The following is a 121896-nucleotide window of genomic DNA, read 5'->3' on the forward strand; positions in this document are numbered from 1 at the left end:
GGGTCATGTGGCCAGCATGACTAAGCCACTTCTGGCAAACCAGAGCAGCGCACAGAAACGCCGTTTACCTTCCCGCTGGAGTGGTACCTATTTATCTACTTGCACTTTGACGTGCTTTCGAACTGCTAGGTGGGCAGGAGCAGGGACCGAGCAATGGGAGCTCACCCCATCGAGGGAATTTGTACCACCGACCTTCTGATCAGCAGGTCCTAGGCTCTGTGGTTTAACCCACAGTGCCACCTATGTTCCATAAATTAATTGGCAAATCTGAAAATTTCCCATTCAGAACAATGGAGGAAGCAGTTCCAGGTGTGCTTTCCTTTGCTCTCTCAAGTGGCTGCCGCTATCCAAAACACACTCATATTTCAACATGCACAGATCTCTGAATCATGGCAACAGGGGTTTGACCATCAGTGACAAATCCTCCTATTCCTGGCTCGCCCACCCATGTCCTTTGGTTAAGGAACTGTGCATACCTGGTCCACCCGATCAGCACATTTGCAGGAGCGATTCTTCTGTAATCCCATTGCATTCCACCGTTTTGATAAAGGAACAGTGTGTATGTTCTGTATCCATCAGTGGTTAGGATGGCTTGGTAAGTGTTGGTCTGGAAGATACATAAGTAAGAGGTGAGACAGTTTTCCCACCATACTATCCAGGTGCACATTCAAGGCTCAGGAAGCACTTTTCTTAAAGTGGCGTTTCTTATTCTACCTTCACAAATAAAAAAGGAACAGGGAACTCTATGCATATTAAGCAGCCACCACAAGTCAAATGCAAATTGCTGCTTTAAAAAAAGTTCTCTCCATCTCCTTTCGACATATGGAGGTTACCATGTTGGCTAATCCTGCTCAAGAATGACTCTTTTTTTTGTGAAATCTCAAAAGAAAAGAAAAAAAAAGAAAAAGAAAAATGAATGAGGTTTTGAGCTATTTTTAAGGAAATTTGCCAAAGAATCAACACTGGCTGCCATACGACCAGGTTTTCCCAGGCATTTTAACCAATTTTTGAAATTTCCGCCCAGATGCTATTTTCAACAGACGAATCTGTGATATGTCCAGAAAATCCCAGACGTATGGCAGCCCCATGAAATATAAGAGGTGATATGTCCCATAGAAGAGGGAGCAAGCTTGTTTTCTGCTGCTCCAGAGGGCAGGATCTGAAGCAAAGGATTCAAGTTACAGGAAGGGAGATTGAAACTCAACATCACGCAGAATGGTCTGACTGTAAGAGCTGTTGGACATTGGAACAGTCAGTGGAATGGAGTCCCTTTGATATAGGGTCTAAGGTCCCTTTGCACCCCCCCAATAAAATATTTGAGGAGGCTGCTCCCCCAAGTTGATGGGCATCAGCATGGAGTAGTAGTAGAATCCTAGAATCATAGAATCATAGAGTTGGAAGAGACCACAAGGGCCATCGAGTCCAACCCCCTGCCAAGCAGGAAACACCATCAGAGCACTCCTGACATATGGTTGTCAAGCCTCTGCTTAAAGACCTCCAAAGTAGGAGACTCCACCACACTCCTTGGCAGCAAATTCCACTGTCGAACAGCTCTTACTGTCAGGAAGTTCTTCCTAATGTTTAGGTGGAATCTTCTTTCTTGTAGTTTGGATCCATTGCTCCGTGTCCGCTTCTCTGGAGCAGCAGAAAACAACCTTTCTCCCTCCTCTATGTGACATCCTTTTATATATTTGAACATGGCTATCATATCACCCCTTAACCTCCTCTTCTCCAGGCTAAACATGCCCAGCTCCCTTAGGCACTTAGGCACTTAGTAGTAGTAGTAGTATTGTTATTGTTATTGGTTTTTATTGATTTATTGGTTTGTTTGTTGCTTGTACAGGATACCTTGTTTTTTAATGTTTGGTGTTTTGTTGTGTTTTATTTGTTGTAAGCCGCCCAGAGTGTCTTGGGGAAACCCAGCCAAATGGGTGGGATGTAAATTAAAAATTATTATTAATTATTATTATTCAAATGGCATACACACCCACCCCCCAATATTTTATTCAAATTGGCACCCTTGCTCCTTCCTTGGAGATTTTAAAGCAGAGGCTGGAGGGATGCTTTAGATGAGATTCCTGGACTGGATGACCCTTGGGGTCCCTTCCAACTCTGTAATTCTAGGATTCTACCAAATAATAAAACAAGATGCCACGGAATATATTTGCAAGGCTCCTTAAAATAAGGCACTTCATTAAAAAGCGTTACTTGGGTCTTTCTTAGAATACCAAAGTACAGTGATCGCAGTGTTCTGTTGCTGGAGGCAACTCACTCTGCCGTTCTGTCCCTGTGCTGGGTAAGGTTGCGCTTTCACCCAGGTGATCTTGAGTGTCCAGGTGGCTGAATAGGAACACTTCAAATATTGCTGAATCTTTGCTTCCACATCACGGACAACGGGGTGTTTTGCAGAGGTCTGGGTAACATATTCCTGCATGCAACAGAGGAGTGTATTACAAATGGGAATCTCACACACACATTTAAACTTATGCCATGGAAATAACACACAAGGACACATGTAGCTCCAGAACCACATCTGAAGTTACAAAGTTTCCACCTATGAACACTTATGAGTATCTTAGTACAGTGGTACCTTGGTTTAAGAATAGCTTCGTTTATGAACAACTTGGATTAAGGACACTGCAAATCCGGAAGTAGGTGTTTTGGTTTGTGAACTTTGCCTTGGATTAAGAACACGTTCCGCTTCCTGTTGAGTGTGTTCCTTTTGTAAATTGAGTTCCCCGCTGCTATGGGAAAGCATGCCTTGGTTTAAGAACGCTTTGGTTTAAGCACCGACTTCCGGAATGGATTAAGTTCGTAAACCAAGGTACCACTGTATAGATATAATAAACCACCCCAAATGCTCACCTGGTAAAAGATGGTTCCTTGGCCTCTGGAGAAATCAGCATTGTCCCAAAACACGGCTATCATTGGTACTTTCTCACGGCCATTAAATCCTTTCGGAGGTGGGTTAGGATAGCTGGAAATATCTTTATCAGAAGCTGGGAAAATTATTTGTCCGTTGTCTGTGAACTAAATGAAGGAGAGGTGCAAATGAAGACCGGCAAGATGCAGCAAAGTCGATGAAGTTCTGCTTTCAGAACTGGGTTTTTCTGACAAATTCTAATTGTAAATGTGTCACTAATGTAAGCTTCTGCTTTCGTTCTGATTGTTGCTTACATTTTCCCTGTGAAGCACCGTGGGCATTCGTGAAAGTTGCCTATTTGATCCAAATTGTGTGGATGTATCAAAAGTATTCCATCAACCAGAGCTTGGACCACAGGAAATGCTGCTTATATAAGTTTGCGCTACTGAGACCAGGGATGCACACAGGCAGTTGCAATGCTGACAAGGTAAGCAATCTACCACACACACCCTTAAAATATTCTGGCAGTCCTTCCAGGTTCCAAGTGCCAGACTAGCAAATTTGCCAGAGCGCCAAGGAGTGTGGCGTCATCCTGCTTCCCGTCTGCCCATCCAGACCCTCTGCCTCTTTGAAAGACATGGCAGAGATAAATGGGGAGGGTGGGTGTTATGTACTGAGTTGAATAGGATCCAAAATGCAGCAGTCTGATTGGTCCTAGAACAATAGGATTCAGAATGCAGCAGTCTGATTGGTCCACAGGAGCCACCCAATCCAGCTCCAGGTGGAAGTGAATCTGCAACCTGATTGGCCTACAGGTGAATCCTGGAATTAGCCAATCAAGTGGGGCCCATTGTGTAAATGATGTTTATAAAGCAGACATTCTGGCAGAACTTCCATTCCTCCTCACCACTATGAGCTGAATAAAGAGCATGAAATCCACTCTCGACTCCCAGTATATTTCATAAAGACTCACATAGAGGGAGCTGCGCAGCGTTTTCCCCAGTGGGATTCCAATCTCGGGCCTGAACAGAGGCGAATTGAAATCCACTTTCCTTTGGACGTATTCTTTGTCATTCGCACTTGCTCCGTATGGGAAGAGGGACGCCGCTGCACATCAAAACACAAGAACATTACAAGGTGGATCTTTCGACGAGTCCTTCCCATCCCTCCAGAGTCTACCTGCCTCCTGTATTCCGGCCCTCACCTGCGACTACAACCATGTCTATCTCTCTGAGACTGAACAAGACAACTGGTAATATCATCCAGACTCTGTGAGCAGCCTGCTCCCCCCTGCAAGAGAGGGGGCCCCCAAGATTTGGGGGAGCAGCAGGAGGGACTGTAAAGTGGGGAGAGGACCCGGGTCTTGTTGGCAGTATATTGTGGTGTTTTTCTATTTTGTTGGACGCCGCTCAGAGTGGCTAGTGCAACCCGGTCAGATGGGCGGGATGCAAATAATAAAATCATTATCATTATAAGTAACAGGATGCCACCCATTGTAAGAAGCATGGAACTACCACCAGTGGGAGGGTCTTTCCTGTCACCTCTGCTATAAAACAATGCATGTTGGTGACACCATTGCACTGGGTATCCCCCCAATTCTGTGAACTGCATTCAACTAAAGTCACACAAGGACTTCTGCTAATAATAATAATAAACAAACAAACAAATAAACACCCCCCACTTTATTAAAATATGGGTTAAAATACAATTTAAAATGCAGACTCATTTTAATAGTAATGGGGCTTTTCACCCTTCTTCTTCTTCTCCCCCACACATGCCCCCCCAAATTGACTTGGGAGGGGGTATCAGGAGATCTCCTGGAACAGCATACAGGGGGAGGAGAGGGCAGATCGTCCCATCAGGAAAGTAAATGCTTATACTGTACTGGCAAAGTGATCTGCTTAGTGCTCCATTGAATCCCCCCTAGCAGGCTGTTTATCAAATACTACTCCTGCTCAGAGTAAATCCATTGAAAATGACAGGTGTGACTTGGGCCCATTAATTTTAATGGATGTACTCTGGGTATAACTCGGTTGACTACAACCCTATGCCTTCTGGAATTCTCCAGCTGTTGGGTTGAGATGCGCAGCTGGATCACGCAGCCTTGACCTAATGCTACCACTGTGCACATGTACAGTAAAAAATAAATAAATACATGGCATTAAGAAGTGAGTCCCCAAATTTATGGTTGGGCTAAAGACAGGTCCCTGGTCTTGTAAAGGCTGAAGACAACTGTCTTAGCTCATCACAGAGACAAGTGTTTGCAGCAGGTTGGACTAAATGACTATTGGGCTCCCTTCCAACTCCTCCGTTCTATGATTTTATGATTCCAGTTTATCACAAGGAGATATTAAATGCCCTCACCTGGTGATGATACAGGAGCTGGAACTGCAGAGATGCGGACTGACTTTCCTGAGTTTCCATTGGCAGTTCCTGCTTTCCCATCCTTGGAATTCTGGGGCCTTGAATTGGGCTTCTTTGTCTTCCCTTCTGAAGATTTAGTATCTCCTGCGGTGGCAAGGGGGACCTCTGGTTTTCCTTTGCTGTTGCCAGATGTGTCTTTGCCCACACCAACAGCTGGCTTACTCTGGGTGGAGGAAGGAGGCAGGGATGAGATGCCGGAACCAGCGGGAGATGATGGCTTCATGGGTGGTTTTGCTAAAAGTATGGGCTTAACACTTCCTGGGTCTTCAGACTTGGAGGACAGAGGAGACGTCCCTCCTTTGATCTCAGGTCCTGATTCTGCCCCAGAAGGCAGTTTCAGGGTATTCGATGGACTCAGTTGTGTGCTAGACAGTGAAGAACTTGTTCCACCAGCAGAGGATGTGGTGGCTGGACCCTTGTCAGCTGCCAAAACCGAGCTGTCTGCATCGCCTCTCCCTTCGGACGCCGAGGAAGAGCTCAAAAGCCCATTGGGTGAGGGTCTGGATTCTTGGGTCTCTGAATCAGAGGGGAAAGAGTCTGTTTTGCCTGCTTCTACGCCAGCTGGTGCCTCCTCTACCTTCTGAGAAGATGAACCATCAGCAATGACATTTCCTGTGCCTTTGACATATGAGTTGGCGGGTCCAGAGGGCAGTGTGTTACTGGGGGGTGATAAGGCAGATGGAGATTCCTCTCTATTCAAGGACCCAGGACCAGTCCCCAAATCTCCTCTTGGAATCTCTGCGCTGACTTCTGCCCCTGGCGAGGAAGAATCTGACCCAGCCAGGACATCACTGTTAGAAGGAGCAGGCTGTCCACTTACAGACTTTTCCGAACTCCCTGTGTTATCAAGACCTGCCATGTTGTCACTAACATCTCCACTCCCTGGAGGTGGCTGTGAAGACTCTGTGATGCCAGAGACTTGGTTTGCCCCTACATTGGTGGCCAAGCTCTCATCAGAATATGCAGAAGCAGAAGGCAAGGTTCCTCCTGAAGCTTTGTCGATCACAGAAGAGGGTTGAGGGAAAGATTCTGCCCCAGTTATTGACCCAGATTTCTCTTCTAGCTGCTCTGCTACGTTTTCTGGGCTCAGGACTGTCTCTGTGGAAGAGGTGGATCCCTTGGTGGCTGTAGATCCCAAACTGGCAGTTTCCACCCCTCCAGTGGGAAGGGAAGACTCACCATCACCAAGTCCTCCAGAAACATCTTCACTTGTCAATGTTCCCGGGGATTGTGATTCTGTGGACAATGGATTAAATGATGCTTCCTTCCCACTCATGCTCTCCTCAGAAGCTCCTGCTGTAGCCGCATTGTCCACAGATGGTTGAGATCCTGCATCTGTTGCTGTCCCCATGCTGGGCGTTTCCAACCCTTCAGTAGGGAGGGAGGAATCTCCATCGCCAAGTCCTTCAGAAACCTCATTGCTTGCAGATGTCCCAGAAGATTGTGATGCTGTGGACAATGCATCCAAAGATGGCTTCTTCCCGTTCACAGTGGAAGTGTCTTCCGATTCTCCTGCTTCCTCAGAAGCTAAATCCCCGGCTGTATCTGCATTGTCCACAGATGGTTGAGATCCTGCATTTGTTGCTGTCCCCAAGCTGGGCGTTTCTACCTCTTCAGTTGACAGAGAGTCTGATGGTGACTCTGCAGCCAATGGAGCTGATGATGGTTCCTTCTCACTGGACACTATTGTTGCTGCATCATCTAGTGGTGGTTGGGATGCCTTGCTTGCTGCTGACTCTGAGCCAGCTGTTTCCACCCCTTCAATGGTGAGGGAGGAATCTCCATCACCAAGTCCTTCAGAAGCCTCATTGCTTGCAGATGTTCCAGAAGATTGTGAGGCTGTGGGCAATGCATGCAAAGATGGCTCTTTCCCACTCACAGGAGAAACGTCTTCTGACACTGCTCCCTCCTCAGAAGCTACATCCTCTGCTGCTCCATCTGGTGATGATTGAGATCCTGTGTTAGCTGCTGACTCCAAAATAGGTGTTTCCACATCTTCAGGGAGGGTGGAAGATTCTCCAAGCCCTCCAGAAACATCTTCACTTGTAGGTGTTCCAGAGGATTGTGACTCTGGTGCCAATGGGGCCAAAGAGGATTTCTTTTCACTTATTACGGATTCTCCTCCCTCCTCAGAAGCTACAGCCCCTGTTTCCACACCTTCAGGGAGGGTGGAAGATTCTCCACTGCTAAGCCCTCCAGAAACTTCTTCACTTGTTCCAGGGGGTTGTATTTCTGTTGATGTTGGGGCCAAAGAGGATTCTTCTCCCTCCTCAGAAGCTGCAGCCCCTGCTGTTGCTCCACTATCTACAGATGGTTGAGATCCTGTGTCAGTTGCAGGCCCCAAGCTGGGCATTTCCACCCTTTCAGGCGACAGAGAGTCTGACTCTGCAGCCGATGGAGTCGATAATGGTTCCTTCCCATTGGACACTCCTGCATTAACTAGTAGTGGTTGAGATCCTTCCCCTGCTGCCTTCTCAAAGCTGGCAGGATCCACCCACTCAGTGGAGAGGGAAGGGCTTCCTTCAACAAGTCCTTCAGAAACCTCTTCACCTGCAGATGTTTTTGGTGGTTCTCCAACCGATGAACCCAAAGGCGTTTCCTGCTCACTTGCAGCAGAAGAGTTTTCCCACTGTTCTATGCCTTCAGAAGCTCCAGGTCTGGCAGCATCTTGAGATGTTTGAGATCCTGCACTGGCTTCTGATTCAGAGATGGCAGTTTCCACGCCTTCGGTGGAGGCAGTTGCTGATTGTAACTCTGTGGCCAATGGAGACAACGGTGGTTCCTTTCCACTTTCAGCGGAGGTGTCTTCTGATTCTTCTCCCTCCTCATAAGTGACAGGTCCTGCTCTCACTGCATCATCTGGAGACAGAGTAGGCTCCTCGCTATCGACTGATGGTGATCCATCCATTTGCACCTCTTCAGCGGAAGAAGAGGAAACTGGTGGCTTTGAGGCTGACGGAGCCAAGTATGTTTCCTTGCTGCCGACACTGGAAGAGCCTTCAGATGGTTCTGCTCCCTCATCTGTTGCTGTTGCAGCATCTTCTGGAGAGAGTTGAGACTCCTTACTACCTTCCAAGTCTGAGTCAGTAGCCACTATCCCATCATTGGAGGGGGAGGCCGATGGTGACCCCATGTCTATTGGAACCAAATCCAATCCTTTCTTACTAAAAGTATCTTCCAATCCCTGGGCCTCCTCAGAAGTTGCAGAGCCTGGATTTAATGCAACATCTGGAGACAGCTGATAGGAGGCTGGAGAGCTAGTGGACCCACTAGGCTCAGCTCCTAATGGCTCAAAAACAACGGCAGGGGGGGATTTTTCACTTGGGGTGACTAAGGGAGATTCTTCTCCTGAGGCTGTGTTTCCTACTAATGTCTCGCCATCCTCTACAGGTGGTTGACTTGGGGTTTCTCCATCAGCCACAGCTCCTGGTGGTCCTGCAGGCAGCTCTGATTTTTCAGTGGGGCCAATTTCTGCACCTGAAAGTGGGAGATCCGTTCCAGCTTGGCCCCCGCTGTTGGTTGTCCCAGCTGCTTCATTTTCAACCAATCCAGTGCTGCCCTCACCATCCCTGCTTCCTTCTAAAACATCAGTGCCTTGGGGGGAAGGACCAAGGTTGTCAGAAGCTGGGCTTGAGGAAGCTTCGCCTTCTTCGTCTTCCACACTGAAGGACCCAGAAGAAGATGCAGAAGAGGGGGTATTTTCTGATGACTCTTGAGCTTCCTTTGATTCTCCACCACTCTCAGGAAGGGGTGTAAGATCTCCATATTCTGCATCTGTCAACTCTGCAGAGCTTGGTGGACTGTTCTCTTCTGCACTTCCTGGACCTAGCTGTGGCTCTGGGGGCTGAGTGTTGACTTCGTCCAGAAAGCTGCTGCTATCTGAAGGGGATTCCTCATCAACTGCTGTCTCTGAGGTGGCTCCTACTGTCTCTTCTCTGGAGGGTAAGGCTGATACCTTGCCTAGGTCTTCAGAAACATTTCCATCCTCAGCAGCCTCTGTTTCTGCAGGAGCCAGTTCAGGCTCTGTGGTGGACACTGGGGAAAGAGATGCTTCCTCCCTGTTCACAGCAGCAGGATGTCCTAGTTCCTCTGGCCCCGTGGTGACCTCTGAGCCTGCCCCCATGTCATTTTCTGGGGGTAGGTGGGAGGACGGTGGAGAGCCAGGTGGTCCATTTGATAGAGCTTCCATTGCATCTGTAGCAGAGGGACCAGAAGGTGACTCATCAGGAGATGTGGAGGGGAAGGTGGTTTGTCCTCCCGATGGATCTGTTACCACCATGTCCTCTGCAGGTGACAGATCTGAAGATTCTTCAGTGTCCAAAATCTCTGATCTTCCCACAGGTGGGATAAGCTCCATGCTGGAGAGTGGGGAGTCTGTATCGCTCTGGCCTTCGCTGCTCGTCTGTGTGACAGCATCAATTGTGGCTGATCCTGATATAACATCTGGTCCTGTGGCTGCCTCACTGCCTTCAGGAGAAGAACCAACCTTTCCAGGTGTTTCGCTGGGGGAGATCTCTCCCTCCTCCTTCTGAGAAGGTGTAACACTAAGAGACATAGGAGAGGGTGTTTCTTCAGATGACCCCTGAACTTCAGATGCTGTTTCATCCTCTAGGAGAGAAGGAGGGGATGTTTTGGTGTCGGGCAAAGTCCCTGGTACCTTCTCTGCTACCCCAGCTGAATTTATGGTGGTCATATCTGAAGAGGGCTCGCTCTGGGTTGATACTTTCGGCTGCTCATTCTCTGCCACCTCTGAACTATCTGTTTCCACACCAGGATTCAAGGGGGAGGCTGCCCCACTGGCAAGGTCTGTAGAAACTTCTTCTCCAGCAGGGACATCTGTTCCTGAAGAAGCTGGTCCTTGCTCTGGAGACACTGAAGCAAAAGATGCTTCCTTGTTGCTGTCTGGGCTTCCAGAACCTTCCTCTGCCTCTTCGTTAGTTGTGGAAGATGCCTGGTTCTCACCATCCTCAGGGAACTGTGAAGCAGAACCCGACCCCAATGGGAGTCCAGCAGGAGAAGACACTTCCATCCTCAGTGAAGGTTCAGAGGGAGCATCACTGGGAGATAAAATGCCGGGTGGACTGTCTATCGTGGACTCATCTACTGGAAGGGAACTGGACGATTCTGCACTCAGCAGGTCTTCTGGTTCTCCAGCGGGCACATCGGCCGTGTTTTCAGGGCCAACTTCTGGGCCTGCAGAGGAAGGAACTGCAGTTGCCTCTGTATCACTTTCAGGCTCTCCTGCAGACAGAGAGCTATCTGCATCGCCCCTTCCTTCTCCAGGAGCAGATTCTACATCCAGAGCAGCTTCATCAGCAGAAGGCAGCTGAGTGGAAACTGCAACAAGCTCACCGGGTTCTGATGACTCCGCAGTTGTGTCATCAGACGGCAACGAACCAGATGGGGGCAATTCTGGCGGTGGCGTCACAGCATCTCCGCTTCCATCAGCAGGAGCAGCTTCTTCTTCTTCCACAGGCAGCTCTTCTGTGTGGCTGGAAGGGTCTGCTTCTGGGCTCAAGGACGGGGCTGCAGCCTCACTGCCAGCATCTTGAGAAAACTCTGGAGTCTCCTCATCTGCTTCTGATATGACGTTTGGTGTTTCCTTCCATGAAGCTACAGTGGGGTTGAGCTGGAAACCCATGTCGCTTCCCCTGGTGTCCACATCCATTGCCTCCTCGTCTCCAGCAGCTGGTGGTAGAAAATTCATTTCGCTGTTTGCCCCTTCCTCGGAGGGAGATGCCCGTATCCCTTCACCGCCGGTTGCGCTGAGAAGAGATGTGCTCATTGTGCTGGGCTCCAACTCCATGAGAAGCTCTGTTCCTCCAGGCTGCTCAGAGGGAGAAGCAGGAAGCAAGATGGGTGCTGTGGATGTTTCTTCAGTCCTCTCTGCGGGGGAATCAGCGTCCTCTTCTTCCTTAGAAAGCAAGGTGACTGGTGTGGCTGCTTCCTTAGACACCACTGCAGCTGTTTTAGCTGTCCCTTCTTCCAAAGAAGAGTTTGTCCTGGCCGGGAAGACGGCCTTTTCTTCGGCATGGACTTCTGTCGTTTCCTTGGCGTTCCCTCCTGCAGGTGTGATTCCTGGTTTCTTGGGACCATCGGTGGAAGAGGCCACGTTTCCTGCAAGAGTGGAGGCCAACGGAGAACCTGACCTTTCTTCCTCCACGGAACTGGAAGAGTTCGCTGAGCTAATAGAACTCAGGTTTCCTTCTGGGTTCCCAAGGAGAGGACTAGAAGTATAGAATTCTGTGGCTTGGATTTCCTCCGTGAAGACAGGCGCCTCTGTGGTCGTAAGCATGGTGGGCTCGAAATAGTCACTGTCTGTGCCCCAGGAAAGGCCATCACCGGTGGTGGTGAAGTCGTCCAGATCTCCTTCTTCCCATCCTGTGGGAACTGGGACGGCAACTGTTTTCCCAGGCGCTGCAAGGAGTTGACAAAAGTAAGATGGAAAGTTACACGTTTGCATCAACAAAGGACTTGTCTGTCATTCAAGATTGCTTTGTAAAACAGTCAGAGGTGCCAGACCCTACAAGTGTCCCTATTTTCCGGGGACCGTCCGGGATTTACAGAAGCCGTTCCGGTTTCTGATTTAATCCTGGAATGTCCCGCTTTTCCTTAGGACATCCCTATTTTCATCAGAGAAATGTTGGAGGGTATGGAGTTATGTGACCCCTGAGTCAAGGAGATAAAGAACTATACAACCTTTAGAAGACACCTGAAGGCAGCCCTGTATATGGAATTTTTTTAATGATCTATTATGTGTGTGTTTTGATAATATTTATTGATTTTTCAATTATAATCCAATGGTAGCCTCATTATAACAATGCCAATTTACAATTACTAATATCAATCATTCAAATACCAAATTATATGGTTTAGATCAGGTGGTTCCCCCATGTCCTAGAATTGATGATTTGATGATTTTCTTTATTTCTTCATAACAAAATCTTATTGATTTCAATGGCATTCCAGTCGTAATAATAAGCCCTTATACAACAGCTGCAATATTTATAACTTCTATTCATGTTGATACATTAAATGATTTATAAGACTACAAGTGAGGATCTCACACTGTATCATTGTTCTTCCTGTGTATGACATTTATTCTGTCCATGATGTTGCTTCCTGTCCTTGTAAAACGTTATGTCTAACTTTTCCTGGTTGTTGCTGTTGTCCGTCATGCCTTGAGCGGGGCTGATATCCATTTATTATGTTTTTATCTATGTTGGAAGCTGTGCAGTGTGGCTGTAGCAACCAATTCAGATGGGTGGGGTATAATAATAATAATAATAATAATAATAATAATAATAATAACAACAACAATAATAATAATAGAATAGGACGTCCCTATTTTCATCAGAGAAATACTGGAGGATATGTGGTTTTTATTTTCAGATTCAATTTAAATGCAGCTTCCATTTAGCTCAGAGGTTTCCGAGGATGAAACTGCTATGAAACTAATGAAGTTTTAGCTTCAGGGCCCTTAATCCCAAAGAGGCCTAATAATAATAATAATAATAATAATAATAATAATAATAATAATTTATACCCCGCCCCCCAACCAATCTCGCTGGGTTTCCCCAGCCACTCTGGGCGGCTTCCAACAAAATATTAAAATACAGTAGTCCATCAAACATTAAAAGCTTCCCTAAACAGAAGCAACTATAGTCCACACCGCTTAAAATTTTTGGGTCTAGCGTACCCAATTTGAGTTGCAACTGTTTGAATCAAATTGATTACCGTATTTTTCGTCCCATAGGACGCACCGGCCCATAGGACACACCTAGTTTTTTGGGGCGGAAATAAAGGGAAATTTTTTTCCCTTTATTTCCCCCCCAAAACCAGGTCGGGGAATCCAAACCAGGTCGGGAAACAGTGGGATGGCGGCGCTGCGCCTCCCCGCTGTCCCCCGAGCTTGTGGGGCTGCCCGATGTCTGCCCGGCGGCGAGGCGCTCTGCTTCAGGGTGCCCCACGCGCCGGGCAGCAGGCTGCTATCCGGAGCCTAGGGAGCCCAACCCCTCTCGCTCTCCAAGCTTCAGCGAAAGCCTGCATTCGCCCCATAGGACACACATAGATTTCCCCTTCATTTTTGGAGGGGGAAAAGTGCGTCCTATAGGGCGAAAAATACGGTAATTTCTTGGTTGTATATATTTCGACAATCCCAAAATCTGAGAGTCATTAGCATAGATGATGCAAAGGTGTGGCGATTCTGTCGTGGGACGACCCCACTGAGGAAGATAACAGCGATAACCCCGACTCCATTTCTGGTTGCGAAGGGGCCCCCATGACTATCCAAGCTTCAGGGTCCCCCAAATGTAGGTGCGTCACTGGCGGTTCCCAGATTTTTGTCAGGTAAACACCCCCTGGGTTCCATACTCAACCCCAATGTCCCCTACCCCATGAAAATAGCATTATTCCAAACAGCAGTTCGCATGTCCTGTTGATATAGCAGAGTCCATTTGCACAACGGAATGATGAATAGTACGTGCCACATGCTTTTTGTTGCTTTATTTTCAGTTCATTGTAGAGAATTTACAAACATGCATCTTGCCTCTGCGGGAGCAGAGAAGCAACCCGTCCTTCTCCTCGGACAGAAGAAATACCAAGAGAACAAAGTGAAAAACAGGAAACCAGTGTACGTCACATCCAGCTTCCCATTCCCGTGGGAAAACCCAACAGTGCTCTGACTGTGGAATGTAAACATTGTCTTGTGACAAGCACTTTGCTGCACAGTGAAGAGAGCAGAAACCAACATCCTCCCCCTTTCTGTGAACATCACTGGGCAGCGTGTTCGTACAATATCAGTACAAACCCAACTTCTGTACATAGGTACAGTGTTGATCCCTTGATACAATCTTGGACAATACATCAGCAGGAATTTCATTACCTGGCATATAGGACACCGTTACGAGTCCCTTCTGAATATGTTCCCTAGCATGTTGCAACTTCAATTGCAAGTGCTTCGTGCTTTGCTTACAACCTTCCGAATTCAGCAAAGCCAAACATGCTTTGTTGTCCTGGTAAACCTGGATTGGACATTTGACAGGAATTTTCATGTCTTTGCACAATTGTAACAACCATTCACAATCCTTAAGTGAATAAGACAGTGCATTCAGTTCAGCTTCACAAGTACTTAAGCTAATTGTTGTTTGCTTCTTGCATGACCAATCAAATAGACCCTGATTGTACATGTAGCAAACTCCAGACGTACTTTTCCTGTCTGTAGTGTCACTTCCAAAACTTGCATCTGCAAAAATCTCAAGACCACCAGACTTCTGATTGTTAAATCTCAGTCTGTAATGCATAGTGCCTTTCAAATAGCGTGCTATGCGTTTCAGAGCTTTCCAATCCTTAACAGTAGGATTGTTAACTTGTCTGCTTAGCAAATTACAGCTAACAGCAATGTCAGGTCTTGAACATCTGGCAATGAAGTTTAGCTTGCCTAGCACACTTCTGTACAGTGTAGTGTCAGAAAATGCTTCTTCAGTGTCTTCTACCTGATAACCTGTTGTCATCGGTGTGTCTACAGGGTTAGCATCCATCAGGTTTAGTTTGCTTAACACATCAGCAATTTTCCGTGACTGGTGTACTAGAATGTTACCACTTTGATCTTTTTCTATTTCCAGAGATAGGTAATTGTTTACCTCACCAAGATCTTTCATGTCAAAGTGCTCTTTCAGTTGAGCTAGGGCATTATTGTACATTGTGACATCTTTCCAAAAGAATAAAATATCATCAACATAAAACAAACAATACAGCTTCTTTTGCCCCTCCTCTTTGACAAACACACATGGATCAGCTTTTCCTTGCTGAAAACCTAGTGAAAACAATGCTTCAGTGAGTTTTGTGTGCCAACACCGTGCACTTTGTTTGAGACCATAAAGGGACTTCTTCAGAGCACAAACAAATCCCTGTTTTACCTGTACGCCATCAGGTGGAAGCATATAAAGTGATTCACCTAGAGATCCGTACAAAAACGCTGTATTTACATCGTGGTGACTAATGTGTAGATTCTCCTCTGCAGCTAGCTTGAGCATAAGCCTAATGCTCTCATATCTCACCGTGGGTGAGTAGGTCTCGTGATAGTCTTCACCTGGTACCTGTGCAAAACCTCTGGCTACCAATCTGGCTTTGTGTCTGACTATCTTGCCATTTTGATCAGTCTTCGCTTTGAAGACCCATTTGCTTCCAAGCAGTTTCATTCCTGGAACTACTGGAACTAGCTCCCAAGTTTTGTTCCTTTCTAAGGAATCAAGCTCAGCCTTCATTGCATTTAACCAAGGCTCAGCTTCCTTAGAATCCAAATCCTGGATTTCTTGGAAACTTGAAGGTTCAAATACCTTCTTGGAGCTTTTAACAGCTGCTACTGCTGTCTTAGCAAATTCATCAGCAAATCTCTTTGGAGGTCTGCCTTTTGTGGCTCTTTGTGACCTGCGAATCAGCCTTTGGTCTTCAACACTCTCCTCTTCCTTCTTAGGAGAAAATTGACCTATTGTGAACAATGGTTCCTCCAATTCCTGATCAGAGCTTTCAGAGGGTCGCATAGAGGCTTTCGCACTCTTGAAATCCTCTGAATCACCCGATTCAGTTTCAGACTCAGAATCAGAACCTTCATCAGTGGGTGTGGGTTATTGTTGCTTATCCTCAGTCTCATCACTGTCATCAGGATAACATTGGAAAATTCCCACATTCTCCCCCCACTTGGCATTGTACTCAACACTTCTTGTGAGCTTAATTGTCTTAAAGTCAGTCATCATTATTCTGTAAGAACCTTTCTGATAACCTAGAAAGATACCATGCAATCCACGTTTGCCTAATTTGGAGCTTTGTGGTGAGTGAATCCACATATCAGAACCAAAAATTCTCATGTGTTTGATGTATGGTTTCTTACCAAACATCTTCTCATAGGGGGTACAACCAATCACTGAAGATAACCTGCGATTGTAACTGTAAACAAAACATGAGAGAGCTTCGGCCCAATAACTCTCTGGAAGATTTGCATCATGCAGCAAGGTCTTTAACCCTTGAAGCAATGTTTGATTTGCCCTTTCGCAAAGCCCATTCTGCCATGGCGAGCGAGGACTGGACAAATCGTGTTGAATTCCTTTCTCAGTCAGAAAAGCTTCAAACTGCTGAGAAGTGAATTCTCCCCCGCGATCTGTGAAAAGAATTTTTATCTTCTTACCATGCACATTTTCTAACCAAGCACAGAATTCCTTGAACCTTGGAAAAGCCTCTGATTTCTGCTTGAGATTGTACACGTAAATATACCTGGAAAATGCATCAATGAGAACCATGAAGAACCTATTGTCACCTAAAGAGGGCGATAGTGGACCAACTAAATCAGCATGAACAACCTGGTATGGTTCTGTAGCTTGCCTACTAGACACCTTACCTTTCGCAGCCATTTTCACCTTGTTTGCTGCGCATGCCTTGCACTTCATGTGGTACCTGCAGGGTTTAATAGTCATACCTTCAACCAAGGTAGGCATTTTAGAAACCGCCTCAAAATGCAAATGACCAAATTTTCGGTGAAAATCATGAATACATCCTGCATGCAAACTTTTGTTAGAACCTGCAATGCAACAAGTCTCATTCTGCACAACATCATCATAATACAAAACAAACAAACGATCAACACATTCAGCATGCAATACATAATCGTCTTTCTTTGTGATGGTGCATTTCTTGTTCTTGAAGGAAACGTCAATGTTCCGTTCATTCAGCTGCATCACACTGAGAAGATTGTGTGTGGCATCTGGAACGTAAAGTACATCATGTATCTCTAAGTCCAAACTGTGAAGTACAACAGTTCCGTAGCCTTGACTGGGGATCGTATGGTCATCCGCCTGGTGAATGGCACCTTCCTGCGGTGTAAAAGACACGAACAGTCTCTTATCGTTGCACATGTGGTGTGTAGCTGCTGAATCAACAACGAAGAAAGATCTAGACGTCTTCTGGACCTTTGCAACCTTTGGAGTGAAGCGTGAGACCATTGCCTTGTGCTGCGTTGTCCTGGACACCGGACCTTTGCCTTTTCTTTGGCCTTTTCCACGCGATGAGCTTCCGCTGCGCTGCTCTGTCTTGGCCCTGGGATATCTGCATTCCCTCTTCATATGGCCTAGACGTCCACACGAGTAGCATTTCACTGCCTTCAAAGCTTTGGCGCCCTCTGGTGGTTCCACTGCACTCTGGGATGACGTCTGTGAAGACTCCCCCATACCCATGCAGCTAGCACCCCGGCGATCTGCTTCATTCTGGATCACGGCAGTAACATAGGCTACTGTGAGCTGAGCAGTTGGTTGAACAGCAATCTGAGTGGCAACTGACTCCCAACTTGGTCCCAAAGAATGTAGTATCATGAAGGAATACACAGCCTCTGGAAAGTTGAGTCCTCTCTGTTGCAACTCATGTCTTAGATTCTGCATCTCCATCAGGTGTTTACGCACATCTCCACCTTCAGCAAGAGCCATATCATGCAGCTTGGCATAGTAGTACATTGAGGAACCAGCTTCTGTCCTCAAGTGAGCCTCTCTTAAAGAGTTCCAAATTTCTTTGGCTGTGGTCTTTCCACGCAACAGACAGAGCTCTTCTGGGGATACTATCAACGTAAGCGTTCCCCGTGCTTTGGAATCCTTAGCATTCCATTCAGTTGTAACTGGAGCTGGGGGGTTGTCTGTAATAACATTAAACAGACCTTCTTTCCGCAGAATTGCCTCTGCATACTGCACCCACTCTGTGTAGTTATTCTTATTGAGCTTAGGAATCCCAAAAGCATCAACCAGCTTTGCGTTTGCCATTTCTGCTGCTTAAAACGAGCTGCGTCACAGTCCTGCAGCTTTAGCCAAAAGCACTTTTAAAAGTACTTTCGTTTTCCCAGCCATCCAAGCCTGTGAGCTTGTGCCTTTTGAGCCTTGCCTGTAACACGGCAAAACGGCTTTAAAAGTTCAAAGTCCAGCCATAAAGCATAAACAAGGAGCTGGCAGGCTGCTCCGGGAGCATGAGCACATACCTTCATCAATCAAACTTGACGCGCAGAGCAGATAACGCCGATCCGTTCCTCCGTTCCTCTGCCGGCATTTCTCAGTTTGATTTACGTCTTTCTGGGCCCGGAACCAAAATGTTGATATAGCAGAGTCCATTTGCACAACGGAATGATGAATAGTACGTGCCACATGCTTTTTGTTGCTTTATTTTCAGTTCATTGTAGAGAATTTACAAACATGCATCTTGCCTCTGCGGGAGCAGAGAAGCAACCCGTCCTTCTCCTCGGACAGAAGAAATACCAAGAGAACAAAGTGAAAAACAGGAAACCAGTGTACGTCACATCCAGCTTCCCATTCCCGTGGGAAAACCCAACAGTGCTCTGACTGTGGAATGTAAACATTGTCTTGTGACAAGCACTTTGCTGCACAGTGAAGAGAGCAGAAACCAACATGTCCCACTGACGAAGACAATAACACAATCAAATTAAACAATTAATTGCGTGGCTATTTAAAATACAGTCCAAACCACTGAGTGCAATTAATTCAACAAAACAGATGAACTTGATCCAGAGACACCAGCTTTTCAAATTCTGGTAGGCATTTACACCCCTAGGTAATCCGACTTCCCCCTTTGGGAACCACTTGTTGTTAAAGTCATTCAATGTTACATAAAATGGTGTATAATTGTAATTGCATTTAAGTTACTGTGAAAAACATGATCATATGATGAAGGCTTGTGTTTTTCCATAGCAACGGTGGGATGGGCTAGATTTTATGACTGAGTCATGGGTTTTTGGATAGGATTCCCAAGGACACAAAACTGTTTTTTTCCAAGGACACACAGATCTCCCTGGGCACTGGCCAAAATTCAAGCAAGCTGTGAATAATAATAATAATAATAATAATAATAATAATAATTATTATTATTATTATTATTATTATTATTATTATTATTATTATTATACTGCTCTTTCTCTGAAAATCTCAGGGTGGTGGTTCACAAGATAAAAATACAGGATAAAAAGAGGACTCAGATTTCTTTTGGTTTTTAGCGGGAATACTGGTTTTGGGCAAAGATATGTTACTGAGGCTCATACTGGGATCAATCTATGTAAGAATGGAAATAAACAACCGAGACGATATATCGTTCATTGTTTTTGCAATGCTTAAACCAAGTATCTGCAAGCAAAGCTGTAAAACTCTTTTCTTTTGTTATGAGAATTTATTTTTGCACAGAAGGTGATGATCCTTAGTGGGTTGTGCAAAGTGCTTTTATGAATAATTTTTGCTAGAGGTTAGGTGGCACAAGGGATGTGTTTATGGCAGTGGCTTGAAAATATTTGGGGACTGCTGGCTTATACTGAATCAGACCCACAGCCTTGCTGGCCCAAATAGGACTAATTTAGCCAGCTACCCCTGGTGATCATCCAATGTTTATTGGATGGATTTTCCCCCTAAATTGATTTTTGAATTCTGAATTTATTGTTATTCACATTTTAGACTGTATTTTATGCTGTTTTTTGTTGCATCAATTAAGTGTTTTAAATTTGTTGTTAGCCACCCTGAACCCGGTTTTCTGAACCAGGAAGGGCGGGGTATAAATAAAAAATTATTATTATTTATTATGGACCAACCAGCTCAGTAGTGTATACCGAGTGTATGATTCGTACTTTGCAGGGGGTTGGACTAGATGACCCTCGGGGGTCCCTTCCAACTCTGCAATTCTATGAAATCACAAATTATGAAAACTAAAACAACAACACACAAACACCCACAATGAGCACCTGAAGCAACACCAGCACCAGAATCACAATCTTGTTCAGAAAGGAAAGTTTCCAATTGCCGGCAAAACGCAGATACAGAGGAAGATTGCCTCCTATTCTTATTACCTTAATATGGTGGGACATGGTATAACTTGACTTCATTTTATCTTTGCAATAATCTTAGCTTCCCTTCTGACAGTGTATCATCGCAAGAGCTGCTTCCCTGAACAAAGTTGGCCATACACATTCATTTTCAGTTAAAACATTAATCGTCAATTAGACTCTTCCGAACCCTGGAATACGGATGGATGAGACCTGCCAATCTCAGCTTCTCATTTTTCCAATCTTGAATTCCGTTTTCCAGATTTCCACAGCAGTTTGTGATTTAAACCTCATGAAAACTCATCAGTGCAGTTTGCCCTGAGAGATAGGTTATATGCATTTCTATGTGCGCTTTCCTCTGATATATATGTACTTTTGTGCACATCACGTGGTTGGAGGACGGCACTGCGGATATCGGAGAAGTGTGCATTCTGCAAGATAATTGTGTTCCACTTCGCGTCTTGGTTCGAGAAGTGAAGTTTAGGTGCTTTCTTGTTAAAATGCAAACGGAATCAAGTTTCTTCCTCCACCCCTCCCTCGGGCAGCAGTCCCTTACCTGACTTTCTCCCCAATCCAAGTCCATTTTCTCCACCTATTTCTATATCAAGTTCCCTAAGTAACTCATAAGGGTTACTTGGGGGAAGGAGGAGAAGAGAGTGTCGTGCTGTTGCTCTTAGGCATCTTCTGTTTACTACACAGCCACTGGGTTGAACAACTTCCACCCAAACCAGTGCTTTTCCACAGTGATGCAGAACACTGAAGCTGTCAAGAGGAACTTGGCAAAAGAATACAAATTTAGCAGGAATTAATGAAAATAATTCTGAGGTCGTAGTACACCCCCAAACCGCAGCTATGTATTTTTAATGAAAGGTGGATTCAGAATGCCACTGCTTTGTAGCAGGGATTCAAGCGCAAAGCAAATATGACTTTTTTAAAAAAAAAGCAACAGACTGTTTGCTGGTAGGAAAGTGACAGTGAATGCAACAGAAAGTGTGGGATGGAGAAACGCAAGCAAACCAGGATGAATGCTCATTGCATTCCTGTATAAAAAGGTAAAGAGACCCCTGACCATTAGGTCCAGTCATGACCGACTCTGGGGTTGCGGCACTCATCTTGCTATATCGGCTGAGGGAGCCGGTATAGAGCTTCTGGGTCATGTGGCCAGCATGACTAAGCCGCTTCTGGCGAACCAGAGCAGCACATGGAAACGCTGTTTACCTTCCTGCCGGAGCGGTACCTATTTATCTACTTGCACTTTGACGTGCTTTTAAACTGCTAGGTTGGCAGGAGCAGGGACCGAGCAACGGGAGCTCACCCCATTGCGGGGATTCGAACCGCTGACCTTCTGATCTGCAAGTCCTAGGCTCTGTGGTTTAACCCACAGCACCACCCGTGTCCCTTGCATTCCTGTATAATCACCCCATAAACAAACCAGAATGAATGTGCAGTAAAGATCGGACATAGTCTAGACACTATCCTCTGCATAGGCTTTGTGCAAGTGAATCCAGTGGATGTCGACTAAACAGGAGTCCAAAGAAATTTGGGAGCAAAAGTGGGGAAAGGCAGCACCAGTACAGCAGAACCTGTGGCCTGTTATTGCTGGTGTGTGGATGCAATCAGAAAGCTCTCCTCTTCGTCCAGAGGAAAATGTTTCACTCTGCATCACCAGCTTAATATCTTAGGCTGGCTGAGCTTGCCTCCACCTCTTGATCCTAATTGGAGTAGATTCACAGAGAGCAGCCAAAAAAAGAATAAACTTACCGCACAGAAGCCATGCCCAGAAACCTGCCAGGGCCCAAAGCATCCCTCTCTGTCTCCCCATTTGCCCAGCAAATCGAATTTGTTAAAGGGGGCTAAGTCCTTTGGCAGGACTTGCGTGGACTGCCTCTCAGGAGATTCCAGTCATTTATAGGATATGCGTGCGTGGGCTGGAAGCCCTTGACCACTCCCATTCTCTCCCCCCCCTTTTGCAGGAAGGCTGGAAGGGGCTGAATTTAATAAGCCAACCTCCTCCCCCTCAAACCCCACCACCACCTGCAAGACCTTCACTTCCCAGTCATATGCAATGCATATCAACCAAATGACACTGTGCCACAAACAAAGAGCTGGAACAAGCCAGGTGCGCCTTGCTAAAGGTGCCTGCAAGAGACGGAATATGTAATATGAAGTCAGACGGCTGAAACGCAATTGCTCTTAACAACAAGCCCCTGGGAAATGGGGGAGCGGGAGCACCTCTTGAATTTGGCGAGATGTCTGAGTAATGCCCAAATAGTGTCTTCAGCTAGCATCTTGTTTTTTTAAGAAAAACACAACATTATTTTATTATTTTCTCACACGTTGATTAGTCGTTTAGTCGTGTCCGCCTCTTCGTGACCCCATGGACCAGAGCACGCCAGGCCCTCCTGTCTTCCACTGCCTCCCTCATGCTGGGAGCTTCGAGAACACTGTCCAACCATCTCATCCTCTGTCGCCCCCTTCTCCTTGTGCCCTCCGTCTTTCCCAACATCAGGGTCTTTTCCAGGGAGTCTTCTCTCCTCATGAGGCGGCCAAAGTATTGGAGCCTCAGCTTCAGGATCTGTCCTTCCAGTGAGCACTCAGGGCTGGTTTCCTTCAGAATGGAGAGGTTTGATCTTCTTGCAGTCCACGGGACTCTCCAGAGTCTCCTCCAGCACCAGAATTCAAAAGCATCCATTCTTCGGCGATCAGCCTTCTTTATGGCCCAGCTCTTTCTCACACGTAATGAACATGATTTAAACTACAATAAACAACAGTAGCACACCTAGTCCGTTTCTTGGGGAAACGCATAACAGCAGCTGAAAGTTAGACCCACATCAAAGACTCTAATCGTGTAAGTTTCTGCAGAAGTTTCTGTGGCTCTGGGGAGTCTGCCTCGGTTGATTGTCGTGTCTCATACGGGAGATGAATGGATGGCAGGTGTTGTAGAAGGATCGAGGCCTCGTCCTGACCTGGCAGGTCAGTTTCTCGGTCAGAGCAATGGGCCACATCTGAGCACACATGAGTCTATTGACAAGCCTGTGGCAGAGCTGGCATCTTGGGAGTTGGCACAGCACATTTCCTTCTCTCCACATGGATTTCCAAGTGCCTCAACATGTGTGGGTTAATGCCTGCTGATATAACATCAACTTGCCTCTCGAGAAGGACTTGAAATGCCCATTGCTGCAGACCATGAGAAGGAAAAAGTTCTTGTGCCCGGATTGGCCACTGTGAGAACAGGGCGCTGGACTAGGTGGGCCTAGATGGGGGACACCTGGCTTGAGAGCAGTACATGTGAAAAGGATCTAGGAGTCTTGGTTGACCACAAACTTGACATGAGCCAACAGTGTGACGCGGCAGCTAAAAAAGCCAATGCAATTCTGGGCTGCATCAATAGGAGTATAGCATCTAGATCAAGGGAAGTAATAGTGCCACTGTATTCTGCTCTGGTCAGACCTCACCTGGAGTACTGTGTCCAGTTCTGGGCACCACAGTTCAAGAAGGACACTGACAAACTGGAACGTGTCCAGAGGAGGGCAACCAAAATGGTCAAAGGCCTGGAAACGATGCCTTATGAGGAACGGCTAAGGGAGCTGGGCATGTTTAGCCTGGAGAAGAGGAGGTTAAGGGGTGATGTGATAGCCATGTTCAACTATATAAAAGGATGTCACATAGAGGAGGGAGAAAGGTTGTTTTCTGCTGCTCCAGAGAAGCGGACACGGAGCAATGGATCCAAACTACAAGAAAGAAGATTCCACCTAAACATTAGGAAGAACTTCCTGACAGTAAGAGCTGTTCGACAGTGGAATTTGCTGCCAAGGAGTGTGGTGGAGTCTCCTACTTTGGAGTCTTTAAGCAGAGGCTTGACAACCATATGTCAGGAGTGCTCTGATGGTGTTTCCTGCTTGGCAGGGGGTTGGACTCGATGGCCCTTGTGGTCTCTTCCAACTCTAGGATTCCATGATTCTATGATCCTGCAGGATTGTGCCAGAAAAGTCAGTCTGTTCATGGTCCATAAGCACCTAGAAGTGGCAAACACATCCCTCGTTGGTTCTGGAGCTTTCCATCACAGACAGGCGTCACTTTGGGACTCTTTCTGCTGGCTTGTGTGTCAAGCATCACAAAAACAAAGGAAGCTGCCTTATATGCAAGCCATAGAATCACAGAATGGTAGACCTGGAAGGAACCCTGAGGATCATCTAGCGCAACCCTCTCCAATGCGATAATATGCAGCTGCCCAGTACAGGGATCGAACCTGCAACCTTGGCGTTATCAGCACCACACTCTAACCAATTGAGCTATCCAGGAAGGAGATAGTCCGGATGCAGCAATAATCTCACCTGATGTAAAGGTGGAGAAGAAAAAAGGCTTGCAATAGTTGCAACCCAGCCAGATGGCTGGCATAGAAATAATAAATTATTATATTATTATAATGGACAGCTTTTGTAATTCCGGGATGTCCCAGTTGAAACGGGACAGCTGAGATGGGCTTTTGGTTTCATCCAGCAGCTGGGCTGTTCTTCGCTTCTTTTGCCCCACTTGTGGGGGCCTTCCCAGAGACGTGGGGTTGGCCATGGTGCGAAATGGGGTGTTGGATCATAGAATCATAGAATCATAGAATCATAGAGTTGGAAGAGACCACAAGGGCCATCGAGTCCAACCCCCTGCCAAGCAGGAAACACCATCAGAGCACTCCTGACATATGGTTGTCAAGCCTCTGCTTAAAGACCTCCAAAGTAGGAGACTCCACCACACTCCTTGGCAGCAAATTCCACTGTCGAACAGCTCTTACTGTCAGGAAGTTCTTCCTAATGTTTAGGTGGAATCTTCTTTCTTGTAGTTTGGATCCATTGCTCCGGGTCCGCTTCTCCGGAGCAGCAGAAAACAACCTTTCTCCCTCCTCTATGTGACATCCTTTTATATATTTGAACATGGCTATCATATCACCCCTTAACCTCCTCTTCTCCAGGCTAAACATGCCCAGCTCCCTTAGCCGTTCCTCATAAGGCATCGTTTCCAGGCCTTTGACCATTTTGGTTGCCCTCCTCTGGACACGTTCCAGTTTGTCAGTGTCCTTCTTGAATTGTGGTGCCCAGAACTGGACACAGTACTCCAGGTGAGGTCAGACCAGAGCAGAATACAGTGGCACTATTACTTCCCTTGATCTAGATGCTATACTCCTATTGATGAGGCCCAGAATTGCCTTGGCTTTTTTAGCTGCCGCGTCACACTGTTGGCTCATGTCAAGTTTGTGGTCAACCAAGACTCCTAGATCCTTTTCACATGTACTGCTCTCAAGCCAGGTGTCACCCATCTTGTATTTGTGCCTCTCATTTTTTTTGCCCAAGTGCAATACTTTACATTTCTCCCTGTTAAAGTTCATCTTGTTTGTTTTGGCCCAGTTCTGTAATCTGTCAAGGTTGTTTTGAAGTGTGATCCTGTCCTCTGGGGTGTTAGCCACCCCTCCCAGTTTGGTGTCATCTGCAAATTTGATCAGGATGCCCTTGAGTCCATCATCCAAGTCGTTGATAAAGATGTTGAATAAGACCGGGCCCAAGACAGAACCCTGTGGCCCCCCACTAGTCACTCATTCCGGAACACCCCTTGGCCTTGATCCAGCAGGGACTCTTCCTGCATTCTTAGGGAACCCGTGAGCAGGGGCAGACTTTGGTAACATGGAGCCCTGAGCGAGGACCAAATCGGGTGCTCCCCCTAAATATTTCTTATTCCCCAGTTTACTCGGAGAGACAAGGCCCCTGTGATTCTGGACAAACAGAAACAATAGAGCATGTGCTTCTCCAGTGCCTATATTATAGAGACATCCGTATTCGCCTCATCTCCCCACTACTCCATCAGTACCCAGGACACATGGGACAATTCTATACCTCCTTGCTGCTTTGAGGTACCAACCCTGCCACAATGTACAGTGTTGCCAGGTTCTGCTCAGCAATGTTCAAAACTCGTTGGCTGATGACCTGCACCACAAACTGGATTTAATGAACAGTCATATTGGAGTGCTTTGTAAATTTATAGCTATAGACTTTTATGTACTAACCTTTTATGCTCTTCCACATCCGTTTAATGCTCCTAACCCTTCTCTTCACTTCTTTTCTGTTCTAACAGTCTTTTATATATACCTTCTGTTTTAATAATCTTAGCTTTCCAAAACGGTTTACAGATTTTAAATGATTGTACCCCAACCTACTTATGCTGGTCTATGACCATAAAAAAGATTTGATTGATTGCTTATTCCCACAATAACTCGGGTTTTTTTATTTCTTTAATATTTTGCGCCCCCTGAGCCCTGCCCTAAATCCGTCGCTGCCACGAGATGCTTCCAAGGAATCCAGTAGCCAAAGGTCTCCTAAGGTAAAGGTAAAGGGACCCCTGACCGTTAGGTCCAGTCGTGGCCGACTCTGGGGTTGCGGCGCTCATCTCGCTTTATTGGCCAAGGGAGTCGGCGTACAGCTTCCGGGTCATGTGGCCAGCATGACTAAGCCGCTTCTGGCAAACTGGAGCAGCGCACGGAAACACCGTTTACCTTCCCGCTTGAGCGGTACCTATTTATCTACTTGCACTTTGACGTGCTTTCAGACAGCTAGGTTGGCAGGAGCAGGGACCGAGCAACGGGAGCTCACCCCGTCGCGGGGATTCAAACCGCCGACCTTCTGATCGGCAAGCTAGGGGTTGGCAAAACCAGTGCCCCAGTCAGGGGCACTAAAATCACCTATCAGACTCTGGGTTGTATGACGCATATGTGTACCCCACTATTATGGAAAGGTCAAATGCAGAAGCTTCTCATCCTTCTTACACCACATCACAAAGGTGTGCAATTTTTCCTTCCTTCCTCCTCACCTTACCCTAATTCAGGACGCTTCAAGTACTTGGGTCTTGTAAAATGTAATAATTTCTAATTTGGCTAGTGGGGTAAAGTGATTTTCTGTGTGTGCACGCGCCAAGGGACCCTCGGCGCACCTCTGCCAATAACGCCCCAGGATGTGGTTTCCAAACAACTAGAACAGGCATCGCATTTTGCTGCGGGACCCTCGAGAATCCCCAAAACGCAGAAGGGGGTCCGGGAAGACCAGATTGGCATGCATGCCAGCCGCTCCTGCTTGCAAGCATCGCCCACTCCAAGAGGGCCAGGAATGTTCAATGGGCCTCTGGTCACACTTGAGGAGCCTCGGAGATATAAACATGCTAATTCCGCCAGTGCCCACACGGCCCATTAACTCTGCTGATGAGGTCACAGACCGTGGGTCATTAAGGGCTCTCCACTCAGCTGGAACAAACGCCTTGGCCGCGTCTTGCGAAGGGAAAGAGAGGGCATTATGTCACCAGCCAGGAAAAGGCAGCATCACTGATAACAGGCACACCTTGTGAGCGGGGCAAACGTCACAGCAGCGCCTCGTTGCTATCAAAAGAATTTTGCAAGGTTTAGATCGATGGAAATTTACACTGATGTACTGAGCTGTATCCTAGATCAATAGGATCCAGAATGCAGCAGTCTGATTGGTCCGCAGGAGCCACCCAATCCAGCTCCAGTTGGGAGTGAATCAGCGACCTGATTGGCCTGCAGGAGCAACCAATCAGGCTCCTGGATGAAGTGAATCAGCAACCTGATTGGCCTGCAGGAGCAGCCAAACAGGCTTCTGGAGGAGGTGAATCCCTGCAAGAAGCCAAGTTACAGGAAACCAGGAAACCAGGCAGAGGGCCTTCTCAGTGGTGGCACCCGCCCTGTGGAACGCCCTCCCACCAGATGTCAAAGAGAAAAACAACTACCAGACTTTTAGAAGACATCTGAAGGCAGCCCTGTTTAGGGAAGTGTTTAATGTTTAATAGACTATTGTATTTTAATATTATGTTGGAAGCCGCCCAGAGTGGCTGGGGAAACCCAGCCAGATGGGCGGGGTATGTATGTATGTATGTATGAATAAATAAATAAATAAATAAATAAATATTATTTGTACCCCGCACTTCTGGCCGGGTTTGCCCAGTCACTCTGTGTGGCCCCCAACAGAATATTAAAAACATGATAAAACATCAAACTTAAAAGACTTCGCTAAACAGGGCTGCCTTCAGATGTCTTCTAAGAGTCAGATAGTTGTTTATTTCCTTGACATTTAATGGGAGGGCGTTCTACAGGGCGGGCGCCACCACCAAGAAGGCCCTCTGCTTGGTTCCCTGTAACCTCACTTCTCGCGGTGCGGTTAACGCCAGAAGACCCTCGGAGATAGACCTGAGTGTCCAGGCTGAGCAAGGGGGGTGGAGATGCTCCTTCGGGTATACTCTGAACATCATCATCATCATGCGATAAAACATCAAACATTAAAAGCTTCCCTGTACAGGGCTGCCTTCAGATGTCTTCTAAGAGTCAGATAGTTATTTATTTCCTTGACATCTGATGGGAGGGCGTTCCACAGGGCGGGCGCCACCACTGAAAAGGCCCTCTGCCTGGTTCCCTGTAACTTCACTTCTTGCAGGGAGGGAACCGCCAGAAGGCCTTCAGAGCTTGACCTCAGTGTGCATGTTTTGGAGCCAGACCAGAAGGCTGGGAGAATTCTCCTGAAGGATGGCAGAGAAGATTCTTACTACGGGGCACCTTCATTGGTTAAATGCAAGTCTCCAGTTTATTTTCACCTAGTGCCAGATTGGTTTATTTGTTTGTCATATTCTATGGGGGCGGGGGAGCGATTCATAACAACTTACAACAGGAAAATGCACCTGAATGCAATTCATAACCAATATGCCATTTAAAAACAGCAATAAAATGTGCCTCTTTTGCTCTCTTTGATAGAATTTGGCTTTTCAAAACTGGTTCATGAAAGAACTGAATTAATAATAATAATAATAATAATTTTATTATTTGTACCTTGCCCATCTGACTAGGTTTCCCTAGCTACTCTGGGCAGCTTCCAGCATATATAAAAACATAATAAAACAGCAAATCTTAAAAACGGCTGCCTTCAGATGTTTCCTAAATGTGATATAATTTCTCATCTTCTTGGCATCTGATGGGAGGGTGCCACTACCAAGAAGGCCCTCTGCCTGGTTCACTGTAGCTTCACATCTTGCAGTGAGGTTAACACCAGAAGGCCCTCGGTGCTGGATCTCAGTGTCCGGGCTGGATGATGGGGGTGGAGACGCTCCTTCAGGTATACAAGGCCCAGGCTGTTTAGGGCTTTAAAGGTCAGCACCAACACTTTCAATTGTGCTTGGAAACGTATGAGAAGGAAAAGACCCCATAGCTGTTGATTGAGACAATGAATCTAGGTCCACAGCCCGCAAGCATGTGAGTTTCCCTAGGGAAAATATATCCCATGCAGATATTCCCCTGCCTCTTCCCCATGGAAAACCGTGGGCATCCCATGAGTTGAGGACCTTCTGTGATGACCCTCATCGATTCAGTTTGGGAAGCCTCTCTCAGATATCTTCCCCGAACTTCTTTTCGAAATCTGGAGCTACCACCGCAAAGCATTTGACTTTCCTCCAAGGTGACATTTAACCAAATTCAGCTGCACAAAGGTCTATTAGGCTGATTTTACCAAGCTGATTAAAGAGTTAATAGGTGACTAAGCTGTTATGCAACCTGGCATTTGGCGAGGGGGGGCACAGGAGCGGAGGATTGCCTTCAAGCCCTCCAAACAGCTTTCCAAATTAATGAACTGGATACTTGTGGTGGCGTCACAGAGTTAGCAAACTCCTGAAGCGTTGAGCAGGACACTAATGGCCTGAGGTGTTAGAAGGATTTCTAATAAGGAAGAAATTACAAGATGGGACACTGAGCTCTTTGCAGTCCTCCTGAGGCAACTCTTAATGGGTCAGCTGCTCCACACCTGCAATTGTCACAAAAGCGTCTCCCCTTGATGGCTTCTACGGTTGAGGGACGAGTTCGATTCAGTTTGAATTTCCATGCAAAACTACCTAATTTGCAGTCCCTGAAATGCAGCTGCCTTTCAAAATCTGCACTGCTCCTAAATTCTCAAACAAAAAAAGTGCACTTTTTATTTTTATTTTTTTTATTAAAAGTAAGATTCTGGCGTCTGACATGTGAGGCAACACGTGCAGGTGCTATTTTCCTCATTAGTTTTGCCAGAAACTACCGTATTTTTTGCTCTATAACACTCACTTTTTCCCTCCTAAAAAGTAAGGGGAAATGTGTGTGCGTCTTATGGAGCGAATGCAGGCTGCGCAGCTATCCCAGAAGCCAGAACAGCAAGAGGGATTGTTGCTTTCACTGCGCAGCGATCCCTCTTGCTGTTCTGGCTTCCGAGATTCAGAATATTTTTTTTTCTTGTTTTCCTCCTCCAAAAACTAGGTGCATCTTGTGGTCTGGTGCGTCTTATAGAGCGGGAAATATGGTAGCTTTCCCTCACATTTCAGCGTTTTGGCCAATGGAAAGAGTCGCAGCAGTGACTGACATTTAAGAGAAGGGATCTAGTCAATTCGAGATCTTGCTATTTAGGAAAAAGGATCTAGCCAATTCGAGGCAAGGGTGTGGTTGTTTCTGAAGGACCAGTACAACATAGCACCCAAAACAACCAGTACAGTACATTAAAGATAAGGGGCTTGCCTCAGGACCCCTGGTGAATTCATGGTAGGAGTGAAATTTGAGCCAACGACCTTCCGGGTACGTAGCTCAGTCTCTTCACCGCAGTGCTATGCCAACCCTGTGGCCCATTTGCAGATAAGCATAAGGAATAAACTTTGCAAGCAAGGGGTCTGCACTTAGAGATATCCATTTGCATGTGATGGAAAAACAGAATCAGTTCACACTCTGGTATCAGAACTGGAGCTCAGCTGCTACAGAATCTCTCCTTCTCCTTTAGTGGGGCTCATTCTGCCTTCATTTCTGATCAGCCAGCAGCTGCCGTGAGTCTTTTAGAGCTTTACTTCATCTGCTCTATCCATTTTACACTGAAGGCAGCGCAGGGGAAGTTGGCGTTCAGGTCGTGACTCAGCTGGAGAGGAAAAGACAATCACAGGGGTGGGGGTGGGGAAATGAATAAGATATATGAATTCATGTTAAGGATACAGTCATACCTCATGTTACGTTTGCTTCATGTTACGTTCTTTCAGGTTACGTCCCGCGGTGAACCGGAAGTACCGGAAAGGGTTACTTCCGGGTTTCCCCGCTCACGCATTCGCAGATGCACAAAATAACGTCATGCGCATGCGCAGAAGCACTGAATCATGACCCGCACGTGCACAGACGTGCTGCTGCGGGTTGCGCTCTTTTCATGTTGCGAACTGGCCTCTTGAACAGATCCCATTCGCAACCAGAGGTACTACTGTACAGTGGTACCTCAGGTTACATATGCTTCTGGTTACATATGCTTCAGGTTACAGACTCCGCCAACCCAGAAATAGTGCTTCAGGTTAAGAACTTTGCTTCAGGATGAGAACAGAAATCATGCTCCGGCGGCGCGGCGGCAGCAGGAGGCCCCTTTAGCTAAAGTGGTGCTTCAGGTTAAGAACAGTTTCAGGTTAAGAACGGACCTCCAAAACGTATTAAGTACTTAACCCGAGGTACCACTGTATCAGCATTTAAAGATGACGTGGTGAGTTCAGGGTGAGGTGGGGTTCAGTCTGGATGAGGCCCTGAATTCTTCCCAGTTACTGGGATCCTATAACCAGGCAGGTTACAATCTAACAGAGGAGTTTACTGAATGGGTCAGACAAATTTCTTTGTAAGACAACGAACTTAACTGGCCACTTACGAGTCCTCATCAGCATCCCAAAAGAATTAGCTAAATTGAGAGAGCTTCAACTAAGGGCTGATCATCATGCAGGAAAAAAAAATGCTATAAATAAGTCAGAAATTAAATCATTGCAACAAAAGGGGGGGAAACGCTATGTAAAAAACACATAGAAAATTTATTTGCTCTCTGGTGCCATCTAGTTTTGCGTGTTTATAACACATCCAAAATGTTTTTTTGACTCATGTAACTGAGTCCTATGGTTTTCCCAGTAGTGATGTATGGAAGTGAAAGCTGGACCATAAAGAAGGCTGATCGCCGAAGAATTGATGCTTTTGAATTATGGTGCTGGAGGAGACTCTTGAGAGTCCCATTGACTACCAGAAGATCCAACCTCTCCATTCTGAAGGAAATCAGCCCTGAGTGCTCACTGGAAGGACAGATCCTGAAGCTGAGGCTCCAATACTTTGGCCATCTCATGAGAAGAGAAGACTCCCTGGAAAAGACCCTGATGTTGGGAAAGATGGAGGGCACAAGGAGAAGGGGACGACAGAGGACGAGATGGTTGGACAGTGTTCTTGAAGCTACCAGCATGAGTTTGACCAAAGTGCGGGAGGCAGTGGAAGACAGGAGTGCCTGGCGTGCTCTGGTCCAGGGGGTCATGAAGAGTCGGACACGACTTAACGACTAAACAACAACAACTGAGTCCTAAGTGATGGCTTCTGCCAGGCTATCGAGTGGTCCTTTTCTCCACCCTGCTCAGCCAACTGCTAGGTAAGAGGGCAATAGCCAGAGTGGTATGCAAACGGAGCTGGAAGCAGCCTGGAAGCTGGAGAAACAGCAACCTGCTCTGTGATGGATCCAAAACTTTCACTAATGGCAAAGCAAACTCTGTTGGGGTGTTAATACTGCGAGCCCCTCTCTCTGGTCACCAGTGTCGAAGCAATGGTTCTTCAACATCAACTTTGTTGGACCGGTCACGTTGTTCGGTTGCCTGATTATTGTTTTCCAAAGCAACTGCTCTATTCCAAACTTAAAAACGGAAAGCGTAATGCTGGTGGTCAACAAAAGAGGTTTAAAGACTCTCGCAGGACAAATCTAAAAAACTGTAGTATAAACACCAATAACTGGGAAACACTGGCCTGCGAGTGTTCCAGTTGGAGAACAGCCTTGACCAAAGGTGTCATGGGCTTTGAAGACCCTCAAACTCAGGACGAAAGGGAGAAACGCACTAAGAGGAAGGCACGCTTGGCAAATCCACACCATGATCAATTCCCACCTGGAAACCTATGTCCCCACTATGGAAGGACGTGTGGATCCAGAATTGGCCTCCACAGTCACTTACGGACTCACTATTAAGACCGTGTTCATGGAAGACAATCTTACTCGGCTACGAGTGAACACCAAAGAAAGAAGAATACATCCTGTAATCTTTAATAATAATAATAATAATAATAATAATAATAATAATAATAATAAATTTTTATTTATATCCCGCCCTCCCCAGCCGAAGCCGGGCTCAGGGCGGCTAACAACACTAAAAAAGTGCAACAATATAAAAACATCATAAGAATTAATTAAAATCAAAATTAATGGCAACCATAAACTAAAGTATTGTAAAGATTGCTGAAGGAGGGAGTCAGGCTGTGCCCTAACCAAAGGCCTGGTGGAACAGCTCTGTCTTGCAGGCCCTGCGGAAAGATGTCAAGTCCTGCAGGGCCCTTGTCTCTTGTGACAGAGCGTTCCACCAGGTTGGAGCCGCAGCCGAAAAAGCCCTGGCTCTAGTTGAGGCCAGCCTAACCTCTCTGTGGCCTGGGACCTTCAAGATGTTTTTATTAGAGGACCGTAAGTTCCTCTGTGGGGCATACCAGGAGAGGCGGTCCCGTAGATACGAGGGTCCTAGGCCGTATAGGGCTTTAAAGGTTAAAACCAGCACCTTAAACCTGATCCTGTACTCCACTGGGAGCCAGTGCAGCTGGTATAGCACCGGATGAATGTGATCCCGCAGCGAAGACCCCGTAAGGAGTCTCGCTGCGGCATTCTGCACCCGCTGGAGTTTCTGGGTCAGTCTCAAGGGCAGCCCCACATAGAGCGAGTTACAATAATCCAGTCTGGAGGTGACCGTCGCGTGGATCACAGTGGCTAGGTCAGGGCGAGAGAGGTAAGGGGCCAACTGCTTAGCTTGGCGGAGATGAAAAAATGCCGCCTTTCTTATAGCTGCAATCTGCGCCTCCATAGAGAGGGAGGTATCGAAGATTACACCCAAACTCTTAACGGACGGTGCTGGCACTAATTGCACCCCCGCAAGAGACGGGAGTTGCCCCCTCAATCCCATATCGTCCCGTCCCAGCCAGAGGACCTCTGTCTTCGAAGGATTTAGCTTCAACCGGCTCCCACGTAACCATCCAGCCACAGCTTCCAAGCATCTGATCAGTGTGTCTGGGGCCGAGTCAGGATGGCCATCCATCAACAGATAGAGTTGGGTGTCATCGGCATACTGATGGCAACCCAGCCCAAAACTCCGGACAAGCTGGGCGAGGGGGCGCATACAGATGTTAAAAAGCATCGGGGAGAGAATCGCACCCTGAGGCACTCCACACACCAAGGAGTGGCGGGATGACAGTTCCCCCCCAAGCGCCACCCTCTGTCCCCGACCAGAGAGAAACGAGCGCAGCCATTGAAGGACTGCGCCCTGGATCCCCACGTCGGCGAGGCGGTGGTCCAAAAGTTCGTGATCGACCATGTCGAAAGCTGCTGACAGATCTAGAAGAATCAGCAGCCCCGACCCGCCTCGATCCAGCTGTCTACGGAGATCATCTGTTAGGGCGACCAGAGCCGTCTCGGTCCCATGACCAGCGCGGAAGCCGGACTGGAATGGATCCAGAGCCGATGTTTCATCCAGAAACCTACCAAGCTGTTCAGCAACCGCTCTCTCAATCACCTTGCCCAGGAATGGAAGATTCGAAACTGGGCGGTAATTGGATAGATCTAAGGGATCTAATGATGTTTTCTTTAAGAGCGGACGCACCACTGCCTCCTTCAGTTCCCCTGGGAATGTCCCCGTGCCAAGGGACAAATTGATGATATCCCCCAGGAGGGCCCGCACCTCGTCTGGACATGCTCTAATCAGCCAAGACGGGCACGGGTCGAGAGGACAGGTGGTGGGCTTTCCAGCTCGGAGGAGTCTGTCCACATCGGCTGGGGATGTGATCCCTTACTTCAAAATTGCTTACATCCCACAGATATTTTGAGACTGTTTAATAATAATAATAATGGCAATAAAAAGCCCTACAAAGTCAGTGGCCATTGGCCACTCAGATTCAGACTAAATCTTTCAGAAAACATTATCACATTATTACTAAGAGAAGGAATGCTGACTGATCCAAACAGAGCTGATATTATGGTTACCAAGCCCTTAAAATCGCTCCATGTTAAATCAGAAGTTGCCTGGAGGACTCCGTACGATAACAATGAACCCTCACCTTGTTCAAAACCATCTCTTGGGTTGTGGGGTCAGAGATATTCAGGGAAGTGGTCAAGCCCATTGACAAGATGACCTGGGTCCCACCTGCCAGAGGAGAAAATCACACACAAACCACATTTGTTCCTTTTCTGCATAAGTTCAGCCACAAGTCCCAGAATTAACAGACAGGAAGAAAAACCTTTTCTCCACATCATGTGTCTTTGTATAAATGCCTGTCATTTAATTACAGTGGTGCCTCACAAGACGAAATTAATCCGTTCCGCGAGTCTCTTCGTCTTGCGGTTTTTTCGTCTTGCGAAGCACGGCTATTAGCGGCTTAGTGGCTATTAACGGCTTAGCGGCTTTAAGAAAAAGGGAACAAAGTCGCAAGAACTCGCAAGACGTTTCGTCTTGCGAAGCAAGCCCATAGGGAAATTTGTCTTGCGGAACAACTCAAAAAACGGAAAACCCTTTTGTCTAGCGAGTTTTTCGTCTTGCGAGGCATTCGTCTTGCGGGGCTCCACTGTACTTTATTTATTTATGACATTTATATCCTGCTTTTCACGACGGGAGGCATTCAACTACCCCACGTCCCGTCAGGGCAAGGAAGCAGGAAGAGAAATTGCAAAGTCAGGTGAGATTTAGGAAGAGCGACACAGGATGCTTCAGTCCCTGGATGACAAGAGCTTACCTGTATCTGGAGGTAGAGAAGGGCAGGAAGGCCTTGGCGGGGGCCTCTTGGTTCCACCTGGAGCTGCGGAAGGAGCTAAAGGAGCCACAAGAAGACAAGTCAGCTCTTTCCTTGCAAAGGATCCAGCCCCTCCCACATCAGTTGGCCCCATCACCCAGCCCAGGCCCTGAGACTAGGGAGAGGGGCTGCTTGTGGGGAACATGAATAGACCCTTTTCTGGGGTACTGCCCCAGTTGTGAGACTCCCTCCCATGCAGAAGTAATAATAATAATAATGATGATGATGATGATGTATGTGTTTGTTAATATATTATAAGTTGCTTTGAGTTACTTACCTTGGTAAAAAAGATTAACAACAACAACAACAACAACAATTTTGATAAAAACCAGATGTAGTCTGACCCCTGTTTATGTTCTGCGCAAGGTGAATGTTCAATAAACCCACTTCTTAGGGTTAGGATAATGCGAGCCTTATTTGTCTGTTTGTTAAATTTATATACCGCAGAGTATATATGATCCCAGGGCAGTTATCTCAGCCTACAGATACTTGCATTCCTTCCAGCTCTGCCACCTAGCTCAAAATGCATACGCTTCAGGTTACAGACGCTTCAGGTTACAGACTCCGCTAACCCAGAAATTGTACTTCAGGTTAAGAACTTTGCTTCAGGATGAGAACAGAAATCAGTGGCAGCGGGAGGCCCCATTAGCTAAAGTGGTACCTCAGGTTAAGAACAGCTTCAGGTAAAGAACGGACCTCCAGAACGAATTAAGTTCTTAACCTGAGGCACCACTGTACTTGTGTGCCTAGGAGCCAACTCCCAGGGGCCGAAGTCCCTTCACACACACCCGAAATGTTTGAGGGGGCTTCCCCTCCCAAGGGTTGACGGTCACCGCCATTCAAATGGTGGGTGTGAGCCACATCATGTGATCAATTCTGTTGGGCAGAACTTAACTGCCCCCCAATATTGTATTCAAGTCGGCACCCCTGCTTGTGTGAGTCTTCCCTGTTCAGATGAATGTCAAAGTCAGTATGCTTACCTGGCGCTGAAATTGGACGCTGAATAATTTTGGTCACCTTTGTTGACGATGTGGTGACGCCAGTTGTCCTTGTGACATTTGTGGTTAGTGTGGTAGCTTGCCGTGAGGCGGTGGGTTTCGCTCTGGAATGTGTCTTTGGTGCTGTAGTGGTTTTGAGCAGTGAAATGGTGGAAGAAGCAACTGTTGAAGTAACCCTGGCAGTTTTACTGGTGGTAGATGAAGCTTCACCTCTGGAGGTGGTTGCAAAGGTCATCTGTGGTCCTGAGGTGAGGGCAGGGGAGCTTCCAGTTGTGGCTGTGAGCTCAGTTGTGGTTGATGTGGTCTGTTTTGGCGATGTGACAACAGGGATCCCACCTTCACCCTTGGTTGCAGCTAGCGATGGGGAGAGGAGTGCTGTCGAAGTGGCTTGGTAACTTTGGCTAAAAGTTGTGAGCTCAGAGGTGGTTTCACCAGGATGGGAAGAAGAAGCTGTTTTTGGGATGGAGGTTCCTTCTGCAGATGTGGCTTTTTCTGGACTGTGGGATGCCAGCAGTGTTGACCTATTGTCTTCTACTGCAGTGCTGATAAACATAGTTGGTTGTTGGCTGAGTGTTACGTCTGGAACAGTGCTCCTGGACCTCGCTGTTTGACCTGTGATTTCAGTTGATGGGGTGGTGGAAGAGAGGCCTGTTGACGTGGTCTCTTCTGGCGGTGTACCAGCAGTGGTGGTACTTTCATCCGTGGTCTTAGCTAGTGATTCTGTTGGAGTGACTGCACTTCTTTGGATAAAAGATGTAGGCTCAACGCTCGTTTCACCAGGATAAGAAGAAGGATGAACTGTTTTGGGGATGGTGGTTCCTTCTGCAAATGTGGCTTCTTCTGTGCCGTAGGATACTGGCAGCGTTGAGCTATTGTCTTCTACTGCACTGCTAATGGAGGTGGTGATCTCTTCTGTCGTGCTGAAAGTCACAACTGCTGGAGTGCCGGTTTCAGATGTCGTTTCAGTTGGTGAGAGAGAACTGTGTGCTGCAACAGTTGTGAGCTGAGCTGTGGATTTACCTGGAGAGGAAGACGGACTGGAGACTGACAAAGTGTTGAGCCTTGTGGCAGTCACAGCAGTTTCGGATGTGGAGGGCTCAGCTGCCGTGGCTGGCAATGTGCTTAGCAATGAGGTGGTGGGTTGGGCTGCAGAGCTTGCCTTTGGTGCTGTAGTAGTGAGACTGGGGCTGCTTGTTGTGGTTTGGAGCAGTGAAATAGTGGAAGAAGCAACTGTTGACGTGACCTTGGCAGTTTTACTGGTGGTAGATAAAGCTTCACCTCTGGAGGTAGTTGTGAAGGTCATCTGTGGTCCTGAGGTGAGGGCAGGGGAGCTTCCAGTTGTGGCTGTGAGCTCAGTTGTGGTTGATGTGGTCTGTTTTGGCGATGTGACAACAGGGATACTACCTTCACCCTTGGTTGCAGCTAGTGATGGGGACAGGAGTGCTGTCGAAGTGGCTTGATAACTTTGGATAAAAGTTGTGAGCTCAGAGGTGGTTTCACCAGGATGGGAAGACGGAACTGTTGTTGGGGTGGTGGTTCCTTCTGCAGATGTGGCTTTTTCTGGACTGTGGGATGCCAGCTGTGTTGGCCTATTGTCTTCTACTGCAATGCTGATGAACATTGGTTGGTTTTTGGCTGGTTTTTGGCTGAGTGTTACTTCTGGAGCAGTACTACTGGACCTCACTGTTTGACCTGTGATTTCAGTTGATGGGGTGGTGGAAGAGAGGCCTGTTGACGTGGTCTCTTCTGGCGGTGTGCCAGCAGTGGTGGTACTTTCATCCGTGGTCTTAGCTAGTGATTCTGTTGGAGTGGCTGCACTTCTTTGGATAAAAGATGTAGGATCAATGCTCGTTTCACCAGGATAGGATGGATGAACTGTTGTTGGGGTGGCAGTTTTTTCTGCAGGGCTGATGGTCACTTCTGAAAAAGCAGTGGTGGTCTCCTCCACTGAAGTCAGTTTCCTATGCTTTGTGGTTTTGAATGTGGTTATGTCTTGAGGAGCTAGTGATTGGGATCTTGAGCTAGTTTCTACTATCATAGTACTGGTGGCTTCTGGGATTTCGGGTGTAGGGCTGCTAGCCACATCACCTAAAGCACCAGGGCTGGTGGTCATTCCAGATGTTGAACTGCCAGCGGCAACTGTCCGAGGTAAGTTGGTGTGGGACTGCAGGGCTGCAGAAGGGAATGTGGATGGAGGGGGAACAGTTGAGAGTGTGGCTGCAAGGGCTGTGGAGGTGACTTCTACAGTGGTGCTGAAGATTTGTGGATGTTCTGTGGAAGAGACAGATGCCTGCATGGATCTTTCTGCTCCAGTGCTGGGGGTGGCAATGCTTTTGGCTGTGGTTATGGTATGCAAAGTAGCAACAGATTCTGTGATGGGCATGGCTTTGTCTTGAGAGGCTGAAGATAGGACTGTAGGGCTTGTTTCTTCTTCCAAAGTAGTAGAATCCGTGATTCCAGCTTCTGAAGTGCCAGTGAGAGCTGTCGAATAATGCAGTGAAGAGAAGAGGAATGTTGTTGGTTGTTGGCTGAGTGTTGGCCCAGTGCTCCCGGACCTCGCTGTTTGACCTGTGATTTCAGTTGATGGGGTGGTGGAAGAGAGGCCTGTTGACTTGGTCTTTTCTGGCGGTGTATCAGTAGTGGTGGTACTTTCATCCGTGGTCTTAGCTAGTGATGGGGAAATGAACTCTGTTGAAGCGGCTGCACTTCTTTGGATAAAAGGTGTAGGCTCAATGCTCATTTCACCAGGATAGGATGAAGGATGAACTGTTGTTGTGGTGGCAGTTTTTTCTGCAGGGCTGATGGTCACTTCTGAAAAAGCAGTGGTGGTCTCCTCCGCTGAAGTCATTTCTCTACGCTTTGTGGTTTCGAATGTGGTTATGTCTTGAGGAGCTAGCGATTGGGATCTTGAGCTAGTTTCTACTATCATAGTGCTGGTGGCTTCTGGGATTTCAGGTGTAGGGCTGCTAGCCACATCACCTAAAGCACCAGGGCTGGTGGCCATTCCAGATGTTGAACTGCCAGCGGCAACTGTCCGAGGTGAGTTGGTGTGGGACTGCAGGGGTGCAGAAGGGAATGTGGATGGAGGGGGAACAGTTGAGAGTGTGGATGCAAGGGATGTGGAGGTGACATCTACAGTGGAGCTGAAGATCGGTGGATGTTCTGTGGAAGAGACAGATGCCTGCATGGATCTTTCTGCTCCAGTGCTGGGGGTGGCAATGCTTTTGGCTGTGGTTATGGTATGCAAAGTAGCAACAGAGTCTGTGATGGGCGTGGCTTTGTCTTGAGAGGCTGAAGATAGGACTGTAGGGCTTGTTTCTTCTTCCAAAGTAGTAGAATCCGTGATTCCAGCTTCTGAAGTGCCAGTGAGAGCTGTTGAATCACGCAGTGAAGAGAAGAGGAATGTTGGTTGTTGGCTGAGTGTTGGCTCATTGCTACTGGACCTCGCTGGGGTGGTGGAAGAGAGGCCTGTCGACGTGGTCTTTTCTGGCGGTGTGCCAGTAGTGGTGGGACTTTCATCCGTGGTCTTAGCTAGTGATGGGGAAATGAACTCTGTTGAAGCGGCTGCACTTCTTTGGATAAAAGGTGTGGGCTCAGTGCTCGTTCCACCAGGATAGGATGAAGGATGAACTGTTGCTGGGGTGGCGGTTTCTTCTGCAGATGTGGCTTCTTCTGAACTGTAGGATACTGCCAGCGTTGAGCTACTGTCTTCTACTGCAGTGCTGATGGAGGTGGAGGAGTCAGCTACTGTGGTGACATCCGTGGTTGGTAGTGTGCTTAGCAATGGGACAGTGGTGGATTGAGTTGCTGAGCTTGCCTTTGGTGCTGTAGTAGTGAGACTGGGGCTGGTTGTGGTTTGTGAAATGGTGGGAGCAACAGAATTGGAAGTGACTTTGGCCGTAGTGCTGATGGTAGGAGAGCCTTCACCTGCGAAGGTGGAATGAGAAGTTACCAGGGTGAACCTGGATGGCCTAGTATTGGTAGAATAGCTTCCAGGTGTGGGTACAGCTGGTGAGGGGACTGGTAATCCTTCTGTGGACATTTTTGCTTGGGAAGGGGTGGTTTCTCCTGCAGGGCTGACAGTCCCTTCTGAAATAGCAGTGGTGGTCTCCTCAGCTGTGATCTGAACAGCGCTTTTACCTGAAGAGGGTGGTGGGTCAGGACTTGGGGCAGTCCCTGCTGTTGAGGGGTGTGTGGTGGAACTGCTTAGCAATGGAACAGTGGATTTCTCTGTTGCATTTGTCTGTGGTGTGGAGGTGAGACTGGAGCTCGTTGTGAAGGCAGAGTGAACTGTGGCTGCACCTGGGGAGGAAGAGAAGTGAGATCGAGTTCTGCACTGTGGCACAGAAAGAGCTCACCTTCTCCAGAAACTGAACATTTCTTTTAGAATTCCATACTTGGCTAGACAGACAAAAATTCTGACATGGGATATGGCAACATCCTTCACACAGTTTGCACCCCAGCTCAGCAACCTTTTTTAAAAAGATTGTTTTCTTCTGAAAATATTTATGGATTATAAGCATCCCTTTGTGTCTCTCACTGGGCTCCCCTGTAGTTTAGCACCTCTCTCCCTTCCTTCAAAACTCCCCTTAAAACCCACATTTCCCTGCATGGCCTTTGGCTTACCCTCAGAATCATCAATCCCTCAGTTTCTCCCCGTTTGTCTGCCTTAAACTGTGAGCTGCTTCTGAGTAGACAGCTGTTTGTGTACTTCCTATGAAACGCTCATGGTTGCATACTGACTTGTTTAATGCGAATAATAAAGATTTCTGCTAGCATAGCTTGGGAACGAGTGCACCTCAGGGTTAGAGCATCCGCTTTGCATTCAGGAGATCCCAGGTTCAATCCCTGGTGTCCCCAGGAAGATCTCCAAGCGATCCCAATCTGCAACCTGGAGAGCCACTGCCAGCCAGTGTAGGCAGTATTGAGTCTCATGGATCAATTGCTCTCTTAATATAAAGAAGCCCCCTATCTTTTTAGTTGTGCTACAGCTACTATTGTTCTTAGGCCATTTGCTGAATCCCAAGGTCATCAACCATGGACGCGGGTGGTGCTGTGGGTTAAACCATAGAGCCTAGGACTTGCCGATCAGAAGGTTGGTAGTTTGAATCCCTGTGACAGGGTGAGCTCCCGTTGCTCGGTCCCTGCTCCTGCCAACCTAGCAGTTTGAAAGCATGTCAAGTGCAAGTAGATAAATAGGTACCGCTCCGGTGGGAAGATAAACGGCATTTCCGTGCGCTGCTCTGGTTCGCCAGAAGCAGCTTAGTCCTGCTGGCCACATGACCCGGAAGCTGTACGCTGGCTCCCTTGGCCAATAAAGCGAGATGAGCGCTGCAACCCCAGAGTCAGCCATGACTGGAACTAATTGGTCAGGGGTCCTTTACCTTTAAGGTCAGCAACCAGCTGAATGTGAGGGACGCTATTAGGAAGGGATGATAGAGAGCGCCCGGGCTACACCTGGGTTATCCTGCTTGGATTTCAGCTACTGCTCCATCCGCACACCACACTTGTCTCTACACTGGCAACTGTGCAACAGGTGGACAAGTGGACACCTCAGGTGGGGGCAGATTTGGCCCCGGGCTTCCAATGGCTTACCCTCAATTTGCATGCCTTCCCTCCTCGCCAGAGAACAACTAGAGAAGAAACCGATATGAAATTGACATGCACCCAACTGTTCAAAAGAGATTCCTGAAGCAAGCCTTAGAGGCAAGCCTTAGAATCCATGCCAAAAATAGAAAGCAGCAGTTTCTACACTGCGCAGGGTCCAAAATACCCTGGGGCTTTGCCTGTTACAACACTCCAGCGTATTTCAACAGCTCCCAGGAAAGGAAAGGAAAATACAACCGTGGTGCTATTCAGTTCCCAAAGTGGCTAAAATCCCTAGGGAGCTTGGCATAGTGGAAGTAAAATATGCCACAGACAGAACTGAGCCAGGAAGATGGTTCTGTTGTGAACTGGTTTCTTCTCTGCCTATTTTAGCTGCATTGCTGTCCCTGCATTTCATGCCCCTTCTAGCTGAAAGTTATGAGCTACTCCTCGTGGTACAAGGGACAAGCTGCCTAGTTTTTCGCTGATCTTGAGTAATTCTGCGCCCATGTTTTTACACGAGCCACAAAAACACACGTTTCCATTCCTACGGTTTTTGCTTTCTTTGGCCAAGGCTTATTAACAGCTGGTTCGTGTATGAAGCAACGCAAGGATTTGGCTGGTTCTGGAACTCCAGCTTCCCTCCAAAGCCACCTTTCTCCCCCCCCCCTCCCAACACGTTGCTATGCATTAGTCAGTGAGACTTGGCAGCAGTCACTCACCATGGGTCCAGGTGCAGCAGGGAAGACACAGTAATAAAAGGGGCACCACAGGGAAATGATAGCAGCCCATTCCGGCAGTGCTACTGGCTTGCCCTTCCAATCTGGGACCAGCAGCCCGGTCCGCTCTGTGTGTTGTAAGTCCACAAGTGGTGCTTCGAGAAATCCTTGCTGTCGGTTTACTTCCTTGCCATGGTTTCCTGGTTTGAAAGACAGTTGGAGGGTGGAGTGCCCAAAACCTGCTCCTTTTTTTTTGCTCCAAAGCCTTTGAATAGCTCTCTTACTGTAAGAGCTGTTTGACAGCGGAACGGACTCCCGTGGAGAGTGGGGGACTTTCCTTCATTGGAGGTTTTTAAGCAGGGGGCTGGACTGGATGATCCTTAGGGGTCCCTGTCCAACTCTACAATTCTACGATTATATCGTAGGGAATTGTCATTTTTAATAATAATAATAATAATAATAATAATAATAATAATAATAATAGTAGTAAATTTTATTTATACCCCGCCCTCCCCGGCCAGAGCCGGGCTCAGGGCAGCTAACACCAGTAAAATTACAGTAAAAACATAATAGGAAAGAAAACCCCAATTTAAAATACAGGTTAAAATGCAATTTAAAATGCAGCCTCGTTTTAAAAGTAGCCCATGGATCAAAAGCATAAGGGGAAGGAAACATAAGGGTCAGACTGAGTCCAAACCAAAGGGCAGGCGGAACAGCTCCATCTTGAAGGCCCTGCGGAAAGATGTCAAGTCCCGCAGGGCCCTAGTCTCTTGTGACAGAGCGTTCCACCAAGTCAGGGCCAGTACTGAAAAGGCCCTGGCCCTAGTTGAGATCAATCTAACCTCCTTGAGGCTTGGGACCTCCAAAGTATTGTTATTTGTGGACTTTAAGGTCCTCTGTGGGGCATACCAGGAGAGGCAGTCCCGTAGGTATGTGGGTCCTAGGCCACATAGGGCTTTAAAGGTCAAAATCAGCACCTTAAACCTGACCCTATACTCCACCGGAAGCCAGTGCAGTTGGTAAAACACTGGATGAATGTGATCCCGCAGCGAGGACCCCGTAAGGAGCCTCGCCATGGCATTCTGCACCTGCTGTAGTTTCTGGGTCAGTCTCAAGGGCAGCCCCGCGTAGAGCGAGTTACAATAATCAAGCCTGGAGGTGACCGTCGCATGGATCACAGTGGCCAGATCAGGGCGAGAAAGGTAAGGGACCAACTGCTTAATACGGCGCAGATGGAATCCAATTTGAAGATCAAGCACAGCAAATGCCTAACATGGCCAGGAAGCAGCTGGTCGCTGAAAATTAGAGACACCAGTGTTTGTGTCTGTCTAAATGCCATATCATCTCTCTGGAAGCCTGTCCCCTAAATCCAGATCTGTATGGAGGGGCATTGTTATGTACTGAAGTTCTCACCCTGGGCCAGCAGGGGGATATTGTAGATAGTTTTCACTCAGGTCCACATATGCAAATAAGGGATTGAAAGTGATATTCAGTGATTGGATAGTTACGGAAAGTGGTTACAGTTGCGTTGTAGTGGAGCTCTATATAAGCAGGCTGGCTGAACCCTTCAGTTCAGTTCTGTTCTGGCCTGTGAATAAACAAGAGCTGTTTGAAGAATCGCTGTGTCATCTGATATGTTCACCCACAACTTAACAGGCATTAGCAGCAGTGGTTGCTCGTTGCTGAGAGGAAATCATTGAAAAACACGCTTAGAAGCCACTTTGCATTGTTTTTCCCATTTAAGGGCAAAATCTTATAGAACTGCTCACACAAGCAGTGGTGGTGTTTATTGTTTTATTAAGATTTTTTTTCTTCATTGAATGCACACTCCGTTTCAGAACCACTGTATTAGGGTAAATCATACTGCAAAAAAATATGTATTAGGCAAAAGCGCATTCAAAAATGTGTATATGAGAAAATAGCACTCAAATGCTGATTAATTTGCATGAGGATTTTTTATTTTAATGCAAACTGATGTCAAAATGTGGAGAACTGAAGATTGGAAAAATGAGAAATCATAAATGCTATAAGACGTATTGTCAACATCTTCCCATATTGCTGAATTCCAAATCCAGAGCCCAGACTTGTGTCTTCAGCCGACAGATACGTCAGCCCTGTCTCTGCTGGGACCTCTTTGCCATTTAGCAGGCTCAGCTGATCGTAAGCTCCGAGTTTCAGGAGATTAATTCTTCACATTAATTCTGTCACTCAAAAACGGAACCCAAGTCCTATTTGATTAGAGCAGAGAGATTAGCAGTGATGAATCTCCTGAGCTGGCCTGACAGGAGACAAATCTCTTGAAATCTAACCAGGTCTCCAGGGACAAAATTCCTCACTAAGTTGTCGGCGGAACTGGAGTTTTGGTTCAGAAGGGGGGGGGGTGGATTGTGGTGTGCATAGAAGGAAAAGCCCCAGTACTGGATTAGACCCAGGCCATGCAAATCCTCATCCCCACCCTCTTTTGTCAAATTGGCAGGTAAAAGCATGCCAAAAGCCTGTGGAAAAGAGAGGCTGTTTTGTCGGAAGTCTTTCTAGCTATTGGCTGAGAGAGTGCCAGGTTTAGTTGGTTGCTGCCATTGACTCAGATGGTGGGGAGATGTGTTCATGGACATGCTAAATTCTCAGAAGTTTAAGGGGAGAATTGTCAATACAGATGGGACAGATGGGGCTGGTGCCAGGAAGGAGAGGAGATAACAGGATCAGTAGTCATCTTCTTCTGCGATCCCGTTTGCTGTTGTTATTGTTTAGTCATCTCCGACCATAGGCGCCGACTCCATGGGGCCTGAGGGGGCCCGAGCCCCCTCAAAAAATCATTTGGGGGGCTCCGCCCCCCCAATAATCTCAGGCGCCCCTCCAGCAGAGCGCCGCCGCCGCCCCTCCCCCAGTCCAAAATGCACAGGGTCGGGCTGCATGCCTCCTGCCCTCCCTCCCGAGCAAAAGCTCCACCCAATTTCCTTTGGAGCTGATTAATAGGCGCAGCACGCTCTCCCCTATTTGCTCACGAGGAGGCGGCGCCACTTTATTTGCATATTCATGAGCTTATTTATTATTTATGAGCTTTCGCGGGCTCCCCCAATATTTTTTATAAGTCGGCGCCCCTGTCTCCAACTCTTCATGACCCCCTGGACCAGAGCACGCCAGGCACTCCTGTCTTCCACTGCCTCCCGCAGATTGGTCAGACTCATGCTAGTAACTTCGAGAACACTGTCCCACCATCTCATCCTCTGTCGTCCCCTTCTCCTTGTGCCTTCCATCTTTCCCAACACCAGGGTCTTTTCCAGGGAGTCTTCTCTTCTCATGAGGTGGCCAAAGTCTTGGAGCCTCAGCTTCAGGATCTGTCCTTCCAGTGAGCACTCAGGGCTGATTTCCTTCAGAATGGAGAGGTTTGATCTTCTTGCAGTCCATGGGACTCTCAAGAGTTTTCTCCAGCACCATAATTCAAAAGCATCAATTCTTTGGCGATCAGCCTTGTCTTCCATAAACACAGTTTTACAATGAGTCCGTAAGTGACTGTGGAGGCCAGTTCTGGATCCACACGTCCTTCCACAGTGGGGACATAGGTTTCCAGGCAGGAGTTGATCACGGTGTGGATTTGCCAAGCATGCCTTCCTCTTAGCACATTTCTCCCTTGTGTTCTGAGTTCGAGTGTCTTCGAAGCCCATGACACCTTTGGTAAAGGCTGTTCTCCAATTGGATGGGCTTTGTGGCTTTAATGAAACTCTGTGCATCATGAGTGTCGGCTATGCTTAGCAGAGGATCAGTAGTCAGGTATTAGCGATATGAAAGGGTGTATGTTACAATACTAGGTCTAGATGATGTTTAAGTAAGGTGCTAATAGCCAAGAGATACAACTATGCACTACTCAGAGCCGAGCCATTGAAATGAATGGGCCCAACTTAGTCATATTTATTAATTTACATGGGACTACTCTGAGTAAAGGGACGCGGGTGGCGCTGTGGGTTCAACCTCAGAGCCTAGGACTTGCCGATCAGAAGGTTGGCAATTTGAATCCCCACAACGGGGTGAGCTCCCATTGCTCGGTCCCAGTTCGAAAGCACGTCAAAGTGCAAGTAGATAAATAGGTACCGCTCCGGCGGGAAGGTAAACGGCGTTTCTGTGCGCTGCTCTGGTTGCCAGAAGTGACTTAGTCCTGCTGGCCACATGACCCGGAAGCTGTACGCCGGCTCCCTCGGCCAATAAAGCGAGATGAGCACCACAACCCCAGAGTCGGTCATGACTGGACCTAATGGTCAGGGGTCCCTTTACCTCTACCTTTACTCTGAGTAAAACCCAGTTACATACTATCCTGTGAATTTCTGCAGGTCCTTATTCGGTTTATTATTTATGGTTTACATGCAGAACAAAACTGACTGAAACACCAAAGTAAAACAAGCAGATATTACAAGCCACAACGTCCCAAGTGGATTTGCTCATCTTTGGGAAAATGGCTTCCCCAAAAAACACTTTCCCAAGCAGACCCAAACAGGAAGGCCCTTTCCATGCAAGGGTGCCACCTTGAATAAAATATGGGGGGCAGGGGGGACCTCCATGATCTGTCACAAGATGTGGTGCAAGCACACCCTTTGAATGGCAACGCCCATCAACTTGGGGGGACCGACCCCTTCAAAGATTTTATGGGAGGCCCCAAAGGGACCTCAGCCCCAGACGTTGGCTCCTGTTGTCTATGTGTGTGTCTGTGCGCATGTACCAGTTCCCAATTTCAAAATGGCCTTCCTGGTTACACTGTGTTTTCAGCAAGGCCTCGGCTGTTAGACTAATGAGCAAAACCTGCACGGCTGGGACTTCCCCTCTTTGGAGTTTGTTTTTAGAGACCTCACTTCCTCCCCCCCCCTCCTGCTCCGTTCCAGTTCATGCACAAAAGGCCAACTTTTACTGTAAATCGTGCCCCTGTGCCAGGTTCCTCATTCCAGAGATGGGAGGCATTACGGGCAAGGGTGAATATCCATCTCCTGTTTACAATACTTATTTATCACAGCGGATCAGCAGATCTGTAGAATAATCAACTGATACAATGTCCAATGCCACAGCACCTTCGAACTCACGCCATCGTATGCCATGTGGTGGCTGTTTAATTGTTTGTCTTAGCATGGTTAGCCTCTGACTACACTGTGTGTGTGTGTGTGTGTGTGTGTGTGTGTGCCCATGGTTGCCACTCTCCCACAAACACCAATATTTCAGATAATGGGATATGGGGTGGCAACTTGGTTGAAATAAAAAAATTAAGATCTTATATATATATATAATAAATGTTCATGGATTTGCCAGGCAAACACGTACATAAATGTATGGGCCACATGTCTGAGGCAGCACAGAACGGCAGTCCTTGAACCATTTTGGCTCCCAAACTGACCAAATGTTTTCTCTGCAAGGTCAAAGGAAAATGGAAAAGCCTCCCCATTGTCTTTTCATTCACAAATCCTGTCTTAAGGGTATGTCTGTGTATGAATAGGGTGAGCCTGTGACCTGGCTCAGGAACTAAGTATTTGTCACTACAAAAGACTGGCCAGGCTCCCCAGGGTATCCAATCAAGTAAGCATTAACAGGTAACCTGACAGACAGGAGATAAACAACGCACTCAGATTTCTGCTGTAGACTGCCCTTTCTGTGATGTAGGTATGATGTGTCTGGGGTGGTGGTCTTGAGCTACACTCCTTCTGTGATGTATGATATTTCTGGGGGTGGTCTTGGACTCCAGGGCGGGCAATTTAAAATGTCTATATAAGGGCGGGCATACTTTTGTTTGGGGTCCTCCTGCTTGTGAAGGGGGCACCCTGTTGCAACAGTTCAATAAAGATGAGGCTTACTAGCTGCTTTGCTTCTCAATATTCTCTGGTTGGCCTCAGTTATTTTCTCCAACCGATGGAGAACCTACAACGGACTCTCTAAGGGCTTTTGTGTCCCGCATAAGGGAATAAGGGCAGATTTTTGTTTATTACACGGCCCACAAATTCATAGAATCATAGAATCCTAGAGTTGGAAGAGACCACAAGGGCCATCGAGTCCAACCCCCTGCCAAGCAGGAAACACCATCAGAGCACTCCTGACATATGGTTGTCAAGCCTCTGCTTAAAGACCTCCAAAGTAGGAGACTCCACCACACTCCTTGGCAGCAAATTCCACTGTCAAACAGCTCTTACTGTCAGGAAGTTCCTCCTAATGTTTCGGTGGAATCTTCTTTCTTGTAGTTTGGATCCATTGCTCCGTGTCTGCTTCTCTGGAGCAGCAGAAAACAACCTTTCTCCCTCCTCTATGTGACATCCTTTTCTATATTTGAACATGGCTATCATATCACCCCTTAACCTCCTCTTCTCCAGGCTAAACATGCCCAGCTCCCTTAGCCGTTCCTCATAAGGCATCGTTTCCAGGCCTTTGACCTTTTTGGTTGCCCTCCTCTGGACACGTTCCAGTTTGTCAGTGTCCTTCTTGAATTGTTGAATTCCTTCCACTTCCTCTTGTTGTAAACATTGTAGTGGTGCGGATCCTCCAGATGTTTTGGGATTCCAGCTCCCAGCAGCGCCAGCAGCCCTGAAGTGTCCTCCCTGGGACACAAGCCTGGGCAGTCCACAACAAAGGCAGTCCGCGTCCAAAGGAAAGCAGAGCAAGATGTTTGGCACCAGCTTGGCTGCAGAAGTTGCAGGAAGGAGGCGAACAAGGCGCCCCCCCACCATCTTAGGGCCTCCATTCTGGATTTGTGTAACCCCGTTTTTTCTCAACCTTTTCCCGACCATGGCCCCCTTCTGACCTTGTTTCCTTCTTGTGCCCCCCGCCCCGTCCTTCCAGTAGAAAGGTAGCTATTTTGTTTGCAAACAGAACATGTTTTATTCATAATTTCTATAATTATATTGAGATAAAAAAATTAAGGTCATATATATATACAGTGGTGCCCTGCAAGACGAATGCCTCGCAAGACGGAAAACTCGCTAGACGAAAGAGTTTTCCGTTTTGGAGGTGCTTCGCAAAACGAATTTCCTATGGGCTTGCTTCGCAAGACGACAATGTCTTGCGAGTTCCTGCTGGTTTTTTTCCTTTCCCCCCCTTTTTCTAAGCTGCTAAGCCGCTTATCAGCTGATCTAATCAGCAGATAAGGCGCTAAAAGCAGCTAAAAGCCGCCAATAGCGCTAATCCTTCAATGGGCTTGCTTCGCAAGACGAAAAAACTGCTAGACGAAGAGAATAACAGAACGGATTCTTTTCGTCTTGCGAGGCACCACTGTGTGTGTGTGTGTGTGTGTGTGTGTGTGTGTATATATATATATTTGCTTTCGTAGATTTTCACGGGTACAGGAATGCAGGTTTTGGTGTCTTCGGGTGTCTTCCCGTGTAAGAGTCGGGGTGTCTGTGCGACGTTTCGACGAGGTCTCACTCGTCATCTTCAGGCTGGTGCTTTCGGCTTCTTGTTACTGGAACAGAGCAGAATCTGGTGTTTGAGTTCCTATAAATACTGTTGAGGGGTGTGGTGTATAGCCTCCAACGTTCTGGGCAGAGAGGAAGTTCCTAGATTAGTGTGCCTCTTCTTCTTTTATTCCTTAATTACTTGAGGGATATCTTGAGTGATTTCATGAGTGATATTCTGAATACCACTGGGTGGGTCATTAAGTGTAGATTAGTTGCTAAAGCTTTTGTGTCTTGACCTCTTGAGCTTGTGAAGAGTTTTTCTGAGAAGATGGCTGTGCTGCATTTAGTTGTGCTCTGGCTTGGCTTCGTGTATAGGGGCGAGCTGTGGTTTTGTGCCTTGTGCCAGCCAGATCTGTGTAGGGATTGCAGGGGGGTGCAGCATCCGGAGGTGCCACTATAGTTTGGCTACTGGATGGAGTCTGTAATATGTCTGTGGAGAGGGTCTGGGTTTGGGTCTGGTGTGGTTGATTGGTGACGGCGTTCTGTGTGCCTCTGGTTCTGGTGTCGGTTTTTGTGGGGAGGGCTAATTTCCAGATGTCTGGCAGGCGGGACGTGTCGTCACGCTTGTTCATGTTGTGAGGGTGTTTCTCTATCTCGATGGCTTCCATGATTATTCTCTTGTGGTGATGTTCCATGTTAAAGAGCAATTTGGAATCTGCAAAATTAATTTCGTGTCCTGTTTCTTTCATGTGTTGGAAAAGAGAGGAAGTTTTTTCTTCTTTTTTGACGGCATTCTTGTGTTCTGCGATACGTGCATTTATTCGTCTGTTTGTTTGTCCAATGTACGTGGCTGGGCAGACTTTGCAGGGTATTTCATAGACCCCTTGGTTTTCCAGCTGGATTTTGTCTTTTGGGTTTCTGAGGATATTGGCTATTTTTTGGTTGGTGCAGAAGGCTGTTTTGATATTGTGTTTATGGAGGATTTTGCTGATTTTGTCTGTAGTGCCCTTGATATAAGGAAGGAGGGCCATGCCATTGTTTTCTTCTGTGTCTTGGTTTTTGGGGGGTGTTCCTTTTTGGATTAGCTTCGTAACCCTGTTTTTCTGGTATCCATTGGCGATGGATACAGTTGTTCCAGTAACAAGAAGCCGAAAGCACCAGCCTGAAGATGACGAGTGAGACCTCGTCGAAACGTCGCACAGACACCCCGACTCTTACACGGGAAGACACCCGAAGACACCAAAACCTGCATATATATATATATATATATATATATGCAGGTTTTGGTGTCTTCGGGTGAAGATGACGAGTGAGACCTCGTCGAAACGTCGCACAGACACCCCGACTCTTACACGGGAAGACACCCGAAGACACCAAAACCTGCATTCCTGTACCCGTGAAAATCTACGAAAGCATATATATATATATATATATATATATATATATAATAAATGTTCATAAATGTACCAACCAAGCACATACATAGATGTGTGGACCACATGCCTGGAGCAGCACAGGAGGACTGCCCTGAAACCATTTTGACTCCCAAACTGACCAAATGTTTTCTCTGCAAGGAGGGAGGGGGTGAGGGAACCTTCCCATTGTCTCGGGAATTGGGTAATCACCATCTCAAACGAATGGCCAGACTACGAGGAAAGGCAATCAGATAAGGCATTTTCAGATAACTTGGCAGGCAGGAAAAACAACAACATTCAAATTTCTGTTGTAGACCACCTTTTCTTTGATGTAGGTATGATGTTTGTGGGGGGTGGTCTTGGGTTACATCCCTTCTATGATGTATGTATGATATATGGAGGGGTGGTCTGGAGCTCCAGGGCAGGGAATTTAAAATGTCTATATAAGGCCGGTCACGCCTTGGTTCTGGGTCCTCCTCTTTTCCTGCGTGTGAGGGGAGCACCCTGTTGCAACAGATCAATAAAGATCAGGCTTATGAGCTGCTTTGCTTCTCAATATTCTCTGGTTGGCCTCTGTTCTTTTCTCCGACCAATGGAGAACCTACAAAGGACTCTAAGGGAATAAGGGCAGATTTTGTTTATTACAATATAAATTATATAATTTTATCTGTGGCCCCCTTGGAATATCTGGGGGAGCAGGGGGCCACATGGCCCCCGGTAGAGAAGCACTGGTGTAGAATCTACCCCTTAGCCTTTTCTTCCTGAAGATGCCCTGCGAGTTTTCCTTCTTCTATCTGGGCTACCTTCCCAGGTGGACAAGCCCCATTTGCCCCTCACCAGTAGCCCCATTTGCCCCTCACCGGTAGCCCCATTTGCCCCTCACCGATAGCCACAGGCCTACTGCCCGGGGGCATGGGCGATTTATGTTCGGGGGGGGGGTTGGCAGGACACCCACCTGACGCCATCCTCTGTCTTGCTCTGTGCAGCAGATTCAGAATGAAATTTCTCAACAACAGCGGTTTTAAATTACTTTCTTTTGACCCCAAGTGCTCAGAAAAACCTGTCAAAAACTTTCTACCATTTTTAATTTTACTTAAGTATTTTTATTTATTTACTTGGTTGGGGGGACAGCTGCCCCCCTGCCCCCACCCATGCCGGGGGAGGGGATGAATGGAGGGTGGTGGTGTTGTAAACAAAAGTTGCCCTTTTCCCTTATGGGGTATCCAAGAGCCCATATAGAGTCCTTACATAGGTTCCCTATTGGTAGGAGAGGCCAACCAGAGAATATTGAGAAGCAAAGCAGCTAGTAAGCTTGATCTTTATTGATCTGTTGCAACAGGGTGCTCCCCTCACCCGCAGGAGAGGAGGAGGAACCCAGAACAATGGCGCGCAAGGCCTTATAAAGACCACCCCTCAGATACATCATACCTACATCACAGAAAAGGTGGTCTACAACAGAAATTTGAATGTTTTTCTCCTGTCCTTGTTTATCTCCTGTCTGGCAGGTTACGTGACTGGATTTCCTGGGGAGCCTGGCTACTCTTTTGTAATGATAAATACTTAGTTCCTGGGCCAAGTCACAGGCTCACACCCTATTCATATCTTAAATGTGCCCTTAAGACAGGATTTGTGAGGAAAGAGACAATGGGAGGTTTCCCACTTTGACCTTGCAGAGAAAACATTGGCTCAGTTTAGGAATCAAAATGGTTCCAGGTCGGTCTTCCTGTGTATGTGCTTGGTTGGCACGCTTATGAACATTACCACATATCTAAGACCATAAGATTCCTATTGTAGCCTTTCCTATTGTAACCTGTTCCTTCCCTATCACAGTGGCGACAAGCCCCGGCGGCCAAGGACCATCAACCTGCTGCAGACTAACTATAAGGACACCCTCTTTCTTTTTTTTTTTGGGGGGGGAGCTGGAGTGGCGCCCCCCCCCTCCTGCGAGATGCCCCCATCGCGAGATTCTGGCGCCCTCCCGCCCCGCCACGTGCTTCAGGCAACAGCGCGTGACGTCAGAGGCCCGCGAGCGTAAACATGTTGCAACGTTCCATCCGCCGGGCGATTCATTCACAAAAAGCGAGTCTGCCGCCCCGAGCCGGGAAAGCGAGGATGCGGCGGCCACTGGCGGGGTTCCGCTTCCCCGATGCTGGGAGGAGGAGGAGGAGAAGCGGCCGCGGGAGGGGCTTCCCGGAGCCCAGCCCGCCTCTGTCCCCGCCCAGCCTCCTCCGCCGCCGCCGCCGCGTTGTGTAAGCGGGGCCTGGCGCGCCAGCGGAGGAAGCCCACGCGGAGAGCTCGGCGCCCGGTGAGTGCGGGCGAAGGGGGGCCGCTCGCAGCCCCTGACCGTGCCCCCTTCCAGGGCGGGTCTTGCCGCCGCAGGGCCCCCCCCCCCGTTCCGTGGCTGCACAGCATAACTTGTCCTGTTGTGACACTACTTTGCAGGGCAGTTGTGCGAATGAAGGGGGCAAGGAAGGCATGTTCTGTTACACCCCCCCAAAAAAAAAGTGTGGCCAGGATAATAGGGCCTTAGCATTCTCCCCTTTCTCCCCCAGCCTCAAATCCAGGGAACTCCCCCCACCCCCGTCAAATCTTACAGGTAATAATAATAATAATAATAATAATAATAATAAATTGAGGGAAAATAACAGAGCAAAGGAGGAATTGAAGCATAGCTGTCAACTTTCAGAATTGAAAATAAGGGATCAGCAGCCTTGAAAATAAGGGACCAGCAGCCTCACCTGTCCCGGGGACAGTCTACGGGATATCTAACAATCCGGGATAGCAGCGGGAAGCAGCTGGAAACGGCGCTGGAATAAGGGAATTTCCCACAAAAAAGGGGAAGGTTGACAACTATGAATTGAAGGGAAAAGAGGCAGGGATCAGGAGAGAGAAAAAGACAGGAGGAAAACGGAGGCGCCTTGCAAAGGATGGGATGATACAAAGCTTATCCATCCGTTGTTTCTTCTCCTTTTTCAGAAGCAGTTCCTTAGTCTGGTCCATGGGCCGGACTGCACAAATCATTCGGGTTGCCCTGCAGGCTCCTTGGCTTCAGCGATAGCAACGTGAAGCCTCCGAAGCGCAGAGGGAGCGCTCCCCCCACGCTCCGGAGGCTACGCGTTGCTTTCGCTGAAGCCTGGAGAGCGAGAGGGGTTGGTGCGCACTGACCCCTCTTGCTCTCCAGGCTTCAGGGACAGCCGCCTGAAGCCTTTGGAGCGCAGCGGGAACTCGCGCTGCGCTCCGCAGGCTTCGGGTTCCTTTTGCTGAAGCCGGGAGAGCCAGACTCTCCCGGCTTCAGCAGAGAGGGAGAGCTGAGCAGCGCCCCTTCAGCCAAGCGGGAGGAGAAATGGAAGGGGCTCCGTTTCTCCTGTCGCTTCGCTGAAGGGGCGCTGAGCAGAGAGGGGGAGGATTTTTTTCTCTCCCCCTCTAAAACAAGGTGCGTCCTACAGTGGCGTAGCGTGGGTTGTCAGCACCCGGGGCAAGGCAAGTAATTTGCGCCCCCTAACCCTAACCCCCAGATGTTGCGCCCGGTGCGGCCGGCCCCCCTGCACCCCCCACACTACACCACTGGCGTCCTATGGTCAGGTGCGTCCTATGGAGCGAAAAATACAGTACCTGAAGGGTCAGGTATTTATTTATTTTATTGCTGCATTTCTATCCCACATTTTCTCCCTAGGAGCTCCAGGTGCTACACGGGGTTCTGAGTTTTCTTTTTCGAATCTCTGTGAGGTGGGTCAGGCTGAGAGGAAACGATCTCTGTGGCCGAGTGGGGATTTGAACCCTGTTCTCTCCCAGATCGTAGTCGGCACTCTAACCGCCACACCAACATGGGCCCTAGTCGGAGACGGCTGGAATGGAGGCCCCCATAGCCTGATCCACCAATGATCTTCTTATGTGCTTGCTTGCAGGCTGCTTCTTCCTTCCAACCTGCTCCCCGGAAGGGTCATCGCTTGCGTCTCTCCCCATTCCGGCCCTGCCTGGGTCTCGTGGTTGGTGCGCAACCTCTCTGCGGTCCCCGGGGCGCGACCAGCCATGTCCCAGAAGAGGAGAAAGCGGAAGCCAGCCAAGTCTATGCAGGAAGGGGCAGAAGAGGGAGCGTTATTCCCTGATGGGTTGGAGAGCAACGGGAGGTTGGCATCCGGGGCACCGCCTGCTGCTAAGAAGGCGGCTGGGGAAGGGGATGTGGGAAGCAGAGGCTTTGCTGCCCTGGCCGAGGCCGTCAAGCAAGCCCGCCTGGACGCGGCACCCTCCGTCGCAGAGTTCAAGTACAACAAGAAGCGCGTCCGTCTCATCTCGCAAGATCCCGATCTCAAGGAAGATGCCCGGGGTATCCTCTACTGGATGTCGCGAGATCAGAGAGTGCAAGGTGAGAGCTTGGTCAGGGCCTGGGATCTGCAATCTGCCCTGGCTTATTTTTGGGTGGGTGGGTCTTCGAGGGCTTTCTGGCGGTTCCCTCCCTGCAAGAAGCAAAGTTACAGTGAACCAGGCAGAGGGCCTTCTTGGTGGTGGCGCCTGCCCTGTGAAACGCCCTCCCATCAGATGTCAAGGAAATAAACAACTGTCTGACTTTTAGAAGGCATCCGAAGACAGCCCTGTTTAGGGAAGTTTTTAATGTTTGATGCTTTAGTGTATTTTTAATATTTTGTTGGAAGCCACCCAGAATGGCTGGGGAAGCCCAGCCAGATGGGCGGGGTACAAATAACAAATTATTTATTATTATTATTATTATTATTATTATTATTATTATTATTATTATTATTATTTTATTATTATGCAGAGCCTAGGACTTGCCGATCAGAAGGTCGGTGGTTCTAATCCCCACAACGGGGTGAGCTCCCGTTGCTCAGTCCCTGCTCCTGCCAACCTAGCAGTTAGAAAACACGTCAAAGTGCAAGTAGTTTCCCGCTCCGGCGGGAAGGTAAACGGCGGTTCCGTGCGCTGCTCTGGTTCGCCAGAGTCCTGCTGGCCACATGACCCGGAAGCTGTACGCCGGTTCCCTCAGCCAATAAAGCGAGATGAGCGCCACAACTAGTCAGTCACTACTGGATCTAATGGTCAGGGGTCCCTTTACCTTTACCCCAGCCCGAGCCCCAGCCTCCTCTTCCCCTCTGTGTATTTGGTGGGATGGAGTGCCTGGGGGTGAAGGCTGGCAAAACACTGGGGAAAAGCATCCTTGCCATGTATAAAGCAATTGCATTGTGGCAAATTCAGAAATGCCGTCTCCCTTCCTGATACAGCCACGCCCCTTCTAAGATTATACAACCTTCCCAAGTTACACAATAATTTTATACTTATGCAATTATACAGTAATAACAACTATAGGGGTGCATTGCAATAATTAATGCAGGTCTTTCTGTGTTGACTTTCGGCTAGATCTAATATTTTTTTGTGCAAACAGGGTCTTTTTGGGTAAAGTTTATTTATTTATTTATTTCATTTTATAATGTGTATGAATCATAACAGAACAACAGACTCTCCTTCCCTGGAGGTTTTTCAGCAGAGTTTGGATGGCCATCTGTCATGGATGCTTTAGCTGAGATTCCTGATTTGCCAGGGGTTGGACTAGATGACTCTAGGGGTCCCTTCCAACTCTGCAATTCTATGATTCTAACACTGGATGAAAATAAAAAAAATTAGGACTATAAAATAGGCATGTGGGTTAAAAGGACCAAGTCGCAAGTATCAGAGTATCAGGGGCAGCTGATTCAAGGGAGCTCTGCAGTATTTGCTTTCTGGGTGACTTTCCTGTGAAGTTCCCTTGTATGGAGCGGACGTTGCACACAATTCCCTTGAAGCTGAAGCACCTTTCACTTTCAGTGTTTAGATTGGGAGCATAACTTATGGTCTGTGTGTGTGGTTTGGGAGCTGCACGGTCAGGGGGAAAAACAATGGTGTCCAGGGTTGTAAAGACTGCAGAGAGAATAATTGGGTGCACTCTTCCCACCTTGGATCAAATCTACGCTTCCAGGTGTCACAAGAAAGCTGCAGAGATAGCGCAGGATAGTGCACACCCCGGAAATGATCTCTTTCAGCTTCTGCCTTCTGGAAGAAGGGACAGGGTTATAAAGACCAGGACTAGCCGCCTGAGAAACAGTTTCTATCCAAAAGCGACTTTGGTTTTAAGCACAGTGTAAGGTAGTCTCTATGGGAGTATATTGTATTTAATTATGGGGTGTCAGAGTTTTTAGGGGGCTGACCAGGCTGGGATAGCTGGGATAGCAGGCTTGTTGGTTTTTGAATGTCCGATGTAGATTTTTTCAATTTCGTTGTTCTGTATGGGACAATGACAATAAAGACATCGTATTGTATGGGGACTAAAAGTATCCCCCATTCATGCTGATTGGGAAGCCCTAAGATGCTGGAGATAGGGACCCTCTGAGACCCTGCTGCAGAAATAGCAACAGGTCTCCAGCCCCCTGGGGAGGAAGAGAATCTCTATTTTTATTTATTTATTGGTTGAATTTATATACCGCCCTATACCTGGAGATCTCAGGGCAGTTCACAAAAAAGATCACAGTACATAAAATAAAAATAAAAACAATAACCCAATAATAACCCCTCAAAGAGCCACATTTTAAAAGGGTATAGCGTGTTGATCAGGTCTGCCACAGGCCTGGTGAAACAGAACGTTTTTGCCTGGCACCTAAAGATGTATAATGAAGGCGCCAGGCGAACGTCCCTGGGGAGAGCATTCCACAGACAGGGAGCCACTGCAGAGAAGGCCCCGTTCTCGTGTTGCCACCCTCCGGACCTCTTGAGGAGGAGGCACATGAAGGAGGGCCTCAGAAGATGTTCTCAGGGTTCATATGGAAAGAGGCGCTCCTTGAGGTATTGCGGTCCTGAGCCACACTGTATGCCACCAGGTATGCCCTGCCTTGCCTTCAGAACCGGGGCACTTGCTCCCATCAAGCTGGCACAGAGGTTTGGAGAAGCCCAAACGCCGCATGTCTATTGCACTCCCTACACTCCCAGCCGCTGACCATCTGTTGCAGAGCCGTTCCTTTAAGTTTTCCCCTGCTCTTTCTCTCTCCAGATAACTGGGCCTTTCTCTATGCCCAGCGACTGGCCCTGAAACAGAAGTTGCCGCTGCATGTCTGCTTCTGCCTGGTGCCCAAGTTCCTGGAGGCTACCATCCGCCATTTCGGTTTCCTGATCAGAGGCCTCAAGGAAGTGGCCGAGGTACCGCCATTGTGTCGGGAAGGTGTTGCATCGGTGTCAGAAGTGGTTGTGCACTGGGGAGAGGTTCTGGTGGGCAAGCCGCCTGCAGCATGAATTTGGGCACAGCAGCCTTGCCGTATCAGCTTCTTCCCAAATGCCCATCAACTGCAGACAGCATGCCCTGTGGGCAAGGTTGATGGGAGTCTTTGTCCAAATCACCTGAGGGCACTAGGCTGTGGCCAGCTGTCATACTGCGCGTCGGAAGCTGTAAATAGTAACCAAACAATTAAACCCCTGTGTTGCAAACAATTATCAGTAATATCCAAGGCAACACGATGACCAAGTACAACAATGCAATATCATAACTTTATGACCACTGCTCCATAGATATTGTTGTTACAGTGGTACCTCGGGTTACATACGCTTCAGGTTACAGACTCCGCTAACCCATAAATAGTGCTTCAGGTTAAGAACCTTGCTTCAGGATGAGAACAGAAATCGTGCTCCGGCGGCGTGGCAGCAGCAGGAGGTCCCATTAGCTAAAGTGGTCTTCAGGTTAAGAACAGTTTCAGGTTAAGAACAGACCTCCGGAACAAATTAAGTACTTAACCCGAGGTACCACTGTATACAATTCCATTCACCATATTGTTGTTTAGTCATTTAGTTGTGTCCAACTCTTCGTGACCCCGTGTCTTCCACTGCCTCCCGCAATTTGGTTGAACTCATGCTGGTAGCTTCGAGAACACTGTCCAACCATCTCGTCCTCTGTCGTCCCCTTCTCCTTGTGCCCTCCATCTTTCCCAACTTTCCAGTTGGGGAGACTTTCCAGGGAGTCTTCTCTTCTCATGAGGTGGCCAAAGTATTGGAGGCTCAGCTTCAGGATCTGTCCTTCCAGTGAGCACTCAGGGCTGATTTCCTTAAGAATGGAGAGGTTTGATCTTCTTGCAGTCCATGGGATTCTCAAGTGTCTCCTCCAGCACCATAATTCAAAAGCATCAGTTCTTCGGCGATCAGCCTTCTTTATGGTCCAGCTCTCACTTCCATACATCACTACTGGGAAAACCAGAGCTTTACATTCACCATATAGATGGGTTTATGAAGCATTTCTGTATCCTTCTGCTGCGCTGAAGAAGAATTGTATGAAACAGTGGGTACATCACTGTTCACTACGTCTGTTTGCGGACCGCTCTGGCAGCATTGGACGTCATAAAACAAAGCTTTACGGCTTGTTTTCAGCAGATAAAAATCTGACCCATTGCTTCTTTCAGAGACTTGCATAGTCTACAAAGACTTCCAGAGACTTATAAGACTTACGTTTATTTGGTTCTATGTTTTCAGGAGAATCCATCAAGAGTGCACATTTTGTGACTTTCAGAGATTTATAAGATTTCTGTTTATTTGGTTTTTCATATAGTTCAATGTTCCGTATAGATTATATAACGAGTTTATATTGATATTGCATTGTTGTACTTGGTCATCGTGTTGCCTTGGATATTACTGGAAGCTGTAAATAGCCTGCGAGCCCAAAGCAGCTGTAGGCAGAGGAGTCTCCCACAGCAGCTCTGCCTGATTAACTGCTCTGGCCTTTTCTCTTGGGTCTCTGCGTCAAGTGTGGCTGGATCGTTCACTTACCCGGCAGAGCAACCCATTCTCCAAAGAAAATTGATTTTTGGGTCAATGAAAGAGGCAGTGCTCTGGGCTTTCCTCTTTCCGGTCAAGGGGAGTGCTCAGAACAGAGACTTGTGCAGAAGCACAACGGTGGGACTCCTCTCACAGCAGAAATATTTCTGTGCTCTTATTCTTTTGCACGCTAAGTCAGCCTTTTGGTGGGTGTTGGTGAAGTGTGCCAACTTCACTTTTTGATGGGGCAGGGGGGATGACTTACCCGTATTTTTCGCTCCATAACACGCACCCGACCATAACACGCACATAGTTTTTAGAAGAGGAAAATCCGTAGGCATGCCACCCGTAGGCATTTCCTCCATAACACGTACAGACATTTCCCCTTACTTTCTAGTAGGAAAAAAGTGAGTGTTATGGTGCAAAAAATATGGTACACTTTCTGTCTGGGAAACCTAGGAGAGCTTTGGAAAAGCAGGGATTTTATTCGGGGGACGTGGGTAGCGCTCGGGGGACGTGGGTTAAACCACAGAGCCTAGGACTTGCCGATCAGAAGGTTGGCGGTTCGAATCCCTGTGACGGGGTGAGCTCCCGTTCCTCAGTCCCGGCTCCTGCCAACCTAGCACTTCGAAAGCATGTCAAAGTGCAAGTAGATAAATAGGTACCACTCTGGCAGGAAGGTAAACGGCATTTCTGTGCGCTGCTCTGGTTCGCCAAAAGCAGATTAGTCCTGCTGGCCACATGACCTGTAAGCTGTACACCGGCTCCCTCGGCCAATAAAGCAAGATGAGCGCTGCAACCTCAGAGTCGGCCACGACTGGACCTAATGGTCAGGGGTCCCTTTTCCTTTACCTTTACTTGCATTGCCGGGCCAGTGCATGACTGCGGCAGTGCGACAGACTTAAAACAATTGGTCCCTGAATAGTTGCACTCGTAGCCAAGATAGTCATGACACAGGCTTGTATTTATGCATGCAACTAAAAATCTGTACCTGTGAGAGCTTTGTTCCTTTTTGATGGACACCATAGCTCAGTGGAAGAGCATGTGCTTGGGATGCAGAAGGTCCCAGATTCAAACCCTGGTGTCTCCAGGTAGGGTTGGGAATGACCCCTGTTTGAAAACCTGGAGAGTCACTGCCAGTCAGTGTTGACAATAATCGATGAGAGAGACCACTGGTCTAGTATAAGGCAGCTTATAATGTAACCGGCTTCCTATTCAAATTCACCCTTCGTTCAAAACAATGAGGACTGGAAACTTGTATCTTTTAGATACTCAGTGGGGGAGCACATGCGTTGCATGCAGAAGGTTCCAGATTCAGCCCCTGGCCTCTCCAGGTAGGCCCAGGAGGTGTCCCCTGCCTGAAACCTTGGAGAGCTGCTGCCAGCCAGTGTGGTAAATACTGAGTTAGACTAACTGGTAGTCTATGAGTCGATATCACGAGCTTCCTGTGTGACCAAATATTCTCTGCTTCCTTTTCCCGTCTCCTAGGAGTGCAAGGAACTAAGCATCCCGTTCCACCTGCTCATTGGCTTCGCAAAGGACGTGCTGCCCCCCTTTGTGACGACCCACGGCATTGGCGGGGTGGTGACGGACTTCTCCCCCCTCCGCGTCCCCATGCAGTGGGTGCAAGATGTCCAGGCGAGGCTGCCACCTGATGTGCCCTTTGTCCAGGTAGGGAGGCCTGGAGTCTGGCCGCTGGGGTGTGATCTGGGCAGAGCTGCGGGGCAGTGGGGGGGGGGTGTCTCCATGGTGACACAGATGTTGTGATTCCAAGGAGCATTTCACCACCTTGCCTGGATTCCTGAGTTCATAACCTCCATCACGTTCACTGAATCTGACAAAGGAAGCTTAATACAGTCATACCTTGGGTTACAGACGCTTCAGATTGCATTTCTTCGGGTTATCAACTGTCAAAACCCAGGAGTATCAGAACGGGTTACTTCTGGGTTTCAGCGGTTGCGCATGCGCAGAAGCACTACATCACTCTTTGCACATGCGCAGAAACGCCGAATCGCGACCCATGCGTATGCAGATGCGCCACTGCAGTTTGCGAACGCTGTGGGTGGCAAATGTGCATCCCGCATGGATTACGTTCGCAACCTGAGCATCGACTGTAATAAGAATACCTTTATTGTCAATGTACAACCTGTGTACAATGAAATTAACCGAGCCTAACCAAGCCTGCCTCCCAGCCCACCCAAACATTCAATTTCATTGCACTCTGTGTGCTTATCGCACAGCACACCACCTCACAAGTCAGTTGCGCTATGTTATTTTCCATTCAACAGCCTAACAGCCCACGGATAGAAGCTATTTTTTAGCCTGTTGGTACGGCTGATTATACTTCTGTATCTCCTGCCCGAGGGTAGAAGATTAAAAAGGTGATGGCCGGGGTGTGAGTCATCCCTGAGAATTTTTCTTGCTCTCCTAAGGCAACGATCCCTTGCGATGTCATCTAGCGGACTCAAGGGACAGCCCATGATATCATGTGCTGTATTCACCACCCTCTGTAGAGACTTTCTGTCCGTGGCTGTCAGGTCAGCATGCCACACTGTGATACAATATGAAAGGACACTTTCTATTGTGGACCCGTCAAAGGAGTTCATCAGTTGTTGTTTAACATTATTCTTTTATAAGACCCTGAGGAAATGGAGTCTCTGTTGGGCCTTTCTGATCACCTGAGTTTTGTTGATTTTCCAAGTGAGGTCCTCACTAAGGTAAACACCCAGGAATTTAAAGGAGGAGACTCTCCACACAGCCCCCCCCCCCGATATATAACAGGGCAGGTTCCCCTCTCTTCCTCTGGAAGTCCAACACCATCTCCTTTGTCTTACTAATATTTAGGTGCAAGTTATTCTCTAAGCACCATGTAGATACTTTTTGAACCTCCCCCCTGTACACTGCTTCATCTCCACCTGCAATTAGACCCATTATGGTAGTATCATCTGCAAACTTAATAATTACTGTGGATGGATCAGATGATATACAGTCATATGTGTACAATGAGTACAGGTAGGGACTTAGCACACACCCCTGTGGGGTGCCAGTACTAAGCTTCAGGAAGGTAGATGTAACAGTCCCAATCCTCACTGTTTGTGTCTGATCCCTCAAAAAGTCTTTAATCCAGTCACAGATGGTAGAAGAAGCAGCAGTTTCATCCCAGAAAAGCTGATGCCACAATTAATTGGTGGCTGTTAAGAGAAGTTATGGACCAACAGCATCTAGAGGGCACCAGATGGGCAAGGGCTGCTGTAGAAGTTCCTAGGATCCTTCTTTCCTCTACACGTTGACACAAAGGTCCCGCTATTCAAATACAATGCATTCTCAGGAAACCATGTGTTAGACAAATGTTTGCATAACGAGTCAATGCTTCCCATTGATTCCTATGGGGAAATTTCTAATGCGTTCCCAACCACGGAATTTTACCCCCAAATGACGAGAAAACCCAGGGAAACCCTCTGAAACCTTGCAAAAGGCAAATAAAGAAGGAAAACGCTATCTTATTTGTCAGATCTCTCCAGCTCCCTCCCTCCCATCATGGTTTTTGGCAAAATGGCTGCCATGAAGCAGGAAAACACAAAAAGTAAGGTTTGTTCAAGGCTGCTGATTCGTTTACAGCACTACACGCAGGTCTGGCTGTTGGGATATCTGAATTTGCGGTGTACATAGCAATTCTAGGAGGCTTGGGTATTAATTCCTTGGGTTTGGATAAGTGAATTTTTGTATAGCGAGTGTTAGGATAGTGGGAGCTGTGTGCAATTGCCGTTTCTCTTGCTTTGCTTCTCCAGGTCGATGCTCACAACATTGTGCCCTGCTGGGTGGCCTCCGACAAGCAGGAGTATGGGGCCAGAACTATCCGCCGGAAAATCCACGACCGGCTGGCTGAGTTTCTCACCGAATTCCCACCTGTCGTCAGGCACCCTTATCCCGCGGAGGTCCAGGCAGAGGTAGCAGTCGATATTGGGAGCAGGGATCTGGGTTGTTTTTTGTGTTTTGTTTTTTTGACATTTGTAATTATTGGCAAACTGCTGCAGACATTCCAGCAGGTCTCCCTTAGCCCTTCACTGCAGCTGGGACAGAAAAGCTGTGGAAAGTCTGTAGCCTAGCAGTAGAGCATCTGTTTTGCATGCAGAGGGTGCCAGGTTCAAATCCAGACATCTCCAGGAAGCACTGAGAGAGACACCCTGTCTGAAACCCTGGAGAGCTGCTGGCAGTCAGTGTGGACAGTAGTGAGCTATATGGACCAATGGTCTGACTCGGGGTAAGGGAGCATCCTATGGTGTAAGGGAGCCAGTGTGGTGTAGTGGTTCAGAGCGGTGGGCTCGTAATCTGGTGAACCGGGTTCGCTTCCCTGCTCCTCCACATGCAGCTGCTGGGTGACCTTGGGCCAGTCACACTTCTCTGAAGTCTCTCAGCCCCACTCACCTCACAGAGTGTTTGTTGTGGGGGAGGAAGGGAAAGGAGAATGTTAGCCGCTTTGAGACTCCTGAAGGGGAGTGAAAGGCAGGATATCAAATCCAAACTCCTCCTCCTCCTCTTCTTCTTCTTCTTCTTCTATGCTCCTTTGACATTTACAGAAGGCCACAGGTATGCAATACTCACCCCACAAATGCGCATTTATTTTTTACCATTTGTATTTTAATAGATTTGCTTTTATCTTGTTTTAACCCTGTTGAAGTTTAATCGCGTACTAACTATTGCCTTGTATATATGTTTAGCTTTCTTGCATTTTTGTAAGCTGTCTCGAGTCCTGGGGGAAAAGACGTGCCAGAACTCATCAATGGACTTCTCCCTTGTTCTCTTACAATAGCAAAAAAAGCCCTGAATAATAGTATGTATTATTTTTATTCCATAAAATTTACGCGCTGCTTGATTGTTAAAAATCAGTCAATCAATCCTCAAAGCAGTTTACAAAAGAACAGTAAAATTATAGGGAACAACAGTTAAAAACTATTTAAAACAATCAAAGGATTAAAATCAGCAGTAAACTCTATGTGTCTGGGTAAGCCTGTCTGGTCATTCTTATTACTTTATTCTTTGTAGACTGCTTCGAGGTCTATGAAATTAAAGCGGTGCATGAATTTAAGAAATGAAATAAAAATAAGATAAATGAAAAGTCGAATGATGCCCACGCTCCCATGAGCTCTGGGATGTTAAGGATTGCTGGAACGTCCTTGGCCTGGATTGCTGCTCCTTGCTGCCGGCTTTTACCCCTGCTCCTTTTCTGACTCTGCAGCCTGTTGACTGGGACGCCTGCTATGCCAGCCTGCAGGTCGACCGCTCTGTGAAGGAGGTGAGCTGGGCACAGCCAGGGACAGCTGCGGGCCTGGCGGTGCTGGAAGAGTTCATCAAGGACCGCCTGAAGTTCTTCGGCACAGACAGGAACAATCCCAACCGGGCGGCTCTGAGCAACCTCTCGCCCTGGTTCCACTTTGGTGAGTGGGGCGCTGGTCCTCTGCAAGGCCTGGGTCAAACCCTTGCGGGGGGGGGGGGGGTTCAGGGGTGGCCAAACCCTGTCTGGGTTGGAGATCAGCTGTCCGCTCTGCCCAAAAACGTTTAGGGTTGGTAGCAGCCAACCCTAAACAGGGCTGCCTTCAGATGTCTTCTAAAAGTCAGATAGTTGTTTATTTCCTTGGCATCTGATGGGAGGGCGTTCCACAGGGCGGGTGCCACTACCAAGAAGGCCCTCTGCCTGGTTTTGTGTAACTTCGCTTCTCACAGGGAGGGAGCCCCCAGAAGATTGTTGTGGCCTGAAAGAGAATCTCCCTTGCAAGTTCCAAAGATCTCAGAAGCCCACTGAACAGTAACTGCCCTCCCACAGGTCAGATCTCTGTCCAGAGAGCAATCCTGGAGGTTCGCAAGCTCCGTAGCCGGTATAAGGAATCGGCGGAAGCCTTCATTGAAGAGGCCGTGGTGCGGAGGGAGCTGGCGGACAATTTCTGCTACTACAACCCAAATTATGACAAGGTGGAAGGTAAATGGGCTCACCTGTTTTGCCTTTCTCTGCTCCGCAAGGACACCTCTTCTGCGACGCTTGCCTTTACATGTGATACGATAATGCAGGGACACAGGTGGTGCTGTGGTCTAAACCACTGAGCCTCTTGGGCTTGCCGATCAGAAGGTCGGCGGTTTGAATCCCCGCAACGAGGTGAGCTCCTGTTGCTCTGTCCCAGCTTCTGCCAACCTGCCAGTTCGAAAGCACGTCAGTGCAAGTAGATAAATAGGTACCACTGCAGTGGGAAGGTAAATGACGTGTCCATGCGCTCTGGCTTCCATCATGGTGTCCCATTGCACCAGAAGCGGTTTAGTCCTGCTGGCCACGTGAACCGGAAAGCTGTCTCTGGACAAACGCCGGCTCCCTTGGCCTGAAAGCAAGATGAGCGCTGCAACCCCATAGTCACCTTTGACTGGACTTAACTGTCCAGGGGTCCTTTACTTTTTTACCTTTATGATAATGCTGCATTTTAATAGGGCTCAATTACTTTTTAACCATAATTCTTTTATGCCTTATACCATTCAAAGGGGCTTATGACTGGGCCAAAACTACGCTGAAGCTGCATGCCAAAGACAAGCGATCTCACCTGTACAAACTGGAACAGCTGGAGGCAGGAAAGACTCACGACCCTCTCTGGAACGCTGCACAGGTAAACCTAAGCTCCAAAGGTGTGTGAGGCCCTTTCTTTGGATGGGCATGTGCTGGCTTCTGAGCACATGTCTGTCATGTGCTTGGAAATCTGCTTCTTCCTCTCCAATAATGCTAAAACTCTTTGCAGCAGCAGCACGATCGGAATGGAAGAGTTACATGCTACCTTGTTAAGTGGTACAAATCTCTGCTACTGGATGTTGTGTGATGGCTGCTGGATTAGATGGCTTTAAAGGGGGATGAGGGATGGAAATTCCCAGGTGTCAAAAAAGTTATTTATGTGTGCCGTTACTGTGGCCCGTGTTTCGTTAGCCCCAAAATGGAAAACGAGCAAGGTCCCAACTAAAGAAGAATGGCAACTAATGTTGGCAGAATATGCGCAGCTTGCAGATTTTACACACAGAATAAGAGAACAAGAAAAACATACGTTTAGAGAAGATTGGAAAACGTTTATTGAATATATGGGAAATAATTGTGTAGACTTGAAAACGTTGGCAGCATTAAGATAAATTCAGCAGTGTAAATAAGTTTTGATGGATGTAATAATGGAATACTGAATGGCTTAGTTTTTGTAAAATAAGCAGGGATTTATGATATGGAAAATGAACCATGGAAAGAGAAGAAGGGAAGTCATTGATATTTTAAGGATGTTTAAATGAGTATTTTAAATTCTGAAACAGAAAATTAAATAAAAAATTATATACATAAAAATAAAAATGTTTAGCCATACTAACTAAATGGGGAACCTCCACGGTCAGTGGCAGACTACCTTCTGAAGGGCCGTTTCTGAATGTGTAGAGTTGTTTTTATTTCCTGCTTGTGGGGTTAAGAGCATGGGGCCCCACTTCATCCCTGTGACCGTCATTAGTTTTAATTATTTTCATTCTGAATTTAAAACTGTTGTAACCCACTCGGGGAACTGCTCTTGAAGGGCGTGTGAACAATAGCGACCAGCTGCCCCTATGGGACACCCATAAAGTCCCCCTTTACTTGCCTTTTATCTAAACCAGTGCGCCCCAGTTTTTCGGGCCACCACCCCTTTGGTTCCATAAGCACATCCCCAGCCACTCTGGGTGGCTTCCAAGAACACACCGAAACATCAAAAGCTTCCTGATACAGGAAGTCCTATGATGGTTTATCTCTTTGACATCTGATGGGATGGCATTCCGCAGGGCGGGTGGCACTTTCCCAAGAAGGCCTCATCCCTAGCTCATCCACCTTTCTATCCCTCTGCTTCAGCTCCAGATGGTTCATGAAGGGAAGATGCACGGCTTCCTGAGGATGTATTGGGCCAAGAAAATATTGGAGTGGACCACTTCACCAGAAGAGGCCCTGAAATTCTCCATCTACCTTAATGACCGCTATGAACTGGATGGCCGGGACCCCAATGGATATGTAGGTCAGTCATGGGAAGAGGCTGGGTGGTTGTAACATAAGAGTCATAGCTAGTCCAACCCCCTGCAGAGCAGGAGTCACCAGACCTGTGTCTGTATCTGCAGAGAAAGGTGGGAGGAATAATGCAAAAGCAGAGATCCGTTTGTCCTTTTTTTCCCTCCCATCAGGCTGCATGTGGTCTATCTGTGGGATCCACGACCAAGGCTGGCCAGAGCGGGCTGTGTTTGGCAAGATCCGCTACATGAACTATGCTGGCTGCAAGAGGAAGTTTGACGTGGACCAGTTTGAGCGCAAGTACAGCCCTCAAAAGTTCGCCAAGTAATCTTCAAGTGGCTAAAGGGCAAGGCTTGGTGTCGCCTGTTTCACAGCGGCTGAGGCCAACTTAACGTTACACACGTTTTACGTAGTGCAAAAAGGCAGGTTTTGCCCACCCTTTTAAGATGTGGAACAAGAAGCAACGCTAGGTCAAGCTGCGTTCCTGAAGCCTCGCTCTCTACCTGCTATGCAATCCCAAAGCCGCGTGCCACACAGCAGACAGGTTTTTACAATGTTTCTGCGTGGCAGAATGGTGGGCAGCGGCAGGAGGAGATGGCAGCCCAGCAAAGCCACAGAACCTACAAATGAGGAGGCGTTTCACGTTTGACGAAAACAGAGACCGCAAAAGCAGCATGCTTATTAGTGTAGTTTATTATGGACGGCATTTCTGTGGTTAACAGCAGGTGGATATCTGGTTTCAACTCCACCTTTAACTCTTTATAAAGAACTTTCACATACCATTTACAATATGGACAGCAGTCATTCTGCAAAACCGTGGGCATACCAGAAATCGAGCACAGCTTCATCAGGGTTGGCCATTTGGCTTCCTAACCATTCCGCTGTGCATTACATTCTCCCTTTGTGTGCTTTCCAGGCATTGCAGAAAGGAGACTGCACAATTATCACGTAAAAGGAAAGAAAAGAAAAACTCCACAACCTACCACCCCCCTTTTGGAACTTAGATCAGTGCATCTAGAACAGCTTTTGCCAACCTGGTGCCTTCAAGATGTTTTGAGCTTTTCTTTCCTCATCAGCCCCCAGGCAGCAGAACTGTACCGCCTGTGGCTGATGGCAATTGTAGCCCCATAGCTAGATGGAGAGCAGCAGGCTGGCAGAAGTCTGTCCTGGAAAATAGCTTTTTTAAAGAGGGCCTTACTGACAAACACAAGAAATGTCATCAACAGAAGTGCTGACAATTATATATATATATATATATATATATATATATATATATATATATATATATCCCCCACCAAATCTCTTCTTAACTGTAAAGGATTGCAGTGTGGATTTACAATCTTTTGAGACTGTTTGTGACACAAGGTTGAGGGCTCGCTCACCTTCGTTTGACGATGGTCACATTTAAAATAAGAAAAAAGATACTTAAGCCAGGCTGCCACCGTTTGAGAGAGAAAAAAATCACCAGGATTCCATATGACTTTTCTGTTCATGGCACATTTGGGGGGCAAATAGCCAGGAGGGTGTGATATTCAATAGAGAAGACAAATGTCCAGTGGCTGGGTGGGCACTGATCTGGATTGGACGTGTATTTCAGATTGGAGCCCTAAAAACAGGCAAATTAAGCATGCTTCTTTAAGCACATGATTAGCAGCAAGTGTAGTTGGGCCCTGGAATAAGTAAAAACAATTTTTGAGAGGCAGGGGGGATAGCAAGGGGGAGCTCCAATCCATAAAACAGAGCCATGTACTGTTTTTTTGGCAGTCAAGGGAACTGATGTATATAATCAAGATAAAAGATGTTGTTCTTCAACAGTTATCTATGAGAGAGGCTCTTAATTGAAGCAAGTCAGGGCTTCAGAATGCATGAAATACTCCATGCTGCTGCAAACCTGTCGCTATTGTGTTTTTAAAACTTTCTGTAGAGTTCTGCTTGTAACAGGCTACTGTAGGAATTGTGAAGGCACAGGGAGGAGTGGTCCCGCAGTTTTCTTTGAGACACAGCAAATCCTGTCTTTGGGGGTGGGGTGAGGTGGGTGGACCGCCCCACTGCCACCTAACACCAATAACCCTCTTGCAATAATACCCAACCCACAAACACCCAAGGCATTCAGTCAACAGGGTGCTTATGGAGTGCCTCCATCTCGCAAGCATCCACCCTGCTGAGTTAACCTGTGTTCCCGGCTCCTTGCTCCTTCGCTTCAGCTGGTTCAATCGCCCGTATTCCAGACTGCTAGTTCACCAAACCACCAACTGTTTCTGAACATACCCCAAGTCAATTATTTCAACATTTCCTTTATAAATGCGGGACGTGGGCATACTCTGGGCAAACTACACGTGGAGCTAAAAAAATAACACAGATATTTCAGCCTAGCCAAAAGTAGCAGCAAAAGGCTGAGGCTCTAAGCCGGAGGGCATAAAAAGAGTGCCACTGAATTAAGCAAGTGGAAGCCACAGAGCAACACCTTCCAAGGCCGTGTCTGAGCAGAAGTGGGCAACTTCCTGTTCTTAGAAAAAGCAGATAGAAGGAAGTCTACCTTTATATAGCATTCTTTAAGTAAATCTTCACATCATCACCGTGTCATTTTGCATGCATGTCAACTGTATGTCCTGCTTATCTTGGTCAGGGTTTTTCTAGTGTGTTATGTATAGCTAAAAAAATACAGTAGCTAAAATGACACTGCTATCCATCTTTCAAAAATGGGTCTTGCAGTCTAGGCCAGCACAAAAGGACATATGCTGCCTCCTGCAGGAGATTCTGCTGTGTGCTAGCTGAGTGACCTGTGCCAAAAATGCCACCTCCTCCTTCTTCAAGACATCATGCCATTTCTACCTACAGACCACACTGACCCTCACTAACATCCACAAACCAACTGTCCTTTCAGACTGGGCCACTTCAAACGTCCAAGAACCAGCTGACTTTGAAAGTCTGGTCATATTGCAAGGAATACAATCTCCAGCTTCTAGGCAGCAACACAGGAGAGTACTCTGAAGGACCACACCACACAATGTGCTCTGCTAGGCGGTTGTTACGGAACAGCACCATATACAGAATTGGGTACATTGCCATACAGTAGCATCTGATAGGAGAAGGCTGCTTTCACAGCCATCAGAGGCCCTCCCATTTTATTCTCCCCCTGCACAGGAACTGCCACATAGAGGAGTCTGGGAGAAGTTTGTGAGCACACACCTAGTCAATAAGGGTGTGAAGTGCTTTCACCATAAGAGGAATACCAGCATCAGCGGGGGGATGAAGTAGCGTAAAATAATCCTGCCAATCACACAGCACAGGCCAGATCCCAAGTTTCTCCACCCCCGCAGGCCATTTTGACAGACAACCCAATGTTGAAAGGGTTCTCTTAAGCGCTCTCAATTGTTTCTTCCTCTGCAGCCTGGCTTTATACCAAAGCCAGACTGCAAAGGGAAGATCCGTGCCAAAAGCAGGGATTGGCTGCACTGCAGAGTTCTGGATCCTGCAGGACTTGCTGCCAGTGCTGCCAGCAAGCCCCACAGGCCAGAGATTCCCCGATGAAAAAGCCTGGAGATTAAGAGACGACATAGACTCTTGGAGATTAAGCAGGGCTGGTGAACATCTCTCTGCTGAGGAACAAGGGAGGGGAAGCAGAGGTGGACAAGAAGGTGCTAGGAGAAAGCGTTGCAAAACAGGAGCAGGGAAGAGACTATAAAGACTAGTTGGTGTGGAAGAACCCTACTTGATTATAATGCACAGCCACATTTCAAGTACCAAACTAAAGGAATCTGACAAAGAGGCTCACCTATTAATATGAGGAAAGGAAGTTTTGTGTCTGAATGAACCCAAGTCCTATTCAGTGCAACAGGCCAGCTAACTCCCCTTCAGCCCTAATTCTAGCAGAATGGCTGGTGGTTAACAAGAGCACCACCTCACCAGCATGCTAGAAGGGTTGCAGCTCCCACTGAGCCTAAATATCAGGAGGATGAAGGCTGCTTTAAGCTCTGCTCCTAGAGACCCTGCCATGCTTCTGCAAGAATGAGGAAATGAACTGCAATCTTCAGCACCATTTTCTGCCCCGCATCCTACTAAATAATTGCCCCTTTCCATCATGGTCTGCTTGATCATGAAAGATGACCAGTAATAGGAAATCTCCTGTACCCTAAACAACAAAAGGCACCTACCAATTTACTATCAAGGCCGGGTAAGTCCTAGAGGTTAGGTGTCAAGACAGAAACATAGCAGAAATATCAGCAGGAGAAGCAAATGCATCGCTGCAAAAGTGTCAGAAATCTTCTCTGATCTAAGGAAGAGCCCAGAGGTTAACTCCCACAATAGGAAAGCCCCAGGCTCTGCCCTATGTAGGCTTTAAACTGGAATCCCCAGCATCCTGGAAGGGTACATTTATTTCTGCAAGCTACCAACCCACATTTCCCTTGCAAGGAAAAAGACTTTTTAGGCAAATTGGAAGAAACGGTGGTAGGTAAGGAAGCAGGAGCTCGGTCGTCTCTAACAGGGTGTTGGGGTGTGTGGGCAGATTATTCTGAGAAGAGTTGTGGGAACCTTGGGTTTGCCAACTATCGCCCCACCCTCCTCCGCTTACCCCGCTAGGTACCAGCAGGTTTTCTACACCCCCAGTATTTATTGTAGCTAGGCAGCTCCCGACAAAATAAAAGGGCAGGCTGAATGCCCCTTTCGGTTCTCTGGCTTCCTTCAGGCACAAAAAATTAGGGCCAGATAAATGACATTCAGCAGCAAAAGTATACAGAGTTATAGGCAGTGGTTTTGGCAAAAGAAAAACATAAAAGCTGCCTCTTCTGGCACACAGCAGCCACATAAGCCCACCAGCATCACCCACCGGCTTCTCCCAAGTGGCATGTGGAGAGAAGTTCAGGCGCTCAAGGCAAAGCCAGCTGCTACTTTCTTTGCGGTGGCAGCGAAGCTGGGCTCCACAGTGCATCGAAGTTGGTGGCGGAAACAGCAAGCAAGTCTCTCTCTCCCTCGTCCTGTGGCTCAGACAGAAGGGAAGCACCAAAACCTACCGAGGCAAGTGCAAAATAACCCTTTGGGGGACTCCCCGCCCCAAAGGCTCCCATCACGTTGGCTTATTAGCTGTGGAAGAGTCAGTCTGAGTTCTCTGTCAGTTCAGTCCCTGGAGGCAGAGGCCACGCACCAAGCCACAGTCTCTCATCTGTCACGTGGCTGCTCCTTCAACGGCTGCCTCCTCCTCCTGCTCCTCCTCGTGGTCTGAGATGTCAGCCTCCATGCTCTGCTTGGCCAGCAGTTCCCTCCGCGCTTGCAGCCGCTCGCATTTGGGGCAGGGTCCTGAGCGGAAGCACACCTTGTGGTAGCAGGCTCTGCATTCTGCAAGGGGAGAGGGAAATGAGCAACTAGCAAAATCAGCGTCTCAAACACCCAGCCACAGGGGATGTGGCTCCCGTTCTCACCTTCGCACGTCCTGCACTTGTTCAGCTCAAAGGGGAAGAGGATGTCCTCCTCGTTCTGGCAGAACTCGCAGATGAAGCCCTTGGCCTGGCACAGCTGAGGGGGAGAAAAGGAAGAAGCGGAGGGGAGTGAAGGAGAACAGCCCAGCAGAAGATGCATCCCCACCTCTGAAGGGACAGAGAAGCCCTGGATCTGCAGCATGTGCACACACAGAGAGACACAAACGCCCTGCCAAGGAGTCCTTGCCTCACCCTCAAACAACCTCCCTGGGCATCTGTTTAGCGCTGGGCACTGTAGCTCCACAAAAGTGGCAAGTGATCTCTAACAAGGCTACCTGCCATCTCATTAACTACCATCGCCAAGGAATCACAAACTCCCCTGTGAAAATCTTGCCTCAGCCATTGAGGGCTTTAGGCAAGCAACTTTGGCCACCCAATCTGCAGCACAGAAATAATTCTGCCGCATCTTAACCAGCTGTTGTTGTGTGTGCCCTTATATATGGGTTACAGGTTGTGAAGGTTGCATTACAGCAAGACTGCGTATGTAATTACATACTGTTGTATCCAACAATGGCACTGCACTAGGATTTGCTGTTGTTGCAATCAATCAATTAAATTATAATTTCAGTTTACTACCCAGGGTCCAAGGCTGGTCACAACAATTTATAATTCAGTATTTACAACAGCTGAAACAAATTCCAGTCCCAGGAACAAGGTGGATCCTGAAAATACTTCCCGTGTGTCAAGAGCTAGGATAAAGAGGAGCACCTTCAGAATGCCACAGAAACCATAGAACGAAGGTGCCCAACACACCTCTGTGGGGAGGGAATTCCAATGCCGTAGAGAATGACTTTTCCTGGGCCACCCCCCCCCCATTACCTATTGCAGTCCTCCACACCATACTGTTCTGCAGGGTCCCCATGCCAACACTCCCATGGTTCTGGTGGGGGTGAGGGGAGATGTGGGAGAAGCCAGAACAGGTACTGTGTTTCAAATGAGCTTCATCCCAGCTTCAATTTAGCAGTGCATGTGGTTCTCTATTACAAGAAGTCTACCAAAGTTACCCTCTCCGCTGTGTGCAAGAGCGATCCTAAGTTCCTCCACCGATGTTCCTGTAGAGATTGCAGCTCAAGCTGTCTCACTAGGAAGGGTTAAGATCAGCCTCCCTGGCAACCAGGCATGCAGCCAGAGCACTGCCTGGGAAAATCCAGGTCTCCCTGCATGGCTTTTGTGCGAAACTTGACCCAGTGCAGAAACAAATACAATACAAATTGGGAGGACGGGAAGGGGCTGAAAGGGGGGGAAAGTAAAAAGGTTACCCACCATGCATTTCTCAACGTGCTGGGTACCTGCCTTGAGGAGCTCTGTCAAGCAAGGAACGAGCTCCCCCTTCTTGGTGGCACTCAGGTCATTCAAGGAATAGAGGTGGAGGTCCTCTGTCAAATGACCTGGCACGGCGTCAAAGGCATCCAGGAGCCTGCAGGACCAAGTCAGAAATCAGCACCATGACAAAGCAGCCTTGTTCTGTTCTGAACGCTCCCTGCCCTCACTTAGCGAATATTGCAGCCAGACCAGCTGATGCAAGTGAAGGCTGCTGGCAGAGCTCTTTAATAGCTCAAGGCTACACATTTCCCACCTATCATCTCACTACCCTACTGCTCCTTTCCCTTGCAATGGTTATTTTCCATTTGCAAGTTGTATTGCTTTTAATATTTTGTCAGGAGCCGCTCAGAGTGGCTAAGGTCAGATTGGTTGTTGCTAAGGTTCGTTCCAACAACCCAGCAAGGTCTATGCATCTCTGATGCAGTGTGTGTGGGGGGGGGGGTGTACATTCACATAGTTAGACCCTTGTGTGAATGTCACGCATGACAGTTTGGGCAGCTGAACACTTGCAGGGAATCTGCTGCCGCTTGCAGCTTTCCAACTGGCAAATATAGACAGCTGTGCAATCTTCACACGTGACAAGCAGGCACTGGTACACAGTGCACACCCCTATGCACAGAAGCAGAGGAAATGATCCCACAGCCCCACTGACCAGGTGGAGTCGGGGGACAGTTGCAACAGACATCTTGTCTTGCTGAAGCCCAGGCCTAGAGGTTAGCAAGGAGCAGAAGAATGCGTCTTCTGCTCAACAAAGGGAGGGTGGAGGAGCCTGAAAGACTAAAAGTGAGGTACAGAAGTTCATATGCTGGTGGTGGCGGCCCAGGTTCGTTGTGGTTCAAGAGCATGTCCTACAGACGTTCTGTAGGAGGAGATGCAGCTATCTGGGAGGAGCGCACTGGGAGGAGTCCACTATTCTTTCTGCGCCCCCCCTCCACCCGCATTGCTGGGCTTCTGTCATTTTGCCTGCATCCCACAGCACTTACGCTTTCGCTAGGCGGCAGGTCTTGAACATGTTCTTCATGTGGTACAGCTGGATTCTCAGCAGCTGGAAAAGACCAAGTGGAAGGGAAAACCTCAGGTTGGAAGGCTTCTTTCGTTTTAGAAGTATTAGGTATGTGTGTCACAGCAAGGAGTTGGACAGAAACCCAGGGCCCAGGTCTTGGCCCTGCCTCAAAAGGGACTTTGGCGTTTCCCCAACCCAGTGGGATGCATGGTTAAAAAGGAAGGGGGAAATGAAAAAGGGAAATTAAAAAACAACAACCAGGTGCAAGAGCTAGAAGAAATAACAATCAGACTGCCTCAGGCAGGTTTGGGTATGCTTTGTTGCTTTAGAATCGCCAGTCTGTGTAAGTGGCATGCAAATTCGCTGCATCTGACAGTTTTGACTTAGGTTATTCATTTCTGTAGTTCTGGGGTGGAGCAGAGTATTCTGCAGGGCGCTGTAGCTCCACGCCCCAGAAATCCTGTCCTTTCTGTTGCTCTGAGATTTCACCAGGCTTCAACCACACACTTTCAAGGTGATCTGCGCAGCCTTAAGGGTTAGGAACTTTATATAAATGTAAAAAAGCACTGAGATTCTGAGGATGCTGAATCCTGTGCTCAGTAACAGTTGCTGCACACACATGATTCTAGGGGGAAAGCTACTATAAAAAAGCAATTTACATCAATGGAAGGTTTTGAGCAGAGGTTTAAAGAAAGAAAATGAAGGGCCTCTGCAAATGTGCTTGGGGCAGGATTTCTATACATACGGTCAAAGTGAGTGGCAGAGGTGCAGGCTTGGCTTTAAAAAATGGAAAAGATGGACCTGGAGGTTTGCACGCTTGGCTCAGATTCAAACAGTAATTTTCTCTCTCTCAAAAAAGGGGTGTGTGTGCGTGCAAATTGGCCCCTGCATGTAGAACAGTATTTCCAGGGTGGTGGGGAGTGGGACGCACCCTAAGAGCATGTATCTGCTCCTCTCCCAAACATATTGGAACCCAGGGAACTGTGTGATTTGCGGTTCTGAATAGGGATATGTAACAGAATTCTTTCCCACTGCACACAGGCACAGAAAGCGAAAAGATGCTTATGCAATAATGGCAAATACAATTCAAGGTATGCATATTAAATTATTTAGAAGAACTATGTTTCTTTCTTAGGTGCAGGCAAGGAACTTTGCAGGTCCTCATTTGAAACATAAGCGATAAAGTCCCGCCAGGTTACAGAATGTTCTACTTGTTCTTTGTTACAGAATCCCCAAGCTTTCTCACAAATCTACAGTTCCTGAGACAGCTTTGGCAGAAGCCCTGACACTTAAAGCAGGTATGAAAGCTACACTTGCAGGGTAGGGATGGCCTCACGGGGCACCTCACACTCAGTCTGCCTTACCCTGACTTGGTTGAGCGGCTTGACCTTGCGGTAGAGGGCAGTGTTGATGTCCTGCACATTGAAGAGGGGGTCGCTCCAGATCTTGCTTAGCAGGTCCTTGGAGAAATTGCTGATGCAATATTTGCTGAAGTCCCACTTGCGCAGGATGCGGCTGGGGATGAGCATCTGAGCGTTTTCATGGCAACACTGGCAGAAGTATTTACCCAGGTACTCACAGTAGCGCATGCGCTTGATGTAGTCTGAAGGGACGGGGGTTGGGGGGACAGAGAGAGAGAATGAATGAATGAATGAATGAATGAATGTGTTCAGACTCCTCCTGGGGAACGGGGGCTGAGCCTATCCACAAGTCATCCCAAAAACAAAAGGAAGGTATCCTGCCCAAGGTGCCAGTTTCAACACCCCCAGTGTAGTGCATGTGTACATAAGTATATGGAATGTGAATTTCGTCCCTACCAGTTCATGATTTGAACCACATCAGTTAGTCGGTTGGTTATATTCTGCTTTTCTGTTCAGAACAAAGTGGCCAACAGTAATTAATACAAAAACAACCCAGTCAAATCAGATTAATACCACCCACCACCTTCTAAGACAAAATCTTTGAAGGTTCAGGCAGTGTTGAAGAAACTGCACTAGTTGCCAAACAGCTACTGGGCTATGTCCAATGACTTCTTATTATGTGAAAGACTGCCTCCCCCTGCATTCAGTTAGAAGATCAATTCAGGCCATCTGGGAAAATTCTACACATGACATTGCACCCTGCAGAATATCCGAGGGTGCTGACCTGAAAATAAGCAATTTTTGCTATTGTCCCTTATTTTGGAATGCCCTTCCCTCTGTCATATGTGAAACAGCAGCTATCAGTTGCTTCAGATGTCTTGTGAAGACGTACCTTTCACCTGGGCTTTCCCCAGCCTGTAAGTTCATACCCTGCATGAAATGCTTTGAATCCTACAATTCCTGTTTTATATTCCCCCATATAGTTGTTTTATTGGTTTTACACTGCATTTTTAATTTTAAAAATAGGGTCTTTGAAAATCTTGTATGATGCTTAAGAGATTTCTAAAACATTAAACTGTCTATAAACAAAGTTTTACAAACAAAGTAACATAAAATAACATACACAGGGCCTCAAGAACTCTGCCAAATCCATCACTCACCAGGGTCTGTCCTGATGCCACATCCGGCACAGCGATAGTTCTGCTTGGCCACTGCCACCTTTCTCCTGCAGACACACAAAACATGTGCTATGTATGTGTGCAGACAGAGGATAGGTAGATCTGAACCTCCTACCTTGGGGGGCAGGGAGTGGGCTGCTAAGGAAAATGTTATGAGGATTTAACATGCAGCATTTGAATATGCAATAAAAAAAAACCCCTCTACATGGGCATGCAATGTTATTGTAAAGGACAGAAGACACTTGTCCGCTTCCAAGCCTGTTCTTAAACCACAAGGAGCACTAGAAAAGGCCTGTGCTTGCAGAATGTCACCACCCACCAGACATGAGCGAGGGAAGAGGCCACGGAGAGGACACTTTCACCAGTCACTGGACTTTGGCTGGTCATCAAGCAAATCATGAGAAAGCCACCTCCCAACCACTTTCTCATCCTCTGGTAGATGGTGCAACAGTCTGACTCAGCATAAGGCAGCTTCCTTTGTGAGTAAGGCTTCCATTCTTAAAGACAACTTCTAAGTTTTTGTGAAGAGGGGGAAAATCCTCTTGCTGCTGTTGGCAGATTCTAGCAAGGGCATGAATGGGCATATTTGGAAAGAGGAAGGGAAAGACAGAGGACACTGCAGGCTTGAAAACCATCTGTCTCCTTACGTTGGTGCGGGATGGATATTGAAGATTATCTGTGGTCGGGGAGGCGCCCACTCCAAGTTCCCTCGGACCCGGATACGGAGTTTATAGATGTCCGCGTGTTCCCCATCATCAGGAGAGATGGGCACAGAATCGGGAATTGGCAAGAGCTGCAGGAGGAGAACAAGACGAACAATGTAAACGTGCACCTGGGTCCGGGCACAGAGCTTCCATGGTTAGCCAACAAGCAAGTAGGCAAGATCTGGTTACTGCAGAATCTTCTGGAAATAATTTAAGCACTAAGTCAATGCTGCTAAGTCAGTGCTGCTATAGCAATCCCGTGGCTATTCCACAATCCAGTGGTAAACTGCTACGTGTGATGGCGTCCTCCATGTTATTTCTGTTGCACAAGTGCAGAATCTCACGTCACGGTCCCCTCCCTGCCCACCACCCTCGCTTTTCAAATTTCACACGCACATGAAACTTTGTAATCCCAGAGTGCACACGACTGCTGAAAGAGGAGCTTCCTTTTGCCATTACCCAAGAGGAAGTCGACAATCAGTGATCCCTTGTGAATAGAGCCCACTGTCAAACTGAGAGTGTGAAGTGGGGAGTGGGTGGAGAGCAACAACAGCCCCAAAACTACAGCAAACGGAACAAAGCAGCATCTTGGAGAGTAACTCCACAGCAGAACCGCAGGTCACCACTGAAGCGCCTTTGTAAAGCCAACGCAGAACTGATCTGCAAGGCAACCAAGGAGTGGGAGAACAGCCACAGTTGGGGCTCACACCGGTGCTTGTTAGTCACTTCCAGCAGCGCTGAAATGCTTCACTGTCTCCAGCACAGAGTAACAGCGTTGGGTGGGCCCTTACACCCCACTGAAGTATATAAACAGGGCCATTATGCTTGCTGCAATTCCTCCCTGTGTGACTTGCATGACTGCTGCCTCCCTAAAAGGCCTCACGCTCTCACATACAAGCAAAGCCTGTGGTTGGAAATAGACAAAATTAGAAGAACACACAGAACTTGCTTAAGGAGCGATGCAGAGCTCTGACGTTCCACACCCTGACCACACACTCCTGCACAGCCTTGGTTCAGGTTCTGGGATTTCAACCAGCACAGCCCATGTCTACTCAAGTTCCTTATGGCAGCTTTAAGGGCTGGAGGCTTTTTGCTTTTAAAACATACCAAAATTCTCAGGGTGCTGAATTCTGCATCAAAATGCCCTGCTGTGCCCCAGTGCTATAGGACTGTAAGCATGCCTAAGACACCTTTCTTCCTCCGGCCATTGACTTCCCGCAAATCAAGAAGCTGTCAAATGTCAGCAAAATCACAGCTGGGGTGGAGGCCGAGGAATGCAGCCTGGACCCACACCTTTGGGTGGCTACTGATTGGTGCAAGTCACACTGAGCTGGCTTGTATTTGCAGTCTTTCGGCTTCAGGTGTGTCCAGCCCTGGTTATAAACCTGATTTTCTACTGAGCAGCCACAACAAACCACTCTAAACCAAGGCCTTCCATGCAGAGAGCGCAGCCACAGCACTCACACACCCTGGGCCCCTTCAGATGGGCCATTCATAAAGGCTGTTAGAGCACGCAGTAAACACGACACTCCCTGGGCACACTTCCCATTCGGGACATACCAGCAGCAACTTTCTGCAAAGCTGTCTTTTCTTATACCACTTGGGCCGCTTAAGAAGCCTTTTAAGAGACAGTCTCGGGCCCTGAAAACCAACAGCAAATGATCTATAAAGGTGGCTCCCTGAACACGTCTTCCCTGCTCCTGGGAAGAGAAACGGGAACAGAGGCGGGCCTGGTGAAAGCTTTTGGAGGCACTTCAGATTGCCACGCTCCTCCTATTGAAACATCTGATCTTTTGCTCCTTATCTCTGCGTTGGGTGCGGAGCAACCTGTCCCAACACCACAGCTAAATTTCACAGATCACATAACTCACTTTTATCAGCCACAGCCCTGGTCAGTGGTCAATGCACATGATAGAAAGAGCACAACACCGATTCCCAGCCTCCTTCATCCAGAAGTTTCGGATTACAACTCCCATCAGTCCCTTGGCCACGTTGGTTCCTGCTCCCTACCAGTCCCAGTGTCAGTAGTATCTCCCACTGTATTGCACAGACGTAGGTCTTGTTGCCCTTGCCACCTGAACCGCTGGATGGGCTGGCCACATCACCTGGCCTTCCTGAAGTACTGGGACTGCTGCCCTTTGCCCTTTTAATCTAGAGTGGTTACGACCATGCTTAAAAGCCACCACATCCAGCACATTAAGTGTTTGCTGCCCCCCGCCGTAAAGTGGCTAAGTTTAAACCACCACTAGAGAGGGGAAAGGGGGGTGCAGAGCACAAAATGACTGTGCTGTTCTGGCAGGTGCTGAACTCAGGAACCCTACCTTCTGCGGGGCATCTTGCTCCGGCACAAGCCATTCCAGTTCGGAGGCGGCAGGGAGCTGCATCCCTTCAAACTGCTTCAGCAGGCCCATGGCCACAGCCTCCGCCGAGTTGGAGTTGAGGAAAGAGTGGAAGCTGTTGGACAAAGCAGCGGAGATTAGCACAGATACAAAGCAGCGGGAAAGGAGGTCTCTTCTGTACATCCCCTTAACGTTCATCTTGAAACCCTACAGGTCCCACAAAGCCTTGGGCTTAATTCCTCACTCTTCGTCTCTTACTGCAGGGACAGGAAACCCATGGCCCTCCAGAAATTGCTCAACTCCCCAATCCCTTCAGCCCCAGTCAGCATGCCCAACTGGCCCAGGAGCAGTGGGGACTGAAATCCAACAACGTCTGCAGAATGATGATCTGGCTCCCCCTGTTCCTGCCACACTTAAAAGTGTCCTATGGACACGTTACTGCATTTTCTCACATCTAGCCCTCATTTGTTCTTTCTGCCCCTGTCCCAACCAAAATATAGACTGGGGCACATGGCCAGTTGCAGGAGCAAAAACTCCCATCAGTCATGCCTCTGCCTGTGGAAGCAGCCCCTTAGTCAGAGCCAAGCTGGCATCTTTGACACCTATCTTGGCATAGAAGCAATAAACCAGCGTTTCTGGCTCCAAACTAGTTCCTTTTATCTACTTGGAACCTGCCCCTGGATGCAATATACTGCCACCATCCGCGAGACTCAGCCTAGCCAGAACCTCAGCAACCTGAAATCTGGTCCTCACCCATTCCTTCACACTGGGAAGCCAACCCAGATGCAGAGCTTTAAATCCTTGTCATCTCTTGGCCCTGATACTACCAGAAATGGCTCCCAAACAGCCGAGATCCTACTTACATTTTGGCCCCCAACACCCTTCAGATATATTACTGAGAGAAGAAGCCTGTTTAGAGCTTTCTTAAATTTGTCTCCCAATTGTCCCTTCTTCAGCCTTTCGGCCTAAATCTTCCCAGTGTTTCACCCCAAATGAAATGGAGCAAGGGGAGGAATGAGCCATCATGGTGTTCTTCTGCTAAATCAGAGATACATACGTGGAGCCCGAGGAGTGGAAGGGCTTCTTGCTGGGAGCTGCACTCCTCTTGATGTCTGCATCTAAATCACAGCACAAATGAAGCGGGGGAAGGTTAGACGTGGCAAAGATTCTGGATGGATTAACGCATATCACAACTTTACAACAAGGAACTGATCTACAGTGGTGCCCCGCAAGACGAATGCCTCGCAAGACGAAAAACTCGCTAGACGAAAGAGTTTTCCGTTTTTTGAGTCGTTCCGCAAGATGAGTTTCCCTATGGGCTTGCTTCGCAAGACGAAACGTCTTGCGAGTTCTTGCGAGTTTGTTTCCTTTTTCTTAAAGCCGCTAAGCCGTTAATAGCTGCTAAGCCGCTAATAGCCGTGCTTCGCAAGACGAAAAAACCGCAAGACGAAGAGACTCGCGGAACGGATTAATTTCGTCTTGCGAGGCACCACTGTACAGCAGAGATGGGCAAATTCGCCTATGGGCCGATGCCTTCTCACAATGGACCACCTCAAAGTCTGCCCACTTTCTGCACCATCCACAGAGAGCGCCTCAAGAAGGGTGTCAGAGCCTGCGTTCGAGGTTTCTAAGACTAAAGTAAACACAAGCCATGTCTGGCCTCTAACCCAATTTTATCTGATCCTCTCCACTCCAATTTGTGCCTGGTTGGAAACATGAGGCATTGATTCGTAGCTGCATGCATCCTTCCCATTAGGAAGAGAGACAGCTACAGCGACCTCCAAGGTGGCCTCAGTTCCTGAGCATGTTGGCACATACCAGGAGGGAAGAGATGCTTTCTTCACTCAAGTATTGCTGCTCCCAAGGCATGGCTTGATAGGTGGTTCTCCCATCAGAAAATGAGTAGGTTGCTCCCCAGTTTAAGCCACATATTCCCTCACCTAACATCATCTACCACCCCATTTTGCCAGAATTCTGTGGGGGGCTGTTATAACAAATGGCTTTAAAAAGCAACTACACTCTATATAACTAAATGGCAGATTAGTTGCCCAGTGGCTATTGATGACCCCCATTTCAGAGAGGAGGAGTTACAGACTGCTAGATATTGTGGGCTATTTATCTATGATGTGGAAGATCACATCAGGCCCTGCTTGTAAACTTCCACAGGGCACCTAGTTGTCCTCCATTGGCAGAAAGGCCATCAATCTGACCTGGTCTGCCAATTCTTAAAAGGTCCTCAAATGTTTTGCTAGCCACAGTTGCTCACACTGGTCTAATCCTTCTATCAACACCAGCAAGCAGTTAAGAGAGCGAGAACCATAGGAAGTGAACAAGACTACCGTGGGGGGAAGGTGGAAAGCTTATAAGCCATGCAGGGAAGTAGCTGCTAGCTGTTTAGCTTACCTGAAGAAACACACACACAGGGAAATTAGTTACGAGGTGTTAGTAGAGAGACTTACTCAAGCGTGTGTGTGTGTGTGTGTGTGTGTGAGAGAGAGAGAGAGAGAGAGAGAGAGAGAGAGAGAACACAGTTCAAACTGGTCACTGTGCCAGTCAAAATATGACAGTTTGCATTTGATATCCCTGCTTTTGTAGCCTTCAGTGGACTGCAAAAGAAAGGGATCAGGAAGTCCCAGATAGATTGTAACAGAAATGTCCCTCCCACAGTGGGGCCATGTATGTTGTACAACCGATAGATTTTTGCTGCTTTGTCAAAACTGCCTGGTTTAGACCAGACTTTGGCCCATACGGTTTTTGCTTTGTTTTGCTCTCACCTCTGTTTATATTCTCAGCACCAAAAGGTGGAGGGAATTCTATAACATGCAAACACTGCAGGTAAGCACCTAAGGCATGACATGCAATACACCCCAAGGGCGATCTAACTAGTTGTGCCCACGTGACACGGACCGACCGACACACAGAGCGAGGTTACTACCTGAAAATAAGGAAGCCATTGAGACAGACAGGCCATTCTTGGATATTTGAGTCAGGTTAGATCCATCGTTACCATCTGCATGATACGGTGATGACAAAATATTGCATGTCAGCAGAAGAAGGGGGGGGGGAGAGGGTGTAAGCACAACCAGAGCAAGGATAGGAGAGACTCCCAATAGCACAGGGCCCTTCAAACCAGACCAGTGGCTTTCAGATTTTCTACCCTGAGGGAATTCTTTCCATGTCAAATTTGTCTGCCAAGTAACCCTTGCACATCACAAATTATTCTGGAGCATAACCGTGCGCGCGCGCACACACACATAGGGTACTGGCCAGGCCCCCACTGTAATCCAAAATGCAGCTGATAATGCAATTGACACCCCCTCCTTGCAGGTGCAAGCTGACTTCATTGAGGAGCCTCTGAGAGGTTACTGGGGAGTCCCAGAATTCCACAGGATAGAGTTTGAAAACCACTGAATTATGGGGTTCAGAAGATCCCACCAACTCTGAGCTCTTGATCCTTTCCCCTCCTCCCGCACCCCAACACACAGTATTCCAAGCACCGCCAGGCCACCTGCACAACTGCTCCTCTGGGTCTTGGCTGCTTAGCTATTCCTTGCTTCAAAGTGAGTTTCCAAGTTTCAAACCAGCAATGTTTTGTGGCTGATGCCAAAAAAAGGTAGCTATTTACTTTTGTTTCTCTGATCTCTCTTAAAAAGTTTGACGGGGAACAAACTTGACTAGGAAGCTTCCACAGGGGTTAGGGAGCATCCCCCAGGCTACTCTAGTCTACTTTTGTAAGGCTGTTTGCTGGGCTGGTTTCTCTGCCATGCTCTTCTTTGGCAGGAGCAGGGTAATCATGTACAGGCAGAATAAGGATTGCCTCACTTCCCTAATGGCCAAACTCCACACACACTGTGGTCTCCAGCCCCGGTAATATGTGCACTGGGACTGATCCTGCATTCTGCACAACTAGCTTTGGCTGTTCCAAGTGCAAGTACCTCCTCCACACTTCCCATTTTTAAAATTCAGAACTGATCCTTCCTTTCAAAAGCCGGCCCGATTCTGCCATGTGAACAGGCCTTTGGAGAAGATTCAAACAGTAAGCTTCATGTTGGAATAAGCAAGCATGGGCAAGCCTCCTCCCATTGTAACAGCCTTCAAATTTGCATTTTCACTGGAAGGACCGATCAGCAAGGACACTTTCAAGCCTACAGACTAGCAAATGATAATCATGATTATCCTCCCAAGTCTGTGCTTTTCCATTCCTGTTGTGCCTACTGTTCTGATACTAGAGAACTGTGTCACTCCCATTTTAAGAGCTGGACAATGCAGGCAAAGATTATTGTCTTCAGAGTCGCACACAGAGTCCTGCTGAGAAGGTGCCAGCTTCAGTCCCTGAAATCTGCAGTTAAAAAGGATCGCGGACTTGTGCCTGGAAGCATTTTTGCCAAGGACCTTGGAGAGCTACTGTCAACCTGGGCAAACAATCTTGGGTCAGATGGACCAACTGTCCCAGTATAAGGGAGCTTCGTATGCATGAGGCTCATTATACCAATTACATCTTACCTCTAATCTCATACTCGTCAACCTCTTCTGCTGAACCTGAGTCAGACAAGTGTGTTGAGTCTCGGGAGCTGAAGTGGGATCCACTGTCTGTTGCCATAAGACCTGGAAGAACAGTGGCAGAAAAAGAAAGACTGCAGTGCACGTCAGAATCTGTCTGGTTCAGCCTTGGCCAGCCTGGCACCCTCCATGCTTTGGACTACAGTTCCCATCACCCCTGGCCAGAACATTAATTCAAGCTGGCAATTGTAAGCACAATAAGAAGCAGCACATGACTTCACTTATTTCCTTCTCCATCCCTTTCGCCTCTTGTACCATGTCTATTAGTTCCTGCGGGCAAGGACTGCCTTCTTTTAAAATCTGTGCACAATGCTCAGTAAAGGTTTAGGTGTTTTAAAAAGGAATCATAGAAGTTGCAGGAGAAAGTTCTCCCTCTTCACTCAAGTCACCTCATAGATGAGTTTTGCATGATCAAAAGTTTAACCCAGTGCTGAAACAAGGGCAAAGGAAGTGCCTGTGGATGACTAGGCGCTCTCAAATAATTCACAGAACCTCTTATGCTGAGACTATAAATACAGATAAACCAGAAGAACAAAAGCTTAGGGCCATCTTTTTAATAAATACCTGCATGTTAATGAAGTATGCAAATGATTAGACACTTGCCCATTTCACAACTGATACACATCCTAATAATCAGGCAGCCCTCAAGACAATAAGCCAAACTAAATACACACACACACACACACACACACACACACACACACACACACACCCTTAGACAACCACATAAGCTCTATTGGTTTGGATCCTGTATATCGGTCCTGTATACCTGAAGGAGCGTCTCCACCCCCATTGTTCAGCCTGGACACTGAGATCCAGCACCGAGGGCCTTCTGGCGGTTCCCTCATTGCGAGAAGTGAGGTTACAGGGAACCAGACAGAGGGCCTTCTCGGTAGTGGCGCCCACCCTGTGGAACTCCCTCCCTTCAGATGTGAAGGAAATAAGCAGCTATCTTCTCTTTAAAAGACATCTGAAGGCAGCCCTGTTTAGGGAAGTTTTTAATATTTTATGCTGTATTGTTTTTAACACTCGATTGGAAGCCGCCCAGAGTGGCTGCGGAAACTCAGCCAGATGGGCGGGGTATAAATAATAAATTATTATTATTATCCAAAACAGCTCCATCTTGGGGTAATCCAGGATACACATGTGGTAAGAATTCACTTCTACACCACTTTGTTTGTTACCCAAGTGCGAAACCACCTTTTAAATGAACCACAGAACTAAGGAAACTATTTTCAAGTCCAGCATCCAGGAGGGACCCAACGTTTATTTCTATTGCAACAGGACAGAGCTCAACTTAAGTGCCAGCTGAGAAGAGTGTAGGGTTAAACCTGCAGAGTATGAGATCAGCATGGCCCATGTATAGGTCTTCTTGCCTGCTTGGATTGACCAGTCCCTTCTGAGTAAGTCCCAGAGAAAAAAGTTTCTCTTTCTGCCTGAAATGCACATAAAGCCTTTTCCATCTTATCAGACTGCCTCCTTTCGTCCTCATTCACATGAATCTGTTACCATGAGCCTCCCTGCTGACTTCTTTAAAAAGGAGATGAAGGAAGCAAGGATGCCCTGAGTGGGGGAGAGTTAGATTTCTAGCAGACCACTTCCTCCTCCAGACTCCTATGACAAAACTAAAAAGCAAGGCTAAACCCTCTAGGTGTTTTGTGATCCTCAGATGCTGCACACACAAACAAAGCTGTACTCTGCACTACACTAGGGTGGAATTTGGTATGGAACATAGACATTAGTCGCGCGCCCCCCCTCACCCCAGGAGTCTCATTTCTATCTCTTTTTCGTTGCTAGCTTCTACCAAGGATAGATCCTGAAAAACAACACCCGGATTGAACCGCACTTCCAGGGGTCAGGAAGGAAAGCTTCACTGCAACTCATTCATGCTCTGACATGATAAGAAGCAGAAGGCTATCCATTAATCTTGCTGAATTGGCCCAAGAATAAAGGTTTCTTTGGCAAGAGGATATCAAGCTGTGGCACTATCCGGGATCTGCACCCTTGGAAATAGCCTCAGGAGTCCACAGTCACTTATATCCCCAAAGAAGCCTTCAACACAGCAAAAGGAAGAGCTGGAAGGAAGCACCCACTGTCTGAGCTGATCTCCGGGTACGCTGGGTGCAGGTGCCGCGTCCTGATCTGTTGTCGGCGGATGCGGATTTTCTGTTTGAGCTCCTGGATCTCCTTATCGCTGTCCTCCTCCTCCTCTTCCAGCTGCCTGTTCGTCATGTTGCACTTCATCAGCTCAATGGCAGCAATGAGCGACTCGCAGATGCTGAAGTGAGCATTTTCCTGGGGTGAAGGGAAGAGGAGAAGCAGCAGAGTTAAGTTTTGCACAAGACTCAAAAGGAGGGAGCAGTTCTCTAGAGAAAGAGACAATGGGCTTGCAGGGGGGTGGGATAGGTGGCATGACAGGTGTCTAAATATCTTTCAATACTCAAGGTGTCTAAATATCTTTCAATACTCAAGCCTGGTAAAAAACCCAAAAACAAAAATTTTGGCAGCCCTGTGCAAAATCTACACAGTTGTAGAATATGGATGTGCACAGAAATCTGTGGCTTGCTTCATTTCCACCAACCCACTCCCAAATATTTTTTTAGCCCTTATGGTTGGGGGAGCGAGTTTTTAAATGTTGCATTAAAAAAATTTGCCAAGGCCAGAACTTGTCTATCAACCGCATTAGTAATAACTTTACTGTTTAGCTCAAAGTCATAGCAAAAACAAATGGAGCATTCAAAAGTAAGCCACAAAGTTAAGTTTCCTGTCTGCCAATGCAAATAAGGAAACACACAGAACACATAGTTCTCAGAAAATAAACCAACAGAAATAAAATTATTCCCGACATTAAACTCTGAGAAATATTTTTCACGAGGATCCTTAAAAAGAGGGCATGTTTAAAACACTGCTAACTTGGGGGCTAGTGTTGATGATTTTATTGTCAGCCCTTCCCTTAATTGCCTGTATCACATAAATAGATACTTTGGACCACAAAGAAAGTGATCACTATCCTCTCTCCAGCTTACATTTCAATACTGCTGGACTTCAGCCAGCTTATCGACCTAACAGGAATAGAAAGGCCTTGGGGATCAGATGACTGAGATGGTCTGCAGCCCTTCCTTATGAGGTGTAAGGAATTGATACTGCCTGAAATAATTGAGTGCCAAAGACATTCCTGTCATCTTAGACAAGCAAGAGACCCCAAGCATATATATGGTTCCCAGGCAGCTACACACCCGCCCAGGCACTGGCCTGGGAGTCACTGCTCTCTGTGTTTTTCTCTCACTATTTCATGCAAGCTCCCTGCTAATCTCACATTTCACTTCTCCTCTTGCCTACCTTTTCCAAGTCTGCACAGCTGCCAAAATCTTGCTCTGACAAGTAGCTTATCAGGGACTGGCCTTCTGAGGGCCTCCGGAACATCCCTTCCCCAGAGCTTAGATACTGCCTGGTATCTGTTGGATAAAGAAAAGTTAAAGGAAAATTACTGTTCCATTCCTATGAACTTTGTCAAGGGGTGGCTCACGCAGGACTAGGGCAGTCAGAATCCTTTGGGAATGGTGGAAGATGCAAAGTCATTTGGAAAATCTCGCCAAGGTCTGTGCTGGCTCTAGCTCCTGCTTCTCTGTCGTCAATAGGCCTTCGGTAACCAATGTGGTACCTTCCAGATTTTGTTGGACTCCAACTTCCATCAGCTCCAGCCAGCATGGCAAATGGCCAGGGGTGATGGGAGTTGTAGTCTAATGACAAATGGGGGGTGCACCACATTGGCTACCCCTGCTGAAGGCCATTTGAAGCTGGAGGGGCACAGCTCTTAGCAAAAACCTGCATCAAAAACTGGAAAAGGCTCACACACCATGCTGATGCCCAACTCCAAAGGAGAGCTGAGAAACAGGCAAAAAATAACCCAACAAAAGCCCTACATTGCTCACCGTATTCCATGTAAACAGATCCAGGGGTGCTCATCTGGCTGCTCTGCATTGAGCAGGACATGCTGCCTTGGAACCTGGAAATGTCTCCACTCGACTCTAGGGATAATATAAAGAAAGATGGAGTCAATCGCCATGATCAGAACGAGCCACAGGGCGGGGCATGAACAGAATTGAATGGGACAAAGTGATACATCGTGAAATATATGAAAAAAATAAAGTCAACAAGATGGAAGGTGCGGGAACATTTGGGCAAACAGGAGCCCAGAAGGAACCATTGAAGGCAGGCAGGCAGGCTGTGGGGTGAACTTTCATGGACAGGAGCAGAAATCATGCATGTGTTCAAGCAGGGGGTATTCTAACAAGCTAGTCTAGATCTGCCTTCACAACTGGTGCCAATAGATGTCAGGATTGGATCTTGCAGAGAGTCAGGTTCAGTATTCCAATTTAACTTGTGGCCCTCCAGTGTATTTAGGAGACCAGCTTCCATCAGCCTCTGCTAACCTGATCCTTATTAGGGATGTTGAGTGTTCAGCAGCACCTGACAGGTTCCCCATCCCTCCCGTAGGCAAACATAGGCAAGTTTTTGTCTATTGAGTGCCATAATAAAAGCTTTCCTGTGAGACCACCGTAAAGCACTCTGTTGCAAAGCTTGGCTTGATGATTCTCCAGAAGCTTCAGCTACTTACTATGAAGGCCGCTCCAAAATATGCACTGAATCCTTGGCGCACAATTAAACTATGCTGTTTTACATCTATAAAGTGCTGAATGGTTTGGGGCTCAACATACCAGGGACCACCTTCACCCACATGGCCACCTCACATTACCATTTCTGAAACTAAATGTTCCTGGGGATCACCAGTGCCTACCAGTAACTCCCGCCTCTTGCTACCCTTGGAGACTCAAAGGCAAAGCACAGCTCAAAAGCTCAAGATCTTTTTATCTAGCCTTGGCATTGAGGAGGAGGGTTATGCCAATACAGAAAGAGAAGCGTGACCATCAGTTACATTTCACCTGGATAATTCAGTTTTGGGGGGTTTTTTAACGTAACTATCCTTGTTTCTTAGACTGTTGCACCACTATAAAATCAACTTACATGCATACTATGGTGGTTATCCCTTCTTGAAACATTCCTATGAAGTCACTGCTGAAACTCTGGACCAGGTCACAAGGCCTTGTCCACAGTGGCCGTTCTCCAGCTTCCTGACCACACACAGAAGTCTGTCCTGACCTAGATTTCAAGTTTAGGAACAAGGCAACCTCTGAGAAACAGCTACTATAGGGAAAGGCTTGCATCACTTGGGCCAGAGCGTGGGCTTGACCTCCCCCAACAACTGAAGTTCCAGGGGCAGCGAAGGCTGAACAGGACGGCAGCTGGTTTTAGTGCTTTATCCCAGCTGATAATGGCACGGAAAGAAGGTGATGGAGGGAAATCAACATTTGAGAGCGTGTACATCCAGAACATGCAATGGAAAAGGAGAGGGTTGAACAAGGCAAAGGAGACACTGGTGTCAACTTCAATAGCTCAGAAGGTCAGGCCCAATTTAGAGCCACTTCACAGGTTATAGTCCTGCCCGCCCCGTCCCCAATAGGAAATGCACTTCTATGTAGGAAGCAATGCAGAACCTGCATGTGACTGCTATGCAATGTGAAATATCACTGTCCAATATAAGCTACAGGGAAGTCTTCCACATCTAGGAAAAATACAACAAATGAGGCAGTTCTTGCAGAGCTGTTTAGACTGGATAGAACCACTCTATAAATTGACACTTTTGGCATCATAACCAATTTTGACAAAGCTCCGAACGCAGACCAAAATCTCTTTTATCAAAAAGCTTTGCCGTATGGGTTGCACCAAGAAGTAGAAAGCCATGATCTTTGCACTTGGACATCTCAGAGCATGCAAAGAAACTGAGGAATGGTGGCTTCTTGGGTCAAAATGGTTAACTGCAAACTCTGCAGGACACAAAACACTCCCACAAGACCCGTTCACAAGTAAGGAAGGCCGGTATGTAAATAGTGCCCTGAATTCAGGTCAAAAGCCACCAGGAATGAATCTCCTTCCTACCACACCTTAAAAACTAGGCAGCTTGCTCACCTTGCAGAAGAAAGCCCAGTAACCAACAATGGGCCAACAAGAATAGTTTAAAAAAACAACTCTTTTGTCGCCCAGAGAACCTTCATTATGGGGTGAAAAGAAATGTTACAAATCAAAATGCTCCAGTTGTTGGAGGCTTCTTGAGGTTGACACCAGAGGGCTTCTATTTTACAAAGACCTTGCAGTCAGTGCAGAAGATGCTGATGAAGGGGTTTGCAATGTGCTGGCTCCCAAACCTGCAACAGGATCTTCTATTATAATGCTGATATCTCTGTGCCCCCCTAAGGACAGGCAGCAAAGCAGAAAAGGGAGCGTGAAGGAAGAGAGAGAAAAAGAGAGAGGAAAGTTACTTACCAAGGCAGAATCCTGTCTGCCACACTTTGGAGATGTTGTATTTGTTCTCCCTTTAAAGACCTCCAAAATGTTCTGCCATTGCCCATACCATGAACAATACAACAGTGTAGAGATCCCAAAACAAGGCCCCAAATTTGGGGGGCCCAGGGGCATACTTGATAATCTAAGAAACTGTTGTGGGTACCTGAATCCTTCCCCCACCAAAACCAGGCAAAACACCTAGACCCCCCCCCCCAAAGCAACCTCCGCCATCCCCACAAAAAAGGCAACTGTCCAAAGCACCATTTAAAACAAAAAGCAAAAACAACAATTAAATCCAAGGAGCCATGGTGCTGATGAGTGCCATGTTTGGGACCCCAATTTTAGAGTCATTTTCTTCAAGGAAAAAAAGGAGCCTTTCAGTCATTTCAAGTCCACCAAGTTCTTCTGCCCAATTGTAATTCCCTTTTTCTTTGCCACTTGGTGTGGCTGCTCTTGGCCTCAGCATTATCCTTTTTCCAGCAGCCCCACACAATCTCACCAATATGCTCATGCAGATTATTATAAAGAAGCATGGTGACCAAGACTAGCGACGTTGCAGCCACTGCAGGAATCAGGTGCATGACACTGGTGGTGGCCTCTAGGGTGGCAGGTCAGGCTCTGTGGGTCCATCTTGCAGACTTTTGAGCATAGGAGCAGCTAACTAGTGTGGGATTAACACCTATGCTAAGCATAGTACAGGCGTCCCCCTGTATATAGTTCTGGGCCCCTGTGCACATAAGTGAAATCGCGTAAATTGGGAAGCACCCTCTAAAAAGCTTCTAAATGCCTATTTCCCCCGGTCTACTGCTCTTTCTCCAATCCAGACCAAAATATCTAGAATTAAAGCTCTGGGGCTGGACTGAGGATGCGCAAGAAAACAGAAGCAGCTGCTGCTGCGCTACCCCACGTCAGCTATTAAGTGGGGAGGCTGAGCAGCCTAAACAAAGCCCTGCTGCACCTCAGGTCTCTTCAGGGCTTCCTCTGCCCTCATTGACATCCTCTTCAGGCTCTGGGGAGGGTCCCCTCACAAGCCACAAGGACTCTCCAGCTCTCTTCCGCTATTTGCTGGTATGATTTTATTTATTTCCAGCGGTCACAGAGCAGGGGTCAAGGAATTGGGCCTGCTATCATGTGTGTAAATTAATTGAGGGTACCATGCCTATGAATGCGCCTTGCTACTTGTAGCAGGAATCTTTACACTCCCTTTCTCAGCATGATATTCACTGTCTCGAGAAGTGCATTTCTAGATGTGGGCAAAGTTAAAATACTACTGGCTGAGTGGGGGGAAAGAATAATTGTGTTTTGTGTAGCATGACAGATTTCTGGGGAGGGGTCAGCAGCTCAACAAAAGGCTACCAATGTGACTCTGCATCTCCATGGCTACATCAGCAACTATATGAATGCTGTGCAGAGAAGGAAGTTTGACATACAATTTGTTATTCCAGCAGCCTAAGTGTACATAGCACTTTGCAGGATTTCTTGAGCAAGTGAGAGGGGCTCTGTCTCCAAGGAGCCTACAATCCAAATGCCGGCCAGAAAGCCAAGAGACGGAAAGAGAAGAGAAGCAAGCAAATGTGACCAAGTGCATTACCTGTACTCAGGTGTGGATGCAACTGAGGGCAGGGATTAAAAGGTTAAAAGAAATGTTGCACAGGGGGGAAAGGAAGGGTTTGAGGGGGGTGTGTGAAAGAAGGGAGATGGCCTCTTGTACTTGTCCAGAGAGGGACTTCCATAACTGGATAGCTCAGCTGGTAAGAGCATGGTGCTGATTATGCCAAGGTTGCAGGTTCGATCCCCATAAGGGACAGCTGCATATTCCTGCATTGCAGGGGGTCAGACTAGATGACCCTCAGGGTCCATTCCAGCTCTACAATTCTATGATTCTATTATTCTAACTGAAGGGCGGGAAAGGAGAACAGGCAAAGTTGTGGTGGAAGATCATCACACAGCTGTGGTTAGAAGACCAAAGTCACAGACAGCTCTGTAAAGGAAACCACAGGAATAGCAAGGCTGTGGCCAGCTTTAGAGGCAGGAGAGCCAAGGAATTTCTGCTGGAAATGAAAGGGGATGGGAAGGCAGCCAAGGAAAGCATTTGAGAAGGGGCATCACAGGAGATGAGGGTGACTGGCAGACATGGGCAACAGTGGGTTCATGAAATATGGATTATTTGGCCATGAATTTTGACCACTTGCTTTGGGAGCTCCCTGTCTGCTTTTCTCTGATAGATAATTGTAACAGCTCATCTTCCCAGCTTGATCTCCTTCTACCTGCTCCCCTAAGACCATCTATGAAGTATGTCACAAATCAAAGGGAAAGGTGAACCAGGTTGACTGACGGGGGCAAAGTGGGACAAGGAGGGGGGGATTTAAAAAGGTATTGAGAAGTGCCACACAGCTGCAACTTTCTGTTCACCAAATTTCTAGCTTCCCCCTCAAGACCTGCTTCTTTAACAAAGCCTTTCAAAACTCAGCTCAGAATTAGTCTTTAATACAACACCATAGGAAGGGCACCAGTTCAGTGGTACAACCTCTGCTTTGCATGCAGATGTAGGGCTTGGAGAAACCCCCCATAAGAAACCCCGGAGAGCTGTCAGTCAGTATGTAGACATTACTGAGCTGGATGGACCAATAGCCTGAGTCAATGTAAGGCAACTTCCTCTGTTCCCATGAAAAGGGCTTCCTATGTTCCACCCACAACATAGAGCAATCCAGTTTGGCTCACAAAACCATTTTCTCTCAAGCCATGCACCCCTGCCCATCAGCTGACACCCCTGATGATGTCAGCTGATGGGCAGGAGAAAAGGGTTTGATGCTACCTCGGCTGCACACCCTGTTCCAAGCAGGGAACAGGATCCTGCAGCCAAGGAAGCAGGATTTAATCTCCGCTGATCAGCTTAGCCTTTTGCTCTTTGGAGCTGGAGCAAGGTTGAAAGGTGGGTATGAGGCACTACAGAGTGGTTTACAAAAACGCTTTGTGAAACAACTGCCCTCACCTCCATTTTGACATTGCTCCTGCTAGGGATTTTGACAGGTGGATGGTTCTGAACACCCGTCAAATTTGGCCCACAAAGCCAATTCTGATAAGGACCTGGCCCATGGAACCAACCAAAAAGATCCCCCCCACCGCTGCAAAAGCCTGAGCTATAGCAAGTATGGGTGGGAGGGTAGGGCTTGGCTGCCTTGTACATCATTTCTGCTATTCATTCATTGTAACACCTTTCATGCAAATCCTGTCTTTTCTGTTAAGTGGGCAGGGACCATTACAGATGTTGAAAGTTTTTCCAGAGGCAGCTGAGTCTGTGCTCAACAGCAGCAGTCGTAAAATATCCAACTCTTTTGCCCACACCTTACCGTGAGTTTTCCCAGAGGCCACATTGGTGTCTGAATGGGAGCGTACATGGCTCCTCTTGAGCGCCCCATAGGAAGCTGCCGTCTGACCCTCTGAGAAGCTGGACCTACGAAAGAGGCTCATCCCTCGGCTGCTGCTGCTGCTGCCGCCACTTGCTCCCTGATCTCCCAAGGAGGAAACGGACTGCTTTTGGGAGCTGCTGGACGAAAACAGGTTGGAGGTGCTGCTCTCAGCACTGTTGCTAGTGGATGTGCCAGACTGGGCTGGGCTACCGCAAGCCCGACTCTGCCGGCCCAGGTTCCCAATCGCCAGGTATTCTGGCCCGTCTGTGTCATCCTGGCTGGCTGCCCACGAGTCCTCGGTGGCCGGGGTGCTGGCGCTCATCTCACCAGGAAGGGAGGCATCTTTCGGGGGAGAGACGGTGAGGTGAGGGAGAGGAGCGGCTTGCCACTGGGGGGACCTGCCCTCCGGCTGCCAATGAGATGAGGCACACTGGGAGTTTTCCTGAGGCTGGCTGGTGCCGCTGCAAACCCAAGTGTTTGATGGTCTCCTGTCTGGAAAGAGGTGGGGAAAGAAGGGGAAGCAGGGACTTGAGTATTTTAAGAAACAGAAATGGCAACGGAAAAGCACAAGCTAAACTACTGCACTTTGAGGTGCTGGAGCTTTCACCTTGAATGCTGGCAGAGGCGGAGTAAAGACCTGAGAAGGAGCCAAAATACCGGTGGGTCGTGCATTCAGCTGGAGGGGTACATATGGATCCAGGAAGCGCTGTGAGACTTTGGCTCTTGGTCACAGGCACAGAGGACTCGCTCTTCCTGGCAAACTGAAAGAAGGACCTAGTTAATGCACAAGGAATACACAAGGAAGTAGAGCTATAGAACCAGAAATGGAAGGAATCCAGTAGATTATCTGAATCAATCCATATTCAAGGAACAGGGTCCACATTTATTGATTGATTGATTTAGCCTGTGGACCCCAGATCAGCTGCCGTGGAATCCCTGGCTGTTGCAGAGGGCACATTCTAGGGACACTAACGTCAGCTGTGCCTCATCAACACTGTTGTCCCATGTTAAGTGTTGCCCTAAGAAAACTCTGTGTTGCAGGGAAAGGTGGGCAAGCAGCGTTTCAGAGAAGTTTGTGAACCGTTGCTGATCATCTTATTGAGGAACTCCCACTTGACTTCTGGCACCATGGAAAGCCACTCATTAAATCCAACATCTGCTCCAAGGTGACATAGCTAAAGCACATTCACTGATCCCTGGGCCAAGCTTCTTTTCAAACCTCCAAGAAAGAAGAGTCACCCACAACTTCCCCAGCAGCTATTTCACTAACAGCTAGTCTTTAGAAGTAGCCCAGTAATTTCCTCATGTCTTATCCACTGTGGCTCTTTCTGAAAGCAGGCTTGGAAGCTAAGTGGAACAACTAATAACAAACCCTGAAGCACTGGAGAAAATCCCCCAGGGTCCAGTCTACCTGACAGATGCTTCTGAACCAGCACTGCAATCTGCCTTCTCAAAGATATAGCTGGCTGAGCAATTTCCTCCTGACCAGCCATTTTGCAGAGCTACAACAAATGCTCTGGGGCATTTAACCTCTGGGGTCAAGCAGTCAAGGCACTTCTTCAAGAGTCCCCTGCTTGCTCCTGAATGAGATATTGTGTGCAGGACAACAGCAGAGCAGTATCTGGGAGGAGGGAAGCAATGAGCAAAAGGGGAGGGGACACAAACAAGAAGCAGTGAGGATCCTTCTCACCATAGATGCATCTATCTGAGCTAGCAGCCGGGGGTTGTTCTGTTCGACAGCCTCCAAGCACTGTAACATGGCTGTCACATGAGCATCACTGAGCAGGAACGCTGAGTCTGCAAAAAGAAAAAAAAAAGAAAAAAGGAAAAGTCAGGCTGATATAATAATAATAGTAATAATAATAATAATAAATAATAATAATACAGTGGTACCTCATGTTAAATACTTAATTCGTCCTGGAGGTCCGTATTTAACCTGAAACTGTTCTTAACCTGAAGCACCACTTTAGCTAATGGGGCCTCCTGCTGTGCCACGTCACCGGAGCACGATTTCTGTTGTCATCCTGAAGCAAAGTTCTTAACCTGAAGCACTATTTCTGGGTTAGCGAAGTCTGTAACCTGAAGCGTATGTAACCTGAAGCGTATGTAACCCGAGGTACCACTGTAATAATAATAATAATAATAATAATAATAATAATAATAATAATGATTTATTTATACCACTCCCATCTGGCTGGGTTTCCCCAGCCATTCTGGGCAGCTTCCAACAGAATATTAAAATACAATAGTATTGGCTTATTGTTCCTTTACATGGTGAAGCATACAGTATTTGCATTCCTAATGTCCAGTCCTCTGGGCTTCATGCTACAGAAGAGAGGGGAGAGGGACTTTCAGAAGGAAGGAGGGAAGAAGAAGAAGAAGAAGAAGAAGAAGAAGAAGAAGAAGAAGAAGAGTAGTAGTAGTAGTAGTAGTTTGGATTTGATATCCCACCTTTCACTCCCCTTAAGGAGTCTCAAAGCGGCTAACGATCTCCTTTCCCTTCCTCCCCCACAACAAACACTCTGTGAGGTGAGTGGGGCTGAGAGACTTCAAAGAAGTGTGACTGGCCCAAGGTCACCCAGTAGCTGCATGCGGAGGAGCGGAGACGCGAACCCGGTTCCCCAGATTACGAGACTACCGCTCTTAACCACTACACCACACTGACTTCCTACAAGCTATGTGTTACTTAGCTTTCTATTCTTCCCCAAGGGTGCTGAGCAATTTTTTTAAAAAAAGTCAAATAAAAACCAAAAATAAAAGGATCCCCAGCAAAAATACTGAAGATTTTTATAAAAAAAAAGGTAGCCCTGAACTACTAAAACTCAAACTTGACTGTCTTACAGTCCTTCTCAGAAAGCATTCAATGCCCAATGAATTCACAGGGAAAAGATTTCTATGGTTGCACAGCAGTCTTCAGAAACCTCTTGCAAGTTATAAATCAGACGCCACCTAAATGAAGGTGTTGGGACAAGTATCCTCTGCTTTTCACTCACTTAGCACTTCCCAGTTGACATACAATCAGGGAGTTGGCCAGGTCAGGTGTCATAGAGTCCAAACCCTGCTGATGCAGCTTCCCTGCACACTGGAAGCCTATCCTGTCAAGCAGGAGAATTCTAGGCTTGCCTTCTCCACAACTTAGTACAGTGGTGCCCCGCAAGACGAATGCCTCGCAAGATGGAAAACTCGCTAGACGAAAGAGTTTTCCATTTTGGAGGTGCTTCGCAAAACGAATTTCCTATGGGCTTGCTTCGCAAGACGACAATGTCTTGCGAGTTCCTGCTGGTTTTTTTTCCTCCCCCCCTTTTCTAAGCCGCTAAGCCGCTAATCAGCTGATCCGATCAGCAGATAAGCCGCTAAAAGCCGCTAATAGCGCTAATCCGCTAATCCGTCAATGGGCTTGCTTCGCAAGACGAAAAAACCGCTAGACGAAGAGAATCACAGAACGGATTCTTTTCGTCTTGCGATGCACCACTGTAGTTTGCACTGCAGTGCAGCAGGGATGGGTTCCTGTGTAAATGATTCTCGTGCCGCATCTCTCACCAGAGAGTTCCTACAATTAGACACAGCCATGGAAGAAGCTACCTTTGCAGGAACAGTCCCCTAGTATGTTCCTCGACAGTTGCATCACCCATGGACACTCCATCTCAACAGAAGAATTGCAGAAACGGACTCTGCAGCTGTGTTACAACAACAAAGGACTCCTGAATGTCTCCCTTCATGGCATGCCAATTAGGACAAGGGACCCCCCTCCTCCCCAGCCTTCATGGTACAAGCTCTACACACTTAAGGCTTTGTATCAACAGGCTGTGATCATGAGCATGCGGGGGCTGAGAATACAACAAAGCACAAGCAAGGGTTTGGGAGTTAAGGAAGTAGGCCCAAGGGAAAGAGCCCATTACAGTGGTACCTCGGGTTACAGACACTTCAGGTTACAGACTCCACTAATCCAGAAATAGTACCTCGGGTTAAGAACTTTGCTTCAGGATGAGAACAGAAATCGTGCTCCGGTGGCATGGCAGGAGCAAGAGGCCCCATTAGCTAAAGTGGTGCTTCAGGTTAAGAACAGTTTCAGGTTAAGAACGGACCTCCGGAACGAATTAAGTACTTAACCCGAGGTACCACTGTACTTAGTAGTAGAACACATGCTTTGAATGCAGAAGGTCCCAGGCTCAGTCCCAGTTAAAAGGATTTCAGATAGTAGGGCTGGGAAAGACTTTTCCAGATGGCCTTGCAAGAGCCGCTCCCAGTCAGAGCAGCTAACTCTAGCCTAGCTGGATTAATAGTCTGATGTGGTATAAGGGCAGCTCCCTTTGTTCCTGGGCATTTAGTCTTTCTACTCTTTGCCATAAAAGCAGGGTCCCATAGGCCTAGTTCTCACTTAAGTGGTAAGCCTGCTCCACTTCAGACTGCAGATGAGGGCAATGGAAATATCCCTTGCACACTGAAAACCAGCATGTCAGGAGAAGGCTAGACTAGAACCCTTGTCTTTGATGCTGTAGTATTCTATGCAAATTTTTGTTTGTTTTTTGGTATCAAATGGTTACAGCTCAGCAAGAATTAAGCCTGGGTCTCCCAAGAGAAGGCCAACAGAGAAGACTTCCTTCTTGACTGAGATGCAAGCCTTTTTCTAAAGAAATTTAGTTACCTAAAAGTGTTTATCTTTAGTGCAGGAGTTTGAGGTTTCCATGTCTATCCTGTACTTGACTTTCAGTGTTATCCATATTACGTGCTCTGTACACTGGCTCTTTTTAGGCAATGTGCTGTGCTGCATCTTGACTGCTATCATGCTCAACAGCTGAAAGAACAAGACAATGCACTGTCCCCACAGCTTGGGAAACTGCTTGCCTTTCTTCTCGCCCCAGGAACCTCAGCACACCCCAGACAGTGAGGAAAGAGAATCTGTTTCAACCTCCCTGCAGGCCACAGGATGATCAGACCAACCAAAGTACCCAAGAGTGGTGAATGACACGTAAGTGTCTATCATGAGAGGTCACTACAGGATTGTTCACGCAGTGTGTTCATACATGTCATTCAGATATACCATGGGCTGCCAGAGAAGCTAAGAAGAGGCAGCAAGATCAGGCTAGCAACACATCTAGTCCAACGTTCTGTTCTCACAGTGGCCAACCTGATACAGTGGTGCTTCGCAAGACGAACGCCTCGCAAAACGAAAAACTCGCAAGACGAAAGAGTTTTCCGTTTTTGAGTCATTCTGCAAGACGAATTTCCCTATGGGCTTGCTTCGCAAGAAGAAAGCCCATAGGGAAATCTCCGGGGACCTCTTTTAAAATGCTGGCGGTCGGGAGCAAAGACTTTCGCCCACCACCAGCCTTCAGAAGAGGTCCTGGACCTCTTCTGAAGGCCGGCGGGGGGCAAAAGTCTTTGCTCCCCCCCGCCGGCCTTCCCGAGACAGCGGAGACTTCTCCGCTGTCCCGGGCGATCTTAAAATGCTGGCGGGCGGCAGCGAAGGCTTCGCTGCCGACCCCCAGCATTTTAAAAGCCCCCGGGGCAGCGGAGACTTCTTCGCTGTCCCGGGCGATCTTAAAATGCTGGCTGGCGGCAGCGAAGGCTTCGCTGCCGCCCTCCAGCATTTTAAAATCGCCCCGGAACAGCGGGGGCTTTTAAAATGCTGGTGGTCGGCAGCAAAGCGCTCCTGTCCCCGGAGCTTGCGGGGCGGGAGGTGGGGAGAAGGGCTTTTCTTCCCACCGCCAGCCTTCAGAACAGCCTTCTGAAGGCTGGCGGTGGGAAGAAAAGCCCTTGTTCCCCCCCCCCCAGCCTTCAGAAGAGGTCGGGGGACAGACTGTCCCCGGACCTGGTCTGAAGGCGGTTTCCATAGGAACGCATTGATTGATTTTCAATGCATTCCTATGGGAAACCGTGCTTCGCAAGACGAAAAACTTGCAAGAAGAAAAAACTTGCGGAATGAATTAATTTTGTCTTGCGAGGCACCACTGTACTTCTTGGGAAGACTGCAAGAAAGGATATGAGCACAACGGCACTCTTCCCCCTGGGGAATCCTAGTAACTGGTTTTAAGAACATATTGATTATGAGAAGGGAGATAGAACACAGCCTTGCCACCCATGAATTGCCTAATCCTCTTTTACTACCTTTTGAGTCACTGGTTAAGCTCTTAATATATATATTTTTAGGCCAGTTATAGTATTTTGGCACTTTCCCATTTTTTATTGCTTACTTTTCCAGTCATATTTATTAGTTTGCATTTGTATGTGCACATATATAATGTACAGAGCAAAACGAGACATCAAACAAAAATATTAGGCGGAGGATTTGCACTTCAGTAAAACAAATTTAGCCAGGTCATCCATGTTTAAAAGAACATGAATATGAAACACAAAAAGAGGATATGAAAATTGATGAACTGCCAGATAAATAAGGAAGCAGCTTTAATAAAGTGAAAGCAATACAACAGAACAGCTACAAAAGACACGATGTGAAACAATAGACGAGGCAGCACAGCTCATTGCTTCGTCCCCCCTCTCCCCCCCCCCAGGGATGAGAAACCTTTCTCAGCCTAAGAGGCACATTCCCTCCTGGGAAACCTCCAGAGGAGCACATGCAAAACTCTGAGGAGCAACAGACGTGACTTTTTCCTTTACCCTTTTATCCAAAGATCCTGGGGCGGTATTGTAGTATTGTCTACAACGCCCAGCAGTGGCCCTACAGCAGAGGTCAGCAAACTTTTTCAGCAGGGGGCCGGTCCACTGTCCCTCAGACCTTCTGGGGGGATGGACTATTTTTTTTTGGGGGGGGATGAATGAATTCCTATGCCCCATAAATAACCCAGAGAGGCATTTTAAATAAAAGCACACATTCTATTCATGTAAAAACACCAGGCAGGCCCCACAAATAACCCAGGGATGCATTTTAAATATTCTACTCATGAAAAAACATGCTGATTCCCAGACCATCCATGGGCTGAATTTAGACTGCGATTGGGCTGGATCTGGCCCCCGGGCCTTAGTTTGCTTACCCATGCTCTACAGGGTTTCAGGCCTATGTGGAAATGCTGGGGATTGAAATTGGGATCTTCCACATGCAAAGCAGACAACCTACCACTGAGCCATGACCCTTCCACATCCCTTAAACAACATTTGCCAACATGGCCAGTCTGGGACTTTAACCTCAGTTTTGGGGAAGGGGGAGGACGAGAGAAGCCACCTGTGTCTGCCTGAAAGCTGCCTCTTGTTTGCAGGCTGCCAAGTGCAGACCACAGGGTGCAAGAAAGAAGACGAATAGCACAAGAAAGAAGAGGAAGAGGCCGGGTTTCATCTTACCTGCATAGAACTTCCTGGTGTACTGTTTGTTCCCAAGCAGAGGCTTCAGCTGAGCTGACAGGCAATGGAACTGCAGGCTGTGCTGGAGCCACGCCTCTGCAATGGCTCGATCACTGACGCCATCGGTGTTCCGCTGTCCGTTCTCGTACAGGTTGATAAACTGGAAGACAGATGGTCCTTTCTCTGAAAAGCTGGCAGAGACTAGCAGGTAATGGACAGCAGCGTCCCAGAAGATCCCTGTTTACATACTCCTCTTAGAATCTCTCTCAATTTGCCACTGTCCCTGGAAGTGTGTGAAGGACTGCTGCTTGAGGCACCAGCAGACAAATGAGAGGCAGCATAGCCTAGGCTGCCGGAAAGCCACTCTGTATCAGCATCAGTTCCCCATTCGCACAACAGGGAAAATAATGGCCTCACTTTGCAAGCCTGAGATGCGTTATAACCCTTGGAGAAGGAGGAAGCTGTCTGCCCTTAGCAGACCCCATTTTCTTGCCTGATTGTTCTCTAAATGGAGACTGTAGCCGCAGCCCCAATACAACACACCTACATATGCTTTCCACGACAATCACGCCAATTTCCCCGTTTTATATCACAACTCTCGCCATTGGTCCAGTGTCAGAACTTGAGCTGCAGCAGGCAAAGGGAGCTTGATGGGAATTCAGTTATAGTTCAGTTATAAATCAGTTGTTGTTATTATTTTTATTATTATTATTATTATTATTATTATTATTATTATTATTATTATTAAACTTTCCTCAGGTCTGAAGCTGCTTGCATTTCCTCACCAACCTTGGGCTGCAGGTAAGAGTTTCCCATCAGCTCCCTCCCACCTGCCGTCAGCACTTTTTATTTGAGTTACTGGCTTCCTGCAAACAATCCCAGCAAGATTTGCCTTTCAGACCTTCCGTGAAGGTTAAAAACAACAAAGAGGCAAGTGACTTCTGCTCACCTCGACAAACATGTCCCCCACCTCCTGGCAAAACCAAGATTTTCTTTCCCCAAAACATGAGCTCACCTTTTCAATGTGATGGGCAGCATGTTGGCTGAGCCAACGGAGGTCCTTCACAAACTGCCAATAATCCCTCTGCCTGCAACACACCTGCCCAGGAAATACAGAGAGTTAAAATTCCCCTGGCAGTGCCAGCTCAATATGTGCTCAGAGACCAGATTCATTAAGAGGCAGGCTTAGAAAGGGGAAGGAAATTAACTCCTTTACCGCTGTCAATTATGAACTACGGACCAAAACATGTCAGGTGGTCTGAAGTGCTACTTCTGAAATAATCTCTGTTACAGCTTAATTTGCATCTTCCTTCTCTCAAGCAGTTGCAAAAAGTCAGACAAGAACAGAGTCAAGAATTCAATGCCTTCCTGATATCTGGAACGTGCTGCATTCAGGTTAAGCAAATCAATCACCTGGTTGGTACATAATGTTAAATCATAGTTTATCAAACTATGCTTTAGTGTTATGTGTGTACCCTGCCCAGCAGCTTACCTATTATTTATTGCCAAAAACCGATGATCTGAAGTCATGGGTTTTTGCTGGCTTACGAAACTTGGCTTGTTTTAAACATGGTTTAACATTACGTGTAAATTCAATAGTTTTCCTTACCCATGGTTTGTTTGAAAACATACACACCAACACTCACAAAACTACAAAGGCTTGAGGCAAGAGTAACTGTTGTGCCATCAGCATATTGCTGACAATGTACTCAAAAACTCTGGATGACCTCACTGAGCATATGGGATAAAACTGAACCCTGAGGGACCCCACACTGAAAGCTCCACGAGGCTGAAGGGCACTCCCCAATTATCACCCTCTGGAAACGACCATCCAAATAGGACCGGAAATTCCGAAAAGTGGTGCCACCTACCCCTAACTTGGACAGTCACTCCAGAAAGATACCATGATGGAAAGCGGCTGAGAAGTTGAGGTGAATTAAGGGGTACACATTTCCCCTGTCTTCCTCTTAACAGAAGTCATACAAGGTGACCAAAGCAGTTTCTGTGCCCAAGCCGGGCCTAAAACCCAATTGAAATGAATCTAAAAATACCCATTTCCTCCAACAGCGTCTGGATCTGGTCTGTGACTACCTGCTCAAGAACCTTGCCCAAGAATATAACATCTTAATTACATTGTTATGGCTCAACCTTTCCCAGGCAACAAATTATATATTTTTATAGCGGGAACAGTTATATCCTGTCTTTCTGATTAAAATTATCAAGGGGGCTAATATACATTAAGAGCAGCTGTATGGATGGAGCAGACAATGAATGGTGCAAATACAAATGGAACTAAATTAGGTTAGACAGGAAGGCCAAAGCAAACACCACACTACACCTCCTGACAGCTACAGTTTTATAAACAAGAACACGTTTTCTAGAGCAGCCAACATTAATATAACACTGAACCAAATAAGAATCAGTGTATTTTTGAAGCGACAATACCAAGGCTTTCAAGATACCAGATTTTGCATGGATGTAGGAACCTTAAGGTGTCTGCATTCATGCTCTTATTTAACTGTGCCAAAATTCCCAAGATGTTGATTTCTTCTCTCTATGGAGAAAATGCACTGATCACTAGTAACTTTGGTTACAGCTTATCCACTACAAGCAATGATTGTTCTGTGCATGTTCAAAATACGTGCGACTGTGCACATATGCATCGCCACAACCTAGAAGTGCCCGGAAAAAGGGGTGGGTCAGGGGCGTAACAGGGAGGAGAGCACTTACACAAGCTCCACCAATGCGTGCAAGGGTCAGGAATGCAAACCCCGCACAAAACGGGAGTAGTTGCCTGTATTCCAACCAACAGCCTGATTTTATCTCTGGAGGACTGCAAAAGCCCTACAGAACAGATTATTACTAATTATGATCTCAAAAGGACAACATGCCATTCCACAAGATGATAAAGGCAAGTTAATGATTTATTCTTGCAACTACAGTGGCAGAAGAAACTGTTGGTTGTTGTGGGAGTGAAGGTATTAATGCTGTTCGACATCTAACGGCAGCACAACTGGATGTCTAGACTAGAGGACTGGACCAATTCACAGAGGACAAGGCTATCAATGCCACAATGGCTATATTCCACCTCCATGAGAGGCAACATGCCTTGAATGGCAGCTGCTGGGAATCACAGGTGGGCAGGGTGCCATTGTGCTCATGTCCTGCTTGCAGGCTTCCCACAGGCATCTGGTCAGCCACTGTGAGAACAGGATGCTGGACTAGTTGGCCTGGTGCTCTTATGTGCATGCTCAGAAGTACCACTGCTCTAAAAAATGTGTATGAATGTGCAGGGGAGGCATGATGGAGCTTCGTAAAATCATGAACAGTGTGAAGAGAACAAAACCTTCAAGTTCAGAGAGAACCTATTTCCCAGGTGATCCTCTTCGGGAAAAGCAGGAGCTATCACCCTGGAGACAGGAAGGACTGAACGCTGAAAATGACTGCAGATAGGGAGACAAAAGGGCTTGCCTAAGGTCACTTAGGAAAGGAAATATGATCTAACCAACTCTTGGATCACAGCTCTACTATACCTGCTCTCCCCCCCCCCCTTTTATTTTCTTTTTTACGAAAACAAACACTAGTTGGCCCAGGTCTCAGTCTTGCCTCACTTCTTCCTTAGCATCTTGTTCTGTGGATGCAACCCAACTACTAACATTCCTATCTATTCTCGTCCAAGACATGACATCTAGGTCAGATTTTAGAAAAGATGATTAAGGGATCCATTTTATGGCTGTCCCAGGTAAACACCGGTCATGATAACCACCTGCTAAAGCAGCAGTAAGAGTATAAACTCCAGAGAAAGCCGAGAAAAAGCTTACCTTGTCTGGAATGAGCCCATGATACAGAATGCTGTGCATGTCCCTGCAGAGTCGCTCCAAGCCACCATACTTAGACCAGACGTTGGGATTGTTTATAGACACCAAACCTTCCACTGTCGTCTTCAGGTTGCCCAGCAACTTCCAGTGCTCCTTCCTGAAAAATGCAGACAATCAGTTCTGTTGCGCAGGCAAAATTCCCTCGCTGCTTTGTGACCCTTTACAATGTTATCATTGTGGAAAAACAGTAACATAAGCAGGATGTGGTGTCACCAGTTCAAGTTCAACAGAAACCCCATCCATGCTGTTCCAACGCAACTACTTATGCCAGTACAGATGGCGCGACAGCTCCTCTGCTGCAGTCCTGGTTGGAGAGCTTCCTCCCAAGCATTTTCCCTTGTGACAGCCACACTTTAACAACATTTCTTCTTCTTTTTTAAAGAAAGAACGCTTAAAAGGGTAAATTATAAATTATAAACTTATCATAGTCTGGAGAAAAGCAGACACAGAAATTCCTTTGGGAGGTAGGGCAGGATAGAATCATCATTAAAAAAAATAAAAATAGAATCATCAACGTCTCTCACACAGATCCATAGAGGTCAAAGGGGCCACGTGGATCATCTAGTCGAATTCCCTGCAATGCAGGAATCTTTCACCCAATGTGGGGATCAAACCAGTGCCAGGACCACAGTGGCCAAGCTATGGGGAGTGGGGGAAAGCTTGGGGATGTACCACCATCCAGCTCTCCTAGTGGCTTCCCACAACAGGAGCATCTCAAGGACCATGTTTGCCTTAGGTGGGGGGCGGGGTGAGAAGCAGGAGCAGCTTCTAAAACGAACTACCGGTAATTGCCTTTTCCTCTTATCATAACTTTTTACAAAAATCTGCTGATTGTGATAAGAATATTATGTAAACCACTTACGTGCGCCTAAAAAGCAGTTAATAAACACCCTTAAATAAATAAATTATTATTATTTTGGTCCAAAAACGGTCACAGCTATCTTACAACGGAAGATAAGCAAGAGTGGTGGTGAATCCCTTCTCCAAGCAGCTTATATTCTATGACAGCAGAGCAGAAAGGGGAGGGGTAGCTGCAAAAGTAACATGAAACGAACGTGTGTTTTCTTCTTCCACTGCTTGGTTTGCACTGCGCTCTTTGTGTTTTAATTGTTTTTTAGTCTTATGTGAGTAGATACTGCTGTTGGGTAGAAGGCCAGCATTTCAAATACATGAACACCGTTACATTAAATTGGGGCGAGGAGTCGAGCAAATTCAGTAATGGAAACTGGGGGGGGGGGGTTGCAAGAGTGAGAGGTCATGCCATGTATGGTGTTCTGGGAGGGTGCCCCAGACAGGGGGCCAAAAGTGTTTAAACAAAGCAGGGAGCTTTGAGGCAATTGAGGGTGGTGGAGTTTAGGGTCGAGGGCTTTGTAAGCCAGAGAACAGAAAAGAGGACTGTCAGGCTCTGAGCTAGGATTATATTTAGAAGCCTCCTCCTGTTTTTGTCTGCACCAGACAACCTGCCTTGCACATTAAGAATAGAACTGGACACTCCTGGACAGACACAAAAAACCCAACCGAAGCCCCCCAAAACCCCAGAAGGCTGCCCTAGGACAGGAGCTGCATTTGTTCATTGCTTTTATGAATGCTCATAACACCACTGCACACATGTAAAAGACTGTAAAGTAACATAACATTATGTGTAATAAAACTGTAATTTAATTGTCATATCAGAAAATTGCAAAGCACAGTTCCTGATGGCAATAACATATCATATTACTATTAACCTTCTATATGTATTATTGTCATAAAGTCCAAGGATTGTCAAGTCTTCCCTGCAGAGCAATTTAAAAATTGCAAGAGCATGTTTAGTAAAAGCTTATGCAGACTCTACCACATCCTGAATGACATGAATGAAGCACTCTGGTAATTTGCTACTTTCTTATGGCAGATAGGAATTGCTTTTGAATCAGTCTCTTATCTACAAATGCCACACTCTTATGACTGCCTTAACAGTGTTCTCTTTCTCTCCCCCCCAAAAAAAAACACACACACACACATGGCCACAACAGGGAGAAACTGTAGGAACAGGAGGTAAGCTTGGGGTCCAAATGCTCACAACCACAGTTCTGGGCTAGCTGTGCACATGTCTGCCATACACAAGCTTTATGCAGAATGATCTCAGCCACTCTCCCTTGGATCCCGCAACTCCACCCCAGAACACCTGAACTTCCTTACAAGAGAGCTGCTGTGTTCCAATTACTGCTACCAATATGTGTTCAAATACTGAGCTGGCAATTATCAGCCCGAGAGCCCAGGACAAATGGTGACGAATCAGGGCAGGGTAGCAAGAGAAGGAAGAAGAGCGGCAGGGGGTGGGGAAGAGAATCGCTTCCTCAGCAAGTCCTTGCAAAGCTGGCTTAAAGAACAGCAACAGATCTGTCACATTCCTACAAATGAGTCACTCTACTACACTGGAATGCCATTTTTTTAATTTATTTTTTGCTTTTTCAAGAAGGCATCCAATGGCTCACTGAGCCAAAATTGTATTTAATGTTCTCTGTATTCCATTTCTACCCTGTAAACCATTTCTACCCTGCATCTTCCTCCCAAATTGAGTTCCCAGAATGACTTACAAAGCAGGAAAAGCATAACAACAACAACAACAACAACAACAACAACTAAGCAGCCTCAGCAGCAAAACAACAATACACACAGAAATGGCAGGGTGGCATACAAAATGTGTGTTCAAGGAAAACAGTTGTCACTTGCTGTCCAAATGTGTTCATGTATGAAGAGCACCGAAGTCCTTGGAATTCACTGTGTCAACCTCTGGCTGCAGATGAGAAAACACAATCATGTGCCCCTATAAGCTGCAATTCAGAGCAAGAGGGATAAGAAGAGCCTGGAAATGGCCAGAGGGGACAGCCCTGTTGGTCTAGGGTTCCGCTTGCAGGGAGCCCACAGCCATCTGGCTGGCAACTGTGAGAACTGGATGCTGGAAAGATGGGCCTTTGGTCTGATCCAGCAGGAATCATATGTTCTTAATGCCAGCAATGTGTGGGATACACACAGTCAGGACATACAGACCAAGTCCACATCCAGAACTTCCCAAGGCCTACAGCTATTTTTGCAGTGAAAAATAACATTATCCTTTTTGGTTCACTTAATTGTTTCTGAAAAGTACTGTCATCCAAAAGTTGCTATTGAGAGACACCCACCAGGAACTCTGAAAGGGCCATTCCTGCTTGTCTCCCAACTTGAAAAGGTTGCCTGAAAAGCGGAGACTTAAACACAAACCTTTTTGAATGCAAGAGTTTGGTTTCCAAGACAACGAGCAGCAAATTGGCTTATGCCATCAAGCCTATTCCTCCCATAAAGCTGGTTCTCCTGGGAAATGGAAGCTAAATCTTAAGGCAATGATCTAAGTTGACAGATGACTCACAATCAGCTCACTTTCCTTCCAACCAAGTTGGCTGGGGAAAGAGAGAGCTGACAGACAGAGAGAAAACAGACCATAAACCATCATGCACAATGGCTGTGGCCACAGACACACATTAGGGCAACTTTCACCTTAATAAAACCCTGAAGTTATTAACTAGCACGGTCTTTGGAACAGGGCAGGAGCTGAAGCAAGGAGGGAGTGGGTGAACAGGGTCCTTTCCTTATGAGATGGGCAACTTATCAGACCTAGTTATCTAGCCCAGCATCCCATTTCCCACATTGGCCAACCAGATGCCTACAGGAAGCCCTTGAGCAGGGGCACGCTGGCCACAGCTATCTCTTGTTCTCCAGCAGCTGGAATTTGAAGGTACGCAGCATCTGAACCTGGAGGATGCATTTTGCCATCGGCTGGGTGAGGACTGCAGGGCCTGCTCCCTTCCAGGGCCTTTTCCAACTGGCCCAGGGGGCGTGGCCCAGGCCCTTTCTCCCGGCTATAAAGGGACTCCTGCTGCAGGGAAGCCTCGGACCATCGGCTGGGTGAGGACTGCAGGGCCTGCTCCCTTCCAGGGCCTTCTCCAACTGGCCCAGGGGGCGTGGCCCAGGCCCTTTCTCCCGGCTATAAAGGGACTCCTGCTGCAGGGAAGCCTCGGACCATCGGCTGGGTGAGGACTGCAGGGCCTGCTCCCTTCCAGGGTCTTCTCCAACTGGCCCAGGGGGCGTGGCCCAGGCCCTTATTTGGAACAAACTTTTGGGGAAGCTGGGAAGTGTTCTGCAATTGCTTCCCTGTTCCAATGTGTTTTAAAATGTCCTCAAGCAGTCGGTGGCAATTTAAATTTGTATTTCTTTTTTTTTTTTTCCTTTTTTCTCTTGCTGGGGGTGGGTGGGTGTAATGGATATTTGGTTGGGGATTAATTTTAGTGTAATTGTTCTGTTTTTGTTTTCTGTTGTTTTATTGGTTCTGTATAGTTTGTGTTTTGTTTTTAAGGGGTGGGATCAGGGCTGCCTGGGAGTGAGGCCCCAGCCAACACGATGGCTGGGACAAGTTCCACAGGGCGGGAAGCACTGGGACATCCGATCTCGGTGATCATGGGCAGGAGGCGGAGTTACGCTAAGACCAGACCATGTCATTACCGAGGAGGCAGGTTTAGTCGTTGTTTGAAGACTATCCCTGCCTCCGGGTCTGGCCTTGACCAGATGGATACTGGAATCAACAGGGGAAACCCACATAACCTGAAGGTGTTGCTGTGTAATGCCAGGTCAATGGTGAATAAAACCACTGCCATCCACGACCTGATTGTGGATGGAGGATTTGACCTGGCTTGTGTGACAGAGACCTGGTTGAATGAGACAGATGGGCCTGTCCTTGCTGCCGCCTGCCCACCAGGTTTCTCTTACGCACAGCAACCCAGGTCATGTGGGCGGGGAGGGGGGGTTGCAGTGATTTTTAGAAAGTCATTAGTCTGCACCAGGCGTCCTACTGGGAAGACCCAGTTTTCTGAGTGCATGTTCTGGAAGTTGGGCAATAGGGGCAGTACAGGATTCCTTTTGGTGTACCGACCTCCCCGCTGCACCAAGGATTCCCTGTCCGAGCTGCTTCAGGTCGTGGCGGATGTTCTCCTGGAGACACCTAGTTTGGTTGTCCTGGGGGATTTTAACATCCACGCCGACACGACCTTACAAGGGGCCGCTCGGGACTTCGTGGAAAGCATGGCCTCCATGGGGCTGTCCCTGAATAAGTTGGGCCCAACTCATAGTCATGGACATGCCTTAGACCTGGTATTCACCTCTAGCGACGTGGGTGATCTGACACTAAGTAAAAATGAAACCAAAGAAGTGCCATGGTCAGATCACTTCCTGGTGCAACTGGACTTCTCCGCGACCCTTCCCCTCTGCAGGGAGGTGGGACCAATTCGGATGGTCCGCCCCCGCCACTTAATGGATCCAAATGGTTTCCAGAGAGTGGTAGGGGATGCTTTATCCCATGTTGATGGCCTTTCAGCTGACTCCCTGGTGGCCCGCTGGAATGCGGAGTTAACCAGGGCTATCGACTGTCTGGCTCCGAAGCGCCCTCTCCGATTGCATGGAGCCCGGACAGCCCCGTGGTTTTCTTCGGAGCTGAGGGCGATGAAACAATCGCTGAGACGGCTAGAGCGTCGGTGGCAGAAAACTCACTCCGAATCTGACCGGACACAGGTTAGAGCTCAACGTCGAGCCTACCAAGTGGCGATAGCGACGGCGAAGAAGACTTTCTTCACCGCCTCTATTGCATCTGCAGAAAATAGTAGCAGGAGACTCTTTCAGGTGGTCCGCAACTTAACGGAACCACCTTTACCATCGGGGCCTTGTAAAGACCCCAAGATCTCCTGCAACGATTTTGCAACGTTTTTTGCAGATAAAATCACTCATATTCGGAAGGAGCTAGACACCACCGTGGGAGCAGGGCTGGGGCGGGAGAGTGCTAGAGCCCTGTCTGGTCAAGTTGCATGGAATCAATTTCAATCCGTTACCCCCGAGGATGTGGACAGGCTGCTTGGACGAGTGAAACCAACCACCTGTCTCCTTGATCCTTGCCCATCCTGGCTTATAAAAGCTAGCCGGGAAGGGCTGGGCGATGGGCTCTGCGGGGTGGTGAATGCTTCCCTCTGTGAGGGAACATTCCCAGATCCGCTGAAAGAGGCGGTCATTAAACCGCTTCTTAAAAAACCATCTTTAGACCCGGCCAGTATGGCCAACTATCGCCCAGTCTCAAATCTTCCATTCTTGGGCAAGGTGATTGAGCGTGTGGTTGCTGAACAACTCCAGGCACGCCTGGAGGATGCGGACCATTTGGATCCCTTCCAATCAGGGTTCAGGCCTCATCATGGGACTGAAACTGCCTTGGTCGCACTGGTTGATGATCTCCGGCGAGCTAGGGACAAAGGTGAGAGTTGTTTCCTAGTTCTGCTGGATCTCTCAGCGGCCTTTGATACAATCGACCATAACATCCTTCTGGACCGTCTAGAGGGGTTGGGAGCTGGGGGCACTGTTATACAGTGGTTTCGCTCCTTTCTCCTGGGCCGTGTTCAGAAAGTGGTGGTGGGGGATGAGTGTTCAGACCCTTGGGCCCTCACTTGTGGGGTGCCTCAGGGTTCCGTCCTCTCCCCCATGCTTTTTAACATCTATATGAAGCCGCTGGGAGAGATCATCAGGGGGTTTGGACTGGGTGTCCATCAATATGCAGATGATACCCAGCTCTACCTTTCTTTCAAATCAGAACCAGTGAAGGCGGTGAAGGTCCTGTGTGAGTGCCTGGAGGCGGTTGGAGGATGGATGGCGGCTAATGGATTGAAGTTGAATCCTGACAAGACAGAAGTACTGTTTTTGGGGGACAGGGGGCGGGCTGGTGTGGAGGACTCCCTGGTCCTGAATGGGGTAACTGTGCCCCTGAAGGACCAGGTGCGTAGCCTGGGAGTCATTTTGGACTCACAGCTGTCCATGGAGGCACAGGTCAATTCTGTATCCAGGGCAGCTGTCTACCAACTCCATCTGGTACGCAGGCTGAGACCCTACCTGCCCGCTGACTGTCTGGCCAGAGTGGTGCATGCTCTAGTTATCTCCCGCTTGGACTACTGCAATGCGCTCTACGTGGGGCTACCTTTGAAGGTGACTCGGAAACTACAACTAATCCAGAATGCGGCAGCTAGACTGGTGACTGGGGGCGGCCGCCGAGACCACATAACACCGGTCTTGAAAGACCTACATTGGCTCCCAGTACGTTTCCGAGCACAATTCAAAGTGTTGGTGTTGACCTTTAAAGCCCTAAACGGCTTCGGCCCAGTATACCTGAAGGAGCGTCTCCACCCCCATCGTTCTGCCCGGACACTGAGGTCCAGCGCCGAGGGCCTTCTGGCGGTTCCCTCATTGCGAGAAGCGAAGCTACAGGGAACCAGGCAGAGGGCCTTTTCGGTGGTGGCGCCCGCCCTGTGGAATGCCCTCCCATCGGATGTCAAGGTGATGGAAAACTACCTGACATTCAGAAAACATCTTAAGGCGGCCCTATTCAGGGAAGCTTTTAATGTATGATATTTTAATGTTTTTTTGGTTTCTGTGGAAGCCGCCCAGAGTGGCTGGGGAAACCCAGCCAGATGGGCGGGGTACAAATAATAAATTATTATTATTATTATTATTATTATTATTATTATTATTAATGGCAGCCATTGTCATGCCACTATTTCAAAAATGTTGGTTTGGAAGAACATTACTAGAGTAGGACAGTTTTCACATTCCCCTAGGGCTTCTCTCAGTCATGGGCATGAAAAGATGCAGGGCAAAAGTTCACATATCAGTCATCGATAGCATCATCCTCATGATGAAGAACTGGGAAAAGTCCAGAATCATGCCCCATGCTGGGCGATGCTTATTGCATTGTAGGGGGTTGGACTAGATGACCATCGTGGTCCCTTCCAACTCTACGAGTCTATGAAATGTAGGGAATTGTCACCCCTGTTTTATGAAAGACGGCCACCTTCCGTGACATCTTTCCTACGCTCCAAAGGAGAGGCTCTTCTCTGTGTTCCAACACAGGCCGAGGTAAAATTCCTGGGGATGTTCAACAGGGCCTTTTCTGTGGCCATGCCACACTTAAGAAAACCATCAGAGTCTAGTTGCTGTGCCTTCTAGCCCAGCAAGCAGTGGACAATTAGGGAAGCCTGCAAAGCAGGATGTGAGTGCAGCAGCACTCGCCCCCCTTGTGATTCCCAGCAACCAGTATTCAGAGAAATAATGACTCCAACCTAAAACAAGAAAATCCTTAATAATAATAAAAAAAAAAATAATAATAATGACTCCAACCCTGGAGGCAGAAGAACGCAAACCATTCTGACTGGTAGCCATTGACAGCTACTCTTTTAAAGCCATTCAAGTTGGTGACCATCATTATGTCTTGTGGGAGTGGATTCAATGCAAAAAATATGCACAAATGGAATTCCTTTATACAGGTGGTTTGTCTGACCACCTTCTTTTGTACTTTGTGCTGCCTAGTTTAGCCTATTTAAGTTTTCCACTCACCTATATGCTAGCTATTATGCTGACTGGTTTTTAGTCTGACATGCTGCCTTTTACACCTTTTTTACTTTCACGTGTTTTGGGAGGTTTTTTTTACTTGTTTTAATGAAAGAGTTATTCAACACCTCCTATGTTTTTAAAATATATTTTATATCCTGCTGGCCTCAATATCTCACTCCTATTGCCACTAATTGGCCCAGATGAAGAGATAGGTATTTAGCTAGTACTGAATGATGTCGGTGCCAGCTGCAGTTCAGGGAGGAGAGCATGCCATAGTTCCCCCATTTTTAAAAAATGGTAAGGATACAAATTATCTTAAAACAATTAAAATATTTCACACACCCGAAGTACGCAAGAGGCATGCATTAGGTTTATCTATAAATTGGCTAGGTTTATGATTTAGAGATATTATACACCTAGGAAAAAATCCAAACTAGTCACTAAAGTCGCAATTCTTTTCACACTTAACTGATCCAGGAGTAAGCATCACTGAACTCAATAGGGGATAATTCTATGCAAACAATGAATATTGCATTGTAAATTGTCTAAAATGAGCTAACAGAGATGCAAAAGGTCTCTGTACAAACAAGTTCTGACGTCTGTCTTCACCTGCACAGATTATGCCAGAGCTTGACAGCATTGGTGTCATGGGTAGATATAAAAGTCATCAAGCTTAGCAATGCAAAGCAGGTGGGTTTCAAGGGAGGAAGCACTGCAAACAGTCTCTTAATAGGTCCAGCTCTCCCCCACCCCCTTGTCCCTGAAATGCACAAATGACCACCCAAACTAGGTAACACAACAGCAGCCTTTGATGGGCCTGCCTTCTGTTGGCCTGTAGCCTTGTGCAAAATTTTGAGTTACACATAACTCTAGAGCACAGTTTTAATTAGGCAATTGTTGGAAATGACTAAGCCCTTATCTCTTTTATCAAGATTTAGGAGCGCTTCACATTTTAGTGTATACCTTTGACACGCAGGTGTCAGGACGGGGAGAGAAACAATCACAGCCATTGAAAGTGCTTCATAGTGTTCTGTATTACTCAAAAGCTGACACCCTATTGGCCTGCTTTTTTCCTCTTAAATTCTGAGAAGACAGTTTTCACTAGAAGCTATATTCATACCTTGCAACATAAGTCTGCTCTTTCCCAAATCAATCTTCTATCTCTCAGAAATATTCCACACACATATTCTACTGATCACCGACCTTGTTTAATGCAGGAGATCCTAACAGAGACTACCCTGAGGTTGTCCATAAAGGCTTTTTTTAATGGTGCCTTTCCAACAAGTTGCCCAAGTCAGAGTACAGTGGTACCTCGGGTTACATACGCTTCAGGTTACAGACTCCGCTAACCCAGAAATAGTACCTCGGGTTAAGAACTTTGCTTCAGGATGAGAACAGAAATTGCACAGCAGCGGTGTGGCAGCAGTGGGAGGCCCCATTAGCTAAAGTGGTGCTTCAGGTTAAGAATAGTTTCAGGTTAAGAACGGACCTCCGGAACGAATTAAGTACGTAACCAGAGGTACCACTGTACAACTATTTGAAACTAACAGCCACCAAATTTCTACCCTCTTGTGTCTTCTTGTGTTCCATTGCATGACTAAGATAGCAAGTTTCTAGTCCTTAAGCATGCAGAAAAGCATGAAAAGAAAATTATCTAGTAAAAGTCAGATGATGAGACTGAATTTCCACTGAGCAGCAAAAGAATACCCTTTGATATTACTTCCCACCCACATACACACAAACCCTTTGCTAGTTCCTCTTATATCTATTATTGCCTGGTCCTAATCCCTGTTCCTAAATCCCACTGATCCAAATTGCAAGACCCCACAATTCAGGGGTTAGGCATATGCTATGCAATTGCTATTATCTCCAGTTAAACAATCTCAGCCTGCAGGGCTTGAAATAACCCCAGCTTGAGATCTGAGAAACCTGATGCCAATCAGAACAGACAATTTTGGACCAATGAATCTATTATCTGACTCTATGTAGGGCAGAAATATATGTTCAAACTATCTTTTGTACACTCCTTTAGTGACTTCACCCCTCTCCATGAAAGTCAAGTTCTTTGACAACTCAGCTACCAGAAGCAAAATATTCTGGTCTGCACAATTTATTGTTAACGGCGTAAGATTTCCACAGGAAAATAATGGAGTTTCTGCATACTGCACAGCAAGCACCAAACACATATTGGACATCATATAGATGTTAAAATGTACAACAGTAAATAAGCAACATCATTTCTGCCCCCAAAAAGAGATGTAAATAAACTAAATATTTATGTGACTGGTGTCCTTTTGTAATGGGCCTCAGTGGCTGCCCTGTCATCTACATACCCAGTGAACTCACAGCATATGGGAGACATGTTGGAGTTTTTTAAGTTTGGGCACCACAGTTCAAGAAGGACACTGACAAACTGGAACGTGTCCAGAGGAGGGCAACCAAAATGGTCAAAGGCCTGGAAACGATGCCTTATGAGGAACGGCTAAGGGAGCTGGGCATGTTTAGCCTGGAGAAGAGGAGGTTAAGGGGTGATATGATAGCCATGTTCAAATATATAAAAGGATGACACATAGAGGAGGGAGAAAGGTTGTTTTCTGCTGCTCCAGAGAAGCGGACACGGAGCAATGGATCCAAACTACAAGAAAGAAGATTCCACCTAAACATTAGGAAGAACTTCCTGACAGTAAGAGCTGTTTGACAGTGGAATTTGCTGCCAAGGAGTGTGGTGGAGTCTCCTACTTTGGAGGTCTTTAAGCAGAGGCTTGACAACCATATGTCAGGAGTGCTCTGATGGTGTTTCCTGCTTGGCAGGGGGTTGGACTCGATGGCCCTTGTGGTCTCTTCCAACTCTATGATTCTATGATTCAAGCTAGATTCCAACAATCAGCTTTGCTTTGTTTTTTAAAGTGAAATAAAGCATGGTTCTTTACATACTAGCATGAATCTTGTTTGGCCCCAACGAAGTGTTTCCCTCCTCCTTTACAAAAAATTAAAGCATGCAGTCTGACAAAGAGTTCTGTGTAAGAAGCCCTACTCAATTAGGTCAATGGCCCATCTAGCCCAGGACTGTCCTCATAAGTGGCCAATGAGATATCCAAGGATGGCCTGGAAGCAGAATGGGAGCATGACAGCACACTCCCCAACTAAAATTCCTAGCAAACTGAACACAGTCATCAGGGTTAGCAGTCATTGATAACCATTAATTTGTCTAATACTCTTTTGAAGCCATCCAAGTTGCTGGCCATCACTGCCTCCTGTGGCAGTGAGTTCCATAGTTTTAACCAGGTGCCATGTGAACAAGTAGTTTCTTTTATCTGTCCTGAATCTTCCAACTTTCAGCTTCTAGTAATTATTATTATTATTATTTATACCCCGCCCATCTGGCTGGGTTTCCCCAGCCACTCTGGGCAACTTACAGAATATATAAAGCATCAAACATTAAAAACTTCCAGATACAGGGCTGCCTTCAGATGTCTTCTAAAAGTTGCATACAGTAGTTCTTTATCTACTTGACATACTAGTGTTCTAGTATTACGAGAGGAGAAAAACCTCTCTTCGCACTTCCTTCACACCATGCATAATTTTATACCTCTCTGCAATGCTCGCACGCCCTCTTTCATTTTCCTTTTCTTTAAACTTGTGAGCTTGCAAGGAAATTCTCGCCTCAGTAAGTGAATCTGGGTCAGTCCTACACAACCTTTCCGTTCTTCAAACATAAAAAGCCCTGCTGAAGAGACTCCGGCACACACCTCCTAGTGACACAACCGAACTCCCTTCTCCATCCTCCTCCTCCCACACCACCCCATACAATATAGAGTGGTATCTCAGGTTAAAAACTTAATTCGTTCTGGAGGTCTGTTCTTAACCTGAAACTGTTCTTAACCTGAAGCACCACTTTAGCTAATGGGGCCTCCCGCTGCCGCCGCGCAATTTCTGTTCTCATCCTGAAGCAAAGTTCTTAACCCAAGGTACTATTTCTGGGTTAGCGGAGTCTGTAACCTGAAGCTTATGTAACCCAAGGTACCACCGTACTGTAACACAGTATTGCTTCGATACAATGTAACATCAAGAAGAGTAATCAAATTCTTTGCCCTTTTCCAAATACAGTGGAACCTCAAGTTAAGTACTTAATTCATTCTGGAGGTCCGTTCTTAACCTGAAACTGTTCTTAACCTGAAGCACCACTTTAGCTAATGGGGTCTTCTGCTGCCACCGCGCCGCTGTAGCACGATTTCTGTTCTCATCCTGAAGCAAAGTTCTTAACCTGAGGTAATATTTCTGGGTTAGCGGAGTCTGTAACCTGAAGTGTATGTAACCTGAAGTGTATGTAACCCGAGGTATCACTGTAAGTGTTCGGAGATTAGCATGATAAAGATATACGGCTTGTAGCCATGGTCAGCTGTTTACATTTTGAATTTGGAAGGACAAATTATCATTTTTAGCTTAGTTTATCTTTATACCATTGATGCTGTGACTCTTGGATCACACCATCTCCACCCTTACTCTTGAGGTAATTCTTATATCTGGTAGGGAGATCCCAGACTATACACAACCTCTTCAAGACGTCCATAGAGGAGTTATGCGTTTTCATCTCCTAATCACTTGAGGCTTACAACTCATGCCCCAGTGTCACCCAAGGTCCCATCCCAAAATGGGCTACTTCCCAGCCTGTAACTCCCCCCACCACCCGCATTGCCTCAGCAAACTCCCCTCTCCCCACAAATAGCCCCCCCACCACCACCATGGGCTCTTTCCCGGCCCCACAACTCACTCCCCACCCGCAATGCCTCAGCAAACTCCCCTCCCGCCACCCCATCGCCTCAGCTCCCCCTATAACTACCCACACCCAGTGGCGTAGCGTGGGTTGTCAGCACCCGGGGCAAGGCAAGTAATTTGCGCCCCCTAACCCGTGGATTTGCGCACCCTAACCCCCAGATGTTGCGCCCGGTGCGGCCGGCCCCCCTGCACCCCCACGCTACGCCACTGCCCACACCCCACTCCACGCACTAAACCGCCCATTAACTCCCCTCCCCCCAAATATCTCCCCTCAGCTCTGACCCCCAACTGATCCCCCCACTGCATGTCATTTCATTTCCCTCAGCGCTCACACCCCTTTCCAGTTAATTAGCTCCCCCCTCCCCGCCCCACTGCCTCGCCTCCCTCCCGCCCCCCAACCAGCCCCACCCCCGGTTACCTCAGCCCCCCCTTCCCGGCCCTGCTGCCCCCCTTCGCCTTCTGACCTGCTCTCCTCCTGCCCCGCAACCTCCATCCCTCGGAGGGCGAGGCGGCGGTCAGAGCCCGGCGGCCTCACTCCAAGCCTGGACGGCGACGCCCACTCTGAGCGCAGCCCCGTCTCCTCCGGCCATCTCGCCCGGGACAGCGCCGCCTTCTCTCGCCCTCAGAGGCGGGGAACTACGAGTCCCAGCGGCCCCCGCGCGCGCCTCGATAACGCAACTTCCGGCGCGCTACGTTCCCTGCCCCGCCGCATAGGCAAGCACGCCTCCGGAAGCCCCGCCCACCCACCCACCCCCCGGAATCCTTCGGGAACTACGACTCCCAGCGTGCCCCGCGCTGAACAGCTGCTCCCAAGCCTGTTCTGCCTCTGCTTGGATGAGGGCGATT

At 47.5% G+C, this 121896-nt stretch overlaps 4 protein-coding genes across 9 annotated transcripts in view; 1 reads left to right on the forward strand and 3 right to left on the reverse strand.

The window, feature by feature from the left end:
- MUC4 (mucin 4, cell surface associated) overlaps positions 1 to 7407 on the reverse strand; it is a 16820-nt gene extending 9413 nt beyond the window's left edge. For both annotated transcript variants that reach the window (XM_082224046.1, XM_082224045.1), the window contains exons 1-5: positions 5228 to 7407; positions 3837 to 3970; positions 2866 to 3030; positions 2273 to 2428; positions 477 to 607 (exon numbers count right to left, since the gene is read on the reverse strand). In XM_082224046.1, the coding sequence (XP_082080172.1) occupies positions 477 to 607; positions 2273 to 2428; positions 2866 to 3030; positions 3837 to 3970; positions 5228 to 6638 (1997 nt within the window). In that variant the 5' untranslated portion in view covers positions 6639 to 7407. The remainder of the gene's footprint in view (positions 1 to 476; positions 608 to 2272; positions 2429 to 2865; positions 3031 to 3836; positions 3971 to 5227) is intronic.
- A 22718-nt stretch (positions 7408 to 30125) lies between these two features.
- LOC309533078 (uncharacterized protein) lies at positions 30126 to 43533 on the reverse strand. Of its 3 annotated transcripts, none has more exons than XM_082224127.1 (4): positions 43346 to 43533; positions 35983 to 36057; positions 35311 to 35396; positions 30126 to 31090 (listed from the first exon to the last, which is right to left on the reverse strand). In XM_082224127.1, exons 1-4 carry the CDS (start codon positions 43413 to 43415, stop codon positions 31019 to 31021), a joined length of 303 nt encoding a protein of 100 aa, XP_082080253.1. In that variant the 5' UTR covers positions 43416 to 43533; the 3' UTR covers positions 30126 to 31018. The 3 variants fall into 3 exon arrangements, with proteins under 3 accessions (XP_082080253.1, XP_082080251.1, XP_082080252.1); XM_082224125.1 differs by lacking the exon at positions 43346 to 43533 and adding an exon at positions 37020 to 39115; XM_082224126.1 differs by lacking the exon at positions 43346 to 43533 and adding an exon at positions 37020 to 39114 and having other exon boundaries at positions 35983 to 36045.
- A 10775-nt stretch (positions 43534 to 54308) lies between these two features.
- LOC309533136 (deoxyribodipyrimidine photo-lyase-like) lies at positions 54309 to 70737 on the forward strand. The gene is made up of 10 exons (XM_082224316.1): positions 54309 to 54417; positions 56018 to 56475; positions 59143 to 59288; positions 62376 to 62558; positions 64676 to 64834; positions 66124 to 66322; positions 66709 to 66861; positions 67410 to 67531; positions 68770 to 68929; positions 69093 to 70737. Exons 2-10 carry the CDS (start codon positions 56142 to 56144, stop codon positions 69245 to 69247), a joined length of 1611 nt encoding a protein of 536 aa, XP_082080442.1. The 5' UTR covers positions 54309 to 54417; positions 56018 to 56141; the 3' UTR covers positions 69248 to 70737.
- Positions 70738 to 73723: 2986 nt separating this feature from the next.
- Positions 73724 to 121684, reverse strand: RUBCN (rubicon autophagy regulator). Of its 3 annotated transcripts, XM_082224002.1 has the most exons (22): positions 121515 to 121684; positions 107791 to 107944; positions 104985 to 105068; positions 103970 to 104129; positions 98364 to 98470; positions 97281 to 97434; positions 96614 to 97165; positions 93125 to 93169; positions 90794 to 90889; positions 90201 to 90316; positions 88955 to 89156; positions 86805 to 86906; positions 85237 to 85311; positions 83359 to 83419; positions 82284 to 82416; positions 79906 to 80051; positions 79241 to 79305; positions 78084 to 78322; positions 76700 to 76761; positions 75657 to 75810; positions 74337 to 74430; positions 73724 to 74253 (listed from the first exon to the last, which is right to left on the reverse strand). In XM_082224002.1, exons 1-22 carry the CDS (start codon positions 121541 to 121543, stop codon positions 74084 to 74086), a joined length of 3000 nt encoding a protein of 999 aa, XP_082080128.1. In that variant the 5' UTR covers positions 121544 to 121684; the 3' UTR covers positions 73724 to 74083. The 3 variants fall into 3 exon arrangements, with proteins under 3 accessions (XP_082080128.1, XP_082080130.1, XP_082080129.1); XM_082224004.1 differs by lacking the exon at positions 85237 to 85311; XM_082224003.1 differs by lacking the exon at positions 93125 to 93169 and having other exon boundaries at positions 121515 to 121683.
- Positions 121685 to 121896: the final 212 nt, after the last annotated feature.

Source organism: Podarcis vaucheri, assembly GCF_965113315.1.
Source record: "Podarcis vaucheri genome assembly, chromosome: 5".
Lineage (NCBI taxonomy): Eukaryota > Metazoa > Chordata > Lepidosauria > Squamata > Lacertidae > Podarcis > Podarcis vaucheri.

Coding starts and splice junctions, on each gene's coding strand:
- LOC309533078 (XM_082224125.1), bottom strand. CDS start 39,075: ATGATAGTAGAAACTAGCTCAAGATCCCAATCACTAGCTCCTCAAGAC. Junction 36,058..37,019: donor GCGTCCAATTTCAGCGCCAG/GTAAGCATACTG, acceptor TGGCTCCTTTAG/CTCCTTCCGCAGCTCCAGGT. Junction 31,091..35,310: donor AAGAGATGGTTTTGAACAAG/GTGAGGGTTCAT, acceptor TTTCCTCTCCAG/CTGAGTCACGACCTGAACGC.
- RUBCN (XM_082224002.1), bottom strand. CDS start 121,543: ATGGAGGTTGCGGGGCAGGAGGAGAGCAG. Junction 78,323..79,240: donor TGGCATCAGGACAGACCCTG/GTGAGTGATGGA, acceptor CCGTCCCTTCAG/ACTACATCAAGCGCATGCGC. Junction 74,431..75,656: donor AGCACGTTGAGAAATGCATG/GTGGGTAACCTT, acceptor TCTCCCCCTCAG/CTGTGCCAGGCCAAGGGCTT.
- LOC309533136 (XM_082224316.1), top strand. CDS start 56,142: ATGTCCCAGAAGAGGAGAAAGCGGAAGCCAGCCAAGTCTATGCAGGAA. Junction 59,289..62,375: donor GCCTCAAGGAAGTGGCCGAG/GTACCGCCATTG, acceptor CCCGTCTCCTAG/GAGTGCAAGGAACTAAGCAT. Junction 68,930..69,092: donor GGACCCCAATGGATATGTAG/GTCAGTCATGGG, acceptor CCCTCCCATCAG/GCTGCATGTGGTCTATCTGT.